The sequence below is a fragment of the Mustela nigripes genome, chromosome 7 (genome assembly GCF_022355385.1).
Source record: "Mustela nigripes isolate SB6536 chromosome 7, MUSNIG.SB6536, whole genome shotgun sequence".
Classification (NCBI taxonomy): Eukaryota; Metazoa; Chordata; class Mammalia; order Carnivora; family Mustelidae; genus Mustela; species Mustela nigripes.
Genome location: NC_081563.1, coordinates 124904460 through 125027215, shown reverse-complemented (window position 1 = coordinate 125027215; position 122756 = coordinate 124904460). Strand labels below are relative to the sequence as shown.

Below are 122756 nucleotides of genomic sequence, written 5' to 3'. Positions count from 1 at the left end.
TTAGGACTAGAACTCAGGTGGCAAAGAGAGAGATAAAGATCTTCAAATGCCATTCTCTCTACATTTAGAATAATGGGATAAGCAGCTTTGAGCATCATGGCTTTGGAAACAACCTTTGTTGGGGGTGGGGCGCAGTTCCCAGTCCTCAGGGCTGGTAGAAGCAGCATGGATCAAGTTCTGGCTCAATGGCTCCTGAGCTGGGCACCTTAGGACAAGTTCCTTGGCCTCTCTGAATCTTGGTTTCATCTACTCTAACCTGGTGGTGATGGGATTCGCTGTTTGTCACCCAAGCTGATGTTGTTTTGCAACTGAAATGGAAATCAAACTGGGAGCTCTGGCCGCCCACGCAGAGATCTGAGATTAACTGGGGCAAAGGGCTGATGAGGTGGAGGAGCCAAGGCCAGATGGATTTATGGGGCCCAGGGTTTTATGGTTTTGATATGGGTTTATTAAACAGAGCCTGGGACTGTGGTAGCCTCCGCTGGTCCCCAGCCCCCAGGTCCATGCTGGCAGCCACATGGACAAGGCTTGTGTTGCAACACTATGGAAAACATTTCCTGGATCTCTGGAGGTGAGGGAAGGGACAGGGTAAGGCGGGAGTGGCCTCAGGGATCTGCAGGCAGCTCACAGGTGCTCTTGAGGCTGGAGAAATTGATGATTGTATCTCATTAGAAAGGGTCTGGATGGAGGGTTCACACTGAGCCCCTGGTGGTGGGCACCTCGCACCCAAGAGCTCTTCCACTTACTCTGGTCTCATTCATTTTAATCATGACAACACTCCCAGAGGGAAGCATCATTCCCGGTTTCCAGATGAGGCTCGGAGAAGTGGAGTTTACACTGATCTGTGACTCCCAGGCCCAGAACTGTTGTCACCTCCCTTGGGGAAGCTGAAAAGGGTTGTCCTGCTCTACTCTCATCCTTGAGTGACTCCACACCTGGGCCTCCGGACTCCAGCCACCCTGCAAGCCCTATCCCCCATCCCTGAATGCTGTGGCGTGCTAGTGATGTGTAGTAACCGCTCCCCAGGGGCAAAGCCTTGATCCGTAGCTCTTGCCTGTACCTGTCTCACCATCACCATCCATGTCACACTGCCAAACGCGAAGTTGGGAAGAGAAGCTCTGCAGGACACACCCCTGACGGAACATGAGGCTGGGATGCGTGGGGGCCACGGCACGAGCCCACCCACCTAGTTTACCAGGGGAGAGGGCCAAGGTGGCCACAGACCTGGCTAGAAATTCTCAGGTGCGTCCTTGTGTTTATTCTTTTTTAAAACAGCACTTGTCTTTATGAAATTTCCTCATGCCTACTCATGCCTTGTGGCCAGCCGCTGACCCAGGTCCTTGGCAAGGACCCAGAATTAGGCTCCATCTCGGACCCTGTTGCCAACCCCCCAGATCTTTCCATCACTCTCCCACCACATCCCTCCCCTCTTCAAGAGGGAGCATTGACTGTCACTCTCTCTACATAGTGAACACTTGGAAACAGGGGATCAGAATTAGAGTCCCACTTCTACCTCTGCCCTGAGCCTCAGTTTTCCCATCTCTAAATGGGGAGCAGAGGGCAGGGATAATAATGTCTAACCTGCTCACTTCTTGATGTGAGATTGAGAAGCAATATAAAAGCATTTTCCCACCATAAAGCACCATCTGGCTCTTCTCATTCTTATTTCTAACACCTGACAAGGAAAGAAAGGACACCCATCCAAGGACTTAGAAAACATATGTGCCATTTATTTTGCTTTATAAACTTTTGTTAAAACACACAAGAGTAAGAAATGGTTTTTTGCTTCTTCGCCCCATCGGGCGGCAGTGATGGGCTTGGGGGTTAGCACGGGGGTGGGCGGTTTTCACACCCACAGGAAGCAGCCTGCTTCCAGAATCGCTTGGTGTGAATTTCACAATTCAACCCATTCAGGGAAATTTACGGAACAACTTGGCAAAAGTAATTGGCTTGGTCATTACAAAAGATCCAGGAGCATCCTCCTCTGACCCTCTCCTCTGTCCATGCTGCAGGGAGTCCTGTGGGTTCTGGAAGCTCCTGAGAGCTGCCCAGGGAAAAGGCTCTCAGGGGAGGAACTGGAGGGTCCGCGCTTGCCCTCCCAACCCTTGTTTCGTTCTCCAGATTTTGTATTTTAGGACTAGAACTCAGGTGGCAAAGAGAGAGATAAAGATCTTCAAATGCCATGTCCTCAGAGTCAGAAAAATCAACCGCTTCTTGTTGTGGGCTTCCTGCATTCCAATAAAATTATTAAAATAGAATGGATTTCTCCTCCAGGAAGGGGTCATTTGGGACTGAGGACTGAGCTCCTGACCCAGAAGGCTGCCACTGTTAAAAGCCACTGCTATCCTACTTCAGCCTGTGGAAAATTCCTCTCCACTTCGTCCCCGTGACTGAGGCCTCAGCACCAGTGAGGGGCTGGAGGAGCAAAGGGTGGGGATGGCCACAAAGACAGAAAGATTCCAGCTTCCCCACCTGACCCCAGATGAGTCTGGGTTCCCTGACCGGGATTTCTGCAGACTCAGAGCGAGGGATGGCTGGGGAAGGCTTGAGGGCTCTGAGCAGGGGACAGTCTCTCCTGGGACCGGGGAACATGGCTTGGTGGCATGGGGAGACCACTCCTGGGACCACTGGAGATGTAGAGGTTTCTCTTGGACATACTGCCCTCAAACCCCTCATGCCTGCATCACAAAAAGAGATCACTAAGGATGAAATTTGGGGGCACTGGGGTCCTACCGCCGTCCACTCAGAAGGGTCAGCCTGGGGTAGGGACAGGTGGCCAGACTAACTCTCCTACCTAAGCACAGCTCCAGCCCCCAGGACACATCTCTTTTGTTCCCACTGGCTAGTGGCATTTTCCAGAATTTTCCCAAAGCGACCAAAATTTCCATGGATGATATGCTGGCTGTTCCATTCTGGGGCTTAATGTTTCCAGAGCAGCGCTCAAACCCAGGCCTTCCCATGTCTCCCTGGCCCAAAATACCCCACTCCTGGACCACCAGACCACGCTGGTCCGTCTCCTAAGAATAAGACCCCTGACGCCCCTCCCCCAGACCTGGGGGGTGAGGAGAGGAAAGGGGTCCGAGAGTTATGAATTCTCCTGTTCTTCAGCAGACAGAATGCTGGGCCCCAACTGGACATTCGTGTAACTCCAAGACAGCCTTAATCCTAGGCAGGGGCAGGGCCCCCTGGGACGAATAAGACTTCGGCTTCTGAGGCTGATGACAGGGTCAGGAAGTCCCTCCACTGGATCACAGTGAGGACAGAGGTGCCCCTTCAGAGACGCTCGGCACCCTGGTCAAGAACTCCTGCTCTGATCCAGGCCGACCTGGGATCCAATCCTGACTCGGTTACATACTAGTGGTGTGAGTTCCAGGAAAATCACTTAACCACTCAGATCTCAATTTCGTCTTCTGGAATGGTCTCTGGGATGCAAGAAGGTGATGTGTGTCAAGTGCCTTAACACAGCGCCAGAAACGAGGCAGAGTTTGAGACAAGCCCTGGAGAAGGGGGTCCTTCCTCCCTGATGTCCTTTTGAGCTGGGCTCGCACCCAGCATCTTCGTCTCCAGGTCGCCTTGTCCTCACCTGGATCACGTCCTCAGCCCTTATCTGACCTCCCTGCTCCCTCCCGACCCACTGTGCCTCCTCCCCGGCTTCCCCCAAACCTCAGTGCCTCAGTCCTGGCATTCAAGACCCCTGCGCTGTTCCAGACAACCTGGTCTTTCCATCACCTCCCTCCCATGTCCTTCTTCTGCCCTGGGGCCCTTTCTCACCAGCTGGAATCCTGCCCATCCATAAAGACCTACTGCAGAGTCTGCCCCTTTCCTAGAGCTTTCTCTGACATCCTCAGTCCTTCCAAGTTCCTGTTGCGACTGTCCACCTTGGCTTGTCCTCTCGTGGTGGACAGCCTGCGGGGAGCACCACCCCCAGTACCCGCCTAATTCCCTGGGAAGAGCCACGGGTTAGAGATGGAAGGGTGTCCTCCTCCTCACCAGTCTCCCACACTGTGCCTAGCCCAGCCGGTGCTTTAAAAATGCTCCTGGAATGACTGGGGGATTGCGTGCGGGTTTCCTTCAGCCTCTGGAGAGGTGGCTGTGGAGGAATTAGGATGGCTGAGGAAAGTGACAGTGGCAGGTGGAGAGACTGGAGGTTGGGGTAGCGGAACAGGGAGAGGTCAGATGCCCCAATCCAACCCAGCCTTGAAGGGCTCTGTGTCTGGGAACTAGGGCAGTACTTGGAGAAAGAAGTATCCATCTGAAGGGGAAGAGAGCTATGTTGAAGCAAGGTCCTGTGTCATCTCCAGACAGCTGTCCTTTGGGGCTGAAGAAGTAGGGGGCAAGTATGACGAAGGGGAAGGCAGTGGCTTTGGCAAGAGAAGAGTTGTCCAAGGCAGCAGAGGATTTCCCAGCTGGGGCCTCCCCAAGTCAGAGCCCCGTCATCCAGAGCAGGGGGCGGAGGGTAGCAACGGGCTATGGCCCAGAGCCCAAGTTCTTGGTCCCCTTGCCCTTTCCACTGCTGCCCTGAGACTGGCCTTGTTGTCATGGCTTCCTTCACTGTGAACAAGTGACCACCGGGGCTCTCTGAGGGGGCTGGGGGGCCGGCAGAGCCCCCGACCCCCAACGGCTTGCTAGATGACTTCCTGCTTGGTGATGGTCGGCTGGGGGATGGCGGAGGGGGGCTTGACGATGGTGGCGATCGCTCCTGGCAGGAGCTTGTAGGGCTCAGACCCCGAGCCACCTGGTGGTGAAGGCTGTGGAGTCTCAGGGGTGGCTGGAAGGACAGAGAGACAGACAGAGGCTACTGAGAATTTCAAGCTTTGGGGGAATAACCAGAGTCCTAGGAAGGTTCTTCCCCCTCTCTGAATTCGTTTTCTCTTCTAGAAAATGAGAGAATTAAACTAGACAATCTCTAAGGTTTCCTACAGCTCAAACCTTGAGTCCCTGATCTTGACGTCTAAGTCTGGTGAGGTCTGGAAGGCTATGGCTGGGCCAGTTGTGGCCAGAGGCTTCTGCCCAGGTTCTACCAACCCCCATCTCCTCCACCATTTAACATGGAGATCTGGGCTGCTTCTTCCAAACCAGGGCTCAGCTCTGACTCTCTTCAAGGACAGTGGGACATGTGACAGCAATATCCCTTCTTGGAGACAAAGAGGAGCAGCTGATGAGACCTAAGTGTCTGGCCAACTGACTTCAAAAATACCATTTCTTTAATATTTAGGAAGATGAATAATGGAAACTAATTGGCCTCACAGCATCGCCTATTTGAAAGTTAACCTTGACCATGACCCGCTTGGCCAACTTTATTCGATGGACAAGTTTCTCAAAGAACAATCTCAATGAAATGCAATCTCATTTTAGTGGACCACTTCATCCCGATGATAATCTTACTTTTGAAGAACTATGTCCAATGACAAACTCACTCATGTGAGATTTCACCTCAGGGGACCATCTAGACCAGTGGACACCCCCACCCAATGAGGAGTCTCACCCAACTGTCTAATGGATACTCTTACCTAATTGGGCAGTACTTCAAGAACAATTTTACCTAATAGGCAACATCATAATGGAATTCTTATCCCAGTGGACATGTCCACCCAATGGATCCCTCATCCCAAGGACAGCTTCATTCAACAGAGGCTGTTAATTACCTCACTGAATAAATGGCCTCAGTGAAAAAACAACCTTAATGAATGAGTAATCTCACTCCTCATTCCATACCCTGGAGCAAAGAGAACTGTAATATCCCAGTTCCCATCTTCTAGACCCAACCCTCCTGGCTCCCCTTTTTGGTCCCAACCTCATTCCTTGCTGAGTAGAGCTCAAGTTGCTCACCTGCCTGTGCCCTGGGTCGGGGCCACTCACACATCTGTCCATTGCTGAGGTGAGAGGGCATCGTGTTGGCAACAATGACGTTCGTGCCCATGTGTTCCTGCATCAGATGCGGGTGCAGGGGGTGGTGGGCATGAGGTGCATCACTGGAGGACCCTGCAGGTAGAGAGGGGATCAGTCAGGATGGGGGGGTCCAAGATAAAGACCCCAGGCCTCGTGGTACACCTTCCTCAAGTGTGGCCAATCAACCCGTTCGCCCAGTATTGACAATGCCTGTTGGCTACCGATTCTGGGTGAGTAAACTGGGGCTTACCATTCCTATCTATAGGTCCTACGAGGGTCTTAAGAGGATCCAACAAACCAAAAGAACAAAAGTTAAAAGAAAGAAGGAGCGTATAAGGAAGCTATGAGTGTAGTCACTGAATAGGAACATAGTGGATTTAACCAATGGCTTTCAAAGCTCCATGGCATGCAAGTCTTTCCATTTGGTACCAATTCACCTGTAGCCTTGTCCCTCCCTAACACCTCTGCTTCAGCCAAACTAACCTACTGATAGCACCTAAGTGCTTCCTGTACTTCCCTAGCTCTGCTTTTACTCATATATTTCCAAGAGAGATGCTTTCTCCACACCCCCCGATGTCCACCAGTCCAAATTCCAGCTCAGGTAATTCCACCTTTGGGAAGCTTCTCCTGATTCTCCACTCCCCAGTAGGAAGTAAACCTCTCCTTCCTTGGAATTCCCATAGGAATCTATCTGCAGCCCATCTTTGGGGAACATCTACTTTTCTGTCCATGAGCATTACAATTACAGCTATACTTTTCTCCTTTTTGAGGGTCTAGCGAAGTGTCTAGAACACAGTAACTGCTTCAAAAAAACGTGTCAGGACGATAATACCATATAAGATACTGACCATGGCAGTGGTCACTGGTGTGCCATGATGGGACTTGAGGGCTGGCAAGAGTCCTCTAAATTGACAGCTTTCAATTACTGAGCATCTAATATGTGCCAGGTACTGTTCTACATACTTTTCATGTCAAAAATAACTGAATACTCTCAATAGTCCTCTAAGGTAGGTTGTCCCATTCTCATTGTACAGGTGAGATTACAGGGCCTGGACAGATTAATTACTTTACCCAAGTTTATCTGGCAACGGAGCACAAGCTCCATCCTGATCCCCCACCCCCTGCCTTTTTCAGAAGATTTTAGTTTTAAGTAATCTAAGCACCCAGCCTGGGGCTCAAACACATGACCCTGAGATCAAGATTTGCACACTCTTCTGACTGAGCTGGCCAGGTGCCCAAGTTCTGATCTGGATCTCAGTGACAATTAATTCATAATTCGTAATTCACAGGGTCAAAGTGAGAATGAAATGAGTTAGTAGTTCTCAACTGGGAGAGATTTGGGGCCCTCTGGGCACATTTGACAGTATCTGAAGACATTTTGGCTGTCATTCCTACAGGGGTGCTATCGGAATCTTATGGGTAGAGGCCAGGGATGTGGCTAAACAGTGTACACCAGAGCCCCCACAAAAAAAGATTATCCAGTCCCAAATATGTGCCAAGGTGGCCCTTAGCCATACCATTGCCCGTGACCGTGTCGCCTCCCAAATCCTAACTAAGTTCAAGCGCCCTCTCTTCGATCCTGACGCCTATCCTACCAGCCAGCTTGATGAGGGTTATTGCTGCAAAATTCTCTCACCCCACTGCAGCTGTCCAGCCACCAATCCCCACTTCTTAGTCTCTATCACCATAGCCCCTAATTGCTGGAGCCCCACGGAGCTGCTTCCACCCTGAGCTTTGAACGCATGCTCGAGCACCAGACTCAAACACAGAACTGCCTCCTGGTAACCCACCCCGCCCCGCGCATGTCTACGCATGTCTCGAGCTTTGCCCAAGTGTAAATGGTCTCTTGGTTGATCTCCACGGCCACCATCGTCTCAGCCTCCACCTGCGTTCCCTCCGTCTTCCTTATCGTAGTAAGTTACTCCAGGAGCGTCCCTTCACTCTAAGCAAAAACGTGGGTTTCATCCTTGACTCTTCCTGCCCAACCCCCCCCCTGCCCACACATCTGATCAATCAGCAAATCCTGTGTGTTCTTCCTTCCTGCTGATGGTCCAGTTTACCCAGTTACGCCTTCACCCCGGCCTCCACTGTCCTATCCCCACCTGGTGATAGTAGCATTCTCAGGGGTCTCCTGCCTTTCCTGTGCCCCCAGACATCATCTCTTTCTACGTAACATTCGGAGTCGTTTGTTAAAAACAGTAGTCTGATTTGCACTCTTCTTACCCAAGCCGCATTGAAAACGAAATCAAGATTTCTGACCATGGCCTACAAGAGCGTATGCTCACCATCTGGTGTCTGCCATCTCAGGCAACCCCTCCCTCCCCCATCTCACGACCTTATCCTTCTTTCTGGACCACACGAATGTCCCCCACCTCAGGGCTTCTGCAGGAGTTACTCCTGCCTGGAACGCTTTTCTCTTGGCTTTTAAATGTTGGATTTTCTTTCATCCATTGGGTCTTAGCCAAAAAAGTCCCCGCTTTCGGAGAACAGGGAAGGAGGAGGTGGCAGAGCTGGGAGGTGAGCTAGGTGTGGGGCCCCATCTCTGGCCAGGGAGCGCCGCCCACCTCTCTGCCCCTCCTGGGCCTGGCACGGACCTCCCAGCAGCATCTCCTGCAGCAGGTTGTCGATCTTGGCCATGCCGAAGAGCTTGATGAACTGGATCTGCTCGATCATCTGCCAGGTGATACTCTGCAGGGTCGGCAGCAGGAGCAGCAGCTCGCCGAAGCGGCCGCGGGAGTCGTACTGGCGGTCATTGATGTAGTCCTCCAGGCTCACCTGTACCTGTGAGCGCAGCCGCTTGATCTTGCCCGGGTCGCTCAGCCCCTTGGCATCTGCAACGGGAGGGCAGGGGTCGAGGGCCTGGCTGGAGCATCTGGAGAGCCAGGACCCAGATCTCCCCTGACTCCTGAGGCCCTGACGGGAGGGCCCAGTGGCCCAAGGACACTTGCGGAGTCCTTAGCAGTGCTGGGACCAGGATTCAGGGGCCTCAAGAACCAGGGTTCACTAGCTCATTTATAGCTTCCTGGACGCGGGAAGAAAAGCATTTATGTCACATTTCCTGAGATCCAGAACTGGGAGATGGGGGGTGGCAGGGGACAGGTGGGTTGGACTCTAGAAGCATACCGAAAAGGGCACCTAACAACTTCCTCACTACATGTGTGGAAACGAGGCAGGGAGCAGGGAAAGGACTTGGTCCAGGTCACACATCCAGCTTTTGGCAGATCCATGATGGGGACTTGGAGCTCTGGATCACAGCTGAAGTCCCAATGACCAGACCTCAGCACACGCTGCTTCCCTTAGAAGAGTCTCCCCACTTCCTTCCCCTCTTGCCTGTGTCATCCTGGGGTCTCAAGTTACGCCTCACCTCCTCCAGGAAGCCTTCTCTGTTCCACCCTCCCAAGCCTGCTTTATGAGTGTCCATCGTGTCCCCCCATTTCTGTGGTTCTTCTATCACTACTGGCCGCACAGGATGCAACTGTCTCTTCCAATAGATTACGAGCTCTGGACGGGCAGGCATGTCCTGTTTGTCATTTTAAACCCAGCACCTAGCACCACGCAAGTTCAATGTTTGTTGAATAGATAACTAGATGAGGGCATGGTTCAAGGGATGGACGGACGAGTGAATGAAAAAAAAAAAATCAAGAGATAAATTCTAGAGCCTAAACCTAGAAGGGGGTTCAAGTGATTGTCCAACATTCAACTCAACCTTTATGGCGATCATCCATTTATTTCCTCTTTTATAGACAAAGTAATTGGCAGAAAGAGAATTTCACCCATACTTCCAGTCTAGGATTCACTCCACCAAGCCACATTTGTGCCTGCCTTTACTCAGTCAACAAACATGTATGGAGCATTCCCTCCACGCCAGGCCCTATACTGGCTCACCCGCCCCTCTGAGCCAGGTTGCTGACCCTGACTCAGCATCAGTAATTCTCTCCACTTTCTTGAGCAACTACCATCTGCCCAGCTCCATGCTGAGCCCTGCAGGGGGTATAGCCTGGGCCAGGCTTTCAGGGCAACTAGAACCAGAACTCTTACTCTTTAAGAAATGGAAATGATATGAGGTAGGTAAGAATATAGGCTTGAGCGCTATAGAGTCTGAAGTTCAAATCCAGATTCTGCCACTTCCTGGTGGTGTGACCTTGGGCATATTAATCAGTCTCCCTGTGTCTCAGTTTTTTTTATCTGCAAAATGGGGATAGTAACCATTCCTACCTCATTGGTACCACATTGTAAGTCCTAAGTGACATAATCCACATAAAGTATTTAGAATGGTGTCCTAGTGAGGGTTCCATAGACTAGGGTCATCTCCCTCTTCATTACTATTATTATTGGAGGTGATCTCCATGAAGTCTAGCACTAAGAGCAGTGCCTGGCATGCAGCAGGTCCCCTGTAACCTGTAACCAGGGAAGGAAGCAAGCACGGGCCTGGAGTCCAGGAATCTTGATATTGTGAAATGAAACCAGGCTTTGCATAAAGACATTGCTACAAAGTATTCTTTAAGAATGCACGTGGAAAGTCAGTAGAGGGAATGGGGAAGAGGAAAGGCAAGGGCATATAAAGAGAATTAGTAGAGACACTAAAAATCACAGTGAAAATGCGGGAAGAAGATGGGCGTGGTGACAGAGGAAAGCAAAAGCCTCGACCAAGGCAGGAGGGAAAATATGACCGAAAATAGCTCAATCAAGAAAGAGGCGGCTGAGCACTTTTTTTTTGGAGCCAGAAGAAACAGTTAAAAGACTCAGAAATGGTTCCCCTGGGGAAATGGGCTTTCACAGGGAAAGTGGGGTGCATTTTAAGTAGGGGCAGACAGATATTGTTTTGATCAACCTTTTTGAGGGAAAGAAGAAAAGGAGAAAGGAAAGAAAAGAAGGCAGACAGGAGGTCAGGAAAGGAAGGAGAGAGGCGAGGACACAAGGGAAGGGGGGAAAGAACAGATCGGAGCCTCTGGGATCCACGTGCCTCGTCAAGTCACGTCATCCCTCTGAACGCGGGTCTCTTCCTCATCTGTTCAAGAGCTCATGCAACGGCTTTAGCCCATTGCTCTACGGAAGAGTGAGGGTGTGAATGAAGTCTGCTGGAGCTTCAGGGGTGTGTGGGGGGTGGAGACTGTACCTGGGTCAAAGAAGATGATGGCTTTGAGGCAGGCGTACTCATTGTCGTCGATCTGTAGCTCCTGGAAGGGCAGTACCAGCTCATCGAGGATGCGCATGGACACCCGACTCATCTCTGCCAGCTCCGGGCAGTGCCGAGGGACGATGTAGTCATTGCCTGGGTGGGTGGGAAGGAGAGGGGATGCGAATGCCACCTTGGGGGTACCCTTCTCCCCAGCTTTGGACAGGCCTTGCCTTCGGCAGTTGCAATCCAACTGGTGCCCACGGGACAGGATTGTTATGCCCATTTTACAGATGAGGAAATGGAGGCCCAGAGGAAAGGAATGAGTTGCTTGAAGTCACTGGAGCGGGTCTGGAGCCTGGCTTTCTAGGACCCTTTCACACCACCCGTCACATTCTCCATTATGACCCATTAGAGCAGCAACATTCAGGGTCTCCTTGGGAGGCACCAGTGCATCAAGATGAAGGGTCCAGATTCTAGAATTAGACTGCCTGGGGTTGAAATCCAGTTCTACTGCTAACTAACCATATATATTTGGATAAATTACTTTCTGTGCCTCAGTTTTTTCCATCTGTAAAATGGGGATAAATAACAAAGCTTCCCTCATGGGGTTGTTGTATTAAAGGAGTAATGCTTGCAAAGTACTCAGACTAGTATCTGGCCCGTAATGTCATGTGTATGAGCATTTAGAATAATACATAAACATGCCATGGAAGCACAAGTGACATAGGCCAGAGGGTTGTGCCATTCCTGGCGGCCTCCTGCTCCCACTTCAGAAAGCACATCAGAGCGCACGGTCAATTCCATGCATAACCCCGACCATGCTCTAACTTTAATGCTGGAGAACTTCCATTCCTTGATTCCTTGATTCCACATTTCCTTCCTGAGTGGAGGATCCAGTTGGGAACACTGGGAAACGGACATTCTTGATCTTTCTCCCTCGCCCCTGCATGCCACTTTGGAACTCTCCTGTGTCTGGATGCATTCCACCCTGGGCATGCCCTCCATGGAGCCCCCGCTGGGGGCAGGCAGCCTCCTTACCTAGAAGCAGAACGTCCTTGAACACCATGGATCGCTTGGTAGCTCCAAGCAGCAGGTGCTCACCAGCATGGGCTCTGAGCAGGGCCACCTGGAAACAAGGAGGGATGATGTCTGGCAGCTGCACCCCTGGGAAGGTGTCTATACCCCCGGGAAGGTGCTCCTAGCCAACTCGGTGACCCTGAGCAAGTCGGCTTAATGCTTCCCTTGCCTTTACCTGCTACTGAATTAAACTATAAAATGGGCACCAGAAAACTTCTGCCTTCCTCCCATAACTGATAAAACCTGGAAAAGATTCAGCAGGAACCTGGAAGGGGACAGAACATGCACTCAGAGCTGGGAGGCCAAATGATGACTTTATCTTTGAACTGCTGCGTCCTTGGGCGAGGTAAGCTTCCTCTTCCCTCTGGGCCTCATTTCTGTGCCTGATGAAACTTAACACCATTCTCAGTGTGTGTGTGTGTCTTCAGCAGAGGTTCAATGCCTTCCATCAGACTCTCAAGAGGGTCTAGAAGCCAGAAAGTTCTAAAACTGTGGATTCTGAATTTCTACGCACGAGTCAACTGCAGAAGACTATGAAGAGTACTTTATAAAATGCAGATTCTTGGGCCCTGCTCCCAGAGGTTGTATGTATAGGGGTGGGCCCAAGGATCTGCATTCAACAAACTCCCCAGCTGATTCTGATGTGCAGTTGTGTCTCGGGAAATCACTGCCCTGGAAGATTTCCAGGACACCTGCTCACTTGACATGGTAAGGCTCTAGGGATCTGAGAGTGAGTTCCAAGAGGTTGGATGTGAATGTTGGCTCCCAAGGCCAAGGTGTGAGCGCTGGTCCTTGGCAGGGGATGAGCCTGACATGTTCCTTCCCTGAAGAGAAGACAAAGCAGCTTTGGCAGCCTGAAGTCCACGGCAGGACCCAGCCAGGAGGACATTGTCTGTCCTTTCCGGGCCATCGGCTTTGGGGATGGCATAGGGCCCAAAGGATGGAGAACACAGCAGCTGGTAAAAGTAGGAGCCAGCTGGAGGCCTCAAGGATCTTGTCTGCAAGGTTGGGTTGGGGAATTCTGAAGCTTTTATAGCAGGCTAGGCTAGGAAGTAAAAATGCCTCTGTTCATTCATTCAGTCATCAAAAGTTAAGTGCCTAGTAAGTGACAGGCACTTCGTAGGAAGGAAGGATGGGGGGAGGGGGGAGAGTCATGTGATAAAGAGTGATGGGACAAGAGGGGCTACATTAGATGCAGAGGTCAGAGAAGTCACTCTAAGGAGATGGCATTGCCTAGGGCACGGAAGGCCGCTGGCACATAACATAGTAAACATTCAATAAATATTTATTTGAATGAAGAAAGGAAGGCATGGGTGAATGAATGAATGAATGAATGGACAAACTTGTGAACTCCCTCTCCAGATCTTGCAGCGACCTGCCTTTCTTCATCTGTCCTCCTAGGGTTCCATCCTGGAAGGATGACAAGGAGGAGGAGAATGACATTAGCCTTGCAGATGAGGGGCCACTTCCCATGATGAGGACAAGGGAAGCCAATCACCGGGGACTGTGCAGGGCTTTTGTCACTGACCCTGCCCAGTGGCTCTCAAACCCAGGGGCAGAAGCCCCGGAAGGAATTCCCAGCCCCTGGCTGCCTTGCTCTGCAACCTTCGCTAGACCTTGGCCCCTTTATTCGATGCTACCCAGCCTCCTAGGTTGTCAATGGGTTAATGGCCAAAACAAATCAAGGAGTGAATAAACTTGGAAAGTGGTTCCTGGGGCAGTACTGATAGATCTGGGGTATCCTTTGAAGGAGAGTGCCCCCCAATTCTCCCAGGTGTGTCCCAACTCTCTTGGGCAAGATGGGGTCCTTATATATCATGAATGGGGAGCTGGGAACCCTCCTGACATGGCGGCTATTCCTGGGGTGGGCAGGCGGCATTGGGGGGGGGTGTTAATGATTGTCCTGTGTTGCTGGCCACCCATCACTGCTCTCTAAGAATGCTCTGAGCCCCAGCCAGGGCGGTTTGGGTGGGAAATCGAAGTTAACAATTGCTTAGCTTGGGGGTATCTTATTGCCCTGCTGAGCCCCTGGGAAGGAACAGAAGGGATTAAACATTAATATAGACTCACGAGCAGAGGGGACCAGGCCCAGCACACAAGGAACACTGGAAAAGGCAGGGGCAACTTGGCCAAGATCCCCGGCCTGTCATCGCTCCCAAAGCAGGGAGGGACCCACGAGACACAGCATCCGACCCAGGCCCCAGTAGGAGGGTGAGAACCAGCCGAACCAGTGTTTCCACAGTGCTCCCCACCGTAGGATACTAACAGGTGTTCCAAGAGTCTGGGGCTTCAGGGAGTCTGAGAGCCCTGGGTCCCACCAAGTTCAGCAGCTTCCTTGCCTGAAGGACTGCTCAGAAACCTTCATAGACTACATGCATTGTCAGTATGTGGTGCAGGTGTGCAGAACAGGGAAGCAATGCACTGGGAGCTGATGTCTGGGGCATCGCCCCAGCTTCCCTCTGAGCTGAGAAGCTGACCCAGTCTGACAGTCCCTCCAGACAGGAGACCCCTAGGATGTGCCTGGCCAGGAGCGATTGCTTGCAGTATCTCAGAAACTCATCTTTCCTCAGACGTGGACCCTGCTGCTCCAACCTATTCCTTACCCACACCCCCAGGACGGTGTTGGTATTCGAAAGAAGATACTTTGGGAAACAGAAAGCTCAATTAAACCATCTTGGTGGGATACAGGAATGAAAGTGATTCTCAGGGAGGCTGGCTGTGGCCTGGGCCAGGATGTCGATGTTCCATTACATGAGTTAAAGGACATCGTAATTCCCACTTTACAGATAAGAAAACTGAGACTCAGAGAGAGGGGATCATTTGTCCCAGATCACACAGAGCACCAGTCTCTGAGCCAGGGCTCAAGCTCAGCTCTCAGGATCCGTGGCTCTGGGGCCCTGTCCACATGCTCCCAGGAGAGCTGTCTGGTGCAGGAGTGCAGCGGCCAGGAGCCTGGACTTTGGAGCTTGCCTACCAAAGTACACCGGCATGCACAGTGTTCTAATCCCGGCTGTGCTGGATACTAGCTGTGTGGCCTTGAGCAAGTCACTTAACTTCTCTGTGCCCCAACTGCATCACCTATAAGATGGGAATGCTAACAGTACCTAACTCATATGGCTGCTGGATGGATCAAATGAGTTAAGGTACGTACACATTTAAACAGCTCTGCGCACACATGAGCACCACATGTGTTCCATTAAAGAGAATCAAACCAATCCAAGGCTGTACCCCAGGGGGGCCAGCAGGACCCACCCACCCAGTGTCACCATTGCCCCCAGAGTGTTGGCGCTCACCTGGTCATCCAGAGGGAGCTCGCAGAAGGCAGGGATGTACTTGGCCCACTCAACGAGCACCAGCAGCTGCTCCTTCATGGACTCGCACACGTCAGCGATGCTGGCAATCTTTTTCGCTCGAATGTCTCCATTGATCCCAGAGACGGGGGAGGTGATCTAGGAGGAGTGCAGGACAATGCTGGGGGTGGTCAGGCCCTCCCTACAGTCTCTGCTCCCTGCGCAGAGTGCCCCCCCCACCAAGACAGTTTCCCTGTCTGGAAAAGGGAAGATGGACTGTGGATGTCTTTCAGCTCAGGAGGGAGCTCGGGGGCAAAGGGAGAGAAGGAAGGATGCTGAAGAAGGCGGATATGAGGAAGGGGGCTCCCCCTGAGCCTCCGCTGGCGGCCTGCCCCCACTTCCTCCTCTGCCAGGCTCCTTGGAAGTCCAAAGAACCTTTCAGCTCAGGGCAAAAATCATCATTCTCATCTGACAGGTGAACAAAACACAACTCAGAGAGGTGTTGTGACTTGCCCAAGGTCACACGGCAAGAAATGGGCTGAGCCCGTTTGCTAATCTAATTGTCCATTAATCTGTTCTCTTAGGGCTAGACTGATGATCTCAGGCCCTCAATGAAAGTCGACTCTGTCTGGCCCATGGAATGCATGCAAAAGGATGAACTAGAAAGTGCCACAGAGGGCCAGACCTGGGTCCCAGTGGTGTCTTTGCTACAGAACTGGCTCAGTTTCCCTTTTGTGATATTCCAGGGCCCTTCTAGCTGCTGCTCCAGGGCCTGGCTGGGGAGTACAGGGGTGGAGGCGAGATTCCTCTTTGGTATGGGGGATCGCCACGTGGGTCAAGAGGGTCATCCTGATACCTGCTGGGACAGGACCTCGGCCTGCAGCAAAGCGTTGATGGAGGGCAGGCTGCTGTCTTCATAGCTTGACCGGCGAGTGCTGATCCGGTCCCGCTCATTCTGCACAGCTGTGAGGAGGCACAGAGAGGTGAGGTGTGGGGACAGGGATGGAGTGAAGGGAAGAGTGGTCCCGACTGCCGAGGAACAGATGGGGGATATGGGGAGATACTGTAGGGCTGACTTGGAGTAAAGGAAACATGGTTGGAGGTGGAAGGAGCGGGATCCGGGGGGCAGAGCCTGGAGTAGCATGTGGGAATGAGGGCCGATGGATTCCAGCCCAGCCTATGGAAGAACCTTCTAAGCACCAGAACTGCCCCCAACACAATGCGGTGCGGTGGGAGTGATCCCCTCGTCCCTGGAGGGATGCAACACGGTGATGCCTTGGCAGAGGGTTTGAGATAGATATATCTAGATGACAGATTTTTAAGCCCTGGTTTGGAAAAGGGTCCCTTTTATTCCAGATGAAAGTGTGTAAAACAAGGAAAATGAATGGTTTTGGGTGACATGGAGATGGCTCAGGGATTGCCGAACACCCAGACAGAAGGCCTGGAAAAGGGACTTGGAGGCCCCCACCTGCCCTGATAGTCTTCTCCATCAGCAGGAGGCCAACCCACTCAGAGACAGCACAGAAAACCCCTGGCTCCCTCCTGCCCCACCATGGACTCTCCTCCAGGAACTCAGAGCCCTGGGCCTCCATCTACTGGGCCCCCACACCTCCCTGTCTCCCTATCCATGTCAGTCCTGGCCTAAGACATGAGACAGAGGCTCTGGCCTCATCCCCTGGAGTCCAAGGGCCCCCACCTTGGAATGAGGCTTTGCTGAGGCTGGCAGGAGGGAGGGCAAGATGGCAGGAGACCGGGGTGCCTGCCTGGAACTTGCCACTCACTCTCTGTGTGCTGGTACAGATCACATCCTCCCTCAGGCGCCTCAGTTTCCCCATCTATAAGCCTGTCCATCTCTCCTTCTCTCACGGGCCCACATTCCATCCAGAACCCCCAGCTCCGGGCTGGGCCCTGCTGCCTCTTCCCAGGAGCAGCTCAGGCTCAGGTCTCTTTGCTTCTGGCCTCACCCTGACCATCTGGGCACCTGTCCGAGTCAACGCGATCTGCTACGACCCAACTCAGTCCTGTGCCCCCACTGCTCAAAACCAGTGACTCCCCATCTCACGCGGATGGAACCCCTCATGACGGCCCTTCGTCTCTAACCCCACACGGCCTGCCAAGCCGCTGCTGCCCCACGGCCTGGGATTCTGCCCCCCACAGCTTCGCTGCTGCTTTGCTTGGCCGCCTGGCTCCGTGCACATGTCACCTTCTCAGAGACACCCACTCTGACCACCCTGCTGGCGTGGCGCTCCCTTCCTCAGGCTTTGCCCTTCAACTCTCCTGCTTTCCTTCCCTTTGGGGGCCCTTCCTATACAATCTCTTGCTCATTCCCTTACTCTCTGTCTCTCGATGGGAAGGAAAGCTCCAGAAAGCTAGAACTCTGTTGTTCACGGCTGTAGCCCCAGTGACTAGCATAGGGCTTGGCTCACAGCAGGTGCTCAAGAAATGCTGATTGAGCGAGTGAAGGAAGCTCTGATTTCTCAATGGAACGTCCACATGGCCGCCATTCAACTTTCTCTTGATTTCACACATGGCTGAAATCAGAGAATGAAAGCCAGACAGCAGAGACCGAGCCCCGGCATGAGCGGGATAGGAGACGGGTCTCTAGGTCAGAAATCTCTCCTGACTCCCACCACCCTGGCCAGAGCCAGCCCCTGGGGCCACTCCCCTGCACACGTGGCGGCCCTGCCCGAGGACACCCCTCCCAGCCTCAGCGGCCAGCACCGGCCCGCACCCACCAGGGCGCCGATGGGAGGCGGGCCCAATAAAAGGGCTGCTGTCAGCAGCTGCGGATTGGGCTCCCCAAGGTTAGCCCGTGTTATCAGTACCCAGCGCGAGCGCAGTCACGGAATGATGTTCTCCAAATGTTTGCTCAGTATTAGCAGGGTCGGGGACCTAATGTAACTCCTATTGAATATTAACCGACCTGGCCGGAGGAAGAGGAGGATGAGCCTGTCTTCCCAGAGAACCCCTGGACGGGGCCCGGGGAGGGGCTGGGCCGGGGTTCTGAGGAAGGGCCCATCAGAACGCCCCATGGCCCACCACCAGCCTGTACCTCCTGCACCCCCGGCCTGGCTTCCTGGGTGGGCTTCTGTCTAGGGGCTGGGCACTTGTTCTGGGTCTGCCAGCTGAGTCCCAGTAGCCATTGTCTGAGGTTATACGACAGAATTCAAGACCTGCTGTTGGGCCCACTGACCCCCAGTTTACTCCCCCAGAGTCTTTGCCCCTTCAGGGAACCCACTTCTGACCACCATGGAACACGCTCTGGCCAAGGCTCACAGGCCTGTGGGATTAGGAGCCCTTGCCTGTGGTCTAGGGGAGTTTCTAGATCAGAGATGATGCCCCCAGGCCAAGCCCTCCCAGTATCAGTTCAGGGAGCTTGGTGCATGCCCAGCTCAGGGGAGCCTGCCTCCACCCGATCACATCACCTGCCTGACTTGAATGTCCCCATCTGTAAAGCAGGGAGGGGGTCGATTTGGTGACCTCGCCTCCACCCAGCCAGTCCATCAATTCTGTTGGCAGTGCAGGCCTTCCCGTGGTCATGGACCACTCCTGGGTTCCAATTCCTGAATCTTAAAGCTATCAGAGAAGAGAAATGAAAACTTGTCCCAACCTTCCTGATCACGGAGGCTTTGGCCAAGAATCTCTCTGGGCTTTGGGGACTTCCCACCAGCTGGATGAGGGGTGTCGGGACAATAAGACTTCGGTAGAATGGGTAATACTTCTTCCTCCTGGAGCTTGACCGCCATGAGGACCAAACACCATGGCCCCCAGGCCTATTCTTGAAGCAACCACACAACTGTCAGTATCACCTTCTTCCAGTTAACTGAGACACACAAAGAGCATCAACACTGACTAGCTCGCTCACTTGCCATCAGCCAAGGCTCCCATCCTCCTGGCCGAAAGCCTCCTTCCCTGAGCTGAGAAGCTGGGGCTATTTTCAAGGCTAGCTAAGGCAGAATGGCCTGGGGCTCTCCCTCTCTCTCCAGGAGCCAGGACACGGGACTGCTCCCTCCTTGGCAGCTCAGGCAGGGGACCAGGGAACAAACACACATGCCCCCAGGGGGACAGGTAGATCAGTGAGTGGGTGGCTGGACTCCCAGAGCTGGAAGGCTTCATTATAGCCACCTAATTTTACAGATGGGAAAACCAGAGTCAGAAGAAATATTTCTCAATTGACACATTAGTGATTCTGGATGTTTAGCAAGAGAAATAAGAGACCACAGGCAGGCGCCAGGCCCTGTCCAGCCTAGGAAGGCTACCAATCCTTTTCCTGCCTGCCTGTCACAAGGCCTGAAATTTTACCATGAGAGCTTCATGCTCTCGAACCTGACACCTTGGGCTGTGGGGGGAACAAAGCCCCCAGCCGTGAGAACCACAGAGCGTGAGGCCCCTAGACCGGACGCTCGTTTTTTTCCTTGTCTCCTGCTGCCCGTGCGCAGGTTCTAGTCCAGTTTCTCACATTCCTCATTCCACAAAGTGGCACCCGACTTGGAGGAGAGGGACTCAACCCCACTGAAGACTGGGAAGTAGGAGGGTGGAGAAGGTTGCCCTTTGAAAAGGCCCCTCCCCCACCGGGACCCCCCTTCCCCCAAGAGCTGGGTGCTACCATTGTGGAGACGCAGCAGGAAGGGGCCTTGGAGCCCACCCAGTGCCTCACAGGGATCAGCAGGTCCAAGTTCCCAATAGGACTCAGGAGCTCAAAGCAAGACCAGAGAGACCAGAGACCCTCCCTCACGGGCAGCTCGGGCAGGCTGGTCCCAGGTTCCTGCCCTGGGCTGGGTGTGTGTACGGGGCTGGGCCACGGGCCCGGCTGGTGTGCCACAGCTGCGGGTGAGGAGTGAGGGCCTGGTGCCCGAGCTGGGGGAGGTGAGCAGAGGGGAGCAGGAAATGAAGTAGTTAAAGGATTTCTGCTTCCTGAGCTCGGGCTGTCCCTGAGATCTGGAGGTCATAAAGGAGGCGGCATCAGGTATCGCCGGGCAGAACCCAACTCTAGTCTGAAGCATTGGGTGCAAAGCTGTGGGGCCTCAGGTAAGTTTTGGACCTGTTCTGGGCCTCAGTCCCCACAGCCAGGAAAATGGGGAGCGACAATGGTGCCAGCCACATAGGGTGCTGTGTCACTTGTAGAAAAGCCCAGCCTGGTGCCTGGCATCTGCTGGTTACAGGAGGCCTGGAGAGAACTTTTTTTTTTTTTTTTTTTTAATTTTATTTACTTATTTTGACAGAAAGAGATCACAAATAGGCAGAGAGGCAGGCTCCCCACGGAGCAGAGAGCCTGATGTGGGGCCTAATCCCAGGACCCTAAGACCATGACCCCAGCCGAAGGTAGAGGCTTAACCCACGGAGCCACCCAGGAGCCCTGAACTTTTTATAAACTTATAAACGTGCTCCCTGCCTCCACCCAGGGCAAGCCTGACACCTCGTTCCTGCTCTGCAGAATGTGAAAACCTGGGGTCACCAGACACTGGAGAGTGAAGACTAAGGAACAGGGGCACCGCCCCTGGGGCAGGAAGCTCAGGAAGAGAGACCCCCTCCCCCACTACTGTCCACATTTGCTGAGCCTAGGTGGCAGGCACACAGACATTCTCTGCTCTCTTCCTGTTTGCAATAGTGTATGAAGAGAAAACACCCGACTGGGCTGCCCATGCCCGCGGCTGTGGGGCAGATAGGGGTGGTGAGGGCTGGGAACCAGAGTAGCCAGGAGTGAGCGCTTATCTCGTTCTCAAGACCAAGCCCAGTCCCGCCCTGTGGCCAGATTGCCAGGTCCTCCCTCCTCTCAGCCATTCGCCACTTACGCCAGGGGCCTGTCACCCAGTCATAAAGGGTGGCCATACTTGTACCCGCCTATCCCGGCTGGAGTGGGTGCAGGTGGGGCTGTGGGGGGTGGGGATGAGGGTGGAGGTGGGGGGAGGGGGAGGGCCGAGGCTCACCTTCCTTCTTCATGCCAGCCCGGAAGCACTTCTTAAGCCTGCAGTAACGGCACTGGTTCCTCTTGTCTTTGTCCACCACACACTGCCGACTGAACCTGGGGAGAAGCTTGGAGGGTTGGATGCGGCAGGGACAGCCGTCCAGTCCCCGGCCGAGCTAGAGCATTGGCCAACCTGGCCTTGACTCCCAGCCTCCCTGCCTTCATCATGGGAGTCATGCTAACCATGAGTCAGCCCCTGGGACTCTCGAAGAAGCCCGCCCTTTCCTGCTGAGGCTCAGAGAGGTGACACGTAGCCCAGGATCACTCAGCCTGATGGTAGAACTGAGTTGGAAACTCTAGTCCTTCAAGGACCAGGGCACTGCACTCTCTACCACGTTCTAGGAAAGTCCAGAGCTACAGCAGCCTCCTGCTTATGGCTCAGAGTCAGTACCTGGTTGGCCAAGTGACTCTCTGGAGGGGCTGTAAACAGAGGCAGTGACCCACGGTGACAAAGGGTGGAGACTTGAGTGTCAACAGGGGCTCTGCCGCTGATTCAAGCTGGATGACCTTGGACAGATTCCTGGCCCTCCCCAAGCCACAGCTTCCTCATCTATAAAATGGGAAGAATCATAGCAACCATGTCAGAGGCGTGTTGACAGATGGAAATGAGAAGATATGTGGATGACACCCGCAGTGCGTCTGCAAATGGCAACTCCTCGTAACCAAATCCTATTTATTCATTTATATTTCATTTATTTCATAATAATTCTCTCTCTAGAGAATGCAAGCAGGGCAGTGGGAGAGAGAGAAGCAGACTTTCTGCTGAGGAGGGAGTCCGATGCAGGGCTCTATCCCAGGACCCTGGGATCATGACCTGAGTGGAAGGCAGCCGCTTAACCGACTGAGGGACTGAGCCACCCAGGCGCCTCTGAATGCTATTATTTTATTATTGTTGTTTCTCCGAATGGGAGGTGTGGGGTAGGTAGAAAGGCCTGGGGCCAATCCCCTATTTGTCACAGGAAAAGCACCAGGTTGTGGGATGGGCCCCACCCTCTGAGGCTTCAGAAGCAGCTTGGTCCCAAGCCTCATGGATCCTCATTTGCTAAACAGGAAAATAACGATGGGCTTGTAGGGCCAGTTAAGTACATACAAAGACTCGGTATGCCTGGCATATAGTAAGTGCTCAGTAAAGGGCAGCTGGTAGCTTTATGATCAGTGAATGAGGTTCCTAGATGCATGTTCCCATCTAGATCCCTGAGGCCTAAGAAACCAGAGGAAGCTTTAAGGCCTCAGAAGGCAGACGTTTCTGGGACCTAGTCAGGGGGCAGACAGACTCTGGGGAACATCAGCAGCCCAAGTGTACCCACTTCTTAGCTAGAGAAATCAAGGCTCCAAGCAGGGGCTCCTCACCTGCAGGAGTACATGTGGTTCTTTCTCACGCTCCTCCGGAAGAAGCCCTTGCAACCGTCACAGCTTGAGGCACCGTAGTGCTTCCCTGTGGCCCGGTCCCCACAGATGGCACACAAGGCGCTGACGCCCAGGCTGTTGGGTGCATTGAGGTTGGCACCTTCTGATGGGGATGTGTCTGCACCAGAGGAGACAAGAGTGAGGACTCAGGAGGGGCCCTGCTCCCCTGGTGGCTTAGGTACAGAAACCAATATGAGCATTATGGGGATCTCCACCGCCCCCTCCCAGGCCTTCAGCCTCATCCGGACCTGGGTGCTGTTCCCATTCCTGCAATGACCTTGGGCAAGTCCCTCGGCATTTTGGAACTCCTGTTTTACGTCTGTTACTTAGGGATGGTTGTGACAATGAGTTCACAGAGTCATCTGTGAGGGTCTGCTACTCCATGGTACAGACTGCTAAGCCCTGTTTTCTCTGGGAAGTAATGAAAACCTGATCACCCCCTACGATGCCTCTGACGTTTACAGACCCGAATGACTGGGCAGAGGGGGCTGTGGAAGGGACAGCCCCTGGCATTTGCTTAGGTCCTGTCCCTCATTTCTCAGTGTATCCAGAGGCTTCACAGACTCTCCCAGGGAACAGGAAGAAATGCACCAAGGACAGCGGCCCATCTGTCCTCCTGGGAGCAGGTAAGGGCAAGTTTCTGGGCATCTTTCAAATACCACCTATGTCAGAGGCGAAAGCATCTATGCATCTATGTAAGTCTGAGAGGGGAGATAAGAAACAGGCAGCAAAGATCTTGGACAGAGTGCTTGGGGTCCTGTGGTGCCAGTGCTGATGTCGCCACTAACAGACCTGTGACCTTGGGCAAGTCCCTTTACCTCTCTTCGAGTCCCCTTGGGCCTCAGTATCCCTAACTGTAAAAGGCAGGGGTTCAACTGTTCTGATTTGCAAGTTTTTTTTTTAATTTCAGCAGCGGAACCCTCTTTGTGTAAGCAGGCCTTTCATCAAGGCTAGACCTCTTGGAGAAGATGATCGATGCCATGGACCATCTCCCCAGAAAAATGCACACATATGCATACCACACAGTCATATGCAGATGGGTTTTTGTGGATACCCCAAATCTGACCTTGACTTCCTGGGAACACCGCACTGAGAACCAGAGGGGCCTTGTGCTACAGTTAAGGGCACCCATGCTACAGCCCTTCTGCCAAGCTTCAGTCTGAGCTGGCCTACTTCTTAGCCGGGTGACGTGGGCTGCATGAGTTCACCCCTCCATGTCTTTGTTTCTTCGCATGGGAAACAGGATGCATAATCATCCCCAAAGACTGTAGGGAGATTCAGTGGGTCGATGTAGGTGACATGCTTGGTACATAAAAAGCACTGTATCAGGATTCGCGCAGGGAAAGCTTTCCTGCAGAATCAAATTCCCGGAGCAGAGGACATGGAGCCTTCATGCGTAAGTGGACCCCGCCATGTCTTGACTCTGCCATCATCCAGCTAACATCTCCTAGGTTCCTGAGGTGCCCAGAGCTCAGCCCCCTCCACTTGGTGAATTATTCCCGGAGATGGGGATAATTGTTAAGCTATGTTGGTGCCCTTTCTCCCTCAGCCTCACTTCCCTCAACCCCTGGAGAGGTTATGACCCCACAACTCCTGGCTGTTCAGGGAGCCTGGCGGGGCGGGGGATCCTCCGCCCTGCGCAGAAGGGGCTGGGTGCTATTGAGTTTATCATCTTACCGCTGCATTCGGCAGACAGGCCCCATTCTCTGGGTGAGAACACCGAGGCTCAGGGAGGACCTGTGACCTGCCCAGGGTCATCCCACTCCTGCTAAGCGGAGGAGCCAGATTTACAGTCCAGGTGTGTTGGACGACTCTGGCCTGGGCTGCCCTTGCTGGGATGTCTGCAGGGGCCTCTGGTAAGCAAAGTCCCTGCTGTTGCTGGTGCTTCCAAATCAGGAGCGGGAGACAGATGGGGAAATATCCATGGAGTGCTGGAACCCCCAGCTCAGGAGGAATGTAAAATGTGATGCCAACACTCACACCCTTTCCAAGGCCAGTGGGGAACACAGACCTCCTGACGGATGCCCAGTGCTCTTGAGACGACTCATGGTGGGTGAGGCCCAGCTACCAAGGCCGGGCATCAGGCATCTCATCTTACCGAATCCTCTGGTTAGCACAGGAAGCAGGTGCTATTCTGTACCCCGTTTGACAGATGAGGAAACAGAAGCTCAGAGAGGAGGCTGGCTGGCAGAGTTCTCATAGGTAGGAAGGGTGTATGCCAGACTTTGAGCCCAGATCTTTCTGGCCCCCGAGCCCGAGGCTGTGCTACTGAAGGGACACCCAGGGGTGGCTTCCACCTAGGGCACACGTGACATAGGGAGGTGCAGGCTCTGAAGGGGTGACAGGGCTGGCCCTAGGAAGTAGTCTAGGGCTAGACAGTGGCCAGGAGTATGACAGCACATAATGTCCCCACGGGGTCACACGACACCCTGCCTGGTGCAGAAGCTTCTTGTTCACCATTTGCTGTGATTTTCCCTGAACTCCCTTCCATGGATGCTCTGCAGAGCTGGCCGGCCAGCAGGCCTGAGGTGATTGAACCCATTTTGCAGAAGACGGAGAGGCCAAGCTAGGGGATATGACATGCCCGAGGTGGCACAGTAAGCGGATGGCAGGAACAGGTGAGCAGCTGGTGAGGCTGACCACGGGCAATGCAGTCACATCTTTCTTACTAAGCCAAACTGACCACAAGCATTACAGACCCTGGCTGAAGCCACAGAGCCACGGAAGGAGGGCAGGGGGCAGGCTGGCTTTGGTCCCCTGCCACACACCTTATTTGAGGCTGGCTTAGGATCTTTCCCCTCTAGAAGCTTCCTGGCTTCCAGGCTTCTTCTCTCCCCCTACCTCCTTGGGGAGGAGAACCTCTCAACCCAGTTTCAGATGTACTCTTGGTGATGTGCAAGCAAATCTATAAACCCGGGGAGTGACACAGTGCAGGCCACAACACCAGCTCAGAGAGAAAGGGACGTGCAGCTCAGGGGACTCTCCTTTGGCAAATGTCAGGACCGACCCCTTGCATATCCTCCATGTCTCCATAATGGAGGTTACGAGAGAGTACGGATCACCCCCCAGTCCAGGAACGTGCACTAGGACAGGAGCAGGGACAAACCGGGGCACAAGGCAGAATGCCCGCAGAGGACAAACGACCAGAAAGCACAGAGCGCGCAGCCTGTGCGCAAACTTCCGCAGATACACGGACACACACTCACTGTTGCTTCCGGACAGAAGCAAGACAAGCACACACACCTCTCGAGACACCAGCGAACACACGCAGTGATCAAATACAAATGGAAACCAAAGAACGGGCACATACAGACAAACTAACGCAAATATGCAAAAGGGTTCCCGGAGGCACACGCACGTTTGCCATGATGGTTCTCCCCCCACACACGGGTGTGCAGAAACTCGCGCATGCACACCCAGACGAGGCCACAGGCATACCACAGCTCACACTGCTGACCAGCATCTCATTGAACAAAACTTCCCTAAGAACTCTAATTTTTTCTAAGTGGGGCGTTCACCCCAGGAAAGTCCCAAAGACACCCTGTGGGGCCTCTCCATCCAGCATCTCCAGGGACAGAGCATACCTTTCTATCTCTCTGGACCTAAGCCCAGAGGGTGCAGGAAGGGGCCTAGTCAGGCCCAACTATCGCAGCTGGGCGCCAAGGGGGAGGTCACCGTCATGTCGCCGCTCCCAGTGACGCACTGAGCAGAGACAGCCTTGAGGTAACAGGGAGCAGACAGGAATACCTGGGATCTACTTTTGCTGGAGAGCTGCCCACGCGGGCCTCCCCTCACCCAGAATGCCTCTGGTCGCTGTACCTGGGCACACCTGTTTCACCTGGCGACACCTGTCCGGACCTCCAGGCCCGACATGCCATCTTCTATCATTCTCCTCCCAGCGCAGCACGGAGCGCCCCAGGCCTGCTCCCGAGCCACACACCTGGGCACACCTGCTCCCACCTACCATTGCCCATGGTCAACACTTGCACATTCTCGAACTCGAGGGTGGTGTAGGCGGGATCCAGCGCCGCGCTGTAGTCAGCCATGTCCATGTCCACGAGGGTTTTGGAGAGGCGCATTCTCCCCTTCCACCCCTCAGCCGCTCGCCCTGCCCAGGATGCCCACCCCAAAGGCTCGAAGGCTCGAAGGCTCCGGGCAGAGCCCCAGCCCCGGCCCTCTGCCCTCCCACCGCCTCCTCCCGGGGGCCCCCTCCGCCTTCCTGCGTTTCAAACCTTCCTCTGGGAGGATCTGCCCGGAGTCTTGGCCTAGCCCCTGCGAAGGGGTGGAGGCTCTGCCGGGGAGGGGTGGGGGTTAATGGTTAATCAGCTCCCCCACTGGTGGATAGGCTGGGCGGGGCTGCAGGGATTTGGCTGTTTATTGGTTTCTGGTGGACACCCAGGTGCCATTACCACAGTTGGGGCCCTAACCCCCCCAATACTCAGTTACGGATTTCTGTAGGACGGACACACCACCTCGCCGACGCTCATCGGACCCCTGACTCAGCCACCCGCTCCCCCAAGCCATAATCGCCCACAGTCAGGCATTCTAGATGATAGGCCGAGACACTGACAGCCCCCCCCCTCCAAGATGCCCTGATTCAGTAACTTCCCAAATCATTGACTTCTACCCTCAATGCTCTGGAGGAGATAAAGCCGCCTCATGGCACAGAAATAAAGACTCAAATCCCAGGCCTCAGACACCAATCTTTGGATCCTCCTCCTGGGAACCCCCCTCCCATGGCCCAACTCCCTGCGAAGGAGCATGGACTCACCTGGGGTTCTCCTTTCCTGATTCCCGTGACCCCCCTGTGGCTACCACCAGCCCCCGCAGCAGCCAGCAGCTCAGCACCGCCGCCCCCCCCCCCAATGTCCTCACCTCCTCCTACTTATTTCCCCACCCCCCTCAAGGGCGGGAGGCAAGGCCTGCCTGGATTACACTCAGGCGCCTACCCCCTACCAGTCATGACTTTGGGTAAATGATTCTCCTCCTGGAGCCTCAGTTTCCTCCTCTGTAAAAGGCATAACTGACCCCGAAGGGTGGCCTGAGTGTTAAACACGTCGGTATCGGGCAGGTCCTATCAAGCGTCCATCCCTGCTCCCCCAATTTCCGTCATCTTCCTCTTCTCTCCACCCAGAGCCTCCTTCAGAGGGGCCTTCGGGGGCCTGTCACCTGAGCACTCACGGGGGCCCCATACTTCAGTCCCTGTGTCTGGCTTAATGCTCTGCGGTTGCTGAGATCCCTAATGATTTCTGAACAAGGTGCCCTGCAGATTCGGCGGCGGGTCCTGCCTGCCTTCTGCGGGCCGTGTTCCCCCCTTTTCCCGTTACAGCACGGGGGCCCTCGACACCAAGAGCTTCCCGCAGAGCCTGGGAGGGGAGGTCACAATGCAGGAGGCGGAAAGCGCAGAGGAGGAGCCTGTCCTCCCCGGGCAGCTGGAGCAAGCGTGGGTGAAGAGAGACCACTGATGGGCACACGGCAAGGGGGTGAGTTAGTGATGGAGCGAATCAAGGGATGAGTGCGTGAATTAGTGAAAGCGTGTGTGAACCAGTGAAGGAGCAAACAGGTGGGGGGGGGGTCTGTGCAGGCAAATCAGTGCGTGCGGGGGTGTGAGTGTGTGGGTGGGCAACGGCAGCCTCCTCGTTCTCCCGATTACTAGAAGCCCCATCGCCGGACTGTGCAGCCTCGTTCTTCCCCTCTCCATCGTGCCCCCCGGGAGCTGAGAAAGGGAAGTGATTGTTCTGGAGGAGAAGAGAGGCTGCCCTTGATGTCAGGAGACCCGGGTTGAGCAGCTAGTTCTATCACTATACGTATGACTTTGTTCAAATCGTGTCTCTCTCGGGGCCTCGATTTCCCCACCTGTAAAATGGGGGAGATTTTGGCCCATTTGTCTGTTGTACAAGACCCCCAGGGAGGGAGGAAGAGAGACCTTCCCCCAACCCCATCCCACAGTCTGCACCTAGAAATGTGACAAAGGCCCGAAGGAGACTTCAGCTACTGGCATGTTTCTCCCATGCCCCCCCCCCCCCACCGGGGACATCAGACCCCAGCTCCAGTAGCCCAGATAGAGCTAGCTGGGCAGGAGAGCTGACTGAGGGATAAACACATAGGAGAAGGAGGGACAGCCTTGGGAGGGGCCCCTGAGGGCTGACCCTGGGTCCTGCCACCTGTCTGGCACCTGGGTTAGGCCACACACACACTACTGCTTTCACAAGCCAGCCGTCTGTGACCTACATGCACGGCGTCTCATCAGCTCTAAGCGGCACACTCCCCCGTTACCAATGGTGGGATGTGATTATTAGCATGTCAGAGTTCACTGGTAACAAAAATAACAATTTTCCAACCTCCAGATGACATCTTCGATTGAATGAAGTAAGGTCTGTGGTCCACTGGGGTGGGCTGTGGCATGCCACATCCCTGACGCGTTACACAGGAGAACCACCAGATGGACAGTCTGCCTGTGACTGTGACAAGCTACCAAGGACACAGAGTGTGACATACACTTTACCAAACACACAACACCTATGATCCGCTGCTTATGCGTCACAGTCTAGAACCTGCGTCATATCCCGTCCACATCGTGCACATCACAACCTACTCCACATGTAAATTTATCCATTCTTGAACTACAACTGCCCACGCATGAACTTGCATAATTGATTAGAGACCTGCTCTATTTCACCCTGAACTGACCCCAAACAGTATCTTCTAGATACATGTGCCTCATATGAACGACACGCCACCGTAAGATCTACTGGCTCTGTGATCTCAACCAGGTTATTCTTTTGAAGCCTTGATATCACTAGTAAATGGGACTAACTTATAGTTTGTGGTAAAGATTAAATTAAATAATATCATAAGCGTTCTTAGACCTCCTTCCCCCTCCCCCACCCCCACAACCACCACTTCAAGAGTAAACTACAGGCCTTGAAATCAGAGCTAAGCCAAAATTCAGGCACTGCCAACTTCCCAAAACTATGACATCATAGACATAGTCCATATGTCCACCCCTCCCAGCCTTAGTTTTGGCATCAGATAAATGGGTTGGTACCTCCTTCGCAGGGATGGTGTGGGCATTAAATGACCAAGTGTAGGCCTCTGGTGCAGCAGGGACAATTATCACTGGTGGTTGATTCCCTGACCCACTAGACGACCCTCAAGATCGGCGGCCATCAGGACCCCTGCTCAGAAGAGCTCCTGGGGATGGCCTGCCTGGCCTCGAACACACCTGAGGCCTCCACGCCATCAGCTCAGCACCCGCTCTCACTCTCTGCCCCACCCCGTGGCCTGTCTGAGCCCACTGGACATGCTCGCAGCAGACAACAGAGGACCTCAGAGCTCACTGAGAGGTCCAACTCCTTCATCTTGAAGATGGAGAGATGGAGGCCTCTAGAAGGGCAGAAGGGCTTACCTGGGGCAGCCAGGGGTGGGGTGGGGTAGGGTGGGGTGGGTAGGGGTTGCCTCAGAGCCAGCTGTGGGCAGGGCACCCCAGCCTTCAGTCTGGACAGCGGGTAAGAGAGCCGCTACTCTGGATCAGTTCATTTTCCTCTCAAACCACAGTAATGGCTAATGTTTCTGGAGAGATTCTGTGTGAAGTACGGTGGTTAGATCCTTCCACCACTGCTCTCATTTTACCCACTCTGCTTTGCAGATGACAAAACTAAGGCTCAGAGACAAAGAGTGACTTGCCTAAGTCCACACAGGAGGGGCTGTCATTGGAGCCCAGGTCTGACCAGAAAGCTCACAGGCTTCACCCCCTATATACTGCCTCCCTCCTGGAATCCCAGAAAGGACACCAGAACTCTGGACTGGGGGAGCTGGAGATTCCCTCACATCACTTCCATGGAGCTCTGGGATCTGAGGGGCCAAGGACCCTGGCCCTGATCACATGAAAGTTCAGAGGCACCCTCCCGACAGCGGCCACCGCAGGCTGCCTGGCATCTTGGCTTCCCCTGGGCGCTTACTACCCCACTATCTCGTCTTTCCTCACCCTACCGCCCCCCCCACCCCCCTGCCGGGGAGTGGTGCAGGGAACCCAGACTTATCAAGACAAAGAACAAAAGTCGTGGGGGAAAGAAGCCAAGAGCCATCTCCACTCTGGGGTAGGGCCCTCCAGTTTCGCCCCTTTGAAATTTCAAATTCCAGTTTGTGGACAAAGTCCTAAACTTTCTCACAATATAGGTCCCCAACCACTGACCAAACTCCAGTCCAGGCAGCCAGCAGGCCCAGGGCTGGCCTGGCCCTGCTGCTTCCCTTGGTAGCACTCGAGTCCGGGGGAGGGGTCCTGAGCCAGCTGGGGTCTGCCAGGCCACTCCTGCAGACAGGGACCACCCCACCCGACAGGGACCCCTGCCTCCCATCTGAGAGGACAGCTCTCTTCCTGGAGCTGGGATCTGTCGCTTGCTGGTACCAACAGCAGATAATCAGGTAGGCCCCCTCCCTTTTTTGGGCACCTTTCCTCCTCCTTGAATTCCTAAAACACTGACCCTACCACCTCCTCACCTGGATAAGGCCACATTGGCTTAATTCAGTCATGACCTCACAGAACTTTAAGACTGGAAAGGGGGTCTCAACCAGCCCACCCATTTGGTGGATGGAGACACTGAGGCCCCCAAGGGCAGCGGCAGCGAGCTGCACGTTGAACCATAGACCTCAGGCCCCTTCCTGAGCCCCACAGGGCGGAAGGGTCCTGCTCAAGGCCACACAGCAGTGGAGGGATCTGGGGGGGGGGCTCGACCTTCAAAAGAAGACCCCAAGCTCTGTGAGGAGCCCGGCCCCTCATCCCAGCTCTCAAGGGCCCTGGCAGTGCCTCCTGGGGACCCTGCACGGTAAAGCGTCTGTTCCCTCAGTCGCGGATGGCCATGGGGTTGCCAGAGGAGTACTTCCGAGAGGAAGATGAGGGAGCTCAGGGCTGAAGGCCAGTGGATTTGGAAGGAAACAACATTCATGTGGTTAACTGATAACCGAGCCCCATCCTTGGGCCCCCAGAAGCCTCCTTCCTCCCTCTCCTCAGTCTGATTAAGACGAACTTACTCGCCTGCTAATCATTGCTGAGCCTGTTGATTTTGCCTTAAAAAATTAACTGGGCATGAGTTTGCGGTTTGCCTCACCCCTAACCCTGAAAAGGCCTGGGTGGGCAGGAGGCCACCCGGGTTATGCAAGAGGCTGCTGGCCTCCCCACGCACATTCAGTGCCTCCTCTCCCGCTCTCCACGGGGTAGGTTTTGCTCAAGAGTCAACAGTCTGCTTGTTGCCCCTGCTCTGGGTCCTGAGCAAATTTGCTCTGTTTCCAAAGAGAGATAAAGGCAGCTGGGGGGAGAGCTTTACAAACAGGGGTGCAGAGCGGCAGCTTTGAGCGCGGGATTCTAGAATCCTGCAGCGTCAGAGCCTGGAGAGTGCTGAGGAGGATGTGGGCCCCGGGGTCTTTCAAACGGGATCTGAGGCTCCTGGGAGCCTGGCAGGGGAGGCACAGGCCCCGCTTCACCCAGTGCCTCTCAGGCTCTTAGATGCCCTCCCCGTAATATTCCCTTTGAAACCTAGAGCCAGAGCCTGCCAATGGTGGGAACTGGAAAGAGGCTGGGCCAGCCTGGTCCCCTCATTTCCTTATGCGGACAGTGGGGTCGGGGGCGTCCTTGTCCGGGGACAGGCGGCTACCCTAGGTGTTCTGAGTCTCCAGCCAGTCCGAGAAGACAGGGCTCTCTCTGGACTCAGTGATGTGCTCTGGACATTAGTACAGAAGATATACTGAAAACGTTCTGCTCTGCCATTCAGCCCCGCTCCCTGAGGCGGGCTGGAGGCGGACAGGTGCCTGGAGCCACCTAGAGTCTGGGGAGTTCACCTGGCCCTGCTGGGCCCTGGGGACCCTCCGTGGAACAGCCCTGGGCCGTAACCCAGAGGCTCCAAGCCGGAACCCACCTCAGCCACGTCCTCCCTCTGGAGGCGTCAGGCCCCAGAGAAAGCTGCAGGGCCCTCCCCTGACTCTGTTTCCTCACCTGCGGGTGGAAAACCATACCTACCTCCCGGGCTTGTGAGGAGGAGGAAGCGGAGCGTGGACAGCCATGGCTGATGGTAACGCAGCTGTCCGGGGGGCTTTACATGGGTTAACTCATTAAGCCTTACAACCAGTCGATGAAGTAGCCAATCATTTTATCACCATTTTGCAGGCTTGAGGCACAGAGGGTCTGGGCCCTGGGCCCTGAGCTCATACAGCATCTGAGGAACAAGAGCTGGGCTTCCAACCTGAGCAGCCCAGCTCCAGAGTCTGTGCTCTTAACCCCGGGGCCACCCTGCCCTTCCAGGGCTGACACTCGGTGCCCCCAAGGCAAGCTGGCTTCCACCCTGAGGCACGTGTGGGCTGTGTGCATGGACTGGGAGGCCTGGAGGAGGCCTAAGGCGGGCAGGTCTGTCTCTGGGCTGGGGTGGTCAGGGATGGATTGCTGGAGGAGGTGACATCCTGGGCCGCAGGAACATCCAGAAGCAGAGAACACGGTGGGTGATGACAGAGGGACTGGAAGGCACGTTGGCCCGAGAGCAGGGCATCGTGGGAGATGCTGACCACAGGGCTCAGGGGGTAGGGTAGAGCTATGGTCTGGAGAGTGATCAGGAGGGAAGCCAGGAGGACTTGGGTCTTTGGGGGCGGGGCCTGCCTGAGGGCTGCCTCCTGCCAGGTGGCTTGTGACTCTGGGCTGAGGCTGTTGTTGTCCCTCCTGTGTATATCCCTCCTCCCTCTGGGTTATGTTCCTGACTTTATCTGCAGAAATGACCTTCGGAGTGAGATGGGGCCTGCTCAGCCCCTGTGGGGCCTGCAGGATGATAGCAAGCTCCTGCGGGGCCCAGGCCCTGGTCATGGTGTAAGGGATGAACCTCTAACCTGGGAACAACCCTGGGTCCCCCTGCACCCAGGTAATGAAGGGCCCCAGGGATCTGCCTGAGGGTCACTGAGATGTAGTGTTTGGGAGTCCTGAGACTCAGGCCAGGGTTGCCGCATATAGTTGTACAGGCTGCTCACTTCACAAAGGTTCTCTGTTCCACTTACCAAACCAAATGCTCGTAGACATTTATCTGCCCAGAGGAGAGTGCCTCATTTATTTTCACAAAAGCTCCATAAAAGTCCTGCCTCAGCTCTGCTTCCAGCCACTGTGTGACCTTAGGCAAGGTCATATCCTTCCCTGGCGTTGGTTTCCTATTTGAAAAGTTGTCTAGCATAAAGCCCAGCTTCGACCCTGATGGTGAATTAGAATCACCTGGGACCTTAAAAAAATACTGATGCCCAGGCCCCGCCTCAGACCAGTGATCAAATCTGGGGATTGGGGCAGGTGGGTACTAGACATCAGTATTTTTTCAAGTCCCTAGGTGATTCCGATGTGCAGCCAAGACTGAGACCCACGGTGGGAGCTAGAAAGGCCTAGATATGCATCCACGTTTTGCAACTCACGAGCTTCAGTGAGGCTCAGTTTCCCCATCTGTAAAATGGGAATGATGATAGAGCTTCCTGTTAAGTCAGAATGCCCACTCAGTGCGATGATATTCAGACAGTGCCTGGCATTGTGGCCGCCATGTAGGGAGCTCCCGATTCTTGGTACCAATGACCAGTATTTTGCTATTGGCAAAAGGAGACTGGCTTGAAACAAAGGGCCTTTCCAGGTCAAAAACTCAGAGACTCGGAGGCATGCTTTCTCTGTTCCTTATGTCAAGTCCTCACACTCTGGTCTCTGTCTGGGCTGCACACCTTTCATATTATTGAGGCCTTGTGATTATTAATATTATTACTTGATATTTTACCTCATTTATTTAAATTTTTAAGTTATTTTTTGGAATCGGTATTACATTCACGTGGTCCAAAAATCAAAACTATAAAGAAGGTGCACTTTGGGCACCTGGGTGGCTCAGTGGGTTAAGCCTCTGCCTTCAGCTCAGGTCATGGTCTCAGGGTCCTAGGATGGAGTCCCGCATCGGGCGCTCTGCTCAGCAGGGAGCCTGCTTCCCCCCCCCCTTCTCTCTGCCTGCCTCGCTGCCTACTTGTGATCTCTCTCTCTCTGTCATATAAATAAAAATAAAATCTTAAAAAAAAAAAAAAGGTGCACTTTGAGAAGTCTTAGTTCACTCCCCAGCCACCCACCAGGCCACTCCCTTTCCTCACCACAGGCCACCACTCTTCTCATTTCCCTAGCCTCTTCCAGGCTTGCTTCCTGCAAACCCAGCAGCATCCAAGGCCCCAGATTAGCACCCCCGCCCCCAGCGCTGTTCCCCACTTTCCTCTGGTCTTCACTAGCAGACTATACTCTCTTCCATTCTGGCTGAGAGCAAGCTCTGAGGAAGGGTTACTGCCCTCCTCCACAGGTGAGGAAACTGAGGCTCAGACTGCTGAGTGTTTGAGCTACCCCGGCCTGGCTCCAGAGCCGTGATTGTCCCCCTGCCCCAATGTGGCCTTCCAGGAAACCTGGCCCAGTGAGTTTTGAAGCAGGGAACAAAAAATGTCCACAGTCTTCCAGATGGTGACCCAGCCAGGGGATGTTCCCCGGATGGAACAGTTAGGGCCTGGTGGCCATGTCCTCTGGTGGCGTGGAGCCTATCTGGAACTCTCTGCCAGCGTCAGGCTGTGTGGGAGACAGGGAAGGTCAGGATGGGGAGGGAAGGAGGCATGGTCCATGGGACAGGCCCAGAAGACAGAGACCAAGGGGATCCCCTTCCTGGAGGTCAGGGAGGAACACTCGGAATTCAAGGCACAGGCGGGCAAGGCCATCTTAACCAGTGTTTTCTGCCCAGGTGACCTCAGGGCTGCTTTGAAACTGTCCACCTGCTTCAGACCACTGACTGACTGAATTTGGCCACTTTCCTTCTCTGCATCAGTTTCCCGAACTGTCAAAGGTAGAAGAGGTAGTTGGTCTTTAGCTAAAAAACTCTGTAAGGCTCCTCTCTCCTCGTGGAAGGAATCTGGACCTGCCTTGATCAGGACAGCATCTGCCTATCAAGAAGCCTTTCTGGCTTGGGGGCTCAGGGTATGAGGCCTCTGTACTGCTCCCAAATCTGGACTCCTCCCCTGGGTCCTGTGTCTCGCTTCCACCACCCCGTGCTCCCATCCAGGTAGCTGTGGAGTCAGAACCATACCTGGGGGGTGCCGGGGGAAGCCCTGGCCCCAGTCTGACATCCTCCTCCTGGTGCTATGGGGTCCCGCACAGTGAGCAACTTCTTCATCCTTGAGGGGGCTCCTGCTGCCACCCTGGCACCCAATACCCTCGGAGGGCTGCCAGGCAGTGTTAATCTCTTAATACTGGTCACAATGAGATTTCAGGGATGGTAGGAGGCGATATCCATGGAAACGGTGGACCCGCCCAGGACCCATGCAAGGAATTAGCCATAGGGCTCAGCAAGGGGGTCCTGGAGACCCAACCCAAACAGGAGCAAGAAGTAGAGCAGCCTTGACTCCTGGGTCCTGCCGAGGCCCTCCCGAGGTCTCATACCCCTCAAAGTGCCTCCATCAGGAGGAGGACTTTGGCTGACTGAGGGGTGGGGTTCCTGTGAAACTGAGGGAGCCATATTCACAGGAACAGCCCTGCCACCTTTCTGAGGCTTAGTTTCTTCATCCTCTAATTTGGGTTCCAGTCCTTAACCCAGGGGCTTTTCCAGAACAGTGCAGGCTTCAGAGTCTGACAGACATGAGTCTGAAGCTCAGCTTTTCCCACTCAGACTGTAAGCCCAGACCAGGCATTTCATTTCCCTAAGCCTCAGTCTCCTCATCTGTATAATGGGCACAGTGATACCAACCAAGCACAGTAGCATTGCTACTGTGCCTGACTGGTAGGTACCGACGGTCAGTGAATGAGCCTCCTCAGCTGATTTCTGACCGCACTACTTCACTGCACATCTGCGCCCCCGCCACTCCGCCACTCGAAGCTTTCAGAATCCCACAGCTTCCCCTTGGCTCTAGCCTTTGCACATGCCATGGCTTCTGCCCAGACTGTCACACCTTTCTTTTCTCTCCTTCCCCCTTTCCAAGTCCCATCTTTGTCGTCTTCCTCCAGCAGCCCTGCTGGCTTCTCCTCTGTGCTCATACAGCTCCCACCAGTTTGCATAACCACAGTGTAATCAGATGGTGGTTCCTGCCTCCTCCACTGGACCGTGTCCCATTTACCGTTCAATTCCCAGGCCCCAGCTGGTACTTCACATAATGGGTCAGATGGATGGGGTCAATGAAGGCAGGCATTTATCCCCCCCCCCCCCCCAGTCATTTAACATGTGTTCACCACTTCCCACGTGCACTGTTGCAGGTGCGGAGACACAGATGGGAAGCCAACAGGCAAGGGGCACTCCCCTCAGGATGGCAGTTTTAACAAATAAAAATACAGGATGCTCAGGGACATCTGAATTTAAGATAAACAAAGATTTTTTTTAAAGTATAAATATGTACCAAATAACACATGAAACATACTTTAAAAAATAAGTTGCCGATTATCTCAAATTCAAATGTCACTGGACATTCTGGCCCTCCCCACTCCCTCCCTCACGGAGCTTCCATTTTGGTGCAGAGGTGTGATGGAGAGACAGGAAGCAAGGAAACAGACTTTTAAAACGAGAATGTCAAATAGGGATGAAATGCAGCGGCAAGACATTGAAACGGCAGGTATGACAGGGGCGTCTTTAGACAGGGTGATCTCCAGCCAGTGGCCCTGACCGGCATGCCCAGTCCTAGGCTCCAGTGAGATGCACCTTTGGAAAAGTCCTTAAAGGATTTGAAAAGGACGCGACAGAGGCTGTAGAGAGGAGGGCTCCGAGGCGGGGAGAGGGCACAGTGGAGGGAGGAGGCGCTGCTGCGTCTCCTTTGACAGACCCCACAATTTTGCATTTTGGATCTGGGCCTTCACAAACCTTCCCGAACTCGCAGCCCCACCCGTCGGTCAGCCGAAGTCCTCTGTAGGGCCGGGAGCCAGGGGAAGGGGCCAAAGGGTCTGTGCAGAGAAGCGTGGCCACCCGGACTGGAGCTGGGAGTTCTAACACCGTTCCCCGCGCCCCCACCCCTGTCCCGCGGTTGCCTGAGGGCACAGGGCAGAACTAGTACCTGGGCAGGACTGCAGGGCGGAGGGCGTCCGGGAAGAAGCCGCCCAGACTCACTGCAGCGCTTCGCAGTGCGCATCCCGGGCTCCACCTAGTGGCCGATGCTGGACGGGCGTTTAGTAACTTTTCAGTAACCTCACGGGTTTTAACCAATCACAGGAAGTAGCATTACAATCCCACCAATCAAAGGCCAAGACGGACTACATAGCTCCAAACCCAGCCAGGTCGGCACGGAGCATCCCTCCAATCACACAGCAGCATTTGGCCACTGCACCAATCGGAAAGCAAGATTTTTGAAACTTGTTCCCCAAGGCTGATATGGCGTCGCCCTTACATCATCTGTGAAATGTATATTCCCAACACCTGGTCCCAAAGTGCCGGCGTCTTTAAGTAGGGTCCCAAGCTTTGTGCTGGCTTCGTTGGAAGTCTACATTTGCATTTAGGGGCATCTATGTATTTTAACACCGAATGGTAGTAAAAGCAATAAATATCCCCCATTATAAAAATTCATGTACAGGTCTGGGAGAGTGGGGAAAGTATGACCTTTGGAGTAGACACGCCTGAACTGGAGTTCAGGTACGAGGCTTGTGAAGGAAAATACACTCCCCCTTTCTCAGTCCTTGAAAGAACAGTATCAACCTTGCCAGTGTTAACTGTCCTAGTTCATCACCCCACGCCCGTCTCACTTACTCAGGCCCAAACCAAGGGCCTTTCTCCCATCCTTCCCAAATCGTCAGAAAATGCAGTTCTTGCTGCCTCCACGTGTATCTCAGATCTTCACCGTGTTTTCATCTCCACCACAGCCAACACTGTCCACATCAATATCATCTCTGGAGATCTGCAAGCGTCTATTCTATTCTTCCAGGCGCTGGTTCCCCTACCACCTACTCTTCACCCAGGGGCCAGGGATGACCCTTTACACGCAGACTGGTTCAGGTCCCTCCCTTAGTGAAATTTTTACGGCTTCCTGTGCATTTATTATTAAACTCATAAAATTCAAACTCCTCTGGGCTATGAGGTCTTGATGACCTTGTATCTATATCCCTACATCTCCAACCCCATTTTAGTCCACTCACACCAACCCCAGTATCTGTAGCGACACTGGCCTTCTGTTTGCTCGTCTTTCTGCCTCAGGGTCTTTGCACATTCTTTTTTCTTTGCCTGGAAAAGAGTATAGGTGGTTTTCAGAGATGACAAAAATTGTAATGGTCGTAGGAAAACCAGGGATCTTTGGAAAAATCATATGCAGTCAAGTTAGGTCTCTGGACCTAACTTGGACACGGTCCTTGAGTTCCTCTCCTTTCCAACTCCCTTTCTTGGATAGCTTTTCCAAGTAGTGGCAGAACCAAAGCCTATCTCAGCCGAAGTTCACATTGTTTCATTTACGTTCAGGGAAGCAACAAAGCACAACCCCACAGTTCAACCCACACTGCTTATGAAGTAACAGCATTCCCACCCAAAAGGAAGCCTAAAGGAGCAGTATTTCCTTAATAGAAAGGTATTGTCTGACCCTCTTCTCCTTGGTGGACCAGAGTCCCTTCTCTGAGAACAGGTGTGAAGGCCCCTGGGTGAGGCAAGTCATAGTGGTCTGAGACAGATCCAACGCAGTGACTCAGTTTACCATTCTAGACCTGTCTTTCAGACTCCTTTATGCATAGTCATCTATGGGCTGTTCTCAACTGCTCTACTTCACTCATTTCAGGCACACGACCACCTTCTTGCTTCCTGTGAAGTTACAGGTGACCATGTGACATGTTCTGGCCAATGAAACGAGAGCAGAAAGACCCCGGGTCACACCTGGACAGGAGGAGCTTGAACAGCCTGCCCTGGGTACCTCCGGAAGTAAGTGTGGATGAGGAGCACCCCCTGCTGGCCCCTGACGGGCAGGTACTGTGAGTGAGCGGTTCGCTCAGCCGCGTTAAGCCCCTGAGACCCGGGGCCTTCTGTCACTGCTGCACAGCCTCACCTAACTTGACTGCATATGATCTTTCCAAAGAGCCCTGATTTTCCTACGACCATTACAATTTTTGTCATATCTGAAAACCACCTATACTCTTACTTAATATTTTTCCTACATCAACTCACTTATTTTCATTTGGATTTATCTTAGGAAGTGTTCTTACTACCAAATGAAACACCAGTATCGTAAGTAGAAAGCAATGGGAAAATAAACGGAATGAAATAAACCATTATAGTATAATACTGTTGCCATTCGAAGACTCTGGGCCCTTCCTCTGTTCTCTCTGCATTTAAAAAAAAAAAAAAAAGGAGGTCCCTAAGTGTGCGGCAATCTTTTGGGGCCCCAAAATGCTGGCTGAGATTGTCAGCTGTTTGGAGGTAGCACAGTGTAGAGGCTCAGAACACAAATTCTGGAGCCCAGTTTCCTGGGCGTGAATTCTGGTTCTGTCACGGACTGGCTGTATGACGTTAGGTGAATTACTTAACTGCTCTGTGACTGTGTGTATGTGTTGGTGTTGTTGTTTAATGGCAAAAGAGGGATGATAATAATAGGTATGTCATTGGGATGTTGTGGGAATTTTCTGTGCTAATATACAGAAAGGACTTAGTGCCTGGCATGCTGTGAGTTCTGCACAGGTGTGAGCTATTCAGTAATTGCAGGATCAAGAGCCACATGGATTTGGAGAAATGTCTGAACTGGATGAAGAGGAATGAGAAATCCTCCACATTCGTTCAAAATAAATCAGCTGGATAGTGTTGCTGGGGAGAGCTGCCTTAGGGACAGATGACACAACTAAGTTCTAGAGGTTTTACTTCTCAGCAGCTCTCTACGCCTCTCATCTGGTTTCATGTGACATCAGAGAGGACCAAAAGCAAAGACAACAAAAAAATAAACAGATGGGACTACATTAAATAAAAAAAACTTCTGTACATCAAAGGAAACCATCAACAAAATGAAAGAGCGATGTATGGAAAGGGAGAAAGTATTTGCAAATCATGTATCTGGTAAGGAATTAATATCCAATATATATATATATAAAGACAGCTCCTGGGCACCTGGGTGGCTCAGTGGGGTTAAAGCCTCTGCCTTCAGCTTGGGTCATGATCCCAGGGTCCCGAGATCGAGCCCCACATAGGGCTCTCTGCTCAGCAGGGAGCCTATTTCCCCTTCTCTCTCTGCCTGCTTCTTTGCCTACTTGTGATCTCTGTCAAATAAATAAATAAAATCTTAAAAAAAAGACACCTCCTGTGTCATAGGATGGGACAGGATGAGAAAACCATATCCTTTGAATAATAAATTAAAGAACCAAAGGAGCTGGCTGTTGGGGATGAGGCTGCTGGGTGTGAGGAGAGGGTCAGCTTGGCAAAACGGTCAAGGCTACTGCCTTTGAAATATCCATGCTACCATTCGGATAACTGACCTTGTGAAAATTATAAGCTCTTTAAGCCTTATTTGCTTCATCTTCAAAATAGAAATCAGTAATAGGACTTTTTAATCAATTGCTTCATGGAGTAAATATGATCGACCTTAAAACCTGACATATAGTTGCTTATCATGTAGTTCTGTTATTTACTGAAGTCAAAGTACTCTACTTTGGGAAAGAATGTGTATCTTCTTACAGCCCTAGGAAACAAACCAGGACCAAAAGATGAATGGTACAGGAAGAAGGTGTGTGCCACAAATTAATATTTTTTTCTACCAGATACAATAGATCTACCAGGGGAAAAACCACTTTATGAAGTTGTTAGCATCTTGTCACTGGAAGCATCAAGCCCAAGCTAAGTGGCCACCTATCAGAAAGCATAGTGAAATGATTCCAGCAATCAATCAAAGGCTGAATCAAAGTAGCAGCTCTCAGATGCAGAAGTCTTAACTAAAACTGGATCAAAACCAAATTCATGTTGGGAAAATTGTCTATCCACATGCAAACGAGTGAAACTGGACTCTCGGCTTACACCATATATAAATATTAACACAAAATGGATCAAGACCCAAGCACAAGAGCTAAAATTATAAAACTCTTAGAAGAAAATATTCATGATATTGGATCTGGTGGTGATTTCTCTCGATATGACACCAAAAGCAGAAGACACAAAAGAAAAAATAGATGAACTGGACTGCACTGAAATCAACAAGTCTTGTGCACCAAAGAATAGCATCAACAGAGTGAAAAGGCGATCCCTGGAATGGGAGAAAATCTTTGCAAGTCATACAACAGGTAAGGGGTTCCTATCCAGAGTATGTAAACTCCTACAGCTCAACAACAGTAACAAAAACCAGTTTTTAAGATGGGCAAAGGATATGAATAGGTATTTCTTCAAAGAAGATGTACAAATGACCAAGAAGCACATGAAAAGATGCTCCATAACACTAATCATTAGTGAAATGCAAATCAATGCAAAACCACAATGAGATACCACTGCACACCTTTAGAACGGATATTATTTAAAAAACAACAAAAAAATGACAAACAGATGATAACAAGCATTGGTGGGGATATGGAGAAACTGGAACCCTTCTGATCTGCTATTGGGAAGGAGTATAAAATAACACAGCTGCTACAGAGCGCAGTATAGCAGTATAGCATTCTCTTACAAAATTAAAAATAGAATTACTATACAATTCAGCAATTCCACTCCTTGCTATGTACCCCAAAGAACTGAGAGCATGGTCTGGAAGAGCAGCGTTCTTCACAACAGCCAAAAGGTAGAAGCAACCCACGTGTCAGTTGACAGATACAAACAAATGCATGTTTGTGAAAAAAACAAATGTGATAACAAACAAAATGTGATATACGCACAAAACAAAAAATGTCATATATACATACACTGGAATATTATGTGATGAAATGAAACAAAATGTGATATATACATATAATGGAATATCATTCAGTTTTTTAAAAAGGAGGGAATTCTAATATCCTGTAACATGGAGGAACCTTGAGGACTTCGTGCTAAATGAAGTAAGCCCATCACAAAATGACGAATTTATATGAGGATCCTAGAGCAGTCCAGTCCGTAGGGACAGAAAGAACAAAGGTGGTTGCCAGGGGTCAGGGGAAGGGAAGCGAGGCATGGAGGGTTATCTTCTAATGGGTACAGAGATTCAGTATGGGAAGATGAAATAATTCATGGGAAGATGAAAGAATTCATGTGATGGATGGTGGTGCTGGTTGTATAACTATGTGAATGTACTTAGTGCCTCTGAATTGTACACTAAAAGGTGGCAAAAGTGGTCAATTTTATGTTATGTATAGTTTACCACAATTTTTTAAGTTTCATCAATGTATAAAATAAAAAAATATATAAATATATATACCAAATTGCATCATGACCAAGTAGGCTTATTCTAGGAATGCAAAAATAGTTTAACCTGAGAATATCTATTTACCAACTAGCAAATTAAAGGAGAGAAAAATATGATTTTCTTAGTAAATGCACAAAAAGCAATCAAGAATACTCAACACTGACTAAAAAACAGACAAAATTTCTAGCTTACTTGAAAAAACTTTTGAAAACCCTATAAAAGCTCCCTACCGAACCCTAAAGCAGATATGATAACTTTAAAAGGTCAAAGTGTCCCTTTAAAGTGAAGAATGGGAGCTTCTGGGTGGCTCAGTTGGTTAAGCATCTCGCCTTCAGCTCAGATCATGATCCCAGAGTCTTAGGATCAAGCCTCATGTCTGGCTCCCCACTCAGTGGAGAGCCTGCTTCTTCCTGTGCCCCTCAGCCCACTCGCTGCTTTCTCTCTTTCAAATAAATAAAATTTTAAAAAATAAATAAAGTGAAGAATAAACAAGATTGCCCAATGTGGCACAGGCACATTGTGTTGTCCGATATTATCTAATCTCCATGTCTTCCTTTGTAATGGAACCTCCAGTTTTCATTTGAGCACACAGATGCCCTCCGAAGAGATTGAAGTCACACTAGGTTGAGACCATGCACACATGTTGTGGTCAATGAAATATAATCAGAACTGTAATGTGGCAGCTCCTGGGATCTTTTCTTAAAAGACAGCTGCAACATGACTTTTACTCCATTTTCTTCTTTGTCCCCTCCATTTTTCTGTAATGAGGACATGTGGCTGGAGCACTGGCAGCCACCTTGGACCATGAGGATAAAGACCTCATGGAAACAGAAGAGCAGTAGCTGCAAGGAGTTCCTGAGGACTGCTGTGGGGAAGAGCTGTCATCCTAACCTTAGACTGCGTACATCTGGGCTTTCACAGAAATGAGGAATAATCTATCTTGTTTAAGCTACTATTATTCGGTGCCTCAGCTACTCATGGACAAACCAAACCCCATCTGATATGCACGTTATTACTGCTTCTATGTGACATTTTACTGGAGTCCCTAACAACACAATAAAACAAGAAATTAAAAACAGATGTAGGAAGAGAATTTAGCAAGGTTACTGGATACATTTTTTTTTTAAGATTTTATTTATTTGACAGACAGAGGGAGAGATCTCAAGTAGGTGGAGCGGCAGGCAGAGAGAGAGGAGGAAGCAGGCTCTCCGCAGAGCAGAGAGCCTGATGCAGGCCTCGATCCCAGGATCCTAAGATCATGACCCAAGCTGAAGGCAGAGGCCCTAACCCACTGAGCCACCCAGGAGCCTCAACTGGATACATTTTCAACATATTAAAAGCATTTTGGTTTTGATATACTGAAAATATAACATCAACAAATGAGAAGATTATCTAAGAATGAATCTAACAAAAGACTTTGGATTATTAAAATTATCTAACTTTCTTGAAAAACATAAAAGCAGACCTATACCTACCCTTATATAAACATAAATGAAGACCTATATCAGTGTGGCATATTCACGGCAGAGGGATTTATTATGTAGAGATGTCAGTTCTTCCCAGATTAATCAATAAATTTGATGAAGTTTCAATTAAAAGCCCAACAGGATAAAGCCACTTAGCCTAGTACTTGGCAAACTGCAAGCACTTAAAATATGGTAGTTGCTTTAACTGAAATCCACTGGAGGAGATCAGTACGCCATTGGCCTCTAACCTTTATTCTGTCCTACTGAACACCCTCCTAAAATTTATATAAATGAACAAAGAAAATACACAAGATGGTTTTTATAGAACAACTACACTATGAGAAAGACATGCTGTACAATACAGAAAGCTAAATGTATACTTGTCAAGCATGGTAGCTACCGGCCACCTGTGACCATTGAGCATTGGAAATGTGGCTGGTTCAAATTAAAATGTGTTGTTCGTGTCAAGTACACATCATATTTGGAGACTATATTAAAAAAGAACAAAAAAAATCTCATTATTTTTAGTGATTAGATGTTGAAATAATTAAGATGTTGAAATTATGTGTGTATATATATAGGATTAAATAAAATATATTATTAAATAATTTCAACCATCTCTTTTGGGAGATTTTTTAAATTAAACTTTTTATTTGGTGTCATTGTGGGTTCACTCACCTGGGTTTTTATTATTATTTATTTTTTTTCTCTATTTATTTTTTTTTAATTTTTATTTTATTTTTTTTTAATTTTTTATTTTTTATAAACATATATTTTTATCCCCAGGGGTTCACCTGGGTTTTTTTAAAAAAAAAAATTTATTGCTTAAACGTGGCTACTAGAGATAGGCAAGTGGACCAGTATACAGAATCCGGAAACAGATCTACACATATCTGAAAATGGGAGACAAAAAGAAATGACAGTGCGTGTCAGTCAAGAAAGAATGTTCTAAAAAAGAGAGAGAGAAGAAGGAAAGAAGGAAGGAAGGAAAGACAGAGAAAGAAAGAAAAAAGAAGGAAGGAGGAAAGGAAGAGAGGAAGGAAAGAAATGATGTCCTATTCAGTAAATGTTGTGGGACCAACTGGTTATCCATTTGAAGAAAAATATAACGGCGTCTCTATTTCATACCCTACACAAAAATTAATTCCTATAAATAAACATCTAAATATGCAAAGTAAAATTTTAAAACCTGAAGAAAATATTTCATATAGTATCTTTATGATCTCAGGGCACTGCAAGATTTTATGGACAAACACAAACCATAAAGGAAAAGACTAGTAAATTTAACGACCTGATTTATAATTTAACCAGAATGTAACTTCCACATAACTGTAAACTTGTGTACAACAAAAGAGGCTCTAAAGAGGGTGAGAAGACAAGCTTCAATCTGATCAAAGATACTTCCAACTACTGTAACTGAAAAAAGTTTTGGATCGAGAATAAACAGTGCTTGGGGCACCTGGCTGGCTCAGTCGGTGAGACTCCACCACGGGCTTGTGTGTTTGAGACCAATATTGTGGGAAGGCCTTATTTAAAAATAAAATCTTAAAAAAAAAAAAAAAAGAATAAATAGTTCTTTCAAATGATAGGAAAAGGTAAAGAATGCAACAGAAAAATGGGAAAAGGATATATACAAGTCCACTCCAGTGTAAACTCAAATGAAAAAGAGCCTTTCCCTCTTCTAATAGGGGAAATACAAATTCTCATTTTAAATTCATCACCTTCTGGAATCAGGTGCTGGTGAGGATGTGGACCTCTCAGAACTGCTAAACACGGGGGACTGCAGTGGTTGCTGGTGGGTGAGACTGAGCAAAATACCAATCTTTCATCAAAGACAAGATGTCCACTACCTGAGATCCAGAAACTCCACTCCTGTGTGTTATCCTAGAAAAACCCACAGCCACGGGTATCAGAACGTTCTTTGCAGCATTGCTGGCAAAGAGAAACAGGAAACAACTCCATTGTCAAAAACCAGAATACAGGGGCACCTGGGTGGCTCAGTGGGTTAAAGCCACTGCCTTCGGCTCGGGGCATGATCCCAGGGTCCTGGGATAGAGCCCCACACATCAGGCTCTCTGCTCAGCGGGGAGCCTGCTTCCTCCTCTCTCTCTACCAGCCTCTCTGCCTACTTGTGATCTCTGCCTGTCAAATAAATAAATAAATAATCTTAAAAAAAAAAAAAAACCAGAATACACACACTTGGGACATTCATACACAGCATTTTCAGTGAGTGACCTAGTGCTACTTGTCTCTACATGGGAAGATCCAAAAAGCTATGATATGAAGGAACAAAAGGAGGCTGCCGAAGGATGCATACAATGTATCATTCAAATATATCCTTCAGATTAGTAGTATATATTGCTTATGTAGCCACGTGTAACAGAAGTATAAAAACATGTCTGCCAATGCTAACCAGCAAAAGTTGACAGTGGTCACCTCCGAGAGGGGTGGTTGGGGGATGAGATTAGGGAGAGAGGTTCAAGGGGGCTTCAATGCCAAGTTTAACATCTCACTTCTCATTAAAACAAAAAGGGAATCCAGTGAGGAAACGGTCATGTTAAGATTCCACAAAACTGAGCGATGGGCACGTCAGTGTTCACAATGTTATTCTCTCTACTTTTCTGCGTGTCTGTAATATTTCCAACTTAAAAGAAAGGAGAGGTATGATGAAAAATGTAACTTTCTATCTACCAGCAACAGACAATTTGGATGTAATTTTTAAAAATCCTATCATTTAAGATATCTAAAAAAATGTATCATTTTTAAAATCTAGGAATGTATTTAAGCTATAGAATTTCTCTGCTTCGGGGCAGGGAGAGATTTCATGGGGGTTAATGTTTTTCATGGGGCTCGGTCATGAGCCATCATGGGCACACTGGAGGTCTCTCTCTCTCTCTCTCTCTTTTTTTTTTTTTTTAACAGATTTTATTTATTTATTTGACAGACAGAGAGAGATCCCAGGGAGACAGAGGCAGGCAGAGAGAGAGAGAGAGGTGGAAGCAGGCTCCCTGCTGAGCAGGGAGCCCTATGCGGGCTTGATCCCAGGACCCCCAGGATCATGACCTGAGCGGAAGGCAGAGGCTTAACCCACTGAGCCACTCAGGCACCCCTGGAGGTCTCTCTTGAAGTGTCCAACGCACTCTGTCATGTGTTAAGGACTCTGAGGAGTGCTCAGTAATGAAATGTGCAGAACTTCCTTTAATCAAACTTCTAACTTTTTTCAAACATCGAACAATAGGATCTGTCTTGCCTGAGCAGCCTTGGAAAGTCTGACACAGTGATCTCCACGGGCTGCCACATTGAAGCTCTGTGTTAGGATGTTTCCACTTAATTTTATTCTTCCTTTCTCTATTAACTTTTTCATTATTTATTTTAAGCAGATTCATGGTAGGAGAATTATGAAAATGTACCGAGGCAAAATAAAAATTGATTAAATGATCCCACATGGCCCCTATGGGTCCCTTTTCAAAAGGTATGATCGTAGCCTAGAATTTAGGGAGCACTTACATGCAAACACACTGTGCTAGGATAGGTATGTCCTTATCCTCATTTTACAGAGAAGGAGACTGAGGGTCAGAGAGGTACTGTCACCTATCCAAGGCATCTGGCTTGCATAGCTCTAACCGAAGTCTTCCCAACTTTGCAGCACAAGTTCTCACCCACTACCAGACAAGGCCTCCCCATCGGAAGGGGAGGGGTGGTCTTCAAACCTGCCAGGATTCCTTTTTCCCCCTTGCTCCCTGAGTCCTTCAGGATTCTCTCATCCCCCCAGGGGAGCTGTGGACATTATCTCTTCCAAAAACAAAGTCTGCGCCTTTGCCATAGAAGGACCTGAGTCCCTCCCCCAAACCCAGTCCACCTTATCTCTGAAAACCATGACTTGCCCTGGAGAAGAGGGAAAAAATACGCTTCTCCCCACCCCAGCTCCACCCCCAAAATCACTGGATTTGGGGTAAATTGGGCAGGCTGGAGACAGAAGAATGGGTGTGTAATTAAGTTTCAAATTGACTATTGTGTTATGCGAATGTCTGATAAAGGAAACACAATGGCTGCCAGATGTAGGCTGGGAGGTGAGATTTCCCCAGTCAAGAATTCTAGAAGACTGGGACTGGAGTTCTGGAGTCTGGGTCCTCCAGACAGCCAAGCAGGCAACAAGGGTGGGGACGCCAGAGATAATTATAGGGAGGAGAGAAGAGCCAGTCAGGCACACCAGCCCAAGAGGTTTGGCTAGGACTGGTCTCTTCAGCGTGGGACACAGAGGCGATGAGTGAACAGTGAACTCAGTCACTGCCGTAGGGTCCAAGGGACCAGAGCAACATTATTCAGCAGGAGTACCATGGGAACCCCATGTAATTTTTAAATGTTTCAACCGTCACATTAAACAAATGATAAATCTATGAAATAGGAGATTGCTCTCACAAATAATGAGCTCTCCCTAGGTCTTAGCAATCCGGGGTCCCAAATTCAATTGCCCTCAATGGTATATGGAACAGATGGGACATGAGCCAATCTCACACTTTCCTGTAAGAAAAAAGGGGCCGCAAACAATGGTTTCTGTTCATCAGTGTGACTTCAGTGCAGGGACATTGAGAAATGGTGGGAACGACAGCAAATTAGAGAAAGTACATCCAGGCTAAATTGCTCCAGTCTGACTCTTGCCTCATGGCAATCGGGAACCAAGTGTTGCTAGAGCTTCCCTTTATTTTATTTATTTATTTATTTATTTATTTATTTTGAGAGGAGCAGGAAGTTGGGATTTTTAAAGGTTGGCATTCAAGTCAAATCATATTAAAAAAAAAAACAAAAACTGGGTGGGCTGAACCTCAGACTCTGATCTGCATTCAATCCTTGACCATGGTTTACAGAGAAGGAAACTTGGTTCAGGGCAGTTAAATATTTTCCCAACTCATAGCAAAGACAAAGAACTGGCTCTTCTGGTCATTTCTACTACTTCTCCTAATAACCAGCATTGATTTTTTTTTTTTCACTATTCTTACTGAGAATTTACTAGGTATAGGGTTCTATGCTGAACATTTGCTGTCATGAAGGATACTGTTTATGATGTCAGATTTAGAGAGGGGAAACCAAGGCTCAGAAAGGTGGAGTAAATTGCCTGAGGTCACACTGTGTGTGGGGCTTGAACTTGGGTCTCTGATTAGAAGAGTCTAGAAGCCCCGCTCTGGGTATACTTTTTCCACTGCCCAGCCCTGAAGAAACTCAGAGACCAAGGATCCCTGTGGTTTTTACGCTGCGGCTCCTTCAAAGGGGCTGTGGGCAGCTTCCTACACCTCCACACTTGCTCTTTTTCTTTTCTTTTCTTTTCTTTTTTAAGATTTTATTTATTTATTCATGAAAGACAGAGAGGCTGAGGCAGAGCGAGAAGCAGGCTCTCCAAGGAGCAGGGAACCTGACACGGGTCTTGATCCCATGACCCCAGGACCACCACCTGAGCCGAAGGCAAATGCTTAACCAACTGAACCACCCAGGCCTCCCCCCACGCCTATCCCCCCAACTCTTGCTTTAAACCGAGGGCCTCCACTGTGTCATTCCTATGAATTGGCTTCCGGGTAAGACTTTTGTTTGGAGAGGCTGCGGCTGCCTTTTTTTTTTTTTTTTTCCCCACTTGTTTAAATTTGAAACCACTGACCTGCCACAGTCCCTTGATTTACAGTGGGGGGAAACTGAGACCCAGAGGTAGTAAGCGACTTTGGTCCCTGTGCAAGTCTGGACCAGAGCCGGGACCCAGAACTGGATCCTGGAGGCCCAGCCTGGAGGTCAGGCCCCACCTGGGAAGCCACCGGCTGGGTGTACCAGGGCCTCCCTCCAGCGCCCCTGGGCTCTGCCCCAGGAAGGGCCAACTGTCCCCTCTGTGTCTCACCACAGGCTCTGCCCTTCCTCATGCCTGTTTGGATAACTTTTTGACCTGTTCCTGCACCAGCCCTCCCTGAGGTGTGGCTGCTTCGGCTGCTCGGCCCAGGGAATCCTGGGGCCTTGGCAATGGGGCGGCCCAGGCTTGGCTGGTCCCACAGCAGACAGTTGTCAAACAGTGGCCGTCTGGGCAGAGGGAGGCCTGTTTACAAAGGGCAGAGCCCAGGCAGGGGTTGCTGCTTTCTCCCCACACCACTGACCCATCCAGCCCTCAGCATACTACTCAGCGGTCCCTGGCTGTACTGGCTCATTCCATGGGTTTCTATGAAGCACCTACTGTGTGCCGGGCACTGTTCTACATGCTGAGGATTTAGCAGGCAACAGGAGGCCAGATTCCCTCTCTGATGGAACGTCCTCTGCAGTGGAGGAGACAGGCGAAGGCACGACTCCAGAGCTGTAGAAGATACGAGGACTGCTAGCGATGGGCAGAGGTGGGGCAGGCTCAGATTCGTGTGGTCAAGGAAGGCCCCTCTAAGTGGGAAACTTTCAAGCTAAGACCCAACCTATGAGAAGAAATCCATTATGGGAAGATCTGAGGAAAAGGTGTTCCAGGCAGAGGGAATAATGAGTACAAAGGCCCTGGGGCAGGAATATGCTTGGAGAGATCGAAAGATAGTTAAAAAGCAAGTAAGGCTGAACTAGAGTGTGCAAAAGGAGCAAAGACAGGAGAGGCCAGAGGGGCAGACAAGAGTCGGATTGTGTGGGACTCTTTGGTTAGGGAAAAGAACTTCAGCAACACAAAGGTGCTGAAAGATGTTCCGCAGGGATTTTGAACATGAATGTGTTCGGAATTTCTCCTGTAACCTGAACTTTGCATTTAATCCTAACTCGGGGCTTTCTGTTCTAGGACTCTTGTTTTCATGTTTGAAATAACGCTTAATTATTCTCTTCTCCTTTTTTTTTTTTTAAAGATTTTATTTATTCATTTGACAGACAGAGATCACAAGCAGGCAGAGAAGAAGGCCGAGAGCAAGGAGGAAGCAGGCTCCCCACTGAGCAGGGAGCCCGGTGCGGGACTCGATCCCAGGACCCTGGGATCATGACCTGAGCCAAAGGCAGAGGCTTTAGCCCACTGAGGGCCCCTCTCTTCTCCTTTTTAATTTAAATTTTCTTTTCAAAAATTTAGTCAAGGTGTATAGGTGCTCAGCTGAAAGAAAACAAGTACTTTTACAAAGCTGGAAACCAGTCATAGCAGCTGTCCCCCTTCTCTTCCTGAATCTGATTCCTGCCATCCAGAGGCCACCACCTGGAACTGTTCTAGCTAGTTTTCCTCTATTTTTCTACGTATCATGGTTATACCACTACTTGATTTTTCAGTCTTAGATGTAAAATGTTGACTTGCTAAGAGGCAAGATCCTATGTAACTATTTCCCAATCTGGAGATAAGTCAATATTCACTGTTTTCATATATGTAACCACATTGTATCATTACTGTTCTCCGCAGCTGGTGCCATCTGTATCTGAATGATGAGCTTTCTCTGCACCGGCTCAGTTGACCTTCACAATAACACTAGAAGGCGTGTGTTGGTCAGCATAACAACAATGCTAAGACTTTACATCCCACAACACTGGCTGCACCTGCTGAGCTGAGCTATCCTGAGAGGTCCACAGAAATGGCATTATTCACCCATTTTTCAGAACACATGGAGCTCAAAAGGACAAAGACAGTTCTACCTATCTCCATGGAGTGCAGTGGTTAAAATAAAACTCATCTGCCAGCTAAGGTGGAAGGAGCTGGGGTCCCTGGGTGAGGGACATAAACTCTTTTTTTTTTTAATTTTATTCATGTATTTGACAGAGAGAGAGAGAGAGATCACAAGTAGGCAGAGAGGCAGGCAGGGAGAGAGGGGGAAGCAGGCTCCCTGCTGAGCAGAGAGCCCAATGCGGGGCTCGATCCAGGACCCGGAGACCATAACCTAAGCAGAAGGCAGAGGCCCAACCCACTGAGCCAGGAGATAAACTCTTGATCTCACATACTGGGTTGGTGCGTTATACCAGCTAGCACTGCCATGGCTAATACAATGCCTGGGTTTGAATCCCAGCTCTGACTCTTGCAGTCTGTGTGGTTTGGGATGAGTCACATTTCTGAGCCCTCATTACCCCTTCCGAGAAATGGGTACCATGGCAGTACCTACCTCAATGGGCAGTTGTTAAGAATTAAAGGAAGTAATCGTTACAAATGATTTAGAACAGTGCCTGGCCCCTAGTGAGTACTACAGAAGTGACAAAATAAATCAGGAGGGACATCTGGGGTGGCTCAGTTGGTTAAGCTTCTGCCTTTGGCTCAGGGCATGATCCCAGGGTCCTGGGATGGAGCCCCGCATCAAGCTCCCTCCTCAATGGGGAGCCTGCTTCTCCCTCTGTCTGCCACTCCCCCTCCTTGTGCTTGCTTGCTCTCATTCTCTCTCTGGCAAATAAATAAATTAAATCTTTAAAAAAAAAAAAAAAAGAACTAGAAGATGAAGGAACCAAGACTCATATCTGAGTCACGTGATGCCAAGTTCAGTATCTGACTCCAAAGTCCTAGACATCTGTATTCCTTTTTACAATTTTTGCCAAATCTGCTTGTTACCTGTACTTTACCAGTAATTATTTACTTGGTATTTTTTCTTTCTTTTGAAAACATGTATTAATTTTAAAAGTATATTTTATATTAATGCTTTAGTATGCTATTTATAAAATTTTCTAACACACAGTAATATAAAGTCAGTAAGATTTAAAAATGTTTGTCCATATACTCCTAAAATCAGCCCTACCCTGTGGGTACACCTAAGGAAAAGTGTGCTATTTTTAGGTCTATAAAGAACCTTCGGGAACATTCTGTCCAGTGGCTTTGAAACCATTTTGACCATGACCCTATAGAACAGCGACTCTTTTGAAGCCTGCCTGCCTGAGCTGGAACCTTGGCATTTCCTCTTAATGCCTGTATCACTTTCACCAAGTGACTCAACCTCTCTCTGCCTCCATTCCCTCGTCTATAAAACGGGAATGACAGTAATAGTACCTACATCACAGGGCCATTGTGAAGATAAGGAGTTAAGCTTGTGTGTGTGAAGCTCCAAGAAGTACTTTATCAAATCTCGCTATGATCACAACCCCATTACACATCCATAAACATGTATAAATGAAACGAAAGTTTCACACATGTGAAATTTACTCATTAGAGGAGATGGACTGGGATGTTTTTTCTTCTATTTTACTTCATTTTTAAGGATGTGGTCATCTTTGTGAAATTTCACTTATCTGTTTCTGATTTATAATTCATGTTCTTGGCTGTATGGACATTATACGTCAATGAAAATGTTCTTTTAAACGGTACGTTTTTCTTAAAGACTTTATTTTGAGAGAGTGAGTGAGTGCACCAGTGGGGGAGGGGCAGAGGCAGCGGTAGAGAATCTCAAGCAGACACCTTGCTGAGCGTGGAACCCAAGGCAGGACTCAATGTCATGACCCTGAGATCGTGACCTGAACGGAGATCAAGAGTCCACCAAATGAGCCACCCAGATGTCCCAAAGAGTACATTTTTATTAAAAAAAAAAAAAAAAAGGCAAGGAATGATAATGAAAGAAGTCAGCTGATTCTATGAACAGCCAATGTTCTGAAATTATTTTGTCTAGCTAGCACAGTGAGGGGACATTAATAGACTCAGGGTCCCTAACAGCTGGCACATGCTGATCTACATTTCTTTTTTTTTTTTTTTAAGATTTTATTTATTTATTTGACAGACAGAGATCACAAGTAGGCAGAGAGGCAGGCAGAGAGAGAGGAGGAAGCAGGCTCCCCGCCAAGCAGAGAGCCCAATGTGGGGCTCGATCCCAGAACTCAGGATCATGACCTGAGCCAAAGGCAGAGACTTTAACCCACTGAGCCATCCAGGCGCCCCCTGATCTACATTTCTAATAAAGACTGTATGCATTAAATTCTAGGAAGAATGTATCTGCCTAAAAAAAATATGTGCTTCAGAGGCTTTTACAAAAATCATATATTGGGCCATCTGGGTAGCTTAGTTGGTTAAGTGTCTGCCTTCAGCTTCGGTCGTGATCCCGGTGTCCTGGGATCGAATCCTGTGTGGGGCTCCCTGCTCAGCAGAGTCTGCTTCTCCCTTTCCCTCTGCCCCTCCTCCCTGCTCATGCTTGCACTCTCTCACTCACTCTCTCTCTCTCTCTCTCTCTCGCTCTGTACTCTCTCAAATAAATAAATAAAAGAGAAATCTTTTTAAAAATCATATATTAGGGACGCCTCGGTGGCTCAGTCTGTTGAGCGAGTTGAGCATCCGTCTTCGGCTCAAGTCATGATCCCAACCCCAGCGTGGTAGGATCGAGTCCCACATGGGGCACCTTGCTCAGCGGGGGGGCCTGCTCTCTCTCTGTCTGCTGCTCCCCCTGCTTGTCCTCAAGCTCTCTCTCTCTCATAAATAAATACAATTTTTTAAAATTTTATTTATTTATTTGACAGACAAAGATCACAAGTAGGCAGAGAGGCAGGCAGAGAGAGAGAGAGGAGGAAGCAAGCTCCCCATTGAACAGAGAGCCCGATGCAGGACTCGATCCCAGGACCCTGGGATCATGACCTGAGCCGAAGGCAGAGGCTTTAACCCACTGAACCACCCAGGCGCTCCAATAAATACAATTTAAAAAAATCATATATTAAAGCAAGAGTCAGCAAACTAAAAACCTCTTGGCTAAATCTGGCCCACTGCCTATTTTTGTAAATAAGGTTTTATTGGAACACACCCCCATTCATTCATTTACATGTTGCCTATGGCCACTTTCATGCAGCCAAGGTCCTACGACAGCCACTCAGATCCTACCCCGCCTGAAAAGCTCCCAAAATTCACCATCTGGCCTTTTACAGAAAAACTTTGCTGACTCCTGCCTCCAAGTTCAAAGCCCCTAAACGTCAATTAAATCATTTCCTATTTATAGCTTGTTCTAGTCTAATCCTAAGCCTAGCAAATTTTTAACAGTTATATTTCCCCCGACACTTTACTTTGGAAAAATTTCAAACCTCCTGAAGAGCGAAAGAACGGTACAGAGCACCCGGACATCCCTCACTGAGATTCTCCCATCAATAAGCAGCATTCTGTCTCATGGCCTTTATCGCTATGTACCTGTGCAATTTTTCTTTGAAATATTTGACATTAAAAATTGTATACTCACATTTGCTATACATATTTGACTGTGTCATGTGTGTGCCTGACCCCATGTTACAGGCGGCCAACTGTGTACCAACACATTCATGTTCCCCCTTCCACAGCTGAAAGTGATTCCTGGAAGACAGCTGGCCTAGAGGGACCGTGCATCCCAGATTCCTCGGCAGCTGACCAATGTCATGTGACTGGTTCTGACCAGTGGAATATGAGCAGAAATGACAAATGTCCTTCAGAGTCAGGGCCGCTTCTGGGGTCCTCAGATGACAGAGATAAATAAACTTCTAACTGCCTTTTGAGGTTTGTTTGTTACATCAGCTAGTGCTACCCTAAATCAGAAACCCAATAAATTGCATGAACCGTTAATGGGTGACGACTGCTGCTTGAAACATACTGACTGGTCCTCTGGCTTTCCAAACACCACTGAGCCATGGAGCTTTCATTAAATGTTCCATTCAAAGAGAGCATGTAGCTTTTCTGGTTGAACCAGAGGTTGTGAGTGGAGTGGGTAGGAGCCTGGTTCATTTGAACAACCATACTGGCCTTGAAAGTGAACCCTGGGGCATCCTTCTTAACTCCTTGGGCTCCAGTGAATGTTGCATGATGACTTCTGAATAAGGAATACACCCTCTTTTCTCAGAAGATGAGGCAGAGGACTTGAGTGGGGTCACAAATAGCTGCCTGGGGTCAGAGCCTTTTCCCACATCTGTGGCCAGGGCAGCTCTGCTCACACTTTGCCCACACCTCCCATCTGCTCCCCACGAACACAAACTCATGAGCCAAGCCCCTGAGAACAGACCCCTCCAACAGGCTTCAGAGGGCATCTGAAGGCTGGGAACTAAGCTTTGTTCTGACTCTCTACCCACAATTGCGTCCTGGAACAACCAGTTACATAGCCCTCATTCATTTCAGTGCATCCCACAGCTGCTAAAAGATGCTTAGCATTCAGTCCCTCTTGCAAAGGAAATGCACGCTCTACAGATATTATAAAAATCATTAAAATGTGTAGCACTTTCTATGTGCCAGGCACTCAATACTTTCCAGATATAAACCTCACTGGATTCTCACAACAACCCTCCAAAGTGGATACCGTCAGCATCACTGCATTTAACAGATAAGGAAGGTGGCAACCCCAAGCCTGACTCTGGGGTCTGAGCTGCTAATCATGATAGCTCCTCAGAGGCTACTGTGAGGTAATAGGTATAGCTAAAAGAGTAAGGGTTTGGAGTAAGGGTTTCATCATTTACTTGCTGTGTGATTCAGGAAAACTTACTTAACAACTCTGAATCTCATCTTCCCCATTTATAAAATGAGGATAATACGTCCCAGCCTGATGGGTCATTGCAAGCATTAAAAGGGAAGAAAGAGGGGCGCCTGGTTGGCTCAGTTGGTGGAGCATGCAACTCTTGATCTCAGGGTCGTGAGTCTGAGCCCCACACTGGGTGTAGAGATTACTTGCCTAAATAAATAAAAGATTAAAAATAAAAGCGAGAAAATGTCTAAAGTAACACCAGAGTCCTGCCAGCTATGTAGGAAGCACTTCAATGGGAACAGATTCCTTTCTTCTTTCCAGGTCCACCCTCATGCTAAAGGCATGTGAGTCAGAAAGAAATGGAAGGCATAGTTCATACACGTAAGCATCTCACAATCTTTTAGGAATGAGATAAATCACAGAGCAATCAGAAAAGTCCCAATATACTTTCAATCAAGGATGGAATCAATTGCAATCGAGTACAAGTAAAATCCTTGCAGGGTATGCCACCGACAAGGACTTTGCAAAACGTATTCCCTTCCCTCTCCTCTCCAGGCTGATTCCTGCTAAACCTTGGGGTTTTAGCTTAGATATTGAAGCCACTTCTCCATGGTTAAAAGGTCCCTGATCCCTTGCCCTCCTCCTAAGTCCCTTTGTGTCCCCACAGTGCCCTAGTCATTCACATCCTGTCACTCTGTCTTTGACTATGGTTGGATCATCTCGGTGCTCTCCAAGATCTGAAACCACGTTTCATTCTCCTCCATTCCCACAGGGCCTAGCAGAATGCGTGTACTCCATAAGCCCTCAGTAGAAGTTTCTTGAAAAAATGAACACAGGAACCGTGACCTAGTGATTACAGGAGCCTCCCGGGTGGAAACAGGATCCACTCTGGGCATCGACATCCTCCCTTTATAAAATGGGACAAAATAAGATGGTTTCTATACTTTGGCTCATCTGGACCCCAAATCACACAAGGAAACTAATAAAAAATTAAAGAGTCTTGAAACTTACCCCAGGAGATTCTAATTCACCAGGTCTGGGGTGGGACTCCAAAATATGTCATTCTAAAAAGGTTTTCCATATGCAGTTAGGTTTGTGAACTAGTGAACCATAGAGGCTGAAATTGAGTTGAGGTGAACTGGGAAGAGGTGATAAAAGAGGGGAGACAAGGGAAAAGGGTGGGGGGGTCTATACTTGGGAAACGAAGAGTGGGAGCCGCCATGCCTGATGTCCAACACAATCCTATAGCTGGCCAACATCGGGCTTCCTACCCAACTTGGGCCCATCAGCCCTTCTGAAAAATGAGGCATTTTATAGTTTATGATACTTTCCTCCTTCATTAGCTCACAGAATCCTCACAACAACCAAGTTTCATTTGATGGATGAAGCAATTCAGAATCAGATGGCCGAAGCAAAGTGTCAAGCATTGTACAGCATTCAGTAGGGAAGCCACTTAACCAAACTGCCTCTGACAATAAGCCTCTGATCTGGCCTAAGGCTGATGCTATGGGTCAAGGGAACTAGACCCACCTACCCAGGAAAAATAAGGCTCATTTATTCTTCCCTGATGGAGGACTGTCAACCAGTGGCCAAATAACCTCATCTCCTTACTTGTTCTGTCCTGAGCACTTGCAGGTGCTGCTAGCCCAGCCCAGCCTATCCCATCCATCTATCCAATCATCCATCCATCCACCCATCTACCCATTCTTCCATCCATTCATCCACTTACCCATCCACCCATCCATCGACTCATCCATCCATCCATGCGTCTATCCATTCATCCACCCATTCATCCACCTACCCATCCACCCATCCATCTCCCCACCCATCCACCCATCCACCCATTCATCCACTCATCTATCCAGTTACTTATTCATCTACTCATACATCCAGCCACATATCTTTTCATCCATGCCATCCATCTACTTATCATTTGTCCATCAACCACCATACCCACCCATCCACCCATCTATCCACCCACCCATCACTCCATTCATGCATCCGTCCATCTTCTCATTCTTTCATTCATTCACTCAATAAGCCTCTATCAAAGTCAACAGAGGGCCAGGTCCTGTGGTAGCCTATAGTAAAATAGGAAGACAAATACAGACCTTGCCCTCCAGAGATTTGAAATGCTTACAAAAATGACCAACTCCCAAAGGACCAAAACAAATAATTAAGGAAGCTTGTTAAAAGAAAAAAACGTAGGAAAGGGTAGGAAAATAGCAAAACCAGGAGTCTGGTTGGCAGACAGATAAGCACACTATAGCATCTTATCCTCATAATTGCTAAGGGCAGCTCCAGATCTGCCTCTGAGCGAGTTCCTGGCACCCAAGGCAAACATGACAACATAAGAGTCACAGGATATTCAGCTGTGGCAGACATCATGCCACAACTATTCCTGCTTCCTCGTAACACGTATGTGCACAGCACACATTCAGAAATGTCTGGAGACATTTTCAGTTGACACAACTGATGGAAAGGATGCTGCTGGCACCTAGTGAGTCAAAGCCAGGAAAGCTGCTAAATGTCCAACAATGCATAGGACAGCTCCCACAATGAAGGATCGTCCAAGCCAAAATGTCAATAGTGCTGAAGCTGCGAAACCCATTCTGAGAGAACCCTGGTTTTTTTGGAAGCAGCATTGTGCCAGACCCCAAGAAAAGAATATCGTTGGTCTAAGCCAATCTTGGCTTTCCCATTTCTTTCCACTAGATACTTGATCTCAGCTTTGCTTCAATCAGGGAAGTCTGCTAGGAGGTTTCTGGGGAAAATGTGCTTTTTAATAAAAGAAACAAGTACTTCGAGGAATATCCCTTCCAGGTTCCCGCCCTTGAGGGTAGACATGATACCTCATACTGTACCAGCCATGTTGGGTCTGTAAAGCCAACGTGGTGAGCAGGGAGAGAGGGAGGGAAGAGCATGGATCTGGCTGACATTGCTGACCACTGTCATAAGGTTGTTTCTTTAAACCTCCTTTAGTTCATTCAACCAAATGTTTATTGAGAATCTAGTCTCTGACAGCCACAATATGTGAGACATATGAGGCCAAACAAATCACTGATAGTCCCCGACCTCATGGAGTTCATAGCTGAGCACCATACACACTGATGCTATCCAATCCAAGTCATGATGAGAACTGTAGAGGAGAAGTCAGTGTACCACTAGCGCATTTCAAGTAGAGGGTATGGTCAAGTTCATTCAGCATCACCACACCACAGATCAGCCCCTTAAAGACTGTCCTACCAGCGCTCAAATACATGAGACAGCAACTGAGATTTAGGCATGCTTACTCTGTGTTAGGTACTATTCTGAGCACACATGTATTAACTCATGCGATCCTAACCACAGCCTTGCCTGCCAATGCCTCTCTTGAGGCTCTGCTCTGTACCACGTCCCATACCCTGCAACTTACCTCTGCAATCACAACCTTAGGGGCTTTGGTATTATCTTTTATCTGAAAGCTTCCCCAAATACTTCCCTAGTTCATTTTATAGGTGAAACATGAGGGCTCAGAGAGGGGTAGGCCACACAGCTTTAAAGGAAGGGTGTAGATCCAGGATGCCGACCCAGATTTATTTTCTCTAAAAAGCAAGGTCCTTTAGTCCCTATCAAGTGTGTGTGCGTGTGTGTGTGTGCGCACATGTGCACTCATGCATGCACACACACACACACACACACACACACACCAACAAATGCCCAGCTGTCCCGGGCCACCAATGTTCTTTTGTGGATGTGTGCTGCAAATCTGGCCAGAGGAGCTCTCCTTTCTCTGCGCAGGCAGATCTGTAGCTTAGTCAAGAGGGTCAGAGAGGGTTAGGGTTTCCTTTTAACAATGCTGAGCTTTAGTTCTCTTCTATTCTTGGAGATAACAATGATGTTGTTTTTCTGGAACAAGTGTTATAAGAATTAAATGAAATAACAGGCATGGAACATCCATCCATCCAAACATCTACCCATCCAAACATTCAACAAATGTGTGTTGCATACTTGCTTTATGATGAGTGCGGTGTAGAGGTTGGGATGAAGGGGCATGAGGATACCCTACAAAGTACGTAGACCTGGAGATAGTGAAAGGCTGTCAGGTATTATTACTCTAGTATCCCCTGGGAGGAACATGGGGTACTTTCTGTTCATCCCTAGTCTAGGCTTATGGCCTGAGGATCTCCCTCCCAGAAGCTGATTATCTGGTCCCTATGCAGATAGTCTTCCTCGGGCTACAGGGTCAATCAAGTCTTACAATTGTGTTTTAACCTTGGATGAAGCACCTAAGGCATGCCTAGCCCTTCAGCTATGCTATCTCCTCTCGCTGCACCACCCTCTGCAAGATAGGGCCCCTCAGGTCTCTCCATTTTGCATCTGGGGAAATAGATTCAGAGAGGGGAAGTAATTTGCCCAAGGTCACACAGTGGGTGTGCAGGATGGGTCCCCCAGGCTATTTTTGGTTCCTCAGCCTCTGTTACTTCCCCAGCCCCCTCCCCATCATCACATAATTCTGCTTAATGGCGGATCCAAGAAAGATGCCCTGGATCAGTCAAGAGACCTGTCCCTGATTCCTTGAGGCCATCTACCCTCAGCTGATGACCATATTAAGTAATATTTGTTGAGTCCTTACTATGTGCCTGGTGCCAAGAGCTTACACCCTGGCCTCCTTCATCCTCTCCAAGGGCGCCTAAGATACGCTCTCTCCATAGAGGGGCAACTGAGGCACACAAATTTTGAATAATTTGTCTAAACTCACAAAACTAAAGTCTGGATTCCAGAGACCAAGCTGTGTGTGTGTGTGTGTGTGTGTGTGTGTGTGTGTGTGTGTGTGAGATTTAAATCACTTTATAAAATGCACCTAATTTTTAAAAATCCAAAATGTGCCAAAAAACGTTAAAAAAATATTTCTTGAACCTCCTTCCTCAGCAATAAAACTCTGTTCCTGGTCTCCTTCTGTCCTCCCACCGGCTTTCTATGCAAATACAAATGTGTGTGTACATACACATGCGTATATCCGTTCTGTTATCAGAAATGTAAAATGCTACACATGGTCCTTCAGTTTATTTTGTTTCACTTCGTGTACCCTGGAGGTCCTTCCCTATCCGCACGCAGATCTGCCTTTTCCTCCTCCAAGCGTGGGACAGCATTCCTCGCTAAAGATGCATCACGCTTTGTCTCCCCATCCTCTACTGTGAGACACTGGGGTTACTTCTAATCATGGGGTCACCCCAGAAGCAGAGCCTGAGCTTTCACTGTCAGGATCACACTCTTTCCTAGCCTTGCCCCTTAGTTTCATACACCTAGTACGAGATCATTTCTTCCCCTTTCCCGACACACCACACTGGGTGCTGCTTGAAGTGGCTTCCCTCTGGTGAATTAGCCAGAGCTGACACCCCATCAGAGGGGTCAGCCAACTCCCGCCGTGGGCCCCATCCCACCTGGACCATGAGTCAGCTCTATGCTAGGCCCAGCAAGGCTCCCTGTCGGCTTTGACTCGTCCCCAGTAACCTGGGGCTGGCAGTTCTGGCCCCATCCTCTGTGGAATTTTGGAAAGACCACTGGGACATATCCCCAGGAAAGCAGTCTCTCTTGGCCGCAAAGTGAGCTCCCCCCTGTTCCGTGGTTCCTGCAGTCCCTCCCAGCACTTCCCAGACCAAACATGCCATGCCCCTGTTTAGGACTTGGGTGAAGCAAGTCCCCTACACCCCTGGGGCTTCCTGCCACTCTCAGGAGTCTAGAGGACCCCTAGTCTTCGGGGTCTTTGGAAACACGCAGAGGGGCGTCCCATGGCCTCCCCAACTTGACCATGGTCCTGCCCTGTCCAGTCCTCCCCCAGTCCCGACCACTGGTGCCACTCACCATAGGGACTCTCCACAGGAGCCCCGAGGGGCGCGTTCACACTGACCATGGCCGAGCCCACCCAGCCAGAGACGCGGGGGCATGGAGGAGCCGGGCCCCACACACAACGGCAGCGGGGGCCACGGGAGCCCGTCCACCAGGAAGGCAGTGAGCACAGCCAGCTGCCACCACCTGGTTATCTTATTGATTCTTCTAATCACCCAAGGTGGGTGGATATGTTAAAGAGTAACCAGTCACTTAGGGAACCTGTGGCGGAGGCCTGTCACTGTTACCATGGCAACGGCAACCTGGCCGGCCCCGAGGTCCACTCGGGCCCTAGTCCTACACTCTGGGGTTGGGGACACCTGGAGCCAGATCTAGGGGACACCAGCCCCTCACCCCAATGTGAGGTAAGGGACCGGCCGGGGGGGGTGTTGAGGAGGTGAGAGTCCAACCTGGGTTGGGTTTTATGGCTCCACATACTGGGTGTGGTGCAGGGCGGGAGGGAGGGGTAGCAGAGAAAAGGATTGGGTGGAAGACTGGACATATTGGACACCCACTGGATGCTGGGAGTTGCACACAGACATCACCACGTTTAAGTTCAACCTCAAGGAGGAAACTGAGCCCCAGAGAAAGTTGCTTGCTTGCGGTCTCACAGCTGGTACACAGAGAGGTTGTGTTAGCTTTACAAACCCCATTCTCCCCTTCGTCTGATACGTATTTACTGAGCGCCCACTGCATACCAGGCCCTGTGATAGATTCCTGAGATACAGAAATGAGCAAAGTAGGTATCACTGAGGTGCCTGCGTGGCTCAGTTGGTTAAACAGCTGCCTTCAGCTCAGATCGTGATCCTGGAGTCCAGGGATCAAGCCCTGCGTTGAGCTCCCTGCTCAGCGGGGAGTCTGCTTCTCCCTTTGCCCCTCACCCCACTCGTGCTCTTTCTCTCTCAAATAAATAAATAAAATCTTAAAAAAAAAATAAAGTGTGCATCATCCCCACACCCAGGGAACCTGTGGACTAGTGGGGGTGATGGGCATTTGTCAGATAATATTAAAGATTATTCAAAGATATCATGACACAGATATGATTATGAACTGGGGAGTGCTATGAGGGTTGGAGAAAAAGATCTGACTCTAGGCCCATGGGCCAAAGGCTCTCTGCCCGCCCCCTCCGCTGGTCCGTTGGTCGCCCTCCCATTCCCCTTCCAAAGGCAACCTACCGCTGAAATCGCATTCGGTCCTCCGATTGCCGCACACCCCTGCAGCTCAGCCCTTTTGCACACTCGCTACACACCTGCTCCCTGGCTACTTTTGCAGCAGCCCCATTGCTTTTGTCCCAGTGATGGGTCTGGCGGTATGAACTGGGATTCTGGAATCACTTACTCCGACGGACCCCTTCATGCTTCCCGGAACTTCGACCTTGTTTCCCATCTCCTGGCTTTTCTGGTCTCTACCTCTCTTTCTAATCTTTTCACCTCTCACACCTTTCCCATTCTCATCCTCAGCAGGACAAGACTTTACCTTCTGCACAGAGAAGAAGGAAGCCTTAAACCTGGACCTGCCTGAAATCCCCACCAGAATTCACCCGCACCTGTCTTTTGCATCTGCACCTGCCTCTTCCCCCTGCTCAGGAGCCCTGTGTGAGCAAGTGGGATTTCTCCTATATATCCAATCTCTCCCTCCTCAGATTTTTTTTTTTTAAGATTTTACTTATTTATTTGAGAGAGAGACCAAGAGAAAGAGAGCAAGCAAGCAGAGCAAGCCAGGAGGGGAGTGACTGTGGAAGGCAGAGGAAGAAGCAGGCTCCCTGCTGAGTGGGGAGCTGACGGAGGGACTCGATTCCAGAGTCCCGAGACCATGACCTACGCTGAAGGCAGATGCTTAACTGACTGAGTCACCCAGGCACCCCTCTCTTTAGACTTCTAAAATCAACTTTCTTGAGGTATAAGTTACATATAAACAAAAGTACCATTCTTAGGTATACAGTTTTATGAGTCTGGATAACTATGTATTACCCATGAGGCTATGGCCTTAATCAAGGTACAGAACATTTCCATGACGCCCCCAAAGTTCTCTTTATTCCTCTGCTATTAATCCTCTGGCAACACTGATCTGCTTTCTGTCTCTCTGGATTGCATTCATCTTTCCTAGAATACCATAGAAATAGAGCCAGACAGCATTTACTCTTTTGTGTCTGGCTTCCTTTGCTCAGCATGGTGGAGTCATCTGCATTCATGTCCCTTTTTGCTAAGTAGCAGCCCCCTGAATAGTTCACCCATTCCCCTGGTCACAGTCATTGGGATTGTCATTTTGCGACTATTATGAATCAAGTAGCTAGGTATAGTCATGAACAAGGCTTCATGGAGACATATGTTTTTCATTCCCTTGGTTAAATTTCCAGGAAAGGAATTGCCGGTTGATATGGTATATATATGTTTCAAGTATAAGAAACTCTCAAATGGCTGTCCCAAGTGGCCGTACCATTCTGCAGTCCTGCGGACGGGTTAAGAGAGCTCCTGTGGGCTCTCTACATCCTTGTCACTGTTCATTGGTGTCAGTCTTTTTAACTTTAACCCTGTGATGTGATCTCTATCTTTTTTGCTTTCATTTATTTTAAGCTAGTTTTTTTTTTAAGATTTTATTTATTTATTTGACAAAGAGAGAGAGAGAAAGAAAGAAAAAGAAAATTGCACAGCAACATATAATGAAAAATAAGCTTTCCTCCTACCCTAGGTCCATCACATATCACTAGATGGAACTTTTTAAACAAATTCTTATATATATTTCCAGCACTTAAATGTATGCACACACATACACACTGCTATGGACTGAATTGTGTCCTCCCCAAATTCATTATGTTGAAGTCCTGACCTCGCAAGGCCATGTATAACAAGATAGGACCTTTAAGGAGTAATTAAGGTTAAATGAGGTCATAGGGTGGGGTCTTGATTTAAGTGTCCTTAAGAGAAGAGGCACAAAGACCTCACTCCCTGCCTCCCGCCACCCCAACAGGAGCACATAGTGAGAAGGCGGCTCCCCGCAAGCCAGGAAGAGAGAGAGCTCTCACCAGAACCCAGTTATTCTGGCTCCTGGATCTCGGACATGTGGCCTCCAGAACCATGAGAAGATCATTTTCTGTGGTTTCAGCCATGTGGCTGATAGTGCTTTGTGATGGTAACCCAAGCTGGCTAATACACACACACAAATATCAATGCACAAACCACACAGGAAACCGTTAAAGACACTCTTAGGCCTCTTGCTCTTTCCCCCTTGGGATTTAAGGGTTGTCTCTCTACCGGCAGATCTGCCTCATTCTCTTGAGGGTTGATCCAGCTATGTGACTGTCCCATGAGTGGTTTGACTCGTGTCCTGATGCCGGACCTTTAGGATGTTTCCAGGCTTCATGACTACACACAGTGACTATCTTCCTGCACATGTCTTGACCAGCGGCATGTGGGAAGTGTCTCTGTAGGACAGATTTCTGGAAGCAGAATCCTATCAGTATTTAAATGGGCTGTAATATCTCTTTGACTTAAAAATAATCCTCCCTTAATAGCTTCCTTGCCCATCACTGCCACAGCATCACCTCTCTCCTCCCTTTGCGGCCAAACTTTCAAAAAATAGCTCTCTACACCGGGGCTCTCTTCTTCCTTTCTCCCTCCTATGACACTACCCTCTTCAGGCTGGTGTCTGCTCCATGTCTCCCCACCACCACACACACACCACTGAGTCTTCATTGATGCAATAGAAAGGCTCCCTGCCAACACATTCAAAGGACATTTCACCGGAATCCCAACTACATCTGACAGTTGACTCTTCCTTCGGCATCAGACTACTGTAGTCTTCAGGATTTCTTCCTTCTTGACATCTTTTTTCTTCTTTCTCTTCACATTTCATGCTGGAGCTTAATTCTAAATTGACTTTTTTATTTTTTTTCATTCTGTTCTCCTCCTCCCATCATCCCTTCCATTACCATGGTTTCAATGGTCATCTGTTTACTCGGGATTCCCCATTGTGTATGTCCAGCCTAAATTTCTCCTCTGGAGGCCAGATTCATATAGCCAGCTGCCTCCTAGATATCTCCGCTTGTGTTTCATGGATATCTCAAATATCATAGGCCCCTAATCGCACTCCTGCTCCTCCCTTCCATCGAAACTCCTTCCCCTGAATTCCCCACTTGGATAAACTGGCTCCATCATCTCCTCCACTTCCTTCACGCCCACACCCAACCACTACAAAGCCCCTTTAAATTCCTCTTATTTTTTTTTTTAAGATCTTATTTATCTATTTGAGAGCATGCAAGAGTGAGCAAGTGCAAGCGGGAATGGGGAGGGGCAGAAGGAGAGGGAGAAGGAGGCTGCCGAATGAGCAGGAAATCCGATTCGGGGTTCGATCCCAGGACCCCAGGTTCATGACCTGAGCTGAAGGCAGATGCCCAACTGACTGAGCCACCCAGGTGTCCCTTGAATTCCATTTGTTAAACATGTCACAAATGTATCCACCTCTGCTTATCTCCAGTGCCGCCATTTTGGTTTAAACAACTGTCCTTTTTTCCTTTCTTTCTTTTTTTCTTCCTTCCTTCCTTCCATTTCTTTCTTTCTCTTTTTCTTTCTTTCTTTCTCTCTCTCTCTCTTTTTTTCTTTCTTTCTTTCTGGTGCGCCTACAGAAGTGGGAGGGGGCAGAGGAAGAGGAGGAGAATCTCAAGCAGACTCCCTGCTGAGCATGACCCCCCCCCAATTCTGATGCGGGGCTCCATCTCCTCCATCTCAAGACCACAAAATCATGACCTGAGCTGAAATCAAGAGTCTGATGCTCAACTCACTGAGCCACAAAGGTGCCCCGCCATCCTCATTTCTCACCTGGATGCTTGAAATAGCCTTTTACCTGGATCCTAGCATCTACTCTGACCCTGTCAAATCTGTTCCCCTTGAATGCAGCAGAATTATGTTTTCAAGTGCAAATCTGATATGTCATCCCACTGTTATCATCCTGCTATGCCTCTCCATTGTCCTTGAGTGAAGCTCCAAGATTATTCCTGACTTGGCCCCTGCCTCGCCTCCCAGGGTCAGTTCACTCTCTTTCCTTCTCACATAGCAGGCTTGTTTTAGAACCTGAACTTGCTCTGTGCTCTCTGCCCCAGCTTTTCACCCACATTGTCATTACTGCCTTAGAGCCTGACCAGCTTCTTTTCTTCATCAAAACACATGTCGCAGGGTGCCTCAGCGGCTCAGTCATTTGAGCATCCAACTCTTGATTTCCACTGGGTCATGGTCTCAGGGACGTGGATTCGAGTTCCGCATAGGGCTCCACTCAACACACAGTCTGCTTGGGATTCTCTCCCTCTGCCTCTCCGCCCCCAGCCCCAACTGACCTTGCACAAATGCATGTGCAACTCTCTCTCTCCCTCTCTCAAATAAATAAATAAATAAATAAAATCTTTTAAAACACAAAACCACATCTCTCTGCAGAAGACCCACGTGACTACCCATTGTAGTTTAGACAACACTCTTGTAATTCATGGTTCTTCTCCCAGATGGCACTTACTTCCATTACAATAAATTATTTGTATTCATCTTCTGTTTAATGCCTGACTTTTATACTACAATTACAAGCTCCAGGAGCATAAGGACATTATAGATCTCAGGAGTCAATAAATGCTTTCTATAAACGGCCAGATAGTATAAATTTGGGGCTTTAGCTTTGTAGTCTCTGGCCACTACTCATGTCTGCTGTGGAAGCATGAAATCAGCCACAGACGACAGATAAACAAATGAGCATGGCTGTATTCTAATAAAACTTTATTTATAAAAACAGGCAGTGGGCCAGATTTGGCTTGTAAGCCATAGTTTGTCTGCCCTGATCTATATATTAGTGACTGCTGTGCTCAGAACTGACCCTGTTACAGTATTTACTATATGCCAGACACTACTGTAAGTGCTTTCCATGCACTCATTTGTTTAATATGTTGAATGACCTCATGAGGCAGATACTATTAGTGTCCCCACTTACAGATGAGACAGGCACTCAAAGCTTGTGGTAACCTACCCAAGCACACTTAGCCACTAAGTTAAATTTGTACATAGGCAATCTGGCTCTGGAGTCTGTGCTCTTAACCCTCTCAGTGGATGATTGAGTGTGTGAACAAACAAGGAATCAAAGGAGACTGGGCTATGAAGATCTTCAAAATGTATAAAATACTACAGAAGCTTCAATGTTGTTACAGATTTCTTGCAGCAAAAGCTCCCCTTCAGTCAGAACAGCGGCTCTACCAACCGGGTTGCTCATAGCATCCTGGTCTGCAGGATCCAGACCTTGGCTAGCTGAGCAAGGCCAACCACCTCATTGCTCTGTTGCCACGGACTCTTCTCAAGGGCAGCTCCCAGAGGTCATCTGGAATTCCCACCCCTTACTATGGCACCTTTTGCTTAATTGTCCCTACCTTTCTCCAATCTCTGAGTTTCTCCCTTAGCTGAGAAGCAGCAAGGAGATGCGTTAGGACACTGGGATTCTGTGTCACACAGAACATATTCAAATTCAGCTTCTTGAACTTCAGTTGTTATGTCTGTAATGTGGGGCAGCCAAAATCACACAGGCTTTGAGTTCAGATGAAGCTAAATTCAAATCCTATGCTTGCTCCCTACTAGTTATATAACCTTACGTACACCATTTAATTCAAGGTCACATGCCACTTAAATTTTCAGAACATTTCAGGAAATTGGCATAGGGCTAGCAAGCCTTTCCCCTCCCCAATATAAAGACCTTAATATATTTTTTAAAAATCTAACATCAATCATCACCATTTTTTAAAAAGATTTTATTTGCTTATTTGACAGAGACAGCGAGAGAGGGAACCCAAGCAGGGGGAGTGGGAGAGGGAGAAGCAGGCTTCCCGCTGAGCAGGGAGCCCGTTGTGGGGCTCCATCCCAGGACCCTGGGATCCAGACCTGAGCTGAAGGCAGATGCTTAACCACTGAGCCACCCAGGCGCCCTATCACCATTGTTTTATAAATGAAAATACTCCCTCCCCCGCCCCCCAAATGAAGAAGGAAATAATCTGCAAATGATAAACTCACAACAGCATGCTTGTTTCTCTTTACCCATTTCCAACATTTGGAAATGGGCCGTCCGCCCAAGCCTCATTTATCTGATCAGGAAAAGGGGATAGTAATACACACCTGTGCTTGCGTGCACTGAGCTAGTTGTGCCCAGCACAAAGCGGGGGCTGTTAGCCTCCTCTCCTGGCCTTTCCCTGGAGCCTGTTTTGCCTTCACTCCATCTCCACCTACTCAATCTCCTTCCCTCCTTTTTTTTGACCCTGCTCTAGGAGCTGAGAGATTGGGGGGGGGGGGGGGGCGGACTAGAAAGAACCACTGCATTAGATCTCAAAGGACTTTATTGGGGGCCAGGGACAGGGGGGTGCTTGTTGACATGCAAGGACCCTAGCCTCAGTGGGAAGGACCAAGAGGGAAGAAAACTGACTCCATCCAGCAGGACGTAGGGGCCCGTTTGACTGGAGTGCTCTCTGGCCAAGCAGGGAGTGGGGCCCCAGCTGGAGGGCAAGGTCTGAGGGGGAGATTTTACTATCTCTGGAAACAAAAGGACTTTTGTGTGTTGTGATATCTGGGTGGGGTGGGGTGGGGAGAGAGGAAATGGTTTATGGGAATGAGAATGAGATTCTACGGGGAGTGTGGGGGAGAAAGAGACAGATAGACAGGCCGACAGGTGGAGTGATAGAGAAAAAGGCCCAGAAGACAGTCCCATCCCCTACCCCACCTCACCCCTGCCGGCCAGCTCTGGTTTTGCACTCTCTGTCCAGATGCTCGGAGAGGGATCCGACAGCCTGCAAGGGCTGTCAGGGCCTGTGCTCCAGCCTGGGTGCTGCTGGGGACAAGTTGCTGTGGCTCTCAGTAGGTCACATCCCTTTGCAGAGCCTCAGTGTACCCATCTGTAAAAGGGGGGTCCTGAATCCACTAGTCAATTTCATTTTTTTTTTTTTTTTCTTTTAAAGCTTGGACCTGAGACGTTCCCAACAAGGAGCAAACCACAAGTCCTCGAAATCTAGCTATTACTGGGTGAATGAAAGTGGGTTTCAGGCTAAAGATTATTTAATAAATCCCCTTCGCTGGATGGACAAAGACATGTGGGTGTGGGACCCAAGAGTGGGCTCCAACCAGCTCTGGCTCTTTGAGCAGAGTCAATGAAAGAGGCAGGCCTCTTTCCCAGAAGCCGGGGAGGAGAATGCGGGTAGAACAAAGAAGGCCAGGAGGTTGCTTCTTCTGACGCATGCTGGACCTTTCAGGAATGGAAGGGATCAGGAGGGAAAGTTCAGATCAGTGGAGAGAGCTCAGTAATGTCCTTTACAAAAGCAATTATGCGTTCATCTGGTCTTTGGGGAGGGAGCCTTTAGGGGAGGGCCAGTGCCCTCCCCCGCCCCTCCCCAAGCCTGGGGAAAAGTTAGACCCACAGAAGCTGATTGGATTTGGGTCTGGAGAAGCACATGTTGCTACTACAGGTGCCTTGGTAACTTGGGGGGCAGGCAGAACATGGCCTTCCCATCTTGTATGGTGCCTCGCCAATCCAGTTGCCTCTGGAAGAGAAAAGGTACGGAGGAGACAGGGACAGAGGACAGTTAATGCGGGCAGCCTTCAGACACGTTTCCAAATCTCAGCCCCTCTGCTGACTGGCTATGTTCCCTGGGGCAAGTCACACCTGCAAGCCTTGGTTTCTTCATCTGTAAAACTAATAGAAGACTCCCCTTCTCACAGAGAGGCAGCAAAGATCAGATAATGGGGCCATGTATGCCCACACCTAACACAGTGCCTGACCAATACGTGACTCTTCAGAAAGTGCTGATTTTCTTATTCCTTCCACCCAACCCAGCCACTTAAGGGGTGCCTGGGTGGCTCAGTGGGTTAAGCCTCTGCCTTCAGCTCAGGTCATGATCTCAGGGTCCTGGGATTGAGCCCCGGTCCTGGGATTGAGCCACGTGTGGGCTCTCTGCTCAGCAGGGAGCCTGCTTCCTCTTCTCTCTGCCTGCCTCTCTGCCTACTTGTGATCTCTGTCAAATAAATAAATAAAATCTTAAAAAAAAAAAAGTATGCATCTCTGGTTTTACATAGGGTTTGTTCACTTATTCATTCAACAAACACTTCCGGAGCAGCTATCGAGCATTGGGATTTGTGCCAGATGCTGTGAGTGCATAGTTTTCAAAAGGTGCTCCCAGAAGTTTGAAGGCAGGGAATGTGGGAAGTAGAAACACCTGGGAAGATTGGAATAAAAGTCAATCTTTTTTTGTTGTTCAATTAAACCACTTAGAAAAAAGCTTTGCTTAAAGAAGGAGAAGAAGGTTGAAATCACTGTAGTAAAAGGATACAGAAATGAATCAGGTCTATTTCCCACCGTCAAAGAGTTTATAAGCCAATTATATCCACAGCCACCATTTACTGAGCATGTATTATGGACAGCTATGTCCTGGGATCCTCTGTGAGACAGGTAGGATCAGCCTTATTTTAAAAGAGGAGATGGAGGTCCATAGAGGGGGAAAATGCTTTATCCGTAGTCCTCATAAACACATGGACACGCTGTATACACATGGGACACCACACCCAGATCTGGTCATAGCAGGAAACACCGCTATGTAATCTGCCATCATGAGCCCAGGGGGGTTACCTGGGTCAGATCACTTACTTTTCTCAACAATTCACAGAGTAGGTATTATTTTATTCCCATTTTGCAGATGAAGGAACAGGCATGTAGAAGTTAAGTCACAAATTTGAACCCTGACAGTCTTGACCCCAGAGCATAAAAATCTTAACAACTATAGTGTTACTACTCAGTGCTACAAAAATTCCAGCAAATTGAAACAGTCCCTTAAGCTATTTGTAATGAGGTTTGTTTTGTATTTTTGTGTCTGATAAAACTGGGCTCTATACTTTGTTAATTGATGTCACCATTAACAAATAAATAGCTTGAGCATTGGTGTTTCTAGAACATTGGAATAGTATAGCAGACAGAACGTAGACTTGACATAAAGGCTTGTGTTTCGAACAGCTCTGCTACCTCCTGGCTTTGTGACTTTTGCATATTACTTAACCTCTCTGGTCCTCAATTTCTTCTTCTTAAAAAAGGAAAACATTTTCCCAGTATCCCTCCCTTTTTCCTTCCTTCTTTCTCTTTCGTCTCTTCAATAAGATAATGAGGTGAAAATACCTTGTAAATGGTCAACAGCTACTTGAAAGTAAAAGGTGCCATCAGCATGTAATTTTGCAATTCTAAATATCATGTTTACTTAGAATTTGTTCTTGTTTTTATATGCGCATCTGTAATGCTGGCAAGTTGGTATACTGTACATTGGCTGGGAACGTCCATCCGTCTTTCTCCATGTTTCCAAGAGACTTGTCTAGGAAGGGCACTCATGGCCCCACTCCCACAAAGCTGATTGGAGAGCCTGAAGGGAGGAGCAGAGTATGTTCGTTTCTGTCTCTCCTTTTCTTTGCCTTTGGGATCTGCTTGGGTATGGGACACACGTGTTCCTGGTTGCTCTACTTCCTATGACAAGCTTGGAGGGTCTAGCTGGCCTTGTTGGAAGAGGACGGGGGCTGTCATGGGTGGCCAGGCAGTGGGTAAGCAGATCTAATTCAAGAGTGAGATATTTGCACGCCCACTTGTCCGTCGCATCTAAACCGTATTCTCTGCTATTGACTTCATCGGAGAGGCTGCCTGTCCACCTGCCTTGGTCCTCTATCTCCCAAGCACTTTTGCAATTTGGGTAAAGAAAAAGAATTATTGGGGGTGTCTGGGTGGCTCAGTGGGTTAAAGCCTCTGCCTTCGGCTCAGGTCATGATCCCAGGATCCTGCGATCAAGTCCCACTTCAGGCTCTGTGGGGGCGGCAATCCGCCTGCCCCAGTATTCAGGCAGGGAGCCTGCTTCCTCCTCCCTCTGCCTGCCTCTCTGCCTACTTGTGATCTCTGTCTGTCAAATAAATCAAATCTTAAAAAAAAAAAAAGAATTATTAATTGACTCTAAAACTACTAGATTGTATGGTATTGAGGTTACTTAGAATGGAAGAAGGCAGGGTGTCCTGGTGTCTTCCTTTTCTTGGAATTCTGCCCATTCCTCTCAGGGTCCATCCCCTGCCCCACAGCCCCCTACCTCCGTGCTGTACTTACTTAATGGCATAGTTGCAGACCAGGTACACTGCGTGACGCCAGGTGCTGCCCCAGACGTTGATGCTGCCACAGGTGTGGATGGCACAGCCCAGCCGATTGGAGGATGCCCACACCATCTGAGGAAGGATAATGACAAGGAGGCTTTGAGAAGGACGTAGAGAGACCCAAGCTCCTTGGGATTCAGAGGCTGCTGGACAAGGTTCAGGGTAACTGAGGTCTTTCTGGGGGCGGCAATCCGCCTGTCCCAGTATTCCTGAAGACACATTGTGCGGCGTTGTTTCTCAAGCTTTTTTGTTTTTGACTAAAACCAACAGTAAGGCATGAATTTTAGATTGTTACTCAGTGCACAACATGCACACAGAGTTGAGACAAAAGTTTTGTGGACCAACGCTTAATCTTTGCATACGTGATACATGCTATTATTTTCTATACTGTTCTATTACTTTTTTTCTTCCTTTTTTTCCCTAGCAACCACTGGAAAATCATTATTCTGTTGAAGGTTAAAACACAAACTTTGGAGTTAGAGAGCCTTGGATTAGAATCTCCGTATCACTAGCGTGTGAGTTTGACCAAGTCAAATAACCATGCCATGCCCCACTTGCTTCTTTGGTAAAAGGAAGGTAATAGTATCTCCTGGGATCTCAGGAAGGACACGTGCTTTAGGCCTCACAGTTCCTACAGGGTCTCCAATGTAGTTTTTTGACTATAACTCCACATGAGTCACAAAGAAATGGACAGACTGAAAAAAAATATTTGTCTTACAGTGGGAAGTTTCGGTCCCATTTCCTGCAACATTATATCATGTTATATATATATTTTAAGAGTTTATTTATTTATTTGACAGACAGAGATCACAAGTAGGCACAGAGGCAGGCAGAGAGAGAGAGAGAGCAAGGGAAGCAGGCTCCCCGCTGAGTAGAGAGCCTGATGCAGGGCTCAATCCCAGGACGCTGGGATCACGACCCGAGCCGAAAACAGAGGCTTTAACCCACTGAGCCATCCAGGCGCCCCCATGTTATATTTTTTTTGTGTAACAAGTGGTAACATATTCAATATGAACACTCAAAATATACTACAATTTTTGTCATTTTATTTTAGCATTTCTTTTTTTTTTTAAGATAGTGAGATCTTAGGGGTACCCGTGTGGCTCAGTGGGTTAAATGTCTGACTCTTGATCTTGGCTCAAGTCTTGATCTCAGGGCTATGAGTTCAGGCCCCACATTGGGCTCCATGCTGGGTGTGGAGCCTACTTAAAATGATGATGATGGTGATGATGATGATGATGATGATGATGGTGGTGGTGATGGTGATAATAATAACCTTAGAAGACAGAAAATACTAGAAAATGTTTGGAGCTATTGAATTCAGAAGGATTCTTGATTTGTCAGACCACAGCTCCATTTTGGAGGTCAAACAATCTGGTCAGCCCACCTAAGACACTCAGAACGAGATCCAGTCAGCTCAACTCAGTCTACATACAACTTTCCGGGACTATACTTATTGTGTGAAAGGAGGTCCATAGGGCCTCTGTTCTATCATTTCCGTTCCACCACATTCTCTGTCTTCTAAGCTAGCAGGATTTGTTCTCCTCGGCCGTTCATCCCCCAGAGGGGTACCTGGGTATAGTGGGAGCAGACGGGGCCGCTGCAGCGCCAGGGGCAGCGCGGCCGACAGTCCCTGGGGGCCGGAAACGAGTAATGGCGCTTCTCCTCAGACCAAGACTTCACGAGGTCCACCACAGAGCGGTACCTGGGGAGAGAGAGAAGCTGGAAGACCCCTGCTGGGGAGCGGAAAAGGTGCTCTGCCACCACCTTGTTCGGTGACTTTGTGGAGTAACCGAGAGAAGGAAGGGCAGAAGGTCACTCACCGGCCAGAATGGATGGAGAGGTTCTGGCCCACGTATCTCGTCAGCTGGGAGGGCCCGTGGGCCCAGATGCACTGGGTGGCCCAGGCCTCAGCGGACCTGGCCAGCCGCTCGTCCCAGACCTGGGGAGAGAAAGGCCATGAGATTCCCCAGGGGGACAACCCCCATCATCCCCGCTGTGTGCAGAGACGCGCGTTTCTCCTTGAAACCCTGCGCCGAATCCACTCAATAGCTTAGAGCACTTGGAGTCAGAGAAGGCCTAGAACTTCCAAGTCCACACCAGAGCCAAGACCCACACCCAGACCTCTGACTCCTCTTCCAGCACCTTTTCCCCCACATGGGACTTCAGGCTGGGGGTTCTCTGCTCTGAGGACGCCCCAGGCTGTTGGTCCAGGAGTTAGCGGGCTCTAGAAGCGGCCGAGCCCAGGGTGATGGGGAGGGAACTGGCTTTTTATCGTATTTATTGTATTCTTAAAACAAATTTCTTTTGACATTAAATATTTGAATTCAATTTTTCTTTTCTGAATAGTGAAAACAGGCACAACTATAATATATGAGATCCCCAAAGGAGGAAAAGTGGAAAGTCTGTCATCTCAGTCCCGTCCTTGGTCCCCCCAGCCATCCTGCCCCCTAGAGGTGACCATCACTGTGACTTTTGGAGTCCTCTTCCAGAAATATTCTATAGCTGTACAAATATATACATGTATATGTATACACACACACACACAAACGCATGTAATTATATAAGTATATATAATTGTATATAATTAAGTATACATAAGTATATTATATATATATATATTTATATTTATTTATTTTACAAAGGCAGCCGGCCAGATATTCTATCAGGCTTCTTGCTGTTTTCACTCAACCAAAGAGGTTATCTTACTGGTTATTTCACATCAGCACATAGAGAATACCCTCCTCACCCCTCCTAACAGCTTCATAATTGTCCAGAGCGTGAATGCCCCAAATTGTATAACCTGAAAAAGCATCGCTTTAAAAAAAAAGACCCATTTCCTTCCACTCTGACTTCCTGGGATTCTCTGAGATATTAGTCATTCATTCGTCTTATTGGTTCATTCAGCAAATATTGAACAATATTTCCAGGCACCGGGGACTCCCAGTCTAGCAAGGAGATGAGACAGTAAATAATCATTACCACCCTGGTGGCTGTGAGAATGTAAAACAGGGGACTGGACCTTTTGGGGAGGCTGTGGGAGAGAAAGCGTTCCTGGAGCAAAGGGTACTTAGTCAGACACCTGTCCTGTGGGCAGAAGCCGCTAGTAAAGACAACACAGAGCTACCAAGAGAGCGGTCCAAACACATCCCCAGGGTCGTCCCAGGCATACTCTTAGGGAAAGCAGAGGAATGTTTCCTTCATGCAACAAAGTGGTAAACTGAGGGAAGGGGCATGCTAATGTCACACCCTCATTCACTGACCCTACTGGGGTCCAAGGGGAGATACTTAGCGCTCTCTGTCCCACCATGCATGCAATAAATAAATACTTGTCAGGATGAGTGCCTTGCACGCACAAGAAATGCATCTTTGTTTGAAAACTGAAGGAACTTCCATGTGCCCATCACCGTGCTAATGAGTGAATGAGTCCTTCAATGTGCAAGTTAATAATCCTCCACCTTTAGCTGCCTGCCATTCTGGCTCCTATCCCCACCCCTTCCCAACACCTATTCCTCCTTGACATTATATTATCCAGATCTTGCGTTGTGGATTTGTTTTCTATCATCCCCACGAGGGAAGAAACGCGTCCATCCTATTCTCAGCAGAGCCCATGAGGCTTTGCACGGTACCGGGCTTCAAGCAGCAGCCAGTACCTAAGTGATTGGACACATCGCAAAAGCATAGGAATTTTCAGGCTGTGGAGTAGCACATATTTGCCTTAGAGGAGGTGGACTGACAAGCTCTTTCCCTAAAGAAATCTGTGGGTGGGCTAGAAGCCTATCTCTCTAGGCTGATTTGGGACAAAGGGCCTGGAGGAGGACTGTGATAACGAGAAAGTTCCCCTCCTCCACTCCCAGAGTCTGGCTTCTGGGGGACTGGGGTGACAGCTACTGGCCCTGCCTCTTTAAGGGAACACATCTCAGCTTCTGTAGCAGGTCAGCTGCCTGTTTTCCTGGTGCCAGTCCCCAAACTCTGCCTCCACAGGCTTGCTAAGTGTCCATCAGACCCCTAAAGCAAAGAGACAATAGTACCCAGAGCTCCAGCCACCAAACCCCTGCAGGTCCCCAGCAGGGAGCCCAAATGCTTGGTGGGGGTGGGGGGGCGGTGGTTATTGTATCTGTTAAGACCACAACAAGCACAGCTGGGTTAGAATCCCAACTGGATGACCTTTGGCAAATTAAATCTCTGCATCTCAATTTCTTTATCGGAAAACAGAGAGGACAATCCCCACCTCGAAGGAAGAGGAGTGCCTCAGGACTGTGTGTAGGTTATGGCTAGACACACAGTGGACTGTCCATACCTAGCAGCCTGCTGACCCTGCTTCCAGGGAGGACCTGTGTAACCGCCTTTGTTTTCTCATCCATAAAATGAGTAGACTAATTCCTGGCCTTTCAGCAGGACCCAGACACCCAGATACTGGTTAGTGGGGCCAGGCTGGCAAATGGTCCAGCACTTCCAGAACACACTGAGTTGACTGGTATTGGCTGGGCACAGGGGAGGGCGTGGGAACTCACCATGTACTCCATGTTGGCCGCGGGTGGGTGCACACTGGCCCGGATGTGGTTGTGAAAATCCAGTAGGGCACTCATGTCCCCAGCAGAGATGTGCCGCTTCCGCCGGTACCGGGGCACCCCCAGGCCACTCAGGGGCCGCACTGCTGTGCCCTCGGTCCAGGCCAGTGCCACGGTGGCATTGGGCATCAAGGCATTCACTGTCTGGCCTGCCCAGAAGAGCAGGCCTGCCAGGCCCAAGGTGCTGGGCAGAAGGGACATAGCTGGCTGGAAGGGTCACACGTCACCTCGTGCAGTCAGAGCTGGCTGCCTGGAGGGGGTGGGCATGAGGGCACCAAACCCTGAGTGTTCAGCATTGCCACCCCAAGGATGCTTACCCCTGGGAACTTGGCAAAGATCTCCTGACTCAGCTCTAGTCCTAGCGCCCAACACCCCATCCTTCCCGCCCTGGTGCGCTCAGTGAATTGGGTGATGGAAGGAAATGCCTGGACAGTAACTAATCCGGATCAGGCCATGGGATGCAGATGGGGCCACCACTTCAAAGCCAGGACGCCCTCCCACCAGCCCAGGAGACAGACACCAGTCCTCTCCAGCTTGGGCACTCTCTTCTGCAAGCGGGCTCTGTCGATGCCCTCAGAGGGGCAGGGCCAACCTTCCCTGGGGCGGAGTGCAGTGCCCTCTGGTCCCTGAGTTGCTGCGTTTGGGGGATTGAGAGTGAGACACAGGAAGAGCCAGATGGCAGAGGATGAAAGAGGAAAAGAAGAAGAGAAGCAGAGAAGAAGTAATGAGAGAGACCCAAAAGTCATCTGAATAAAAAGGTACAGAGCACAGGGATGATGGGAACAGAAAGATGGAAAGATAAGGAGAGAATGGGAGACAGTGAAGGGGAGAAAGAAGGAATGTGGGAGAGACAGAGGCAGAGGGAGAGAGGAAAAAAACAAAACAAAACAAAACAAAAAAAAACACCAGGGGAAGGAAGGACACCAGGGGAAGAGAAGACAGGGAGAAACGAGCTGAAGAGAAGAGAGCCAGGAACCAGAGTGCAGGAGACCAGACAGCCGCTTCCCTTCCCGGGGGCGCGTACCCAGGCCGGGCTGCCCAGGTGGGTGGCAGCAGGCTCCGAGGACCCGGGGAACGCGGCAGACACCCTGGCCCGCCTGGCAGCGCAGCGACTTTAATGGTCCCCTGGGAGCTGATGGCATCTGCCCCCTCCCCTTGCATCCAGGCCAGACTTGGACCGAGGCTCCGCCTGCCCATCTGTGGGCTTTCCCCCGCCCACCCTCTGGCGCCTCTGCCGGTCCCTCTTCCACCCGGGGTGGGGTGTGCGGGGCTGGGGCTGAGCCTCTGGCTGGGGTAGGGATATGGCAATGGCAGGGACTCCAGGAGGAAATACCACCCCTCCACCTCGGACACCCCAGAGGCAGAGGCTTTTCTCTGCCTTCCAGAGCCCAGCAGGGAGGCCGCCTTGCTTCTGGAGAATATTCTTGGACTGTTTTCCCTATAAAGCCGACCAGCCTCAGAGTAGGTGATTAACTTGGCCCCATCTAACGAGCACCTACTATGTGCCAGGCCTGGGCTGAGTGCTTCACACACACACAAGCTCAGCCAACCCTGAGAAGCAGCTACGATAGCTCCCCATTGAACAGATGAGAAAACTGAGCCCGGGAGATGAAGGGACAAGCCCCCAGCCAAGCCAGCTTGTCTGCAATAGAGACAGGATTCACATACAAGTCTGACCCCCAGCACTGTTGGTATGTAAAAAAGATGGTGTTTTCATGACCAAACCAGTATTGATGCAAAGGGGAGAAGCCTAGGAGGGTAGTCACGACCCTGTTGCTCAAACACGGCACCCGGTAGCCTAATCAATTAAGTGCCAGATCTGGGCTCAAGTCCCCATGATTTCACTGGCTAACTGGGTGCTCTTGAACACGTTACTCAGTCATTTTCTGTCTCATCTGTAAAATGGGAGTAATAATGGTACCTATCTCAGAGCACTGTTAGGAGAATGAAACAAAGTAACACTTGTGGAGCCCGTACAACCGTGCCTGGCACTCAGTGTGTGTAATTTTATGTGTGCGTGTGCGTGTGTGTGTCTGTACAGATACACGCACGGGGGCACTCAGTGTGTGTAATTGTAGGTGTGAGCGTGCGTGTCTGTACAGATACACCCATGAGCTTGCAGGTGTCTGTACCTGTGTTTGTGCATTGTGTGTTGTTAATACCCCTTCGGTCTCTGAGCTGCTTATTTCTAGGTTAAGAAAGACTGTATCTCTTGTCTGATGACTTGCATTCTTCACAAGCAACAAGCGATACTTCTGTAACAGAAATGGTAGACTTAGAACGATGTTATATAAAAATCCGGAAGTGGAAGCATTGGTAAGCCTTCAGTTTCCTCTTCCAGTGACCCCTGAGAATCCCCAGGCAGCACCCAGCCTCGGATGCCGATGAGCCAGGGGGCCGTGAAGGGCTGCAGGCTGGGGTTCTCCCCAGACACATGGAATTCCCGCCCTGGGCAGCCACCCAACCTCAGCCTCCCGGCACAGACAGTGCCGGCTGCCAAAGCACACACCATCCTGCTGGACGCCGGGGAAGGGGGGGCAGGCAGAGGCAGTGAGGGGTGGGGTGCCGGCCCTGACCTGGACAGGCCTTTACCACCATGCCAGAAGGACAAGGATGCTTGGCTCCAGGGTGCTGGGTGTCCAGAGGTAAGGCCCTATCCCTCTCTGGGCCTCAGATGTCCCAGGAGAGAAACTGGCCTCAGGGCTTCTGTGCCTATGGCAGGCTGGGACCTGCGGCACCCAGAGGGAACTCTGCAGCCCAAGGGGAGGCACACACGAACAGTCTGGGCTCTTACAAACCCAGAAGTGCCCACAATTATGCCCCACTCTGTCAGCAAGCTCAGCGGAGCTTCCCCCACTTATACAGGCGCAGACTTCCCATCCGTGGAAGCGGTTCAGTGGTGTTCACGGCCACCTTTGAGGTAGTAACCCCACCCACTGCACAGCTGGGGATACTGAGGCACAGGGAGCCTCGGGGACTTGTTCTGGGACTGGGAGCTTGTTGGTGTGGCCACTGGGGTCCACAGTGAACAACCTCACGCGCTTACAGAATGCATGTGCCTCGCGTGTGCACACACCACGCACCCGTACACGCACGCCCTCACACAAGCACATCTTCCTCCTACAAAGCACAGAAACAGCTCCTTCTGCCAGCCCCAGAGATCCCTTCTACCATGCACCCTCGGGTGCCCTCACAGGCATATACAGGAACTCACCCTTTACACATTTAATCCTCTGAAAACATAGAAGCCGGACGGATTTGCTCCTATCTCCGCGCCCAGTGCTATTTTAAGCCCTTACCTGGAAGAGCTCACTGAATCTTCAGGAAACCTCTATCAGGTTGGGACTATGATTGTCATCCTATCCATTTTCACATACATGAGGGAACTAAGGGGCAAACAGATGAGTCATTTTCTGGGGTCACATAGCCAGTGGGGTGGCGCCGGTGGGATGTGCACCCAGGCAGGCTGGTCATGCTGCCTCTGCCCAGACAGACAGACAGATAGACAGCTCTACACACAAAATCCCCATCTCCTAGTGCACAGGTTCACACATCCACAGAGACCCAGACGATGGCCCCGGGGTAGGTATGTAGCAACACCACAGGCCGCTCCACCGGTGGGAGCTCCTCTGCCGTCCTGCTTGTCTAAACCCGTTCCCAGGTTCACTTGAGCAGGTTACCAGCAGATCGGAAGGGTCAGGGGGGTGGGGCAGGAAATAACCAGAGATGGTTCAGATTCACACCCTGAGCTGGAACCTCACTTTAGGGTAGGGACACCGTCTCACCTCTGGATTTTATCACGCTGGATTCAGCTGTTGCTCCATCCTCACCCCTGCTGGAATTTTCTCTGGGCTTGGACAAGCAAAAGGGAAATTCTTCTAGGGAGTAGAAGCATTGAGGCAGGATCGCTCAGCTTTGGATCTAGACAGCCTAAGGTTCACAGCTGACTATCTGTGTGGCGGTGGGCAAGGTCTTTAACTTTTCTGTGCCTCAGTTTCCTCATTTATAAAATGGGGCTGCCTCATGGCACTGTTGGGAGGATTAAATGAGTTAGTACATCTTTGGACACTGGACACAGAGCCTGGTACAGAGTAAGCAGTCCATGTATGGTAGCCTTAACAATAGCTAACAACAATAGCAGTAACAGTCAATGATTGTTTGGCACGTACAAGGAGCCAGGTGTTAAATGCTTTACGGGCATGATCTTATGTAAGTCTTGCTCCAATTTCATGGGTTAGGTACCAGAATCCCCATGCTATTGATGAAGAAGAGGAAACTCAGAGAGGTTAAGTAATTTGCCCAAGTTCACAGGGCTCGTTCACAGGGCTAGTTCTGGAGGCTGGGTTCCAGAACCACATCTCTCTGATCCTTACCCTGTAAAGTCGCTTTAGAGTAGAAACTACAGAGCAAAAGCCTGGTGTTTGAGGGAGGAGACTGAGAAAGCTGGAAGCTTTTGGGTGATCTGCCAGTTAAGGAAAGAAGTTCAGAGAGGTTAAGTGACTTATCTAAGGTCACATAGCAACTGGCAGACTGGGGAGCCCAGATCTGTGTCATTCCACATCCAAGGAGGGGAGGAGGGAGCTGAGGGAGGGAGCACACGTGAAAAATAAATGCTCCAGATTCTTCCAAAAGATAAGCCAAGAAAATGCAAGGGATGAAGAGGGAATCAGTAGAAACTTAAAACTTAAAAGATACACATTGTATTTTTGTATACAGAGAAGACTAAACTATAGGGTCTAGGGATATGTCCTTGGGCAGTAAAACTGTAAGGAAACACAAAGAAATACTGTAAGTCAGGCTGTGACCAGGGTGGGACATTTGAGGGGTTCCTATTTTTTTTTAATTTTCTATTTTTAGAGAGGGAGAATGGAGGGGAGGGACCTAAAGAGAATCTTAAGCAAGACACATGTCTGACCTGAAGCCCCCTGATGCAGAGACCCCCATCATGGAGCCCAATCTTACAACCTTGAGATCATGACTTGAGCCAACAGCAAGATTCGGATGCTTAACAGAGCCACCCAGGCACCCCAAGGGGCTCCTATTTCTTGATCTGACTGGTCGTTACAAGAGGTTTGCCTTATAGGGTCCCCACTGTTTTGTGGGACTTTCTGTACTTGTTCTATTTTACAATAAAAAGGTTTTCTAAAAAAATAATAGCCGTAGTCATCTACACATACACAGTGGCATCTCCTATCTGTTACCTACTTCATTAACCATGCATGAGGATTTTAATCTCCTTTAAACAATTGAAGATGTGAGGTTCAAAGGGGGAGGTGACTTGCCCCCAGTCACACAGTAAATAAGTCTGGGACCCGGGACTCGACCCCTGTGGCGTGGTGTGTCTCCGCAGCTCAGCGGTGGCTGGACAGCTGGTGGTAATTCCTGGCCCAGCAAGAATTGCAGAGTCCTCATGACAGACGCTGAGAAAGTGACTCCTTGGAAAATAAAGCACACTTGGGGCATCGAGGTGGCTCAGTCGTTAAGTATCTGCCTTCAGCTCAGGATCCTGGGATCAAGCCCCACATCAGGCATATTTTGTGTCAGGAAGCCTGGTTCTCCCTCTCCTACTTCTCCCTGCTTGTGTTCCTCTCTCGCTGTCTCTCTTTGTCAAATAAATAAATAAAATCTTTAAAATAAATAAATTAATTAAGCACACTCCCCAGCACCTTTGGTCTCCCGGGTCTTTTGCTCCTTCTGATTTCCCAAGGCAGAGTCTCCTTGTTAGCATGTTACCCAGAAGGAGGCAGGATGGTCTAGTAGTGAGTGAGGTGCAGAGCCATGGTGTCAGGTGACCAGGCTCGAGCGCTCTCTGAGCCTCAGTCTCCTTCTCTGTAAAATGGGAACAATGAAGAGGTGCTACCTTATTTGGCTATTATGAGGAATTCAATGAGATATATGTTAGCACACAAAGGAAAATTTGTTCAATGTTAGCTGTTAACCTCCCCCAACACAAACACTGTGAGTGCATTGCCAATCTGCTCATGAACAGGTAAAATGAATTTAAGGTAACAGAAGCTAGAAGTGGCTAGCATGTGGGGTACGGATGAGAGCTTCTGCTGAGGGGCTGTATCTGCCTTATATTTTGATTCAAGACACAGGGTGAATGTGTTTCAGAATTCATCTAGTTGCATACTTGAGATGTCAGCACTTAAACTCAAGTTACACCTTAATAAAAAAATTTAGAGTTATATATGCTTTTAAAAAACCTTTGTTTAAAAGAGTTCTTTCAACAAGTATACAATGAAAATCCTATATAAGAAAAAACACACACCAGCAGAAATATAACATTCTTGTCTCCCTAATAACACATACTTCCTCCGCTGTACACAGGAATAACCCCGCATCCACCCACCCAAACCCCAACACTCTACACATGTAACCAAAGACCCCAACACCAACACAGACAGACGTCACCATCCAACAGAGCAGACATGTCTGCATTTCACTCAACCTCACAGCACATCCATCTTCAAATATAGATGTTTTTCCACTTTGGGTGAGAGGAAACACACCCTCCACGCAAACACACAAACTGAGACACACATAAGCCAAACCCACAGACCAAACTGACTCAATGAGTAAATTCGTGTGTCATACAGACAATACCACTTCCTCACTAGTAGGACCTGTAATTCCTCTGAGGTCATGTAATTCCTCTGATCCTCAGTCTCCTCATCTGCAAAATGGGCCCAATGAGGTCTTCTCTCATGAAATGAAATCAAATAAAAAGGAAGACAATGAGCAAATCCGCTTTGAGGAAGGAGTTGTGTGATTTGTGTCTCTATCTTCAGTGACTCGCATCACATCATTTTTAATGAACTTGGGTGCGTTGCCAGTTCTCACCAGATTAATCTTTAGATTCAATACAGTCTTAACCAAAATTCCAAGTTTTCTGGAGGAAGTTGGCAAGCTGCTTCTAACCCTCATGCAGAAGAGTCATGGCCCAAGAACGTGTAAGACCCGCCACAAGCGGTAATGACAGACATGATAATGGAGCAGAAGCAGGAACGTGAGCAGAGGTTGAAGCTGGGACCAAGGGGTGGGGGTGGGGGACAACAGCACAAGGCAGTGGACAGTAGTGCAAGCTGGGGGACAGCAGTGCAAGACGGGAGACAGCAGTGCAAGGCGGGAGGACAGTATGAGCAAAGGCTCTGAGGCAGGCGGGAATTTGGTCCATGGGAAGTGAAGAAAAGGCAGGATAGGGAAGACTCTGGGGATAAGAAAGTGTAAGAAGGAGGTTGAGAGATGGGATCAGAGGTAAGCAGAGGCTTTTTCTTGCTGAGGGGGAGGCCTTGGATGCCACAGCAGCTGCAGGGCGGGGGAGGACCTGAGATCAGCCTTTGTGCTTCGCCCTCTGTCCAGTCCTGCCAGGGGGTTGGGGACTGGGGTGTGGGGGTTGGGGACTGGCGTGTGGGGGTTGGGGACTGGGAAGGAGAGCAGACCAGGACTTAGCCCTTTAGGGAAGGGGTTCATCCCAGTCCAACCTTCTAGGAGCTGATTTCCCACAGACCCCCAGAACCCTGAAACCAAAAGGATGCCCTTGAAGTTCCCTCCTGGTCCTCTCCCTCCCACTAAAGATTCTAAACAGGTTCACAGGGGCTGAGCCGAGAAGCCCTTCACCGCCTGGGTGTCGGAGAGGACTTGTCCTACCCAAAAAAAGTGGGGGAAACTGGAGGCTGGGGCTGGCCAGGCAGGCTTTAGCCCAGGGGGGCACCCCATGCTCCTGTGCCCTGGCCCACAGTCCCAGCGTGAGGCCTCCTGACTGAGAAGAGAGGGAGGCCACTAGAGGCCAAGGCCATGCCCTCGGGGAGCCTGCGGCCCCAGGACTGGGCAATCGTGCTCAGGGTCCAGTCTGAACAGCTGCATGACCAGGTGTGGTAACGGAATTTGCTGTGTCGCCGGCCAGCGCAGCTGGAGCGGAAAAGCCTCAGTGTCAGCGCCCGTCCCCTGGCCACCATTGCCGAGGCGCCCCACATTCCTGTGCAGGGCGGGAGTCCAGCCCCGCGGCCACTTCCCTGCTGCTGCTGGACCTTAAGAGTTCAGCAGTGTAAGGAAGGGAAGGGACCAGGGGGAACCTCTGGGCCACCTGGCTCCTCCATGGCCTGAGAACAGAGTCAGACTTCTTATCTGTTCAGTCGGGACGGTGACCCTTTGCTGTGTCTGTCTCGAAAGTTACTGAGCAGACATAGATGAGCATCTTTATTTCAAAGGTGAACGCCTATTGTGTGCCTACTGTATGCACCACACCCAGCACAGTCAGTTTTCGCTTATTTATCTGGGCAACAAAGCTGGCACTATAGGGATCTCATTTTTCAGACGAAGAAACAGAGAGGTAAGTGACTCATCCTAGAGGCATATACTGACCCTGGTCTGAAACCCGGTCTGATGGATTGCCAGCTGTGTGACCTTGGCTAAGTTTCTTAGCTTCTCTGTGCCAGCATTTGCAAAATGAAGTAATAGCAGTACTTGCCTTAGTTGTGAGAAGAAAGAGCCAAATTCAATAAAGCACTTAGCAGAGTGCCGGACACTTAATTAAGGCTCAGTAACCGGTTCTCCTTAGAACCTAGGTATTTTATTCTCAGTTAGGTGTTCTTTTTAAAAATATATACCATCTCATATATTGTGAAATGTAATAAGTGTACTCGATTTATAAAATATAAATATATAGTTTAATCAATTTTTTTAAAGAAAACATCTGACTACCCCCCAGGTAAAGAACTAGAACTTTGTCTATACTCCTTCCCTTCCCAGTGCTCTCCCTTCATCTACCACACTGGGATATCCAGTGCCTGGCCTTTCTTTCCAGTTTTACCAGCGTTTTTTCCGGACAGCAAAACCTCAGCCCCAAAGCCTGAGATTAGAGGGTCTGGGGTGGAGGAGGGAGCAGGATTGGTGAGGTTGGGGTAGGGTCCAAGGGAGCCCCTCCTGCGGCTTTCCCTGGGGCCCTCAGATGAGCGAGACCTGGTCCCTGGACCTCCTCCCCCAGCCCTTCTGCCTCAGTGCCCACATGCTGAGCGGCCTGGCTAGTGTGTGCTGGGACACCCCCCCCCCAACCCCACCCCACCACCCCCACGACCCCCAGCCAGAGGACACAGCCCCCTCCCACTCAGCAGGCAGGGAGCCTGGCCTCTGGCAGACACAGGCTTTGATCAGCTGCCTCACCCCAGGGAGTGGCTCGTTGTCCCCTCCAGCGAAAAAGAGGTATCCAGAGGTTAAGAATGGGGGAGGCATTGAAGAAAGAGCTCAGGAGGAAGAGATTGGTGCCAGCAGGCCAGGAGTGGTGGACAGAGCGGGCTGCCCATGGGGAGAATTACTGGGCTGCCCGCCCCCGCCCTATCCCACAGTGAATTTTTTCATCAGCCAACAAAAGGACACCTGCTGGTCACTCTTTTTGGAATGTCGGCTTTCCACTGTTCTTCTGGACAACCCCTGAGCCCACTTAGAAATCATCTCCTCCAAGAACTCTTCTCTGATCCTTTCTTGGTCCTATGGAGTCTTCTCCTCAGTGGCCCCAAGCATTCTTGATCTAAACCACTGTCACTCGACTGCAGCATCATTCCCACTTTATGGACCAGAAAATCCCTTTCCCGGTGATTTACAATCTTGGAAACCCCTGCAGATTAAAAAAATAATAATTTCATAATTATTATTCTGTCATCCCTTCAGTTTCTTTTTAAAAAGCCACTTTAGGGGCACCTGGGTGGCTCAGTTGTTAAGCATCTGCCTTCAGCTCAGGTCATGATTCCAGGGTCCTGGGATGGAGCCCCACATCTGGCTCCTTGCTCTGCGGGAAGCCTGCTTTGCCCTGTCCCCTTCCCCCTGCTTGTGTTCCCTCTCTCGCTGTGTCTATCTCTGTCAAATAAATAAATGAAATTTTTTTAAAAAGCCATTTTAATTTTAAATAACTTCCTTTACATCAGCATATTAATAATGATTCATAAATTTATCTAACAACATCCAAAGAGAGTGCTTAGTAGATGCCAGCCACGGTTCTAGACACTTGGGATGCATCCATGAACGAGAAAGGTAATGTTCCCTGCCCTCTGGAGTCAACATTCAAGTAGGGGAGACAGAAATAAACAAACAAGTAAATTATAAAGTGTATTTTATTTTGTATTTTTTAAAGTGCATTTTATTTTTAAACATTTTTTTAGTTTTTTAAAGATTTATTTATTTTTACTTGAGAGAGAGAGAGAGGGAGAGCTGAGGCTGGGCACGAGGTGGTGCTAGCAGAGGCAGAGGGTGAGGGAGAGTCCCAAGCAGACTCCACACTGAGCATGGAGCCCAGCACAGGACTCAACCTCATGACCCCGAGATGACAACCCCAGTGGAAACCAAGAGTCGGATGCCTAACCCACTGCACCAGCCAGACACCCCTAAAATGTATTTTATAAAGGACGTTTAACGATACTCCTAATTCATAAAGACCTCCTATTCTCTGCCATTTAGTCAAGTGATTCAGGCCAATATACTTGAAAACAGACCAAGATCATTGTCAAAATAAAGACCTCTTTTCCAATGGAAACAAACACTCAAGACTTTTATGTATTCTATTCTGGCAGAATGTAATCTCCTTATAAATCAGTGGCACTATAGTGTAATGTGGTTATAAAAAAGAAAAATTCTTTCTGAGAAGGCAGCACAAACTTACATTTCCTTTTATTTAACGCTTAGCTTATATATGTGCATGCCCAACCTGGCCAAAGGCACTATGGTGACCTCAGATGATTTCCATGCAACCATTCCACAGACTTAGTGAGTCTGCCTCCAACGAGGGAAACTGTGGTTTTAAAGGGGAGTAAAATATCAGTTATTAAGGAAACTCACCTACTCAACACGTTGGAAGTCCTATCATCTAGCCCAATGCTTGATGCATAGCAAATTAATAAATGTTGCTTGGCTGAGTAAATGAATGATTATCACCTTCATTAGATTTTAAATGCTTTGAGACCCACTTGTAACAACAGTTGCTGAATAAAGGAGGCATGAAACTAGCCACTAGGTGGTACCAGGGAAGGTTCAGGCGGACAGAATGCTGGTTTCTGTGGTCTTGTATCACCCTCTGGTGGGAAAGGGAAGAGCACGGTCCTCCAGTGTCTTAAAATCGCGTGATTTTCAAACTACAGATCCCCCCCACCCATTCTTGAGTTGTAAAATCAGTTCAGTGGGTCATGACCAGCATTTCTAAAAATTTATAATGAAACAGAAAATATCAGAGCATCTCATGCATAGCAGAGGTATATTCTGTCACGAACTATCATGAAGCTCTGTTTACAGGTATGTCTATGTATCTATTAGCATGCCCATTCGCTCATATGCTACAGATATATTTTTAAGTGTATGCTAGACTACAGTGTGATTTATCAATACATGTTCACAATGAGCTCTCTAAGACAATGTATAAGTATATATGTGCACAGGTTTATCATAAGGGTTTCTTTTTAATTTTTTTTAAAGATTTTATTTATTTATTTGACAGAGAGAGATCACAAATAGGCAGAGAGGCAGACAGAGAGAGAGGGGGGGGGGAAGCAGACTCCCTGCTGAGCAGAGAGCCCGATGCGGGCCTTGATCCCAGGACCCTGAGATCATGACCTGAGCCGAAGGCAGAGGCTTAACCCACTGAGCCACCCAGGTGCCCCAAACCCAAATCCTTTCTACAGAAATACAGATCCTGGGCGCCTGGGTGGCTTAGTTGGTTAAGTGCCTGCCTTCAGCTCAGATCATGATCTCGGGATCCTGGGATTGAGCCCCACATCAGGTTCCCTGTTCAGCAGGGAGCCTTCTCTTCCCTCTCTCCTCCCTCTTCCTCTGCCTGCTCCTCCCCCTGCTTGCACTCTCTTTCAATATAAATAAATAAAATCTTAAAAAAAAAAAAGAAATACAAACTCTGAAAGTTTCAGGAGGTACATTTTTGAAAGTTTGGTTTGGATGATGTCTAGAATTTCTGTTCACCCAACACCCTTTTCCCTTTTCTTGGTGTGGGGGTCAGCATCTGTATTTTCACTGATGAAACATTCTAACAATGTCCAGTGTACCTCCCTGTTCTTAACCATTGTGCAGTTTGCTATGGGAAGTAACAATAACTGAGCACCTGCCAACCTTCAGAAGCTAGAGATGGTTTCAGGTATTATCCACAAGCTGCCTTCACAAATAACATCTTTCTAGCTGTGTAGTTTTTATTACCAATCCTGAAGAACCATACTGGTATGATTGCCACTATATTTACTTTTTAAAATGTAACTTCTTGAGGACCCAGAGGCATCTTGCTATGGAAGAACCCTGATTAGGTAAATGCAAATTTACAGATATGAAGATCATCTTGAGGTGGTTAAGGGATTAATGCTTTTATTCTCATTAGCTTATTAATTCTCTGCACGAGAGACTTTAAACATCAGCCCATTCTAGGCATAATCGGGCCAGTGTTCCCCGAAGTTTGGTAGCTATCCTTGATTTAGGTGTGTGAAATTATTTTAGGCGGCTGGTGATGATGAATATTTCAATATAAATGTTTTATTTGTAATAGAATAAATACAACTGGCACACAGAATCCATGATTTCAAGGATATTTTTGGCTTGAGGGGCTGTTCAGGAGGTATTTAAGTTTGAAGCATGTGCTGTTTAAAGAAAAGCTTTAAGTAAATAATAGTATTTGGTGGTGTATGGACATAGAACAATCAGTTAAGGTGTTTATAATGGCTTGAAGAGTGACCTCTAAAAAGATGTGTCTTAACCCCTGGAACCTGGGAATGTGACCTTATTTGGAAATAGGGTCTTTGCTGACATAACTAAGGATTGTCTCAAGATAATTCTGGATTTAGGGTAGATCCGAAATCCAAGGACTACTGTCCTGATAAGAGACAGAAGGAGAAAGACACACAGAGGGGAGAAGACCACGTGCTGCTGTTGGAGGCAGAGACCCGAGCTATAAAGTTACAAGCCAAAAACCACCAAAAATTGCCTACAGGCACCAGAAGTGGGGAGAGAGGCATGGGCAGGAGTGTCTCCAGAGCCTCTAGAAGGAACCGACCCTGCCAATCCCTTGGGATTTCTGGCTTCCAGAACAGTGAAAAAATAAATATATGGTGTTCTAAGGCAAAAAGTTTGTAGCCGGGGCTCCTGGGTGGCTCAGTGGGTTAAGCAGCTGCCTTCAGCTCAGGTCATGATCTCAGGACATAATCAAGCCCCACACCCAGCTCCCTGCTCAGTGGGGAGCTGGCTTCTCCCTCTCCTTCCCACCTATGCTCTCTTGCTATCTCTGTCCCTCTCTCTCAAATAAATAAATGAATAAATAAAAATTTTTAAAAGATTTTATTTATTTATTTGACAGACAGAGATCACAAGTAGGCAGAGAGGCAGGCAGAGAGAGAGGAGGAAGCAGGCTCCCCACAGAGCAGAGCCTGATGTGGGGCTCAATCCCAGGACTCTGAGATCATGACCTGAGCCGAAAGCAGAGGCTTTAACCCACTGAGCCACCCAGGCGCCCCGAATAAATAAAAAAAATTTTTTTTAAGATTTTTTCTTTATTTATCTGACAGAGATCACAAGCAGGCAGAGAGGCAGGCAGAGAGAGAGGAGGAAGCAGGCTCCCTGCAGCGCAGAGAGCCCGATGTGGGGCTCGATCCCAGGACCCTGGGATCACGACCTGAGCCGAAGGCAGAGGCTTAACCCACTGAGCCACCCAGGTGCCCCTAAATAAAATTTTTTAAAAAGAACATTAGAGACACCTGGGCGGCTCAGTCCACCCGGTATCTGCCTTTGGCGGGGGTCATGATCTCAGGGTCCTGGGGTAGAGCCCTGCTTCAGGCTCCCTGCTCAGCGGGAAGTCTGCTCCTCCCTCTCCCTCCCTCCTGCTCATGCTCTCGCTCTCGCAAGTAAATAAAATCTTTATAAATAAATAAAATAAAAAAAGAAGTTTGTAGTAATTTGTTATGGCAGTCCTATGAGACTGATACAATGCGGGGAGGGGGGAGGGTGAGGAGCCTGAAATTTGGGAAACCCTGAGTTAGGAACCCAGCCTCGATGTGGGGGTCAGAGGGTTTAGCTCTGCGATAAACCGAGTGACGGAGTCACCACGCCGTTATCTGATCCTAACCCCCCGAGTCCAGCATTTTCACTCAGGACATAGTTGTTTTAAAAGCTTTTTTAAAAAATCTAATAACTAAACATTTAAATTGAGTGATTATTTTGTGCCCTTCTTTTCTAATAAAATTAAATCTCATCTCCCTATACCTGGATCACCCTGATGACCTCGGGTTCATACACTAACTCTTGCGAAGGGTTGAGCTCCTCTTGTCTCCCCATTTTACAGAGGAGAAACTAAGGCGCGGATGGAGGCGGTGTCTCCAAGCTTTTAGGAGAGACTAAATGATGCTATGACCGCTTCTCTAAATCCCACAGCACTGCATTTACCCTTCCCCATCTCCAGCAAATACTCCCCGGAGAGCTTCTTCCCAGACCCAGAACAAGACTCCTCGCCTGCCGCCTGGCGGCGGGACTGCAAGGAGAAGAGCGCCGGCGTTCGGGAGTGGACGCGCTTGCAGAGGCCGCCAGTGGCCGGGAGGGGGAGCGCGAGCGCGAGCGCTCCGGGAGGGGTGGGGCTCGCGGGCGGCGCGCATGCGTCCAAAGAAACGCCGCGGCTTCTTCCGAGCGCAGGGCACGACGGTGGCCGAGAGGATTCGGGGAGGAGGACGGTGGCCGACGAGGTCGGGCATGGAGCGTCTGGAGTGCTGCGCGAGGCTCCTCCGGGGAACGCTGGTGCACGCGGCGGTGCGGCGCTACCTGCCCTGGGCGCTGGCGGCCGGCATGCTGGCGGGCTCCCTCCTCAAGGAGCTCTCCCCGCTGCCCGAGACCTACCTCAGCAACAAGCGCAACGTCTTCAACGTGTGAGTACGCCCCGGGTCCTCTCCTGTCCCTGCCCTAGCCGACCCCCCGTCGCCTCGTCCATAGAGCAGGGGCTTAGCTGCCCTGATGGACGAGCCATGGGACGGGGAGGCCCTCTTCACTGTGACAGCTGCATGTGCACGCGTGTCGCGCCCGAGGAACCCCGAATGGCTGTGTCACTAGCAGTTGATGTCTGCACGCCCAGACGAGCCGGCTTGAGTTGACTGGGCAGGGAGTGCCGGGCAGGGCTGTGTGTGTGCGCGCGCGCGTGCGGGGCTCGGGGGGTGGGGATGGGGCGTTGAATTAACCTTTGTCGCGGCGCCCCCCACCTCCCCTTGGAGTTAGGAGTAAGCCCCGGACCTGCTTGGAGATGCCACCTTCCTCCTGCCTGTCTGCGTCAGACCCCGCGCGGAGTCCGACCCCATGCCCACCTCGCCCCTATCCCCGGCTTGTGACAGAATCGCGTCACCACCTGTGCCTTCTCGCCCTGACACCCCCTGACCTTTGCGAGCCTCGCCCCCGCCTATGATGGGACCCCCGCTCCGAGATAGTCCCCGGGGAGCGGAGTCCTCCAGCCTCTGACCTTTACCCTGGATCTCCTTGGACCTTCTCAGCCACTCAAAGTTCGTGGCAGTGGCCCAGGGAAGCAAGCCCGGTTGTGCTCTTTGAGACACCTCCTTAACTCCACCCACTCGCGCCTTTTTTCTTTATTGTGTTTAACTCCTGGATTTCAAGGGTTTTGCACAAAAACACTTGCAGTAGTAAAGTAGTAAAATTTTATCTGAAGGATAAAACTTCTGCCTTGAAGTGAGCTTAGATTCTTTAGAACTAGAGTGTCAGCAAGATCTCCCCAAAAAATCAGCCCAACTTTGGTTATCTACTTAAAACCCTGGTTTCTCTCCCCAGCAGTGACAGACCGGGCATGTCAGTTCCCTGGGGAAGATGTGACTGACAGGGTGTTGGGTGGTGACTGAGTGGCCCTGGGAACCCAGGAAAAAGTCATCCTGTCCTTGGCTCCCCTTCCTTCCTCACCCATCGGTGGTGGCTGGGCTAAGAATAGATGGTGATGAGTGTGGTTGTAGCCCCAAGCCTCTTGCATGTGTGTTTCCCATGGCTGGTCCCCAGGTCAGCCACCTTTGACGAAGGAGGGGAGGCAGACAGGCAGCTGCTGCTTTATCTGTCCCGGGTGGGCTGGGAGCCAAGTGGCCTGGCAGACAAGCCCCTGTTGTTTGTGGGTAACCATGACCATGGATTCTGACATTTTGTTCCAAACCTCTGTGTTAATTGGAGGGAACAACGGAATCGTTGGCTCTGGGAGGGATTTAAAAACTCATTTGTTGGGGCGCCTGGATGGTGGCTCAGTGGGTTAATGCCTCTACCTTTGGCTCGAGCCATGATCTCAGGGTCCTGGGATCGGGCCCTGCATCGGGCTCTCTGCTCGGCAGGGAGCCTGCTTCCCTCTCTCTCTGCCTGCCTCTTTGCCTACTTGTGATCTCTGTCTGTGAAATAAATAAACAAAATCTTTATTAAAAAAAAAAAAAAACTCATTTGTTCTTCTCAGCTCTATTTTACAGCTGGGGAAACTGAGGCCTGGAGACGTGTGGTAACAGGTTGAGTCAGAGTCAGGATTTGAACCCGGCCTTCTAGCTTGAACTCAAACTGTTCTGAGATCATTGCTGCCATGGAGGAAAGAGCCACGGTGTAGAAAAAACACGCACTTTGGGGCTGGCCAAACCTTGATTTACTCTAGGCTCGCTGATAGTGTGATTGGGACCCTGGGCAAGTTACGGAACTTTTCTGAGCCTTGCATTCTCTATGAAATGGAGCAAATGAGACCTTCTTTCCAGGGTCACCATGACTGTTCTGTGTCGACTTTCCCAGGCCCTGGATCACAGATTAAGATCACAGGCCTGGGATTTGAATCCCAGCTCCACCGCTTAGGACTTCTACTTTGGGCATGATACTTCTATACCTCAGTTTTCTTATCTGTAAAATGGGGATAACAATAAGGATTTAGGAGTTATTCCGTTTGAAATTTAGTAAGTGAAGTTGTTATCTGTAGCTTTTTATCAACTTTGCTTGTTTCCCCTCCCTTGAGAGTCTAGAGACCCGAATCATGACCTTGTCTCCTCTCCGCCATGTCCCCTGTCTTCACTTCCACTTTCATCTTCTGCCAGGTATTTTGTCAAACTGGCCTGGGCCTGGACCTTCTGTCTCCTCCTGCCTTTCATTGCCCTCACCAACTACCACCTGACAGGCAAGGCCGGCCTGGTCCTGCGGCGGCTGAGTACCCTGCTGGTGGGCACGGCCATCTGGTATGTCTGCACAGCCCTCTTCTCTAACATCGAACACTACACAGGCAGCTGCTACCAGTCGCCCTCCCTGGAGGGGGTCAGAAAGGAGCACCAGAATAAGCAGCAGTGCCACGGGGGAGGAGGCTTTTGGCATGGCTTTGACATCTCAGGCCACTCCTTCCTGCTGACCTTCTGCGCCCTTATGATTGTGGAGGAGATGGCCGTGCTGCACGAGGTGAAGACAGACCGGAGCCACTGCCTGCACACGGCCATCACCAGCCTGGTGGTGGCCCTGGGCTGCCTGACCTTCATCTGGGTGTGTATGTTTCTGTGCACAGCCGTTTACTTCCACAACTTGAGCCAGAAGGTGTTCGGCACCCTGTTTGGTCTGCTGAGCTGGTATGGGACCTATGGATTTTGGTATCTGAAGGCTTTTTCCCCAGGACTGCCTCCCCAGAGCTCTAGTTTGAATTTGAAGCGAGACAGTTACAAGGAATAAAAGAGAAACAAAAGGGGTGATGGCAGGACAATGGCTAATGTATTTTTTCATTGTTTTTCTTAGTTATTTAACTAACTTATTGACCGTACTTCAAAAGAGGAAGCTTACCAGGAAGCTTTGGTGAGTGGTGGTGGAGTCTGGGGACTGAGTTTAATCCCCACACTTCTTGTCACAAGCACCGCCATTCCCAGTCGGGCACTTTTTGTCCCTGGCAAGGCTTGACCTTAATCTGTAATGTTCCTTTTGTCCCCGGAGGGCAGGGCTAACGCTCAGTGAGAGTACAGAACTAGGAAAGCCTCTGTTGTGTGGCTGAAGGGAGGCCTGGGCCTCGGGACCCTTCTCTGCGGCCATCATTCTCTCCCTGATCCTGGAGTCTGGTATTGTTAATGCTGTGGTTGAACAGTATTACCCTCGGGTCAGTTTTGCATAAGCGTTTATTTCCAGCAGGGTTCTTTATAAACCAGCCAAATGCCTGAAAGACGCTCTCTGGTGGAGATATTTGCTTATCCTCAGAATGTTACATATTGCAACTGACTTGTGATTAGCTACCAAAACAGTGACACTGGAGTGCCTCTCTGGCTGAGTGTTGCTGGAGTGCCTCTCTGGCTGAGTGTTGGATAATATTTATGTAATGAACATTGCTAGTTTTCTGTGTGTATTGTCTATTATGTATTGGTTTTTAGAGCAATAAGGTTACCTTTTTTTCCTACAATTTTGAGCAAATGCTTTATTGTTTTTAATAACAACTATGGCATTTGTTTTTTGTTGACAAAACCCCCCAAAATAACCCAGAACTTCATTGCTGCCCTTTGGTACGTGTGTAGATAGCTTTGAGGTTTGTTTGGGTTTTTTGCTTTTTATTTTTTTTTAGAACACTGATTTACTTTTTATAATCAAAACTCTTGGCTTATAGTATTAAGTTCCACCTCACTTCAGGGGTTGTTTTCTCTATAAAGAATAAAATCCGAAAGCAGACGTTTTCATGACAACTGAATGAATTTTAAGCTGAGTCAGAGTAATTTTGCAAAATACATTCTTGGCACTGAAACTTTCCTGACCACGCATCGGTGGTTAATCTAAACAGCATGTTAGTACTTCGATCAGTCTGCTCTGGCCCAAGGGACTTTTACATTTTGGATGAGATTTTGATAAATCAGAAGTGAAGGAAAATGCTTCCATTGCCTCTGATGGCAAGAAGCCAACCCGTTTGCAAAAATGTCCTTATTAAATATCGGAGTGACTTTCGCCCCATCCTCCTACTTGTACCAGCACCAGACCAACCCTGGGCCTGTTCAGCTGGCCTTGAAATCCATCTTTTCTTTCCCCATTGCACACTGCCCGATGTCTGACCTTGTCCTTCTGTGGCTTGTCACCTCCACCCACGAAGGTGCGGTTCCAGCTCTGTGACAGGACACCCTCCCACCCCCCATGTCTCTGCAGGCTGCGTCCTGTACCTAGCCCCTTGCACTTTGTATAATCATCCTGGAAGCTTCCTTGATGTTCCTCCTCTCCCCCCAAGTTAAGCCTGATAATAGCATTAACCGACAAGCACTACACTTGACTGCCTTAACTCAAGCTTAGATTGTTAAGAGCTTGAGGCCCAGAAAATCTTCAGGGTAAACTGTCTTTCCTATAAAGTTGTATTTAAAACCTGTAGCTGGTATCCCATCCGGCTGCATGTTAATTCGTATCCATGAAAATGGGAGTTGTGACCCACTGTACCCAGAGGTGGCAGAAACACTGGCGCTGAGATCCCAGAGGTGTCACCGGGCTGCTCTAGGAGCCTTGGCCAGATGTCACAGGCCCTGTTAGAAATTTTTTGCCCTTTGGAGTTTCCGTCTGTGAATGGGGAGTGGAAGAGGCTGGTTGAAGGGGTTGGGTGGGCTCTCTCCTAAGTTTCGTGTTCAGCACCAAAAGGCAGCAGGCATTAGGTGACTCCACATGTTCATTGGCCGCATGTAAATCTCCAGCCGTCTCTCTTTCGCGGTTGGAATTCAGGCTCAGCATTAAGTTAACTCTGTGCAAAGTGTCCATGACTGACCCTCGTGTATCGAGTGGTCGTTCACCACTTCCTGTTCGGTCTTAGCACCCTCGCCTTTCTCTTGGGGACATGCCCTGTATCCCCGAGTGAGAGTGCCTGGCGTAGCTGAGAGTGTGGGCTTCGGGAAACCCAAGATGTGGGTTCCAGTGTTGGCACCGCCGCTTTGTGGCCACATCTCGACCACGGAGGAGATGAAACTAGGAGGATTACGGGCAGGGATGTAGGTAAAATGCCCCGCACCTGTGCTCAGCAGACGATAATCCCTCGTCTCCCTTTTTGCCCTGCAAGCCTTTAAACTTGTTGGCTCCTCGGGGAAGGCAGGGAAACAAGCATCTACTTTTGAGTACCATTTGGGGTCTGGGTCTCCCATTGAAATAGTTGTGCATCATCTTCTGGAAAGTGTCTGTTGTCTCCAGGTGCTGAACAGGAAGCTTTTAAGGGCATCTGGGACCCCAGAACTCTGCCATGCTTGCTTTGCCTCACTTGCTGAGGTTCATTCACTGACGCCTCATTTTCCACGTGCATCTGTCGTCATCTGAGCAGCAGATTGTATTTAGAGAATGGCTTTTGCCACTGTTATGCACACACAGATCATGTGTGTAAACAAGCAAATTCAGTAAACTAGAGATAATGAAATTCCACATTCCATGTCTTGTGTGTTCTTTTCTAAAATCCTTAAGAAGCCCAGAACTGGGGAAGCTCAGCCTACCTGAGGACAGTGGTGTAGTTCTTATGGGAGCTGCTCACTGTGTAGGGTGTTTACTCTTTATTTCCTCCCACATCCTATAAGCTAAGTTTGGTTTATGTCCAGTCACATATTTCCTAACTCGATTGACTCCTTCCCTCTGTGCCATATCCTGGGGTCTGGATTGAGCAGATTGGGGAGTTTTCCTGGCAGAAGGAGAAGAGCTGAGCCTCACGGGAGTTGTGCTGGAGAGTGGTTACAGAGTTCACTCCCATGAGGTCACCTGGGAGAGTGCCCTGTGCCCTGTGCCCTGTGCCCTGGAGACCTGGACACATGTGAGGGCTTTCTGTGCCTTGTCGTGCCCACTCATTTGTCAGCCTGACCTGCTTGGCACCACCAGGCAGTGTCTGTCGAAAACGCCACAGCTCCAGGATTAGAAGCTCCTCATACTGCAAAACTTCCTTCAGCGGCACCAAACTCCTACGGGGAGCCAGGAGCTGATGGGGTAGGATAAACTCCCTCCCCGCCTGCGTTGGTGGTCCAAAGTCCGTGCCCTTGGAGCTAACGGTGTGTGCTGGGGAGAATTTGATCCATCTGTGCACTCAAGGAATGGAAGATCTTGTGGAGAAGACATGGAAGGAGCCAGTAAGCACCGTCCAGTGTTCTGAGCGCTGGGGCAAGGTCAGGGCCTGCAACCAGAGAGTGGAGGACAAGCGGCTGCCCTGGGGAGTGAGGGGGTGTTTTCACAAAACATAACCAGTTAGGCAGAGAAGGGAACCCCCAGGAGGGGAGAACAGGATGCACAAAAGCACAGATATGCTATGGGGATTTTTATCCAGACATCCCTTTTCAAGAAACCTGCCGTTCTGCCCATTTTCAGGAGCAACAAAGCATGAAGAAAGCTAGACTTAAAGAAGGACCCTCAGCAGAGGTGATGGACGGGCCCTGCTGTGATAGGAAGAGCTCCCAGCTAGAAGTCAGGCCGCCTGGCTCCGAGCGGGATTCTGCCATTGCTTGTGTTCCTTTCCCATGGTACTTTGAATTCCTTGCTCACCAGCGCAGGCTCTCACTTTCCTTATCTGATAAATGATAGCAGTGGACGGAGTAATCTCACCAAATCTTCTGGTCTATTCTGTTCCTCTGTTCTGCTGGGCGAAGCTTCCCAAGCTGGTTACGACTCCTATTTTAGGAAACCACATGAAAAGAAACTCCTACTCAGAGCCTAGGTGGCAGCTGGTTTTCTAGCGAGTGACGGAGGAATGTACCTCTGCATGCTCCTTATCGCCCCCCGCCTTTAGTCTGCATTAGTAGCCTAGTGCACCTCGGACCTGACGGCACGTGTTTGATGGACTTGTGGGACGTTGGGAGCTGAGCCTTATCCCCAGTGAGCTGCAGAAGCCTTTTAAAAAAAAGTCTCAACACCCAAGCCATTTCTGACACCTGTCCGGGAGAAGGGAGGTTCTGTTAAGAGAAATCCTGTGCACCTTCAGAACTTGTCCCAGAAACCCCTCATACGGTCTCTGAAGGGTTTTTAAAGTTGAACACACACAGCACAGAAAGCAGGGACTCTTGTAGCCTGGGGAGACAGGAGATGGTAAATTGGGGCCGCGTGTTGAGAAAGTAACCTAGTAGTGTCCAGACTTAAAATGTGCAGACCCAACGATCCCAGCCTAGGACTGCGGGCAGAGGAAGTGGGCAAACAAGTCAAAAGACTTCCTTGCAGCTCCTTGTAATAGTGAAAGGTTGTCAAGTTTGGTTTAACTGATGCCAATCAGTTAATATAATGCCCTCACTACAGTATAACGCCCTCACTACTAAAGAATCAGTGCTGTATGGCACCTGGGTGGCTCAGTGGGTTAAGCCACTGCCTTCGGCTCAGGTCATGATCTCAGGGTCCTGGGATCGAGGCCCACATCGGGCTCCCTGCTCAGTGGGGAGCTTGCTTCCCTCTCTCCCTCTCTGCCTGCCTCTCTGTCTACTTGTGATCTCTCTCTGTCAAATAAATAAATAAAATATTAAAAAAAAAAAAAAAGAATCAGTGCTGTAGTATTTGGCGTGGAATCTGGAGGCCCTTGGATGCCCGGTGACCAGAACTTACGGCGTGGCTTCAATCACATCTGTCTGAGCCCCTGTTCCTGAAGCAGAGGGTCAGGATGCTGCTACCTTTCCTCCCTCAACATTCATGGCTCCCATATTCCAGGAGCACCGGGGGAACCAGGCACTGTGGCCGGCACAGTGTTCATTCAGAGACATGAGCCTTTCAGGGGTTCATCTAGCTGGGTGCAGGTGATGAGTAGAGCAACTCCAGACTGTGCTGAACATCTAACACGGGGTGTGCCCCCCACCTACGCTGACCAGCCACAGCTCAGGCAGAGATGGTTTGCAGAAAGCACTTAGAGAGCAAAGGAGGAAGGAGACTGGCCTCCGGCCAGACAGCCTGGGTTCAAATTCTGGCTCTGACACGCGCTCGAGCACACACACACACACTCACACCCACACTGGCTTTGTGACCTTGAACAAGTTCCTTAACCTCTGGCCTCAATTTCCTCATTTGTAAAATGGAGATAATAGGAGTACCCACCTCATAGGGTTATTATGAGGATGAAGTGAATTGATGCTTGCAAAGTGCTTAGACCAGGACCTAATATGTGGGAATTCTGGACGAATGCGTTCAAGCGCACAGAGTCTCTCCTGCACCATCGTCACCATGACTTACTTTACAACCAGGAGAAACCCCGTACATGTCAGTGTTTTCATTTTGATCAACTCAGAAGTAATTAAAATGTACAGTTAATGAATGTAGAAGGCCTTGTGCCAGTGACCTAGCGTGGGAATGGAGTCTCTGAGTCTAACACCTGCTTTCAAGTTGGGGGGATGGTGATTGAGGGAAAACAAGAGAGGTGTTCTCTGTTTATCTGGGGGGCTTGGGGGCAAGGTGTCCCCGTTTGAGGCTCTGTCCACACACAGGCAAGCCAAAGTCTGGCTCACCTCGGTATCCAAGCAGCTGATTTTTGGGAACTGGGCTGGATGCCTTATCAGGGAGCCCTGCTGCGTGGCTTGTCTTCTCTGCCAGGGTGTGGCCACCTGGGGTGTGTGTGGCTGAGATGGGCTGAGTGCTTGGGAGATCAATAGGTAGAGAAGCCTGGGCGCCGCCCCTGATTAGCATCTAAGTTTCTGGAGCAAAGTTGTTCGGGCCCTGCCCAAACAGGCTGCTGTCCTCCGTTGCCCACGGCCCCCTCTTTCCATCTCCTTTTGACTTCTGCTTGCATTTCCTGAGCACTCTATGTCTGCCAGATACTACCATGCTCCTGGGGACTAATGCAGGGGCGAATGGGTGACTCTGATCCGGAGTTGTTAGAAGCTTTGGATTGGAGCAAGCAGGCTACGTTCAAATGCTGCCTGTCCACGCCTCAGTTTGGGTGATCTTAGGCAAGTCACTTAGCCCCTCTGGGCTTATTACTCATCTATGAGGTGGGGATAATACTTTTTTTTTCTACCTCTCTAGTCTTTGATTGGTGTAATGAAATCATGGATGGGAAGATAGTTTAGAAGTTTTAAAATATCAGGCCCCTTTGAGGGCTGCTCATTACTGAAGACATTTACCCTTTGTCTAGTCGATGTCTGTCTCAGAAGCCTGGGCACTGTGACTCCTACACGTCCCCAGCAACCCTGAAATGACTCAGCCTCATCAATGTACTCTTGAAAATGCAACATTGAATACAATGAATAACAAGTAGCATTTGTTCTGAATATTTTAATCTGACACCTGACATTTTTATTATATGATCTCAACTGTAATTCCCAGCGACCTTGGTCCTGGAGAAAACAGGAAGGCCTCTGGTTTCTAGGGTCTTTGGCTTCCAATCCCAGCTCTGCCACTGTATCAGTCAATGGCTGCTGTAATAATGCTTTGTAACAAACCTCCCCCAACATGACGGCTTCTGACCACAGATGCTCACAGGTCACAGACAGGGGCCGGCCTGAACACATAAGCTCCGTTCTAGGCCACAAGCTGGGCTCAGGTCCGTTCTGCTTTCATTCTGGGGCCCAGACGAAAAGACCAGCAACGACCTGGGACGGGGTTTTCTTGTGATGATCACCAGGGCACAAAAGCTAAGACAAACAGAACAGGACATTAAAACCTCTGCTTGTGTCCAGTCCTTCCACCAACATTCCACTGCTCCAAGGTGGTAGCAGGGGCCAGCCCGGCACCATGGCACAGGGAGCGAGCTCTGCGCACAGTGGGACCTGCTCGAGTCGCACAGCAAGGGCTGTGGACGTAGCATCCTGTGAGAGAGTCCAGTAACCCAAATTGCCCCTTGTACCTTGGGTAGTTAACTCTCTGAGCCTCTGTCTCTTCATCATTGAAACATAAAAATCGATGTTTTGCAGAGTTAAGAATAATTCATGTGTTGGGGCGCCTGGGTGGCTCAGTGGGTTAAGCTGCTGCCTTCGGCTCGGGTCATGATCTCAGGGTCCTGGGATCGAGTCCCGCATCGGGCTCTCTGCTCAGCAGGGAGCCTGCTTCCCTCTCTCTCTCTCTGCCTGCCTCTCCATCTACTTGTGATTTCTGTCAAATAAATAAAATCTTAAAAAAAAAAAAAAGAATAATTCATGTGAATTTCCTAAGGCATAGTTAGTGCTCACTGGATGGCAGCTAGCAGTATCATCAGCTCCATTTTAGAGATGGGAAAACTGAGGCCTTTAGCCAATATGGGCCCAGGTTGCGGGGGGACGGCCAGACAGGTCTTCGGGGATGTGCTGGAGTGACCTGGACAGGTGATTCTGTGCCTTTGGTAGTGAAAAGCCAGTGAGCGGAAGAAAGTCTGACCTTAACTGTGCTCCCCACCACAGATCTTTCTGTGGAACGGTGGAACTTTGGGGAAGCCCATTCCCACAGTGCAGGGGGTGGTGCTGAGAGCCCCACATCAGCTTCATCCCTCCGCCCCTCCACGGCACTGCACAGAAAGTCCGGCAGCTGACGGATTCTGAGCAAATGTCTGCGTGTTCTCTCTTCCTGTACTCCTCCCTAGGTTCTCTCCCTGGCGTTCCAAGACACAGGATGGGACCAGGGAAAGGACTGTTGGCTCTAGCTCACTCATAGTGGGAGCCTGACATGACCCAACAGACACCAGTCTATGTAGGGCCTCAGTTTCCCCATATGTGGAATAAGTGAGTGGAGGTTCACGGCATCTTCCGGTCTGGACTTGGAGTCTGATTTTCTCCAGCCGTCTGCCTGTGCCTCTCCTCATTCAGTTATTCCTTGGGTGAGAGGCTGCTAGCTGTTCGCCAACTTCTGCTCTCTCCTTCCTCAGCAATAGGCTGCCCAACCAGATGGCATTTCCCAGCCAATAAATTCATACCCATGGAATGTGAGTGGAAGTTCCGTGACCCTCTCCCCAGTGTAGGTCTTAAACTACTGGACACGTGCCCTTCCATCCTCTCTTCCCCTTCCGAGCAGATAAAACCAGGGTATCAAGGGCCCTGTGGATGAAAACAATGTCCCAGAGGAAGGTGGGGCAACAGCATGGAAGGAGTCTAGGCCCTTGAAACATTCCAGGGCAGTTTCTACCACTCACCTCGCGAATGGGAGAACACTGACCACCCACGCTCCGGAGTCCTTGACGTCTCTCCCCTCTTACTAAAAACCGCTTGGTATGCACCGTAGCAATTCTTCATTCCTCGCCTGCTATACTCCTTCTCCTTCTTTATTCCCACTTCTCCAGGCCTGACTTCCTTGCCGTCCAGCCAGCTGCCCTGGGAAAAGCTGGAATGTGTTAGGCATTGGGTGGAGACACAGCTCGGCTGGGCATCAGTCTCCCTGCAGGTGCTAAGCAGAGCTGCCAGCTCTCGTAACAGCCGAGGACCCTCCCTGTCTCCAAACTGAGACTGGCTTGGCTGTCTTTGCCATGGGCAGGCACCTCAGAGTCTCAGCAGCACCAGACAGACCTCCGCCTCCTGCGGCTGGTCAGTCACCCTCTTCTCCGGTCCCCAGTAACCCAGGCTAAGCCTCCACTTAGCTCCTGGGCCAAAGTTGTGTGTTAAGCCCATCCCAGCATTCCTGTCTCCCTATTTAGGTAGAAGGGCTATTTGGGTAGATGAGGGGAAGGCTCCTAGAACTCGCCACTGCGCCCACACACTAGACTATTTTTCACACTGTACAGTGGACAGGACCTGGAGAATGTTTTGTTGAACTCCATGGGGTGGTGACTCAGACCGCTGCTTTTCCAGATGTGGTTTCTTCACTAAAGCAAATCGATGCAGCGTCTGTCTTTGAGTTCAGCTTCTGGGCCGGAGTGTTGTTCTCTGTGTCATTTAGTAAGGACCGCCAAAAGCCATTTGCTTCCACTTGGCAGGGCAGCAGTTCTTTTTTTTTTTTTTTTTTAAGATTTTATTTATTTATTTGACAGGGAGAGAGATCACGTAGGCAGAGAGGCAGGCAGAGAGAGAGGGGGAAGCAGGCTCTCCGCTGAGCAGAGAGCCCGATTCGGGGCTCGATCCCAGGACCCTGAGATCCTGACCTGAGCCGAAGGCAGAGGTTTTAACCCACTGAGTCACCCAGGCGCCCCGGCAGCAGTTCTTAACGTGGGGCTATGTCAGCTTTTTTGTTCTCCGTCATAGTTTGACCTGTAGAGACCTTTGATCTGTATAACAGAATGCCGATGCACGACGCTGATGACATCGGGCTGTGCCCAGTGAACAGGAAATAGCGAGTGCACCAGATGCCTTGGCGAGACCTGTTGTGGTCTAAACCCCAGGGACATTCAGGGCCTGTAACCAGGGTGAAATTTGTAGGGCCACAGGGGTTAGGAAATGTCAGGCTGTCCCCTCCAAGTGAAAGACAGGTTGCTATGCCTACTGCTAAGATCGAAGCAGTGCAGTTGGTGACCCCCTTCGGATTTGAGAGGCAGCGTGGGCTGCTCCAGACCGTTCGCTGAGTCAGCTCTAGACTGCTGGGTTTGGACGGCTCCCAAAGCAGATTCGGGCTGCAGTGCAAGGTGCTCTGCCCGTCGAGCCTCATGTTCCAGCAGGCCCAACAGTGTTTAAATAGTCTGGGAATTTAGACATGGTGTGTGGAGCCTCCCGCCAGCCCTAGTGCACGATCTCACTGCACACCCCTAGCACCCGGAACAAAGTCATGTCCTCGTCTGCAAATAACAGTTTACAACTGGAAAACTAGTTTCTGGTCTGCTCCTGGGCCCTGGTAGAACTGAACTCAGCCATGAGACACCCAGTGACGAGGCAGCCGGAGCTGCATGTCCCGAACCGGGTGTCATTTGATCCATTCAGCCGCAGAGCTAGGTATGTTCAGCCCCATTCTATCAGGTGGAAGTGAAATAGCTCAGACTCCGCCAGCTCTTCCTGCCACACTGTCACCTCTCCCTCACCCAACACCTAAGGCCCTGTGATGAACTCCCTAGGATCCAAAGATGGAAGAAGAAAAACCTCCGTCCTGATACCAGCTGGGAGTGGGTGGCCGCAGCACCACGGGACAGCCTCAGAGACATCGGAGAAGGAAAACCTCTCAGCGGACAGGACTTCAAGCAGTGCCTGTGGTTGTCCGCTCTATCGAGATGGACACAGAAGTCCAGAAATGCGGATCTGCACGTACTCATGGGGTGGCTGGTTTGGCTGGATGCTCAAGAATGCAAATGGAAGATTGGTAACAAGGAGACCTGTGAGGGAGAGGCTGCGGCCGGACCTGTAACAAGGGGCACGGAGAGAGAGGATGTCTGTATTCTCTGCAGATATCCCCGCCAGAAGGACTCACTGTAGAGGAGACTCTCAACACACAGACGGACATGACTTGTTCTGTAGACATAAGCCCTTCCCTCCCCCAGCCATCCTAGTGCTTGCTCAACGGGCTCAAATACAAAAAGGGACAGATGGAGGGGCACAAATTTTATATTTTATGTATGGATTTGCCGCCTTTGACCTCCACGCCCATGGACACCTTGGATCCAGTGTTGGTATTCCATACAACATTGCTTTTGGCCAAGGAGTTGATATCACAGCAGAAGAATGTGGCAGTACAATTATACCTATGGGACCTTCTGGTCTTACTAGGTCTGTTATCTAGAAGCAGCCAGACTTCTAGAGCATTGAAATGGCCTCCTGCACCAGGTAGGATCACCAGGGGGTGATGTCCTGCAGGATGTAGCATACACTTCGCACAGACTACGGTGCTGTTTCTCCCACACCCAGAACACACAGATCCAGCCATGCTGAGGTGCAAATGGAAGAGTAGCCCTCACTCCTGCACGTAATAACCCATTCACAAAAATGCTACTTCCCATCCCTGAATCTTTGCACTTTGATGGTTAGAGATTATGGTTCCTAAGGAAGGAATGCTTTTGTTGGGGAATACATCAGTGGTTCAGCTGAATTAGAAGTTGAGGTTGCCAGTTAGCCATTTTGATCTCATACCATTGAAACTAGAGGCAAAAAAGGGTCCTCTACAGACTACGGGGATTGGTCCCGATCACCGAGGGTACGTGGGCTTGCTTCTGCAATGGTGGCCTGGGACACTCTGTATAGGAAGTCGAGGATTCTCCGGGATGCCCCACAGTATTTCCATGGCCAGTAGTAAAAGAGTAATGGGAAACCGCAGCAGCGAAAGGACCACCAAAGTCTGAGTCCTTTCACCAGATAAAATACCCCAACCACGAATTGTTGGTTGAGGACAAAGAGAATCTAGAATATCTAGTGGGGAAGAGAGAAATGATCAGTATCAACAATGGCCTTGGGATCAGTTACAGAAATGAGGACTCTGACAGCTCTGTGGACTTCCTTCCTTGCTTATCATGTGTGTATACATTGTGCATCAGGAATGCCAGGGATGGCTGAACTGATGTTTTAATCTGTAGGTTATAACCTATCAAGGAGTGCCTGTGACCTCTAGAAGTAGAGGAACAAGAAGAGAATCCAACCTCATCCAGAATGATGTTATTGATGAGGCATTTTGAGTCTCATTTTGGAGAGAGGGTGAGAGCAGGAGACCAGTCAACCCCATCGGGGTGAAGCATGATGTTTCTGTTCTTGAGGGGAGTTTAATTATGAGTGGAGAGTCTGCGTGGATGTTTGACCAGCCCAAGGGGGTAACAGCGCCAGATGGTGACTCTGCTGTCATGTTCTGTGCTTGCCCTATCTGGGCCCTGGCTATTTTTTTTTTTATCTTTCCATCTTGATGAACAAAACAAAACAAAGGCAAATTATTATACATTTTTGCAAAAATCAATAAACTGTGCTTTATGTTCTACAAGTTATATCCCTGGTTTAATGTTCTTTAGACATCTTAGCCCATTTTTCCCTCTGAGGGACCGTGAGGCATGTGCCCTGGGTGTACCACAGGGAGGACCACATCTAGGTTAACATGAGCAGATGGCTGTGAGCATGCTTTATAAACTGGGAAACCCTGTGTCCAAGTGAGGTGGGTGTAGGCCAAGGTCAGAGCATTGCAAAGTCCATCCAGTAGCCATCCCCACAACCAGAAACCTGAGCTCTGGACTCAACTCTGAGTCTGAACCTTATGTCTCTGCATCTCCGGCCCCAGACTCTGGAAATGAGAGATGGATGGAAAACACATGTTTAGAAATGAAAAGCAAATGCTCCTCCTGAATGCTTTATTGGGGGCTTTCAGTGGTTTCTAAGCATGAGCGGCAGTGACACCCAGACCCTCTCCCAACATGCAAAAGGCACAGGAAAGTGAGACACGACCGGGGAGGGCAGCAGGGATGCAGGCACCTCCCCTTCTCCACGTGGTGTGTTGGAGCACGGGGGGGCCCACAAGAGATGGGGAAGGTGAGCATTAAACGAGTTGGCTTTGGCATAGGCAGAGAGAGACGGACCCTAGTCCATCCACCTCCAGACCCACCCCTGCACTCAGGCCAGGACTGACCTTCTGAAGAAGGTCAAACGGGGCCCTCGCTCAAAGGCCACCTCCCGTGTTGGGAAATGTCAACCCCAGGTGTGAAAAGGATGACGGATGGTCGCTGCCTCCAGGGACTTCTGGTTAGTGTCAAAGCAAACCCACTGGCCAAATCAGGAGGGGAACGAGAGGGTGTGCTCATGGGGTCGGTCCCAGGCATGACCTGGTGGTTGGCTGCCACTGCCTTGGCTGGAGCCAGTGCTGTCTCCGTCCACGTACAGGAGAGTGGAGCCCCTTCGGGTCTTCAGGGGCCTCCCCGGGGTCTGCGGTCTCCAGCCCCACCCGGAGGCACCGCTTAGAAAAGTCAGTGTTGATGTTGGCTTTGTCCTGTGGAAGAATTCCCTGGGCAAGAGGGAAGGGGAGGCGAGGGGTCAGGCCCTCCGAGCCCCAAGCACCTCCCAGAATCTGGGCCCTGGTGGACGAAACAGCCTGGGACTCACCTCAGATCCTAACCAGTCCCCACAGTTCCATCTTGAGACCTTGAATTAAAAGAAAAGGCATTCGTGTTTCGTTTCTGTTCTCTCTCTCTCTCTCTCTCTCTCTCTCTCTCTTTCTCTCTCACACTCACTCTTTCTCTCCTTCAGTAGAGCCGTGGCCTCAACTCACGGCATTGGCAACGTCTACTTCTAAACTATGGAATGTTTTCACATTGACGATAGAATTACTCCAAACGGGGCGGGGAGTGGCTGTCCGAGTGTTCATGAGACAGTGTCTGACTGAGAGCTTGCTGGGAGTCACAGTACAGAGACACCGACAGGCACCAAGCCCGGGCCTGGCTCTAGATGTATTTTTTCTTGAGGTACCAGTAGGCAAAGTAGCCCATCCCCCCCAGAGAGCCCATGAGGAAGGACGCCCCAAAGAAAGATGGGGGTTTCCGCTTGACCAGCCGGAACGCATTGGGGATGACAGCCGACAGCAGGGTGGTGTGGATGTCGCCGAGGACTTTCCGGAAGGCCAGGCGCTTCTGGACCCTCTCGAAGAAGGACTGCAGGTTGGGCCGGCTGCCGTCTTCCCAGTACTTCTTGGACAGTCCCAGGAACTTGAGGCGGTGCAGGGTGGCTCCCAGGAGGACGTCGGCGAGGGTGAAGGCACAGCCGCAGAGCCACAGCTCACACTTCTGCCCTGGAGAGGAAGGGAGAGGAGATGGGGGTGGTGGGACTCACATCTCCGCCACTGACACCTCTGGCCTCTGCCGGCTCCCACGGCCGCCGGGCCGCCCGCTCCTACTGCTTGAATCACTTCTACCCAAGGCTTATACTACCTGTGTTAGTACTTCTTCTTTAAATCAACTGACTTTGAAGTGCAAATACACGTGTCTAACGTCCAGCCTCCCCGTGTCTAACTGCCCGCTCGTTCAGCAGCCTCCGCTCGGATATCCACCGTGCACTTCAAACCCGGTATGTCCAAAACCGAGTTCCTGATTGTCACCCCTAAACCCACCGCGCTCACCCCCCACGTCAGCGACCCCGTGCCCACCCTGTCAGTTGCTTGGGCCGAAGCCCCATGTCACGGCGAGCCCTTTTCCTTTCATCCTCCACATGTAGTGTGTCTGCAATTCCTGTCAGCTTCTCTTCCAAACACAGCCAGAATGTGAGGTCACCTCGGCGGTGACCAGCCCGGTCCAAGCAACCATCCTCTCTCACTGGAATTTTCAGAATGTCCCCTTGATGATTTCCCATCTCTGCCCTTGACTTCCTTGAGTCGGCTCTCAACACAGCAGCCGGAGGGACTGGAAATGGGCATGGCTTGCCTGGGGGTGCCCAGGGAGCAGGGAGTGATTCATGAAAAGTCAAGATTAGAGAAGTAGATGGAGACACACTGGGAAAAATCTTAGAAGTTCCACAAAGGAGTAGGGACATGACATGGTCAGTGGGGAAGAACTTCAGGGTTTTGAACCAAGACATGATGTAGGAGACCAAAGGAGCTCCATGTCCACCTCTGGGTCTTTGCCCCTGCTGGGTCTCATGCCTGGAATGCACCCCCCGCTGCCCACTTCCTGTGAGGTCTGCTGTCCCGGGAGGCTGGCTTCTGCATCTTTGAGCCGGTGTTCCTTTCAACTCAGAGATGTCCTGAATCTGATGCCCTCCACCATCAAAGCCTGAGCCCCTCCATCCCTCTCACTCTGCGGCTTCTTGTTCATTCATTTGTTCATTCACCCAACACATGTTTATCTAGTATGTGCTGGGCATGAAGATCTGACAGGACAAGACAGACAGAGTGTCCTCAGAGGCTCGTGCTTTCACAGGACCGGGAGGTAAAGTGCAAGGAAGGCTCTAATCCAGAGTTTGTTCTTGACACATAAGCTTCAAGATGCCTGTTGGATCTCCAAGGGAGATGGTGAATCAGCAGTTAGAGGTACATATATCTAGTTCAAGTGTGCATCATCAGCATGGAGTTGGGAGGACATTAGCAAGGGTAGTCTACACTCAGATCTGAGTGTAGACAGATCTGAGAATAGGACCAGGGACTGAGCTTTGCGGCTTCGAGAGTCAGATGTTGGGCAACAAGAAGAAACCAGCAGAGGAGCATGAGAAGGAGCACCCATGAGATAAGAGATGAACCACGAGAGGGTGTGATCCTGGAAGCCAAGATAAGAAAGTGTTTCAAGGAGAAGCAGGGAGGTATTCGAATGCTGCAGAAAGGTCAAGTAGGAGCCAGAGAACTATGGTGGCATTAGGTGACTGGGGACCTTGACAAGAGCAGTGGGAGTGGATGCTGATGCTGAACTCCTGATTGGAGGGAGTCCAAGAGAGAAAGGAAGGAGAGGAACTGGAGACCGTGAGCGAGAATCCTTCTGTCAAGGAGTTTGCTGTGATGGGAAGGACGCGCCAATAATGCGAGACAGGCCAAGGGTGTCTTTGCAAGCGGGGAGGGAAAACCCAGCATGCTGATGGGGAAGACCCCGCAGAGAGGGGGAAATGATGCTACCGAGGACAGTGGAGAGAATTACCACCCCAAGTGCTTGAGCAGATGGACGTCTAGTACACAAGGGCAGGGGTTGCTGGATCAAGGACAGCTCAGGCTCTGGAATTCGAGGGAGCGTACTGCACTCTATCTGGAATAGAAGACAGCCACCCCGCAGAGAACAAGTGGTGCCAATTCGACTTTGTTTGTGAGAAACATTCCAATTTCAGAGATGTTACGATGTGCTGTAACAAAAAAAACCTGGTAAAATGTGTGCATAGGACGGATGGGTACAGTACAGAGGCTGGTAGGGGGGCGCTCTGGGGTTCAAGCACTGTGGTGTCCTCAGTGAGTGAGGGGAGGGCTGGGGACAGCGGGGGGAAGTTGAGGAGGAAGGAGAAGGTATTAAGCAGTCACCTGGAAAGGGGACCAGGATGGGATTGGGGGGGACCCTCGGGCAACAGGAGAGCCATCTAAGCCTCATGGTCATGAATTCAAAGTGAGACCAGCTGGCACATGTGTTTCTCCAGCCACACTTGGGTCCACGGGCACAGGAACTACTAGGCAGAGAGTGGATGTAACCATTTAAGGTTTTGTGAAATGTGGTAAAGCCAGAGGCGGGCAAGGAAGCCGACGGTGCAGGCAAAAAAAGAGTGTTTTTCCTCGTGGAGGGGGGAGTTACTGCCAGCTCTGGAGCAAGATGAGGTCAGGATGGGGGTGAGGGGCTGTGAAAAAAGGCAGGATTGGGGCCCATGGTCCCCGGCGACAAACTAGAGAAGACAGATTTGAGAATAGGACCAAGGACTGAGCCCCGGGCAGGACAAGGTTTAGGTGATGGACAAGGAGAAACCAGCAGAGGTGCAGGGGAGGGAACAGTCTGTGGGGTGGGAGAGGCACCAAAATGTGAGGTGTCATCCCCCCACTCCTCACGACAACCCTGTCTGGTAGGTGCTATTATTATCCCCACATTACACATGAGGACACTGAAGCACAGAGAGGTTAAGTAACTCAGCCAAAGCCACACAGGTAGGACGTGTCCGAGCAGATCCTGGATTTGAGCCCAGGTTCCAGAGTCTGTGCATAACCTCTAGAGAACACGGCCCCGTCCCCATGCAGAGGCGCATGCGCACAGGCATGGATCACCACAGACGCTCGGGCTCCTTTCGGTAAGCGCGTTCTCTGTAGGGTGTGCAGATCTGTGTGTCTGCCTCATGCGTGCTGTGTGCGCCTGCTCAAGTCCATGCACCAACTGTGTTTACACACGTGGCTATCCGCACGTGGGCACTGAGTCCATGTGTGGAACCCCAGATGCATTAAGTGCAGTGATGCCCACGTCCACTGGGCTGTTTGGCTGCAGACAGACATTCCCAAGCTTGTATGCATATGTTGTTGTCTGAGTGTGTCCACGCCTATGTTTCTGTCTGTGGGCAGATGCCGAGAGCCACAACCATCATGTACGCGGACATGTGTAGCCTGGCGGGTCGCCCTTCCGTTTGCCCCTCTCCTCCAGCTTTGTGTATATAGGAAAACAGTAACACTTATCTTAACACTTTTATCACTGTTTATAATTCTGTTTTTACTTTGAAAAGCCCCCAGCCCTGGACAAACTCTATCTTTTGCCTTCCCTGAGTCTGCCAGCTCAGTGTGCTGGAGACACTTACACGGACCAGTTAGGCTTCAAGTTCATGAGTACAAAGCCCAAGAGGGCACTCAGCCACGCCTGTCGTCTATGAGTCCCAGAGTAGGCTGGCTTCCCCACGGCCTGCAGACACAGCCACACAGCTTTCGCCTCTCCTCACACCGGGTCCCTAGGCCTCACTCAGACTGGGACACCACCACATGCGGCATTCAGAAAACAGGAGCTTTCAGGCAGAAAAGACTTCACTCTGGCCATGAACCCTGCAAAGCCAAGCACATGCACCCTGCCTTCGGCCACCTCCTCTCAAGGCCGGGCCTGCTGCCGTTCTCTGCACCATCCAAGGCTGCACGTCTCCCCTTTGCCTTCTAGATCCATCCTCCTCCCTTCTCCACGCTGCTCTGTGCCCCAGGAGGACAACTGGACAGATTCCCACCCCAGTGGGGCTCCATCCAGCCCTCAGGCTCCAGTCGGGTCCGGCCGTTGGGGAGCAGAGGCAGGAGTTAGGAGGGTGGGTGGGTGAGAGTGAGGTGGGAGTCCTCTCTGCGGGTCGCCATGGGCTCCTGCCTGGCCGTCCCCCACACACACAGCCTCTTTGTCCCGGCTCCTGCCACGGCTCCCACCCCTCACAACCTCAGACCCAGGCCACCCCGTCTTTCCTTGTGCTCTCCCTACGTCCTGCTCACACATTTGTGAGTGGTCCCTTGATGAAGTCCTCTTTAACCTACCCCATTTGAAGGTGCCTTGTTTCCCTCGGGGCCCTGGCCAGTAGGATGCCTTTCGCGTCCTCTCCTGGACTCCAGGACTCAGCCTGAAAACACGCTTGTGTCTCCCCTCTTCACCCCACATTCGTCCTCGGGCAACATTCCATCTCTACTCCCTTCCAAAGCTAAAGGTCTCACAAGAGGGGCCTACACCTGCTGTCTTCCTCCCTCACCAGCCATCCACCCCCACATTCCAGTGAAACTGCCCTTGGCAAGGTCACCGACAGTCGTGAGACAAAGTATAGGGGACGCTTTTCTATCCTTGCTTCTCTGACTCCCAGCAGCATTTGACACTGTTCTCTCCTTAAAGCACAATCCTTTCTAAATCTCATGGACACAAGGGTCCTCCTGCTGCCCTGGTGACTCTCTGCCGGCTTTGCTGGCGCCTCCGCCTCTACTGCCCCCCCTACATGGGGGGACCTCAGGGCAGGGAGGCAGTTTTAAAATGCACTCACCAGCCACTCAGTACATCTCTGATGGAGCCCGATCTCCCTCCCCTTGAATACGGACTGTATTTTGTCCCTTGTTTCCAGTGAACAGAATGTGGCAGAAGTGACAGTGGCCTCCAGCAGCAGGCTGGAGGAAATCACTGTGGAGGAAGTAACAGTGGCCTCCAGCAGCAGGCTGTGGAAATCACTGTGGCCGCCTCTCTCACTCTCCGCCGCACTGCTTCCAGGAAGAGCCGGCAGCCATGTTGTGAGGACACTCAAGCGGCGCCATTGAGAAGCGCAGGTTGTAAGCAACTGGGGCCTCCCGCCAACAGCCAGCAGGGGCCAGAGACTTCCAGTCACCAACGGTGTGAACGAGCCGTCTTGGCTGTGGATTCTCCAGCTCAAACGACTGCAGCTCCAGCCGACAGCTTGAGCACAGCCCGCATCATGCAGCCCTAAATTAGAAGCACCCAGCACCACCCCCCTAGAAGTCGTGAGCCACAGAAGATGTGTGATGTAATCAATGTGCATTTTGTTGCAGCTTCAGCCGCTAATTCATGGGCAATTTGCTGTGCAGCAAGAGGACACATCAGGCCTGACTCTGTTTTGTCCCCCTCCTTAATGAATCACCCAGTTCTGTGGCTTTAAATACCACATAGAGATGCTGGAGACTCACACATCTCTCTACAAAGTCTGACCTCTCCTGTACAAGGCAGACTAGAATACCTAGTAGCTTATATGACACCCCTTCTTGGGTGTCTGAAAGGTCTTTTGAACACACTGAGTCACACACACTCAAACACTCGCACCTGCCACACATCCATATCAGGAAATGGCACCACCGGATAACTCAGACCAAAACCCAGTAGGCATCTTGGATTCCATTCCCTTACTCTTCCCTCCTCATAAGACCACTCCGGAAGTACCAATCCATCTGTCTCCAAAATGCCTCTCGAGTCCCTCCATGCCTCCCTATCTTCCCTGCCACCTCCTCGGCCCAAGTCAGCATCATCCCTCCTGGGCTGCTGCGACAGCCTCCACTCTGTCTCCCTTGAAATCCATTCTCACTGCAACCAAAGTGCTCCTAAGATCAGAACATCTCACCCTGGGTGGACCCAATGCCTCCCAGTCCTGTGTGGATGTGGCTTTGCTGCTTCTGCCAACAGGTGGTGAATGTCAACCATCACCCCTTTAACCCAGACTTGCTTTAGCTAATGGGACTCTAGTAAATTCCACACAAATAGAAGCTTGAAAGGTGTTTGCCTTGAAAAGTCTTTGCTCCCTTGCTGTTCTCAGAGACCCTGTAGCCACCACCATATGAATGAGCATGGGTTAGCCTGCTGGATGATGACCAACATGTGGCCCACTGGCCAGGCTGATGGAGAGCCAGCTGCTGGACATGCCAGTGAGGTCTACCAGCTGGTTACAGATACCTGAGTGATGCCACCACCAGCATGTGGGACAGAGAGAAGCTCCCAGCTGAGCCCAGCCCAAACTGCCAAACCACAAATCATGAACAGATAAAAGGTTCTTTTAAGTGACTCAGAATTAGAGTTTATTTGTTATACGGCAAAAGCTAACTGATGCAATCCCCTTCTCACAACCCTCCAAGGAGTTCCCATTGGATGGATTGTACATAGGACAGAATCTAAATTCTAAATATAGACTAGATTTAAACTCTTAATAAAATATAAATACGGGAAGAATGGAACTCGACCATTCTCTTACACTATACACAAAGATAAACTGAAAATGGATAAAAGACCTCAACATGAGACAGGAATCCATCAGAATCCTAGAGGAGAACATAGGATTTAAGATAAATCTTAAATACAGGTCCATGAGCTTGCATCTCTCTGGCTCTGTCCAACCTCACTTACGCCACTTTTGCCGTTACTGACCACACAGTAGCCAGTTACCAAAGAGTTCCCAGCTATCCCCTCACCATGGTGTCCCCTCAGCCTAGGACACACCCGTCCTGGTTCTTCACTAGGCTGGCCCTTCCATATCCTTCAGGTCTCATTTGAAACATCACTTCTTCAGAGAAGCTTTATCAAATTTGCCAGACTCTTTTTACTATCAGTCTTAACCTGTATCACTGTTTATAATTCTGTTTTTACTGATGGGATTATTTGACTAATGTCTTTCTTCTCTACCAGACTATAAACTACATGAGAGCAAGAACAATGTCTTGTTTTTACTTAATTTTATCCTCAGGACCTGGCACACAATCGGTGTCCAAGAAATATTTCAATAAATGAATGAAGAAGAATGGTAATGGTTATTATTTTGAAAGCGCTATTTCTAGGACATTCTACCTTTAGTCAGGTACTGTGGAGAGTGACCAACACCCATTATCTTTATGAACCCTTGCAACCTAGAATCTAACCTCACAAGTGAGAGTCTATTATTATCCACATTTTGTAGATGAGCTCACCGAAGTGAAGTGAATTCTACAAGGTCACAGAACTAGGAGGTAGCTGACCAAGAATCCATGTCTGTGTCATCTGGCTCCATTCTAGAGGTCTTAACTGTGACATTGTAACACTTCCCAACCCTGGGTTCTGCCTCAGAAGGGGACAAGTGCAGGGTGTAAGCACTACTCCCAGGAAAGTTTCGGGGTGCCCCAGTGGGTGAATGAGACCATGTGGGCCCAGCCACCTCACCAGACCTCTGCTGCCTCCCACAGCCATGGAGGGACATAAGAATCTCCATCTGGAACAATCCCAGTCATCTTGCCACGGGACACTGCAATGCTGCCTCCTCTTGGAAGAGCTCAGGACCAAAACAGAGCCTGAGGTCAGGAGGCTCCCTATCTACAGATCACTTGAAGAATGAGCATTCACAGCTATTCTCCAGGACCTTCAACTCTGCCCTCCATCTAGGTCACACTCTGTGTCTCCCTTGATCGTATCAGCAGCTAATATGTGTGGACATTTCCATACCGTGTGCCAGGCCATGTGCTTATTCCCTTACCCTCACTTTCTCACTGAGCCTCACAACAGCCCCGTGAAGTGGGCTTTCACTTTATCACCCCTTTACAGAATGGAAGAAGCAGCAGAGCTAGCACTTAAAAACTGAAGACTCTGGGAGCCAGGGTTTGAATCTAGCCTTCACCATTTCTATCTGTGTGACCTTGGGAAGGTTACTGAACCTCTCTGTGCCTTAGTTTCCTCATCTGTTTAAATAGGATTACTCATATTACTTACGTCCTAGAGTTGCTAGGGGCATTAAATGCATTAAACTATGTGAAACACTTAGCCCAGTGCCTGGCCCACAGGAAGTGTTGTTAAAAGATATGTTGTCTGGGCTGAATTGTGTCCTTCCAAAATTCGTATGTTGAAGCCCTAATCTCTAGTATCTCAAATGTGACTATATTTTGACAAAGGGCCTTTAAAGAGGTAAGTAAGTTAAAATGAGGTCATCAGGGTGGGCCCTAACTAATCTGGTGTCCTTATACGGAGAGGACATTTTGCCACATAGACACCAGGAGCATGCACTCAGAGCAAAGTGTGCATGGAGACACAGCAAGAATGCAGCCTCGTGAGCCCAAGAGAGATCTTGAAAGAACCAAACCTGCCAACACTTTGATCTTTGACTCCAGACTCCAGAACTGTGAGAAGATAAATCTCTGTGGGTTAAGACATCTAGTCTGTGGTATTTTGTCAAGGCAGCTGATCAAATTAATCCATAAATACATAAGATGTGCCTGATAATGAAGGTCAACCAATGAGAAAATGGCTGAGCTGGGACTCTGACCCCAGAGGCAACCTTGGAAACACCACGCCTCTGGCCTCTGAGCACTCTTCTTCAACGGCTCTCCTAGGCACCTTCTCTGACAGAAAGGAGAAAGTTCCTGCTTAAGGTGTATACCATTTTTATTACTAAGCCTTGCCATGTCTTTTTTTTCTACAGAGGATTTAGGGCCCTGGCTTTGGAGCTCATGACAATGTTCTATTCAGGCCTTTAGGTATCTATGCATACCTTATGCTTGCATCAGTTGTGAGATGCTGGAAGAGCACTGCACCTGTCAGGGGCAAACCTGCCCTTGCCCCAACCATGCCATTTACGAGCCACATGACCTTGAGCAAGTCCCTGTATCTCTCTGAGCTTCAGTTTTCTCAAACCGAGAATGTGCATGCCTTTAGCTGTCATGTGTTTAAACTAGCATGTTCCAGGAAGTGGGCAAAGTACTTTGACTTTTTATAAGAGTCCAACAAGATGGCATTAAGTTGTATTATTACCATCTCATTCTACAGGTGAAGAAACTGAATATCCAATAGGGGAAGCAACTTATCCAAGTCACATAGTATAGACAGCGAAGCTGGAACTCTAACTCAAACCCCTGTCTGACTCAAAAACCATCTTTTTTTTTTTTTTTTTTAAGATTTTAAGTAATCTCTACACCCCAGTTTTGGGCTTGAACTCATAACCCCAAGATCAAGAGTTGCATGCTCTCCCAACTGAGCCAGTCTGGGGCTCCTAAACCCATCTTTTCAAACACTGTGCTCCATGGCTTTCCCATACAGATGGTGTGTGTGTGTGTGTGTGTGTGTGTGTGTGTGTGTGTGTGATGCTGTGAGTGTAGCAGTGCCTATCATGTAGGCTCTGTAAATTAGCATAACTGAGGAGACAAGACCGACCGCCTAAAACAGAGCAAGATGAGAAGACCCAGAATCAAACTCGAAGAGGACTGGTGGCAAAGACAGCACATAAAATGAAAAAAGAGCAGAGTGGCATGGAGAGGATACTCCCAGCTAGAAGAGCCGCAGGAGCAAAGGTGTGGAGATGGGAATGAAGCTGGCATGCTCAAGGTCAGAGAACCACTCAAGGACAGAAAGAGTCAAGGTCAAAGAGAGTCATAATACATCCCTGAGCAGGGGAAAGGTGAGATGGTATGGTGGGTCCTGGTCATCACCGTCACCGCCGTCATCATCTTCACCAACCTCAATTAAACACCTACTGTGTGCTAAGTGCTGACCCAATACCTACATGTATTATTTCATGCAACGTCTCAGCACCTTTCTGGAGTGGGTCTTATTATTATTCCTAGTTTACAGATGAGAAAATGAGGTCCAGTGAGATGAAGTACCTGACCCATGGTCACTTAACTAGTAAGTGGTCAAGCTACGACTTATATCTAGTCTGTCTGCCTCCATGATCCATGACCCTAACCACCTGGGAGGTCCTCTGAGATCTTTGGGATAAAGGGGCTGGAAGTGGGCAGGGGCAGGTGGACTGGATGGGCTCCATCACCCACCTACCCCAGAACTGGCACCCACCCTCGTTCTCCAGCTTCCTCTTCTCCAGCTCCGCCTCGATCTGGTCCAGCACCATGGCCAGCTCCCCGAGGATCTTCTTCAGGTAGCTCACATCATCGTGCTCCAGGATCTTGGCCTGGGAACAGGACAGGCAGGAACCAGAGGAGTTGAGCCGGCTTCCAAGGGGCTTGGATAACCAAGGCTGGAACGAGCTTGACCCAAACCTCCTTCAGCAAACCCAGCCTCCAAATATCCCTCCCAGCATAGAGAGGGCTCCACTGTTACAAAGCCCGCTCATCTGGTGCCCACAGCACTCCCGTGAGCTTGGCTATCCTGGCCAGACCTGGCACTATCATACGCCAACTGCTCTGAGGATCTGCTTATAGCTGTTCATTGCTGCCTCTTCTCCAGAGTTACTCTCAGCCAACAAGAGCTGCTTGGAAATACTCTGGAGGGTCTCTCATCCCTCATGCCCCCACCAGGCAATCTGTAACCAATGAATGACTGACACAGGGCTATACCTGTCTTGCCCCTTGCCTCCATGAAGATAGACTTTGTGGTCACACTTACGCTGCAGAACTCTCTGTGGGATCAGGTGAACTTGGCCTCTTACTGGGTTCTCCTTAGAACACTCCCTCAATCCACTATTACCCAAGAACCTCTGTCTAATGCTCGGCTCTTAGGGACACAACCTAAGATGTCATGAGACCAAGATCTAGTGGGACAGTGGTTTGCCCAAGGTCAAAAACCAGTAAATGACAGAGGAGACAGGATTGGAAAAGTGAGCAGTGTTTTCATTTTAGGTCATCAGCTGATCCTCTGTATAAAACCAGCTTCTCCCATTGGAACTGTTTCATGGGAAAGGTGATGGGGAAGGGAACTTGGCAGGCCTGGAAGCACTCACCATGAGCTTCTTCTGTTTGGAAAGGTAGGGCTCAGAGAGCTGGGGCTCCTCTTCATGGTCCAACTTCATGAGGTCTGTGGTGGCATTGGCTAAATGTCCTAGGGAGAGAATAAGGAAAACCTCACCTTTATGATACCCAGGACCACTCCCACCCCCTCTTCCACAAGTTTGCAGGCACAGTCCCACTCAAGCATTGGTCTGGGAAGTAACAATATCAACAGCCAACACCTAGTAGGTACAAGAGGCTGCGACGTAGGGTTGGATGACATGCCATCCTGTTCTAGGCTCAGGCTAGTGGGAAAGACAGACCCATAGAGAAATCTCTGATGCAGCAATGATCAATCTGTGATGGAGAGTGAATGCTATGGGACACAAAGGGCCACCTGCTTGGGCCACAAGGCATCAAGAAACCTCAATGAGGAGGAGACTACTCGGGGATGGGAGTTTGCCAGAAACGGAGAGGTTATAAACCTGGACAAAGTCATACTTCAGTGCATGTCTCCCCCTACCCTTTCCTGTGGTAACAGGTAAAGGTAACAGAAAAAGAAAAGGAAAGGGTTCAGAGAGGCTAAATGATATCCCACACTAGCGAAGGATAAGCAGGTTTCAGGCCTGGGTCCATCTGATTCTTAGTTTGGTGCTCACTCACTGTAGCTCACAAGGAAAAACTTGCTTAATTCAAGAAAAACTGTAAGAGACTTTTGCTGTGACTTTTGCTGGTGAGGCAATTTTTGTGAGGATTTAGGAACACCCTAACCCGTATTTCCTGGGAAAAGTCGCCTTTTAAAGATGCTAAAAAGGGAAGGGTGATGGAACAGTGGGTCCATGATGGAACTCAAGGCAGCACCTTGAGAATCATTCTTAATGAGAGAAAAGAAGTATCCATAATCTAACTTAGAGAATCTAACTGTAAACTGTGGGAGTTTTAAGAGGAGGTTAAAAGATCATGCAGGATAAGATCCTGGGGTCTGTTCCATGATTTCTCCAGAATTCTTGGCCAGGAAGTCTGGGATGTGGTGAGTCAGGTAGATGGTGGTGCCCAATCCTACTCTCCCCTTTCCCTGTGTCCCAACTCCACTTAGAGATCCCTTAGGCTCCTTGAACTCATCATGGCCCACCTGATGTCATCGTCCCTGCTCCACGTGCTCCTCACCTGCACTCTCCACTGCCTGCAGCACCCTTCCCCACACTGAGCCAAGCCAGTTGACTGCAGGAGTGCCCTCAATTCCTCCTTCACCTGCTCCCTGAACCAAATCAGTCCCAGGTCCTTCTGATTCCTCCTTCTTATTCTTCTCATGCTCAACTTCTTCCTTTCAATCCTCCGCCTCCCTTAGTTCAAATCCCCTCATTGATCTTGCTCTGGATGATTCTGACCCAGTCCGAGGCACTGGCCCTCTCTCTTTCCATGCCTTTTTCCCCACTCAGAGGTCTTCCTCAAACACATACTTGATCATGCCACTTCCTGCTTAAAACCCATCCTTGGCTTCCACTGACCTCAGATAACATCCAAGCTCTTCTTTTGTCTTAAACAAAACAAAACAAAACAAAAACCACAGCAGGATCCTCTCTTCTTACCAACTCCATCTTTCACTGAGTTGCCCCACCTGTCCCTGTCCCTAGGTGGTAATATTTCAGCCACTCCAAATGCTTGGCATTCCCTGAATGTTCCAGACCATCCCAAACCTCTGGGTCTCTGCTCACACTACTTCTGCCTCCTGGAATATCTTTCTCTTGTATTCCTGAAAATCCCCTTCCAAATCTAGTTCAAGATCACCTCCTCCATGAAGTCTGTCCTGATCCTCTAGGAGGTCTGACCACTCAATGCCTTTGTCCTCCGGTGTACACTGTACAGATTTCTGACGGAAAATGCAAATACAGTAATCAGAGCTGCCCCTACACAAACCCATTCACATTGCAATCTATGTGAAAAGTGACCCCTGGACTTGTGCAGTGCACAACCTGTCCTGCCATATGTGGAGATTCTGATGTACTTATCTCTGGATATATATGTCTCCCACCATTACTTGAGTTTCTGGAGACCAGTGGCTATGTCAGATTTGTCTC

General features: G+C 49.8%; 4 protein-coding genes and 1 long non-coding RNA gene across 9 annotated transcripts in view; 2 read left to right on the top strand and 3 right to left on the bottom strand.

Moving 5' to 3' along the window:
- Positions 1–1709: 1709 nt before the first annotated feature.
- On the bottom strand, positions 1710–62859 carry HNF4A (hepatocyte nuclear factor 4 alpha). Of its 3 annotated transcripts, none has more exons than XM_059407060.1 (10): positions 62700–62859; positions 22691–22865; positions 21303–21397; positions 16232–16338; positions 15379–15534; positions 12047–12134; positions 11006–11161; positions 8454–8720; positions 5830–5982; positions 1710–4768 (listed from the first exon to the last, which is right to left on the bottom strand). In XM_059407060.1, the coding sequence occupies exons 1-10, from the start codon at positions 62746–62748 to the stop codon at positions 4626–4628; spliced, it is 1389 nt and encodes a 462-aa protein (XP_059263043.1). In that variant the 5' UTR covers positions 62749–62859; the 3' UTR covers positions 1710–4625. The 3 variants fall into 3 exon arrangements, with proteins under 3 accessions (XP_059263043.1, XP_059263042.1, XP_059263041.1); XM_059407059.1 differs by lacking the exon at positions 62700–62859 and adding an exon at positions 26712–26943 and having other exon boundaries at positions 8484–8720; XM_059407058.1 differs by lacking the exon at positions 62700–62859 and adding an exon at positions 26712–26941.
- On the top strand, positions 30948–55969 carry LOC132021952 (uncharacterized). Its single transcript, XR_009405477.1, has 3 exons — positions 30948–31171; positions 39497–39636; positions 55711–55969. It is a non-coding gene; the product is annotated as an uncharacterized LOC132021952 (long non-coding RNA).
- Positions 62860–70934: 8075 nt separating the features above from the next.
- R3HDML (R3H domain containing like) lies at positions 70935–79639 on the bottom strand. The gene is made up of 6 exons (XM_059407983.1): positions 79487–79639; positions 78406–78712; positions 75715–75833; positions 75464–75596; positions 73848–73963; positions 70935–71265 (listed from the first exon to the last, which is right to left on the bottom strand). The coding sequence occupies exons 2-6, from the start codon at positions 78661–78663 to the stop codon at positions 71133–71135; spliced, it is 759 nt and encodes a 252-aa protein (XP_059263966.1). The 5' UTR covers positions 78664–78712; positions 79487–79639; the 3' UTR covers positions 70935–71132.
- Positions 79640–93101: 13462 nt separating this feature from the next.
- Positions 93102–97113, top strand: FITM2 (fat storage inducing transmembrane protein 2). The gene is made up of 2 exons (XM_059407056.1): positions 93102–93347; positions 95523–97113. Exons 1-2 carry the CDS (start codon positions 93175–93177, stop codon positions 96136–96138), a joined length of 789 nt encoding a protein of 262 aa, XP_059263039.1. The 5' UTR covers positions 93102–93174; the 3' UTR covers positions 96139–97113.
- Positions 97114–108451: 11338 nt separating this feature from the next.
- Positions 108452–122756, bottom strand: part of GDAP1L1 (ganglioside induced differentiation associated protein 1 like 1) — a 27520-nt gene continuing 13215 nt past the window's right edge. For 2 of the 3 annotated variants that reach the window (XM_059407054.1, XM_059407055.1), the window contains exons 4-6: positions 120693–120790; positions 119810–119924; positions 108452–109914 (exon numbers count right to left, since the gene is read on the bottom strand). In XM_059407054.1, coding sequence (XP_059263037.1) covers positions 109571–109914; positions 119810–119924; positions 120693–120790 — 557 coding nt within the window. In that variant the 3' untranslated portion in view covers positions 108452–109570. The remainder of the gene's footprint in view (positions 109915–119809; positions 119925–120692; positions 120791–122756) is intronic. The other variant, XR_009405475.1, reaches the window with a different exon arrangement.

Excerpts from the sequence above, each read along its gene's own strand:
- R3HDML (XM_059407983.1), bottom strand. The coding sequence starts at position 78,663 with ATGTCCCTTCTGCCCAGCACCTTGGGCCTGGCAGGCCTGCTCTTCTGG. Across the intron at positions 75,597-75,714 it reads CTCTCCATCCATTCTGGCCG|GTACCGCTCTGTGGTGGACC; the intron begins GTGAGTGACCTT and ends CTCTCTCCCCAG. Across the intron at positions 71,266-73,847 it reads GTCTGCAACTATGCCATTAA|AGGCAACTGGATTGGCGAGG; the intron begins GTAAGTACAGCA and ends TTTCTCTTCCAG.
- HNF4A (XM_059407058.1), bottom strand. The coding sequence starts at position 26,826 with ATGCGCCTCTCCAAAACCCTCGTGGACATGGACATGGCTGACTACAGC. Across the intron at positions 16,339-21,302 it reads GGCTGGCATGAAGAAGGAAG|CTGTGCAGAATGAGCGGGAC; the intron begins GTGAGCCTCGGC and ends GCCTCCTCACAG. Across the intron at positions 15,535-16,231 it reads CCGAGGTCCTGTCCCAGCAG|ATCACCTCCCCCGTCTCTGG; the intron begins GTATCAGGATGA and ends CACTCCTCCTAG.
- FITM2 (XM_059407056.1), top strand. The coding sequence starts at position 93,175 with ATGGAGCGTCTGGAGTGCTGCGCGAGGCTCCTCCGGGGAACGCTGGTG. Across the intron at positions 93,348-95,522 it reads AAGCGCAACGTCTTCAACGT|GTATTTTGTCAAACTGGCCT; the intron begins GTGAGTACGCCC and ends ATCTTCTGCCAG.